The sequence below is a fragment of the Camellia sinensis genome, chromosome 5 (assembly GCF_055761805.1).
Source record: "Camellia sinensis isolate YWXY chromosome 5, ASM5576180v1, whole genome shotgun sequence".
NCBI lineage: Eukaryota > Viridiplantae > Streptophyta > Magnoliopsida > Ericales > Theaceae > Camellia > Camellia sinensis.
In genome coordinates, this window is record NC_138965.1 from 82256951 (window position 1) to 82401129 (window position 144179).

Consider the following 144179-nt stretch of genomic DNA (forward strand, 5'->3'; position numbering starts at 1 on the left):
TGCAGTTGGATTTTTTTTTTTTTTTTTTGAATTTTTGGACTTTTGTGAGATTAAAAGGGAAATGATTTTGATTTGAATGTAACATTTTGTCCTAGTAATTTTTTAGTCTATTTTTTCTTTTTTGGCTAATTTAACACCAAACCATAATACCGAAATTAGATTGTGTTTGGATTTTAATGATTTGAGAGAAAATTTGTGTATCAAAAGAAAAAAGGGCAAGAAAAAAGTGAAAATAATAATAAAAAAATTTTTGGGAGGAGTGACTAATAATTTTAATTTCATTCACTTTTTTTGTGACCTTTCTTTTTCCTCCACAAATCTCTTTTAAAATTCTTAATCTAAATATAGCATTTAAAAATTTTAAGAATTAAGTGAAAGAGATTTAATTTACCACTAAATAATTAATATACAGAGCATGATTTTCTAAGCTATCATTACATATCCTTTATTCTTTTTAATCAATATATATTAAAGATTTAGAAGAAGAATGCACTGATCAAATTTTGCAATTATTCATTTCCAAACACAAAACAAATGCAAAACTATTAGAACACTCCCTTTAAATTAAAACTTCAATGTAATTATTGAAATCACGTGATAGCCTGATGGGTTCAACTAGCAACTTGTGTGATTGCTACCATGTACCTCAAACAATTTAAAAGAGCATAATCTTTAGGAAACTCATGAATCCGAAGTCCTCAAATTCTAGCAGCTAATCTCTCACCTCTTTTTAGAAATTTTGTTGTAGCACCTGTATCCTTCAAAGCTTATGGGAAAGTGTATCGAATCCTTTATTTTTTTATTTTGGAAATCTTTGGTGTTGTTATGGGTTAGTTTTGGAGGAGTATAATCCGATTTAAACTTGTTGGGTTTGGTTGTTCGCACTTGTTCATGTCAAAAGTTCCTTGGAGACTTAGAAATTCTATTCTAGGGTCGACACCAGCCTTCTTAAGGGTCAACCCTTACCTGTTGGTGAAGTTTCTGGAAGTGTTGCTGAAAAATAGGGTAGACACCAGTCTGGGGAGGGTCGACCCTCTTATGTTTGTGTGTTAGTTGCTGGAAAATAGGGTCGACCCCCTTCTATCTAAGGGTCGACCCCCTTACATGCTGTCAAACATAAGTTTCTTCATAGGGTCAACCCTTGTGTTGCAAGGGTCGACCCCTGCAGACTTTTTTTTTCAGATTTCAGTCCGATTTTTTGCCCTACTTTTTGGGGATTTTGACTTGATCTTTTGGGTTGACTTTTGGACTTTATTTCACTTTGACCTAGTACTATAAATGGGCCCCTCACTTAACCTTTTCTTTACTTTTCCTTCTCTTTTTCTTTCTCCAAGCCGTGAGACTCTTTCATCCTTTCCAAAATCACTTTTTGCTCAAAGATCTTTAGATCTACTCTCTTGGAAGCATCTCCTCGACTTGCTCCTTTGAGATTAAGTGTAAAGCTTGCCAAGAGTTTCGCTTTGATCCAAGTAGAAGTTGGTTTTGACATCTTTGGAGTTTCAACCTTGTTTGGCTCACATTCTCTTCTGAGCTTGAGGTAGTGATATTCTACTCTTTAATATGGGTTTTAACCTTGATATTTGTCATTTTGTATAAATGGTGGGATTTGGGAAGATTTGGGTAAAGTTAGGGTTTGGGTTTAAATTTTGAAAGAGGGGTTTCTAATATTTGGCTTCATATATGTAGATGAGGGCTTGATTATGGTATTATAAGAAAATAAATCTCGAGATTGGGTCTTGGGGATGATATTGGGAAAAGGGGAAGGTTTTGCCCTAATTTGTGTTAAATGACTATTTTGAATAAATAATGAAATTGACATGGGAATTATGAAATTGGAAGGGTGTATGATTGAATGGTGTAGTTGGATTTGTTAAATCACTCACCTATGGAAATTTGATAAATTATCTGTTTGATAGATTATATATCTATTTAGAAATATCTGTTTTGAGCTATCGGTGGAGGATAGCTATGATTATTGTAGAAACTGCATGTGGATTAGGTGAATTGACACTAATCAATTGAATTATGTCATTGAATATGACGGTTTGATTAAACTATTGAATATGTGATTTGATTAATCATTGTATATGACAACGTGTTTAAATATGTTGTATATGTATACTTGTTTGGAAGGAGATAGGGGATGTACTCCATTGTTTGAGAGGAGATAGGGGATGGACTCCATTGAAAATTAAGTTGGCCGGAGTATCCAGGATGAAAGTCCTGAAATCTTATATACATATGGGTGTCGGTTCCCTCGGATGTGATTCCGTAAAATGGCAAGAAATAGAAGTGTTGGATTGATGAATGTATTGAATTGTGAACCATTGAGTTGTAGTCTCATTTTGGTTGTTTTGATAATAATGAATTTGGTCAATAGATTTACCCGAAATGAATTGAGGTATTGGTTATCTATATTGAATGGTCTTGGAAAGAATATGTGTTGGTTAAGAATATTGCACATTTATCAGATGCTTATATCTTAGTTAAATCTCATATATTGTTTTAGCATATCCCTACTGGGTTTTGGCTCACCCCACTTAGGAAACCATTTTCAGGTACAGGTGAAACGCCGCCCCCAAGGACATAGCTTGAGATGTTTAAGAGCTGAAGGCTTCATTTTGTTGTTTTGTTTGTGTTAAATGTTTATTCAAGCAGAGGGCTTTGTTTGTATAGAGACTTGGACTCTTCTTTTATTGTAACCAAGCGAAGTCTTGGGAAGATGTAAGGTCGTAGGGCATTTCTTTTATTGTTATCAATTAGAGTTACATGCTATAGTTTCAAGATGAACATTTATGAAAGTGTAATGCATGTAATATCTTTTGTAATGTAGACTCTGATGAATGAAAATGTAACATTTTATCATATTTGTAAATCTTATGAATGGTTGAATTATATCATCTTTTTGAGGGCGTTACAAATTTTGGGATTTCTATCAAGTGGTAGGGGTGTTGTAGCTATTCCAGGTCAAACGTTCATTGTAGCACCTGTATCCTTTGAAGCTTCTGGGAAGTGTATTTGAATCCTTTATTTTATTTTGGAAATCTTTGGTGTTGTTGTATGTTGGTTTTGGAGGAGTATAATCCGATTTAAACTCGTTGGGTTTGTTTGTTCGCACTTGTTCTTGTCAAAAGTTCTTTGGAGACTTAGAAATTCTATTCTAGGGTTGACACCAACCTTCCTAAGGGTCGACCCTTACTTGTTGGTGAAGTTTCTAGAAGTGTTGCTGGAATATAGGGTAGACACCAGTCTGGAGAGGGTCGACCCTTTTATATTGCAGAATCTGTGTGTTAGTTGCTGGAAAATAGGGGCGATCCCCCTCGTGTCTAAGGGTCGACCCTCTTGCTTGTTGCCAGATTGTCTTTTCTATCTAAAGGGTCGACCCCCCTGCCCGAAGGGTTGACCCCTACATGTTTTCTTTTCAGATTTTGGGGTTCGATTGGGCCCTACCTTTAAGGGTTTTTGGCCTATTATCTTATTTGACTTTAGGGCTATTCTCTACTACTATAAATAGGCCCAAACCACTTTTCTCATTATTTTTCCTCCCCTTCTTCCTTTCAAACCGTGAGTTCTCTTCTCTCTAAAACTCAAACATTTTCACTTAAATCTGTAGATCTACTCACCTGAAGTGATCTTTTCACCTTGCTCCTTTGAGATTAAGTGTAGAGTTTGTTAAGGGCTATGTTTTGATCAGGGCAAATCGTTGTTTCGTCACCGTCGATTTTTGAGCTCCTCTCTCCTCTCTCTCATCTAGGCTTAAGGTAGGGATTTCTTCTACACTTTCATATGATATTTAGCTTAGTTATTTGTATCTTGTGTAACAATGATGCGATTTGGGGGTGTTTAAGGCAAACCTAGGGTTTGGGCATAAAGTGAAAAGAGGGGTTTTTGGGTGAAGGTGAAATAAATGCTTGAGGGGTTTGAAAAGATATTGTATTGTGTATAATTTGATGATTTTGGCACTTGGCTAATATTTTTTTTGGGGGGGGGGAAAGAGGAATTTGCCCTAATTGAATCGAATTATTATTTTGTATAAATAATGGAAATTCACCTTAAGAATGTGAAATTGAAAGAGTATTGATATGAATGGTGGGATTGGTTATGAGTTATTCCATTCTTTGGTAGTTTCGAATAAACTATATGTTATGAGATTTTATATATGTTTAGAAATAACTGTATTGGGCTATCGGTGGAGGATAGTTATGATGGTTTTAGAAATAGCATGCGGATTAGGTGAATTGAAACTAATCACTTGTGCTTGTCATTGAATATGACTATATTTATATACATTGTATATGTATGGTTATTTGGGAGTGGAAAAAGGATATACTCCATTGTTTGAGTTTGTGATTAAATACATTGCATATGTATCTATGATTGTTTAGGAGGAGAAAGAGGATGGACTCCATTATAATTAAGTTGGCCGGAGTGTCCTAGGTGAAAGTCTCAAAATTATACATGGGTGCCTAGCCCGCGAACGAAATATTCGTAAAATGGCAATTGTAGTGCTTGTATAACCTACGTTTACATGGGTTCCATTTGACGGCTGCCTACAGACGAAATATCCGTGAAAGAATACATGGGTCCCGTTTGACGGTTGCTCGCAGATGAAATATCTGTGAAAGAAAAGTTTGAAGTGCTTATGTGTTAATAATGTGGTTCTAGAACTAATGAGTTGTGATCTCATTTGGGTTGTTGAGAGAAGATGAAATTGGCTTATGTAATTAAATGAAATGAAGGGAAATGGCTTAATGATTGAGTTTGGTAATTTAAGACTATACCTAATGTGGATGTCGTTATGTTTGACGTTGTATATGCATAGTGTACTTATACATTTGCAAAATTTCATATACTGTGTTAAATGGTCTCTACTAGGCTGTGGCTCACCCTACTTGGGAATAACATTTTCAGGTAATGATGTCATGCCTCCACCAAGGCAATAGCGTGGGAGAAAATTTTGGGGGCAAGGGCTTCTCATTTTGATTGTATATTTTTTGTAAAGCCAAGGGCTTAAGATGTAATGAGCAAAGCTCACTTTTGATTGTAACCAAGATATGTCTTGGAAAGATGTAAGCCCGTAGGGCATTTAATTTGTTGTTATTAATTTGCATTACATGCTATAGATTCTGAATGAACGTTGATGAATGTATAATGCATGTAACCCCTTTTGTAATACGAATTCTGTAATGAGAAAGTGTATCAATTATGTTATATTCATTACTCTTATGAGTTAGGTTATTTGTATTATTTTGAGGGTGTTACAACTTGGTATCAGAGTATACCGGGTTTGAATACTTTGGGTACGTGGGAAGTGGTTAGTACCATAATGGGTTTGTCTCGCTTGCTAGAGACTCAAGTGTGAACGATATGTGCTTATATGACAACATGCGTATGTGATTATTTGGGTATTGGGTCTATGGGTTTCTAGGAGTCCTGTTAGAAAGGCACTTGATCACTGCTATTTCTAATTGAAACTCTAGCAACGCCGTGGGATGGTCGTTATCCGGAGATGAAATTCGTATGTATTTACATGATTACATGATTACATGATTATGTAGAGTGAATTATTGTTGTCCAATGTATTAGGACGCGAGTGAATTAGCTTCGTCACATTTGTGAATGTGCTAATTTCTTGTGTTGCCTTTATTAGGATGTCAGGACGTGGTCGTGGAGGTAGGTGTGGTAGGCCTAGAAGGCACAAGGTGCCTATACCGGATGAGATTCCGGCGCAAGAGGTAGGAGTTGCTCAGGCCAATGTGGCCAAACCAGCAGATTAGCAGGCTATGGGCACCTTAGCCCGTGAAATGGCTGGAGCATTGAGGGAATCAATGGACATTCTCAGAGCTACGAATAAAGTCCAGGCCCAAGTAGCTGAGGCAAGGCCTTCTTTTCTGAAGAGCGAGTTTTTTCGGTCAAATCCAGATGAGTTTTTGGGTGACCCAAAGGAACCACTAAAGGCAGATGAATAGTTGGAACAAATGGTGAAAACATTTGAGATGCTTGGCATCGAAGACGAGGGATTGAGAGTGACCTTGGCGTCCTTCCAGTTGAAGGGAGACGCAGGTCAATGGTGGAAGTATGCGAGGGAACACATTGGAGGAACTTGGAAGGCTTTCGTTGATGCCTTCCAGGACAAGTACTTACCCCCCACTGTTGGGGAGAAATAAAGGGATCAGTTTTCTTGCCTCAAGCAGTTGAACACACCTGTAGTCGAGTTCGAGGCCACTTTCACTAGCCTCTCTAGATTTGCACCTGAGTTAGTGGGAACTGAGGAGCACCGTTGTTTGGAGTTTAGGAAGAGGTTGAGGACCAGACTCATGTTTCGAGTAGCCGGATCCATGATTAGAGATTATGGGCGCCTTGTGGAAGTAGCGGCCCATCTAGAGACTATCATGCAAGCAGAGGAGGAAAGGATGAGGGGCTCTAGGAGGAGTCAGGATAGTCAAGGGGACGGTAAGAGGTAGAGGGGTTCTAACCCTCAGCAATCTTAGGGAGTTCTGTTGAGGTCTACCTTTCCAGTGCCTAGCTCGGGTTCTGAGAGAGGTGGTCAGGGAAATGTGACCTATTTCAAGTGTGGTCAATTGGGCCACAAGTCTCCAGCTTGTCCGCAGAGAGCAGCTTCGTCTTTGGCTCATTCTCAAGGCCAGAGTCAGGGTAGAGAACAGTCGCCCACTTGCTATCAGTGTGGCCAGGCAAGGCACTTGAAGAGGTCTTGCCCACAGTTGGGTGGCACATCTGGTGCGTTTGGTTCGAGGCAGACATAGAGTCACCAGCCAGCATAGTTAGCACAGGCCTCGAGGGCTAATCAGAGAGTTTATTTAGCTCAGTCAGTACAGCTGGCCTATGCTCTGAGGGGTGAGCAGGTAGATCAGAGGCCAACAAGGCGTGTGTATGCTGTTACTGCCCCAGATCTTGTACCTGCTCCTTCAGTAGTGAGAGGTACTTTCCTATTTTGCAATTCAGCTGCCAATGTGTTAATTAATACGGGTGCATCCCATTCTTTTATCTCGTCTGCATTTGAATCGATTTTAGGGTTGAAGTTAGCACAGTTAGCATTTCATATTTGTGTAGAGTCACCTATTAGTGGTGAGGTTATTCTGAGACAGGGGTGTCGGGGTTGTGATATAGAGATTGCTGGTCATCAACTTCCATTCGCATTTGTTTTGCTTGATATGAATAGTTTTGATGTTATTTTGGGTATGGACTGGTTATCATCATATCGGGCAGTTATAGATTGCCACCGTTAGAAGGTTATTGTATTTACCTTGAGCGAGGATTACTTTTATTTCTTGGGCGCCGAGTGGATAGAGTCTTATCACCGGTGTATGATCCGCGTGGGCAGAGTGAACTTAGTTGTCTTCTTATTAGCTTTCAGAATAGTGAGTGTGATGAAATTTGAGTTGAGCTGCCAAGGGTGGTGTGTGAATGCCCCGATGTCTTTTTCGAGGATCTTACTACTTTACTACCTTACTGAGAGATCGAGTTCTCTATTGATTTAGTACCTGGCACGACACCGATTTCTATGGCACCGTATCGGTTTGCACCTGCTGAGTTGAGTGAGTTGAAGGTTCAACTCCAAGAATTGTTAGATAAACGTTTTATCCGTCCTAGTTCTTCACCTTGGGGAGCGTCGGCCCTCTTTGCTAAAAAGAAAGATGGAGCCTTGCGACTTTGTATCAATTATCGAAAATTGAATCGGGTTACTATTAAGAATAAGTACCCAATGCCTCATATAGATGACCTGTTTGATCAGTTTCTAAGATAGACCTGAGGTCAAGTTACTATCAGTTGAGGGTAAGGGAGAAGGATATCCCGAAAACGGCATTCTATACGCGGTATGGCCATTATGAGTTTCTAGTGATGCCTTTTGGGCTGACCAATGCACCAACTGTGTTTATGGATTTGATGAACCATATTTTTCGTGAGTTCCTAGATTGTTTCATGGTTGTCTTTGTGGATGACATTTTGATTTATTCACCTTCAGAGGAGGAACATGAGAAACACTTCCGGGTAGTGCTTGAATTGCTTAGAGCCCATAAATTGTATGCTAAATTTGGGAAGTGTGAATTCTGGCTGAGGGAAGTTAAGTTCTTAGGCCACGTGGTATTTGGGGGAGGGGTGACGGTAGATTCATCCAAGATTGAGGCAATGCAAGATTGAGCACAACCTAAGAATGCCTTTGAGATTCGTAGTTTTCTGGGGTTGGCCAGATATTACAGGAGGTTTGTGAAAGATTTCTCTAAACTAGCTTCACCTTTAACTAGGCTGACGAGAAAGGGGGTCAAATTGGTGTGGGATGAGACTTGTGAGAAGTCGTTCCAGGAACTTAAAGTTAGACTCACCACTACTCTAGTTTTGATTATCCCAGAGAGGGGTTTGGGTTACTCGGTTTATTGTGATGCCTCACGGGAAGGTTTGGGTTGTGTTTTGATGCAAGAGGGAAAAATAGTAGCTGTGGCTCGCGACAGTTGAAAACACATGAGAGGAACTACCTTACTCACGACTTAGAGTTAGAGGCAGTGATCTTTGCTTTAAAGATCTGGAGGCACTATTTGTATGGTGAGAAGTTCGAAGTATTTTCTGATCACAAGAGTCTGAAATATCTTTTTACACAGAGAGACTTGAACTTGAGGTAGATGAGGTGGATGGAGTTCATAGAGGACTATGACTTCTAATTGCATTATCATCCCGAAAAGGCCAATGTAGTGGCCGATGCTTTGAGTAGGAAATCTATCAATAGTGTGGCCTGTGTCGCCATCCGAGAGTGGGAAATATTGGGTACCCTAGGGGAGTTTGACTTGCATCTTAACGAGTCCGTTGAATCTACAACCTTGTTTTCTGTGGTTGCATAACCTACACTCGTGAACAGAGTGTTAAAAGCACGGAGGGGTGACCTTGAGGTAGAAACCCTTAGGGAGAAGATTTCAAATGGGAGAGTAAAGAAGGGCTTGACTATGTATCTTGACTAGAGTGTGAGATACCAGGACCGTTTGTTTGTGCCGGAGTCTTGTCGAAAGGAAGTACTCCGAGAGTTTCACCATTCATGCCTTACGGTGCACCTGGGAGGCACAAAGATGTATCAAGATTTGAGTCGCCAGTTTTGGTGAAGGGGTATGAAGAGGGATGTAGCCATATTTGTATCGAAGTGCCTCACTTGTCAGCAAGTGAAGGCCGAGTATCAGAGGCCAGCGGGTTTGTTGCAACCCTTGCCTATAGCCGAATAGAAGTGGGAACATGTCACGATGGATTTTGTTATGGGTCTTTCGAGGACTCAATGGGGTAGTGATGCCATTTGGGTGGTAATTAATCGATTAACCAAGTCTGCGCACTTTATCCCTATGCGCGTGAGTGATTCAGTAGACTGTCTAGCCGACCTGTATATTAGGGACATAGTGAGGTTGCATGGGGTCCCTGTGACGATCGTATCGGATAGAGATTCGCATTTCACAGCCCGATTGTGGCAGAGTTTGTAGAGTGCCTTGGGCACTAGATTGACCTTTGGTACCGCGAATCATCCTCAAACTGATGGGCAGTCCGAGCATACTATTCAGATTCTTGAAGATATGCTTCGAGGCTGTGTCCTTGATTTTAAGGGGTCGTGGGAGAGGGACTTACCCTTAGTAGAGTTTTCTTATAACAACAGTTTCCAATTGAGTATTGGCATGGCACCGTTTGAGGCCTTGTATGGTCAACCTTGAGATCTCTGGTGTGTTGGGCCGAGGTGGGTGACACGCCTTTGTTAGGTCCAGAATTAGTTTGGGAAACAACTGAGAAAGTGGCCCTTATTCGTAAGAGATTGATTATGGCTCAGAGTCGCTAGAAAAGCTAGGCTGACCGTAGAAAGAGACCCTTGTCGTTTGACGTGGGTGAACACGTCTTTTTGAAAATTTCACCTAGACGGGGTTTGATGACATTTGGGAAGAGTGGGAAGTTGTCCCCTCGGTTTATTGGTCCTTTTGAGATCCTTGAGCGAATTGGGGAAGTCGCTTACCATTTGGCGTTACCGCCATAGTTTTCTGGGGTTCATAGCGTGTTTCACATTAGTATGCTTCGGAAGTACGAGCCGGATCCATTGCACGTGTTGGATTGGACCGACTTAGAGGTAGTTGAGGATGCCTCGTATGAGGAGAGGCCGGTGAGGGTCTTAGATAGACGGGACCAAATCTTGCGAGGCAAGAAAATTCCCTTAGTAAAGGTATTGTGGAAACATCACGGGGTTGAGAAAGCGACTTGGGAGCGTGAATTGGAAGTCCGAGAGAAATATCCGGATTTGTTTGTTGATATCTAAATATGTATTGGAATTTTAATTATGATGATGAAAAGTATAAACATTGTATATGTTTTGAATTATAAGAACGTTGTGTATGTTATCGTATCTTGGAAACATGAGTTTATTATAATCATTGCATATGTTTGAGAATGTGGAATATTACATGTATTATATCACTTAGGGAGCACTGTATATGCGGTGTTAATTTCTTGAAAACTCGAATTCTGGCTAAACATGGTAAATGTTTTGGGAAATTGCAAATTTCATTTTAATATAGGACTTGTGTATCGAGTCGATGAGAATGGATGACCGAAAAATGGGTCATGGTCATAAAATTGATTGATTATTATTGTTGGGATTGGTTTAATCATGGCTTTAAAACTTACTTAAATTTCGGGGACAAAATTTCCTAAGGTGGGCAGGTTATAGCACCTATATCCTTCGAAGCTTTTGGGAAGTATATTTGAATCCTTTATTTTATTTTGGAAATCTTTAGTGTTGTTGTATGTTGGTTTTGGAGGAGTATAATCCGATTTAAACTCATTGGGTTTGTTTGTTCGCACTTGTTCTTGTCAAAAGTTCTTTAGAGACTTAGAAATTCTATTCTAGGGTCGACACCAACCTTCCTAAGGGTCGACCCTTACTTGTTGGTGAAGTTTCTGGAAGTGTTGCTGGAATATAGGGTAGACACCAGTCTGGGGAGGGTCGACCCTTTTATATTGCAGAATCTATGTGTTAGTTGCTAGAAAATAGGGTCGACCCCCTCTTGTCTAAGGGTCGACCCTCTTGTTTGTTGCCAGATTGTCTTTTCTACCTAAAGGGTCGACCCCCCTACCCGAAGGGTCGACCCCTGCGTGTTTTCTTTTCAGATTTTGGGGTTCGATTGGGCCCTACCTTTGAGGGTTTTGGGCCTATTATTTTATTTGACTTTAGGGCTATTCTCTACTACTATAAATAGGCCCAAACCACTTTTCTCATTATTTTTCCTCCCCTTCTTCCTTTCAAACCGTGAGTTCTTTTCTCTCTCTCTAAAACTCAAACATTTTCACTTAAATCTCTAGATCTACTCACCTAGAGTGATCTTTTCACCTTGTTCCTTTGAGATTAAGCGTAGAGTTTTGTCAAGGGCTACGTTTTGATCAGGGCAAATCGCTGTTTCTTCACCGTCGATTTTTGAGCTTCTCTCACATCTCTCTCATCTAAGTTTGAGGTAGGGATCTTTTCTACGCTTTCATATGATATTTAGCTTAGTTATTTGTATCTTGTGTCACAATGATGTGATTTGGGGGTGTTTAAGGCAAACCTAGGGTTTGGACATAAAGTGAAAAGAGGGATTTTTGGGTGAAGGTGAAATAAATGCTTGAGGGGTTTGAAAAAGATGTTGTATTGTGTATGATTTGATAATTTTGGTACTTGGCTAATATTTGGGAGGAGGGGGGGAAAGGGAATTTTCCCTAATTGAATCAAATTATTATTTTGTATAAATAATGGAAATTCACCTTAAGAATGTGAAATTGAAAGGGTATTGATATGAATAGTGGGATTGGTTATGAGTTATTCCATTCTTTTGTAGTTTCAAATAAATTATATGTTATGAGATTTTATATATGTTTAGAAATAACTGTATTGGGCTATCGGTGGAGGATAGCTATGATGATTGTAGAAATAACATGCGGATTAAGTGAATTGAAACTAATCACTTGTGCTTATCATTGAATATGACTATATTTATATACATTGTATATGTATGCTTATTTGTGAGTGGAAAGAAGATGTACTCCATTGTTTGAGTTTGTGATCAAATACGTTGCATATGTATCTATGATTGTTTGAGAGGAGAAAGAGGATGAACTCCATTATAATTAAGTTGGCCGGAGTGTCCTAGGTGAAAGTCCTGAAATTATACATAGGTGCCTAGTCCGCGGACGAAATATTCGTAAAATGGCAATTGTAGTGCTTGTATAGCCTACGTTTACATGGGTCCCATTTAACGGCTACCCGCGGACGAAATATCCGTGAAAGAAAAGTTTGAAGTGCTTATGTGTTAATAATATGGTTCTAGAACTAATGAGTTGTGATCTCATTTGGGTTGTTGAGAAATGATGAAATTGGCTTATGTAATTAAATGAAATGAAGAGAAATGGCTTAATGATTGAGTTTGGTCATTTAAGACTATACCTAATGTAGATGCCGTTATCTTTGATGTTGTATATGCATAGTGTACTTATACATTTTCTAAATTTCATATACTGTGTTAGATGGTCTCTACTGGGTTGTGGTTCACCCTACTTGAGAATAACATTTTCAGGTACTGATGGCATGCCTCCAACAAAGCAATAGCGTGGGAGAAACTTTTGGGAGCAAGGGCTTCTCATTTTGATTGTATATTTTTTGTAAAGCCAAAGGCTTAAGATGTAATGAGTGAAGCTCACTTTTGATTGTAACCAAGATATGCCTTGGAAAGATGTAAGCCCGTAAGGCATTTAATTTGTTATTATTAATTTGCATTACATACTGTAGATTCTGAATGAACGTTTATGAATGTATAATTCATATAACCCTTTTTGTAATACAAATTTTATAATGAGAAAGTGTACCAATTATGTTATATTCATTCCTCTTATGAGTCAGGTTATTTGTATTATTTTGAGGGCGTTACATTCATGTCATCTCCCATAGGTATAAAAATATATTGTTCTTACATGTATCAAAAAACCAAGTATTTTTTATCTTTAAAAAGTATTTTCATGAGTAAGTTTAAATTAGTATCAGAATTTGGTTGGTCTTGTCAATAAAATTTACGAGTATTACACATACTGTAAAAATAGAATTAAATAATTTTAATAATAGCACTTTGCTACAAATTATAATAGAACAAAATAATATATTAATTAAATTATAAAAAGAATTTAACAAAAGAATTAAAAGCAATCAATAAGAAATTATAAATGAAATCTGGTAGATAAAAGGCTTATATTTTAAGTAAATAGGGCCTTTTACGAATTTATAATACTTATAAATTTATATTTTATTTTTGCAATATTTTCAGGGACTAAATATATTTGAATTAAATTTTTTAGGAACTTAATAAATTTAATTAATAGTTTAGAGACTAAATAAATTATAATTTATATACTTTAGGGACTATATAGTCTCAATCGATAGTTTAAGAATTAAGTAAATAATTTGGTGATAGTTTAGGAGAAAAAAGTGTAATAAACCCTTGTTTTTATTTTATAATTTGTATCAAATTATTTGGTATATTTTTTATTTATAATTTATTAGATAAAAATTATTTATATAAATTTTCAAAAAATTAATTATTTAAAAGATGAGGGAAGTTTGGTCTTAACTTTTATTTTTTTTAATCATCAAACTTTTAATTTATACACAAAAAATTTATATACAAAACTTGTCACATAATGTGGGTCCCACTTTTATATGTAAGAACTTTAGTGTAAAAATTTTCTATACATGTAGCGTTGTTGCAGTCTATATACTCCCAATCACCTCCAATCCTTTTCGAGTCTGAAATGTATAAAGAGATGCTTAATCACTCTATATGATTATTGAGTTATCAAAAATAATTTTTGAATTTTCAAAAATATTTCAATACATAATATTTTAGAAAGTTGTTATGGTGTGCACATTTAAAAAGATAAATGTTATCATGGTGTATACACGTTATCACAATATATATATAACGTAATTATAACAACTCATAAGTGTGTAACATTTACACTACATTATTCATAATATAATTATAATAGTTCATAATTTTTACTTTCACTTTCACTTTGATGTTCGTATCATAAATTTAATATTGGTAATTTTTAGAAACAATTAGTAAAACATCGCTTTCCAACTTTTGGTAGTAGGAGAAGTCTAATATATATATTTCTTTTATTAGTTAACATCTCTCAATAATATTATTAGAAAATTTTCAATTCGTCACAAAGAAATTTGTTTTCTGTAAAGAGTTAAAATTTCTTTATAAAGACAAATTTCTCAACACTGAAATTTCTATACTTAAATTTTTCTATGAAAATGTTGAGAAACTCCAACTATTATGAAAATGTTGCATGTCTTTTATCTTATAAAATTTTAATAACTTATAATTTTTACCACAAAATAACATTGCACATAACAAAAATTTTTATCTTTTATCATAGAAAATTCTTACATTTCTTATGATGTGTATATATTATATATAATTGATATTATTATTGTATTAATGTCAGATTTTATTAATTGGTGAGCTTTGTGATACTTGTTATCCTATTTAATGGAGCTACTAGCATTGATGTTAAACCTGTCAACTGTTAACATTTGTGTCAACTGTTAACATTTGTGTTAGTAGTGGCGAATCATATAACTTGTCATTGTTGAACTTAAAATATTATAATATTCATTTTTAAAAAAGCAACCCAAAGCAATATCATATTACCGGAGTGGGAACCACTCTACTTTTTGTATTATTTATTTATTTTATCTATTTATATATATTTATATATCTTTAACACATATTTTAATATAGTTATTATACTACCATTCAATCTTTAAATTAATAAATTTTTAATACATATTTTTAGATTTTATTTTTATTACTTTTTATCATATAATATATTTTAATATATAATTTTAATTAATCTATTATAGATGATCTTATAAAAAGTTATTAAAGAGAATAATTAAAAATATGAGAATTAAATGCAAGGGAACCACTTAAGACAAAATGATAGGAGGAGACTATAGTTCTGTCGTGTCCTGTAAATATTGAGGCTAGTTAATGAAAATTCTTAAAAACTCGTATCTTTTTATACAAACTGATAGGTGTACATAGTTCTATCCTATAAATATTGGGCTAGTTATGAAAATTCACAAAAACTCATATCTATTTCATGCAAACTGATAGGTATATTATTCACCCAAAAAAACTGATAGGTATAAAAAAAATTTAATGAATATGGATGGGTGTGTTTATTTGTGTGCCAATTTGAAAAATCATTTGCTAGAAGGCCTTTTGAGTGTTGACTTGCATCAATTGCAATGGGTTTGATTAATGAGCTAACAAAACACTTCTTTTTTTTTTTTTTTTAATTGGTGGATATTGGTGAGATTTATGACATCAATACACTTTCATCTAAAAATTATTATTTTATTTACATTTATCATTAAAATAATTCATAATATTTCGTTAGAAATATTTGTTTAATTTTTACAGAATTTTTTATAACATAACTATTATAATTTGTAACTTTCATTTTATATAAAGGTTATATCCATTATTATTGATATGCAAATATAATTAATCTTACTATATATATATATATATATGTAAAAGTTACTAAAGTGTTAGTTATATTTGTATGTGTAGTTCACCCTTTATATGTTGCTTTATTATTGGTGGGTAATATCATATGTCAATAATAACGTAATATCATTATTATATGAAATTTTTACTCAAATTTTATAAAAATTTAATTTATCTTACTATTATATAATTTATTTTAAGACTTAAATATATGAGTTTTATGTAGTATAATTTGTATTTTAAGATTATATAATTTATTTTATGTAAAATACTTTTGTAATAATTTATTTAAGTTTTTGTATTTAATATTAATTCAAAATTTATTATTATTATCTTATTATTATTAGTTACAAAAAATAAAAATAAAATTACAATTAATAAGTATCATCCTAATTTAGTTTCTCAACTCCACAACTGATTAATGGCCCATATGGGCGACCTAGTTATAGGCTAAGTTTTGCAATGAATCAAGAATTTAGGCAACCTTGTTAGGCTCAGTTTTGCAAAGATTCCATAATAGGCTTTTTTGTTTTTTTTCCCTTTTTTTTTTTTTTTTTTTTTAACTATTATGGGTGACCTAGTTATAGGCTCAGTTTTGCAATGAATTGAGAATTTAGGTGACCTCATTAGGCTCAGTTTTGCAAAGATTCCAGAATAGGTTTTTCTTTTCTTTTTATTTTTTTTTTTTTTTTGACTAATATGGGTGACCTAGTTATAGGCTTAGTTTTGCAATGAATGGAGAATTTAGGTGACGTTGTTAGACTCAGTTTTGTAAAGATTCCATAATAGGCTTCCTTTTTTCTTTTTTTTTTTGATTTTTTGATTTTTTTTTTACTAATATGGGTGACCTTGTTATAGGCTCAGTTTTGCAATGAATCGAGAATTAGGTGACCTCACGTTAGGCTCAGTTTTGCAAAGATTCCAAAATAGGCTTTTTTTCTTCTTTTGTTTTTTTCTTTTATGATTTTTCTTGACTAATATGGATGACCTAGTTATAGGCTCAGTTTTGCAATGAATCGAGAATTTAGGTGACCTTGTTGGACTCAGTTTTGCAAAGATTCCATAATAGAATTTTTTTTTTTGACTAATATGGATGACCTACTTATAGGCTCAATTTTGCAATGAATCGAAAATTTAGGTGACCTCGTTAGGCTTAGTTTTGCAAAGATTCCAAAATAGGCTTCTTTTTTCTTTTCTTTTTTTCTTTTTTGATTTTTTTCCAAATATGGGTGACCTAGTTATAGGCTTAGTTTTGCAATGAATCGAGAATTTAGATGACCTCGTTAAGCTCAGTTTTGCAAAGATTCCAGAATAGGCTCCTTTTTTTGGGGGGGGGGGTTTGGACTAAATGAGTAAAAAAAAATAGATTAAAAAATCAAAAAGTTAAAAAAATCAACACAAACGAACTTTTTAGCCTGAATTAAAATAGTCAAAAACTTCCCAAATGATTTTTGGTTTTGGTTTTTGGTAAATGCTGACAAGTGCCTTTTATGTATTGTTTAATGTTGAGAAATGTGTATATAGTGTTTTAAAAATATATAAAACTATTAAAACATGTATTAATTTCAGTAAAAATATTGAATTTAGTGAAAAGTGACTTATGTTCTTTCTTTTACTTGTGCTCTAAGGGCATTTGTTAGCAAGACCCTTGATTTTTTATTTTTTATTTTTTTGGTGTTTTTTGGAAAAAGAAATTAAAACTTAAAAATACCAACATTTTCATATTATTATTATTTTTTCTATGAAAATCTTGCCCAAAAATTCCAAAAATAATTTAAAAGTGTTTTCTAAAATATTTTGCTTTCATAAAACTTTTCTTGAAATGGTTTCTGAGTAAAATTTGCAAAAAAATTCTTCAACCAGTTTTTGTTTTAGAAAATAAAAATAATACTAAACATATCAATTTTTTAAACAGTGGTGATAAAGAACTCTACAAGTAGAATTCTAAATTGAGCTCACTTATATGGCAAAAATAAAAAAACAAAGAAGAAGTTAAAATATCACATTAATGGGTGAACCCCACCCATTAGAACTCCTTTAGAGCTCTTGGTTTAGAAGCGAAAGCTACAGAGCGGTTGTTGATCTTCCATTATCAAATGACAGCGTACAACCTCTACTCCTTCCAGAGACTCTCCCAACTAGCATTTGTCAATTAGCATTCTCAAATTTATAGGCAGCTCTTCCGAAATCTGCAGCTTGGCCTATCTTCTCAGCAACATCTGCACAAGAAACAAGGAGAGCAATTGCAGAAATAGAACACACAAGAAAAACTTTTCAAATCCAAAACCCAATCCATGAAATTGAAACTCAAAATGAGCAATCAGCCCAAGGGAATCAAGATCAGCAGCTATGTATGAAGGAGCTACATATAGAAGCCAAAGCAAGGCAACCTCAAGACCACACCAATCGACAGTGCAACAAAGGACAAACATGCTGCATGGCCTCCTGCAGAAAAGCCTTAAAATGCTTACAGGTTCCACAAACCATCAACAAGAAGTAGCAGCAGCAGCTGTCTATTACCCCCATCTGAAATCCGATGAAACTCAAGCAGCCACAAACCACTCTAAACCTTCCCAAGCTGTTGTTGTTCAGCAGAACTGTGAATAGAGTGGACATAGGTCTTCCAAATTCACAAAACCTTAGTGCAAAACCCAAAACAAGGATTGAAAGCCAATAAACAAACGAAACGAAACCCCACACCCAGCAGAAAACTAGAAAATAAATAGACAGACCGAATATAACACTGGAGGAAGCGAGATGGATCGAGAGTAAGCTAGATGAATCAATATATGTTCTCTGGTCGTAGATAGTAAATGCATACTAGAGGAAAAGTAATGTTATGAACTATGAAAAAAATATCATGAAGATAATAATAAAAAATTTTCTACATTTAGATTATACATACAATAAAACACTACACTAATCAAAGGATGAAAGATTTTCATGATACATTTCGTGATATTTTTTTCATGATCTCTAATATTATTCAGGAAAACAAAGCTATATATTACTGTTGATGATAATTACAAATAAAATACCAGAAAAATACAAATAATAAAAATTACAATAACTATTGTAAGGGCTGAGACGCGGGACATTCGCTCTCTTTAAGGAGATTCAAGCCCTCTGCGGTTAGGCAAAGCCTCACACCGGTGCAACAGAAAAAACCTTGACTTGCCCCCTAAGATACAATAGCCCGACTAAGTCGTACGGTTCACCAATACTGCACAATTGGTTGAACCCAAAGCTTTATCACATACACCCTTTTTTATTTGCTTGATAATCTCACACAAAACATAATAAAGCAACAAAACTTCTTCTCGTGTGTTCCAAGATAGGAGATTAGCTCAATTTATAAAAGATGAAACTTGGTGGACAAGTTTCTTGGAGGATCCTTCTTGGAAGTTGCTTGGAGGCTCCTTGGAAGATGCTTGGAGGATAGGTATGAAGACTTGACTCTTGGAAGTCTTGAAGGAGACTTGGCTTGGCAAAGACTTGGAGGATAAGAATAGGAAACGAAATTGGTAGGCAACTTCCTTGAAAGACTTGGAGACTTGTAGAGAAAGATAATGAAAACTTGGAGGGAAAGAAAAGAAAATCAAACCTATAACACATTATAATATTAAAATATCTGCTAACAATTACAGTACAGTGGGGACAAAAAGAGGGACACGTGACTCTCTCGACTTCAGAGGGAGGGAGTAGCCACGTGAGCACTGTAGAAGAGTGGGGTGTTTGGCAAGGAAAATTTTAGCCTGTTTTAGGCTAAAATTTACAAAAAAAATAAAAAATAAAATAGGATAAAATAATTAATAAGATAAAATGTTACATTAAATTGATAATCATTTTACTTTTTCTCTCACAAATATCACATTTAACTACAAAAAAATCCAATCATTTTTCTAAATACAAAAATTTTAACTTACTAAACTATCCAAAATCTAAAATAGCCTACTAAAATAACTTCCCAAACACCCACAATGTATAAACCAAGTTGTTCATGAAAGTTTGGCTCAGCTTGTGAAGGGTTCAGTTCGTTTGCTAAACCAATCGAATTTGAATATTAAATTCGTTTAGTAATTGAGTTAAGTTCAAGCTTGAATAAATTCGACTCATTTATCTTTATTTAAATTATATAAATAATATTAAAAAAATCTTTATCGAGTTTGATTCGACTCGTTTATAGTATAATATAACTACCTAAGTAAAATACATATTTATATTAGTTTTTATAAAAATAGATATAATAAAATAAAATAACGATTAAATCAAACCAGTATCATCTCATCTCATCTCATCTCGACGTTTGTGAGAATTGTGTAGAAACTATGCTTATTTTGATAAGTCACTTTTTTGACTTTTTTTAAAAATATTATTTAAATAAGTCAATAAATTAATAAATTGGCTTTTTTATTGTCAAAATAGACTTTATAATCAAGTTTATTGACTTATTTGGTTATACCACCTCTTAATTTTATTTTATTTTGTTTTGTAATAAATCAAAAAATCAGTTTATAAGCCACTTTCTATGAGAATTTGAATTATCATCTTCTTCACAAATCTTCTCTCTAGATTTTGTTTGAGATGTGAGTTGACTTTTTAATTTTTTGACTTTTTTAGCTTAGAGCTAAAACAGTCTTGTTTTGGATAAATTTTTTAACTTTTTTGGCTTTTATAAGAGAAAAATGAAATGATTATGATTTGGATGTGACAAATTTAGTCTGGTACTAAAAAACTTATTTTGTCTTTTTGTGATTATTTTAGCTCCAACCCATCCCTAACTTGCATATCAAACCAAGAATATATTTTATTGATTACTCTATTATTATTTGGAGGAGGATCTTTTCTAGTCCATATTTTAAATTAGATGGTATTCTTTGGGTTCGTGGGACTCACCACAAGTCCCGTTTTGATAATTCAAACTATTTATTTTTTCAGACACTTCGTATATTTTATCTAAAAAAAATTAGGTCAATCCGCTAATTGTAATTTGTTCAATTTTTTACTAAAAAATAAACAACAATTATATTTAAAAAAATAAACTATATATTTTTGTAATGACCAACATAATTAATTAAATAAGTTACAATTATTAGACTGATCTAATTTTTTTTTAATAGATAAAATATACGAAATACTTGATAAAATAAACATTTTATATCATTAAATTCACTACAACAATTTTCACATTTGGAGACTAAAATTGGTGACCAAAACAATTTTAGTCGCCAAAAATAGCATATTGGGCGACTAAAAACCTGATTTAGTCGGCATTGATTGAATATTTTTGGCTACTACATTATTTTGGTCGCCATATAGTCTTATTGGCGACCAAAATTAGTTTTAGTCGCTGTTTATTATCATTTTACTCTACTAAATCTGCATTTAGTCGCCATATAACAACATTTTGCGACAAAAAAATTTAGTCGCACAAAATAATGGACATATTTTTACGAGAGTTGGCGACAAATAAGCATTTGGTTGCTAAAAACTTTGAAATTTTTCAGAGGGAAACTCATTAATATTGGCGCCCAGTATCCCAGTTACACACAGACACACATTTTTGTTCTGCTATGTCTCACATATAATTTGAATGAATCGTACATATAATTTTTGGCAGGGTACATAATATTTTCGAAACTTGTATTAATTGCTCTGGTGGTATATATAGATTATCTTTTGTCGTAGTACATATTACCATGGTAATTTGTACCATGTCAAATGGTCATTACAATGCATAGTATAGTAAAAATGTTTTGTGTATAGAGGACATTGTTTTGGTAACGTTATTATTTGTAATTGAAATATATATAGTTGGTTTGCATATAAGTTTACATTAGAATGTGTTCTTTTTTGTTTGATGGTTGTAAGTGAAATATGCATTATGGAATACATGATAATATATAAATATATTGATTTGTTTCTATACCTATTACAGGTTGTGGTGGATACGTACAAGTTGTGACAAAATTTATTAAAATGAAAAAAACAAAACAAAAACATAAATTGACGTTTTTAGTGACAAAACAATTGGTAGCCAAAAAGAAATAAATCTTTTGGCGACTAAATATTTAGTAGCCAAAACGAATTGAAAACAGTTTCGGCAACTAATTTTTTAGTAGCTAAAACGAAAAACACTTTTGGGCGACTAAATATTTAGTCGCCAAAACATAATTAAATACTTTTGGCGACTAACATGTGTAGTAGCTAAAAGAACACTATTGGCGACCAATAATTTGGTCGCCATACATATGTGAGGTTTTTGCAGCAAACGTTTTAGTAGCTAAAGATGTGAGTTAAATTAAAATAGTATCCTTTGGGCGACTAATATTTTGGTTGCCAATGTCACTCATCAGCGACTAATCCACGTTTAGTCGCTAATATGTTTTACTTTTAGCACTAAAACATTAGTCGCCATTTTTGCAGCACTTTTCACAGCTAAATTTTTTTAGTCGCCAATACCTTTGCCGACACTGTACCCGCAACAAAGCCAGCAATCAAAGTTTTTTGTCGGAAAAGTGTTTCGGCGACTAAAAATCGTACTTTTGGCAACTAAAAAATTAGTCGCCAAAAATTTATTTTCTTGTAGTGGACGGAAGCTCAAGCAAAATTTTCCAATTTAAAATCTGGACGGAGGGGATGCTCCTCATTATTTTTGTTTTTGGTTTCTCTCTATAAGCTTGCAAAGGCAAGAGCCATATGTACATTGGAGCTGTAAGTGAATTAAGGCCAAAGCGCATGAGAAATTATTTAACGGTGCTGCAGTGAATGATTGCTTTTGAGATGGATTAAAATAGTGCAATTAAACTGAAATAATAATAAAACAAAATATTCAATGACAACTTTTTTTGGGGTGAATTAATTTGCTGAGTGTAATAATAAAAACAAAGTTGGTGCCAGTGTAACAAAATACTTTTTAAAATATAATTTTAATGGTAAAATTATAATTTTTTAAATTATACTTTTTAATGGTTAAATTATAATCTTTTATTTAGTTTATAATAATTAAATTATAATTTTTTATTATAATTTATTATGTAAAAATAGTTTAAATAATTTTTTAATTTAATTATTTAAAAATTGAGAAGGAATGGTTTTAACTTCTACATTGTATTATTAATTTTCAATTTATAATAAGTTGGGTATTGATGAATCATAAAAAATAAAAATAAAAATGATATTGCTATTCAGACCTAAAAATTAGACCCGCTTTCTAAATTTAATAATGTGGCATTTCATTAAAATATCTAAGTTTCTCATTTATTTTTTAATCATCAACCATCTTATTTACACAAACATAAAAATATAGTCTAAAAAATAGATTTATATATTATTTTCCTAATAACTTATACCAAACCATCTTATTTACACAAACATAAAAATATAGTCTAAAAAATAGATTTATATATTATTTTCCTAATAACTTATACCAAACTGGTCCATATACTCTCGACCATAAACTTTTTAAAGATATGCAATGTATAAAGAAAATCTTAATAATTTTTGCAGTGGAAGAAATATTTTCACTAAATTGATATGCCCCTACGGTAAGATGGCCTTGGTTGTCAAGTTTCAAACTAGGGCATCAAAGATCAGCTAGTGATTAAAAGGCAGTGTCAGTCCCGAACCAAGCTCGTATTCAATGAATTCTCGAAAGATTTTACTACAATTTTTATACTTTTTAAGTGTAAATGAATTAAAAAATAATTTTTAAAAAAAGTTGCTATAAAAAAGGATTGAAAATTTAAAAAAAAAAATTTTTTTTTGAAAAGAGAAAATTGGAGAAAAATCTAATTTAAAAATAGTGTAAGGTATTAAGTCCGCTGGGTATTTTTTTGTGAGAAGTACACTCTTTGTAAAATATTGTGGTGAAGAGTATGTTTTGCTATCTTTGAGGATATTTTATTTCCAATTTTATTTTTTTAAATTTTATGAACAATATCTGTTGAAATTTTTTATTCTATCTGTTGAAATTTTTTATTCTATCTTTTGAATTTTTATCTGTATGAAATTCTATCTGTTGAAATTATTGTCCTAATTTTTCCTATCTGTTGAATGTGCAAATTACATACATACATACATTTATACATACATATCTATATCTACTGTTGTTTTCTATCTGTCTATTTCTTATATGTGCAAATTAAATACATATATTCATATATACATATCTATATCTATATCTATATCTACTGTCGTTTCTATAACAATGATGCTGAAGAAGAGTTGCTTAATCGGATGGTCCAAATGCGACATTTGCCACCATTTTTCTGAATTCATTCACAAAATAATTCGAAGAACACACCACCTAATTGATAGATCTAAGAGAAAGGAGTGGGGAAGCGACAAATCTAAGGGAGGCAGCAACGAAAACCCTAACCCGCCACTGCCGACGAGCCTTCACGGTGGAGACGACGATAAATCTAGAGAAGATGGCTTGGAGTCACGATTTGCCCACTCTCCGGCCTATTCTTCTATGCAACTTTCTCTATCCATTACAACAGTAACAGAGAAAACCAACATCATACACGCGATACACATTGACAAAAAATGAACCACCACTGAGAGATTGAGGCTAACAGAGAGAGAGTATATCACTGAAGCTTCCATTCTGTAACCTTTCTTTTCTCTAACATCTCCGTGGTACCAGAGCCACACCGATCTAACCATTAAAGGAAAATCTCGATCTAACCTTCCACATTGCCAGCGCTGCCATTAAAGTCTCGCTTTCTTGCGAGATAGTGGAGATCTCTCGACGCTATCCTATCTTTGTCGGCCAGGAAGCCTCTGTTGAAGAAAAAAAGAGTAGATGCACTTTTCAAGAAGACAGAGTTGCACGTAGTAGTCAATAAACAAATAAGAGTCGATTCGGTACTGGATGAGAGAGAAATAGAGACGAGGGGAGAGAGAAATGAAGACGATGAGATTTAGAGAGAGAGAAAGAGATGTGATTTAGAGAGAGAGGTTTGATTATACAGTGTTCAATTTGAATAGATAGGCATGAATCTAAAGGATTTGGGGTGGTTGCTGTGTGGGGGTACACAGCAGCCACTGTTGTATAGCCAAATGAGCCCATTTCGAGATTCATTTCGATAATCCGAACCGTTCACATCTTAGAATACATCAAGTAGAACATACTTGCAAAACATCAAGTTAATCGGATATTGTTTACCTTTTCATCCACTCACATTTGTATTTCTTTTAATACTTTAAATCACAATTATTATTTATTTTTGTAGATACAAATGTGAGTAGATGAATGGGTAAACGATATCCGATTAACTTGATGTTTTGCAAGTATGCTATACTTGATATATTTTAAAATGTAAACGGTTCGAATTATTGAAATGAGTCCCGAAATGGGCCCATTCAGCTACACAACAGTGGCTACTGTTCACCCTTACACAATAGCCACCCCAAATCCGAATCTAAATATATGTGTAGTTTGGTCATTTCACAAAACATGTCCTCATGGACATACTATTTTCGCACGTGGACTTTTGGGCAAAATGAATTCAAATTTGAATTTATGGCTTGAGCACCCTTTTGAAAACTTTAAACCAAACAGAAAATAGATTATTCATGTAGAAAATTAAATTAATTGGACATCGATAATTGCATGTTTGAATAACATTTTTAAAAAATAGAAATCAAGTAGAATATCAAAAATAGACCCTCTATTTTTTTAAGAATAATATGACAAAACATGAAATTATTAAAATCCAATTAATTTAATTTTCCACATAAATATTGACAAATACCAAAATTTGAACTTTACAGATCACCAAATTACAGACCCACTCAAAATTTATTCATACAAAATATGAGCAATACACAACACCTTACTAGTTGAATCAATGGGATGTCCCACTAAAAGTTTAAAATGAGTCAATCAAATATTTTGTATTATTCCCACTGTGTAATCTATCTATATATCTATTATCTATGTCATTATTATTAAGTGAAAATCTAAATTGGTTTAGTGAAATCTTTTTGTCCTTATGTTACGTGCCAACTTTATATATGTTAAAATAAAAAAATTATTATATACATCATAAGTAAGTTGAACCTAAGACCCTGAGTTTCATTAAGAACATTATTATCACTTCAGCAAAATACATATTATGATATTAAATTCTTTATTATTTGTTTTTAGACTTTTTACGAAAAGATGTACAATGTGATAAAGAGATGATGTGACTCAAATAAGAGATGATATGATTCAAATAAAATAAAAAGATTAAAAAATGTTCTAAAGTAGCATATACCAAAAAACCCCTTAGTCTAGATTTATAATAGGAAAATTTTAATACACACTTCTTTAAAAATGGTGTACTATATGCATCCCTAATTATGTCATTTTATTCTTTAGTTATAATTATTATTTTTTTTTAAAATTATGATATTATTTTAGTTATGACTTAGAAATTTTTTAGTTATATCTTATATTGTATTTAGTTATAACATTTTGTTTAATTGTGACTTAAAAAATTTAAATTATGTTTTTTTTTTTTCTTCTAATTTTAGGGCGGATAGCTTTTAAAAGAGGTAGACTATAATATTCCGCTTTATAATATTACATCTCATTAATTAGTCAAACATCATCAATCAATTCTGTTGACAACAAAGGAAAGAAAGTAAATGATCAACCAACTCTGCTGACAACGAACAAACAAAAGAAAGTGAATGAAGAAAAGAAAAGGAAGCGAAGTATACAGAGGACATGGGCATGGCATGGTATGATAGCTGTTGACATATCAATTCCAATTCAAGTTCAACCTCATGCTTTAGTTCAACCTTAACAAATCAAAGAGTTCAAGGAGCTAAGCTGAGGCCTCATTGTGACATTCCTGTGCTGCTGCCTCATGAGAATATTTCCTCAGTTAGTTAAATAGTTTGTTAGTTAGTTAGAGTTGGTTTAGTTAGTTAGCTTCCTCTTGTATATATAGAGGAGAGACTGATATGTGTAATATTGTGAAAAGAGTTTATGATATATGACTGGTTTATGTTTTTCAACATGGTATTAGAGCATTGATGCTCTCACAAGCTCCTGATCCATGACAACTTCATCTTCATTATCTTCATCTATTTTGTCTTGTTCACTTCCTTCGAATTTAACTCTGCTGATCTCCAATCTTTCATCATTTGTCAATGTAAAGCTTGATGGATCAAACTTTATCATCTGGAAAAATCAATTGTCTAATATTCTCAGAGCTACTAATCTTCTAGGTTTTGTTGATGGTTCAACACCATGTCCTTCTCTCACAATTACAAATTCAACAGGAACAGAGGTGACTAATCTGGATCATCTTCAATGGCATATGATTGATGTTCATCTATTGAGCTATATCACTGCTACACTTACACCACCAATCTACTCTACTGTGCTTCAATTACAGCATTGCTCTGAGATCTGGTCTTTTCTTCACAAGAGATTTACATCTCTTTCTCGATCTCATATCCATCAATTGAAGAACAAGTTGAATCTTGTTTCTAAGAAATCAAATACAATAGAGGAGTATCTCTCAAAGATCAAGGCCTTAGTCAATCAGTTTGCACTTGCTTCAGTAATTGTTGAAGATGAAGATTTGGTGTTAATTACCTTGAATGGTTAGCCATCTGAATATGATACTTTCACCACAACAATTCATGCTCGATCTGACACTATAACTATAGATGATCTATCATCTCTGCTGTGTTCTAAGGCAATCCATTCAGAAGCTAAGCATAAGAAGGTTACAGAACCAACTGTTGCTTTCTCTTTTATTAAAGGATCTGTTAATTCTACTTCACATACACCTACTTTCACTTATTCTAGATAAAGATCTTCCTATAGAGGCAGCAGAGGAGGTTGAAATTCAGGATCATATAGAGGCAATGGTTGATACTACAACAACAATAGAGGCAGTGAAAGAAATTCCAATAAGGTTTATTCTATTTTAGGTTGTCAAATTTGTGGAGGACTGAGTCATTCTGTACTCGATTGTTGGCATCACATGGATCCTCAATATCAGTCATCTTCAGATATTTCTACTCATCCTCCCAATTTTCTTCTTCTTAGCAACCTAGAGCTCTTCTTGCTTCTTCTTTGCTTGGTTCTAGTGTTTCTTCCTCGCATCTATCTCAGGCTTCTTCAAATTTTCAATCTATTCCTTGGTACTTAGACTCTATAGCTACAGACCACATTACTAATGATCTAAGTCATTTTTGTAATTATCAGGCTTATCCAAGTTCAGATCACATTACCATAGGAGATGGAACTTCTATTCCCATTTAGAATACTGGTAAAGGCCTCCTTCCTACACCTCATTATTCTTTCAAACTTAATAATGTTCTTCATGTTGATTCTATGTCTTCTAATCTTGTTTTCTGTTCAAAAGTTGGCTCAGGATAATAATTGTATCATTAGTTTTGATGAAGCCAAGTTTGTGATTCAGGACAAAGTTACGATGAACATTCTTCACCAAGGATCTAATCTCAATGGCTTATATCATTTTCTTCCATCAGTCACTCACACATCTTCATCTGCTGCCTTTGCTGGTCAAAATAGAAGAGACAACTCACATTTGCTGCCACTCCTACTTATGTACCAGATTCTTTTGTTAATAATTCATTGCCTACTTCTAGTATTGTATGGCATAATAGACTAGGTCATCCTAGTAGTTTGAAATTTCAGCATCTTGTTCCTCATTTGCAACTTATTGCCAATAAGTCTGTCACTTCACTTGATTGTATTGACTGTTGTGTTGCTAAGAGTCATTGACTTCCTTTTCAATTGTCTAATTCATCTGTTAATAAACCTCTTTCATTGATACATAGTGATGTTTGGGGTCTCTTTGACTCTACATCTGGCTTCATATATTATGTTCTTTTTGTGGATGACTTTAGCAAATTTTCATGGTTGTATCCTTTAGGTTATAAAAGTGAAGTGTATGATAAGTTTCTTGAGTTTAAAGCTTATGCTGAAAACCAATTCTCTACTTCACTTAAGATTCTTGGAACTGATGGTGGCACTGAATACTGTAATAATAAAATGAAAGTTTTTACCACAGCTCAAGGTATTGTGCATCAACATTCTTGTCCATATACGCTACCACAAAATGGTGTGGCTGAGTGAAAACATAGATATCTCACTGAATTTGCTATAGCCTTGGTACATCATTCTTCAGCTCCTCTTCATGTTTGGTTTAATGCTCTTGCTTGTGCTACTTATCTGGTTAACAGATTGCCTTCTTCTAAGCTGGGTCACAAAACTTCTTTTGAAGTTTTGTTTCATCATCTTCCAGATTTTGCACGTCTAAAAACCTTTGGTTGTTAGTATTTTCCTTGGTCAAAACCCCATACCTCTAATAAGTTACAGTCTGAATCTATTGCATGTGTGTTTTTAGGCTATCATCCTTTTGCTAAAGGTTATAGATGTCTTGATCCCCTTTCTGGTTAAATTTACTTATCAAGACATGTTGTGTTTAATGAACATGTGTTTCCTTTTTCTATGTCCACACCTACTTCTACTTCTCTTTCATCTATTTCTTTTTTACCTCAGATTTAGGCCAAGTTTGGGGACTTTAAAAAAAGTCAAAAAGTCAAAAAGTTACTCAAAAAGTTAAAAAGTTAACACTATTCACCAAAAGTCAACAATTACGGCTGCACAACTCCCAATTCAAATTTTTCCCTACAAATTAATTTTTATAATTTTTTATTACACATTTTTCAATAAAAAGTCAAAAAGTTAACCCAAACATCCATATTTTCAACCTCAATTTTTTAGTCCAAAAAGACAAAAAGTACACTTTTTTAATCTTCCCAAACTTGGCCTTAGTCATTTTTCTGGTCTTCTCCAGTTCCTGCTTCTTCTCCTTTAGTTGCCAATCTTTCTTCTTCACTATCTGCTATTTCCTCTCCAGCTGAGTCAGTCTCTTTGCCAGCTGAATCACTCTCTTTGCCTCTGGTTTATCCTATTCTTCAACCCTTTATTCCAATTCAATCTTTCTCTGTTCAATTGCCTTTGTTTTCTCCTACTACTCTCATCTTTCTGTTCCTTCTTTAAATCTCCATCCCATGGTTACCAGATCAAAAGCTGCTATACTTTCCTCTGTCAAAACCGCTTCTGCTTCTGATTTCACTACTGAGCCTTCCTTTCACAAAGAAGCTATTCTTTTTCCCATATGGAAATAGGCCATATTAGAAGAATTTCAGGTTGTGCAGAAACAACTTACTTGGTCTCTTGTTCCTCTTTGTCCTGGCAAAACTGTTGTAGGCTATAAATGGGTGTTTAGAATCAATAAGAACTTTGATGGCATTACTGCTAGGCATAAGACAAGGTTGGTTGCTGAGGGATATCTTCAACAAGAAGGCATTGACTACCAAGAAACATTTAGCCCAGTGGCTAAGCTTCCCACTATTCGTATTCTCTTATGCATTGCTTTACATCATAAATGGCCTATCAAACAGTTAGACATATTCAATGCCTTCATGGTGTGCTTGAAGAGGAAGTTTATATGTTACAACCTCCAGGGTTTGAGACCTCTTCTTAGTCCAATTATGTTTGTAAGCTTCACAAGGCTTTGTATGGACTAAAGCAAACTCCAAGAGCTTGGTATTCAACTTTTTCCTCCTTCCTAATTTCTCAAGGGTTTATTAGCAGCAAGTGTGATTGTTCTCTGTTTATTCAAAATACATTATCTACCTTTACTGCATTTCTAGTGTATGCAGATGACATCTTAATTACTGGCAATGATACTAAGCATTTTCAGACTCTTGTCACTCAAATGCACCAAGTGTTTTCTATGAAAGAACTTAATCCCATGTCTTATTTTCTGGGTATATTTGTTGAGCCCTCAGTCTCTGGTTATGTTTTATCTCAACCTAAATATGCTCAAGACATTCTTCATAAAGTTGGGATACTGGATTGTAAACCTTGCTCTTCTCCCATTGCTGTCAAGCCTGCTATGACTCCTACTTCTGATAATCTTTCTGCCAATCCAACTCTATATTGGTGGTTGGTGCTTTGCAATACTTGACAATTACCAGACTTGACTTGTCCTTTGCAGACATTCAGTCATGTCAACATATGCAGGAACCTACTAATGCTCATTTTTCTACAGTCAAAAGGGTTCTTCGATTTGTTAAGGGTACTCTTCATCATGGCCTCACCTACATTCCTAGTTCTTTTGACCTTCATACTTATTCAGACTTTAACTGGGTTGGGGATGTTCTTGACAGAAAGTCCACCTCTAATTATTGAGTGTTTCTAGGGACTAATCTCATCTCCTGGTCTGCCAAGAAGCAGGCTATTGTCTTTCGATCCTCCACTGAAGCTGAGTACAGGTCTTTGGCTCATACTGCTACAAAACTTGTTTGGCTTGGTATGCTTCTCCATGATTTTTGTATTGCTTCTCCTACTGTGCCACTGCTTTGGTGTAATAATGTTTTTGCCATTGCTTTGGCATATAATCTTGTCTTTCATTTAAGATCCAAACACATTGAGGTCGATTGTCATTTTGTACGCGATCAAGTTCTTGCCAAACAGCTTATTTTGCAATATGTTCATACTATTGATCAGCTTGCTGATATATTCACCAAGCCCTTGTCTATCTCTCGATTTTCCTATCTTAAGGACAAACTTATGGAGGTTTCTCCTTCCTTTCGCTTGAGAGGGAATGTTGACATATCAGTTCCAGTTCAAGTTCAACCTCATGCTTAAGTTTAACCTCAATAGATCAAAGAGATCAAGGAGCTAAGCTGAGGCCTCATTGTGACATTCCTGTGTTGCTGTCTCATGAGAATATTTCCTTAGTTAGTTAGTTAGTTACAGTTGGTTTGGTTAGTTAGCTTCCTCTTGTATATATAGAGGAGAGACTGATATGTGTAATATTGTGAAAAGAGTTTATGATATATGACTTGTTTCTGTTTTTCATCAATAGCCCATCAGGTGGCATTTCATTTGTCATATGTTTAAATTTAAATAAATTGAAAAAAATAATTTACATCTATTCATTGATTTAATAGATGTGGATGGAGCAAACTGTGCAGGTTGGCGGATAGATGTGATCAATTTGACAGTTTAGACTTTCGGAATTTAAGGCATTTTTTTGAATTATAATTTATAACTTTTACAATATCCAATAGCTAGTAATATAAAAAAAATATGTATTATTTGTTTATAATAGGCCTTGGCACCGCGCATACATATTTTTAAGGTTTTTTTTTTTTATTTTCACAAAAATATATATTTTATTATTTTTACTCTATGTGGTTGTTTGCTAGCATTTTTTTTTCTTTGAACTTCATCTATGGGTGGATCGAGTTCATATAGGTGCAGTATAATTGATCCGTCATTTGAACCGTATTCGTGAATTTTAAAATATTTCATCCACATCTGTTCATCGAAAGACACACATCTATCCAAAATCAATCAGGTTGGGTTGGTTCGGTTAGGTTAGGTAGGTTGGACAAATCCATGATCATCCCTAGTCTGACACCTTATTTTTTTAATGCAGATTACAAATGCACATTTTAAAGTTGATTACAACATAAATTGTCTCATATTATTTTAAAAATTATCTCTTTTTTTTTGAAAATTTTAATTTTATAACAAATAATTATTTTTATTAATCAATTATTAAGTTAATTAATAATTTTTAATAATATTCAAAATTTATTTCGATTAGTAATTCAGCTAATTTTATTATTGTATAGAAAAACACTTACGAATTTTATTTTTTACTTAATTTTATTAAATAAAAATTTCTAACAATGAAATATTTATAATTTTTCAAATTACGGGACATAATCTGTATTTTAAACAAATTTTAAGAAGTTTATTTATAATTTTTTTTTGTTATATATAAATATCCACATAAATGGAGTGGTGTGTAGGCATGCTTTCCGTGCTTGAAGGTTTGCAAGGGAGTTGTGGGAACGGGGTGGCCGGCCATAGTGGTGTGAAAAGAGATAGATCAAATATAGGTTTTGTTTGGATATTACTAAGGCTAAAATAGTCATATAGAATAAAATTAGTTATTTTAGTCAAATAAAATAAAATATCATATTCAATCTATAATCATTTTATTTTTTATCTCATAAAAGTCAAAAAATTTTAAAAACCTATTACAAATGAGACTTTTTAACCACAGGTTAAAAAAATTAAAAATTAAAAAAGTCAACCCATATCCAACGAAGGCATAGAATAACAAGAAAAATTTCTTTATTTTCATATAAAAATTTTACCACCAAATTATTACTTTTAAAACATATATATATATATATATATATCAACACCTCTCATTGAAATATTTAATACCTCAAAATTATGAAATTTCACAAGACTTACCTCCGGTCATGCTATGATCATCAAAACTGTTCATTTTATAAATTCATACGTATATATCATAAATAAAAAAAATTAAAAAAAGTCTCCTACATACACATACAAGTCCCACAAGGATAGAAGGTAAGTGGAAAACAAGACTAGCTGGCTTATAATACCGTTTCCCCATAATGTATTCTCCAGTGTAAATTTGTTAGTGGGCCAATAAAAAAATTACCTCTGAATTTGGTATTTAATTTTTAATTTTTAATCTACGCTACTATAATTTTTTGTGTTATAAATTATTTATGTAAAAAATTAATTTGGTTGAATATTATTAGACAAATGAGACATCGTTTGGTAACATCATTTTTTAGCCTAAAAGTCAAAAAATTATTAAAAAAGCCAACAACTTATACAAAAAAGTCAAAGATTTCATTTTTTTCTCTATTCTTTATACATCTTATCATAAAAAACTAAAAATTCATCCCAAGCATACTAATTTTTTTAAGGTAAATTACAAATACACCTCCTGAGATTTACTTAAATTGCAAATTACCCTATCTGATTTTAGAAATTACTTTATGCCCCTAAGGTTTCTAATTTCATAACAAATAGGTTTTTTTATTAATAAATCATCAAGTTGATTAACAGTTTTTAATAATGTTAAAATTTTATTTTAATTAATAATTCAGATAATTTTATTATTTTATAGGTGAACAGTTAGAAATTTTATTTTTTCAATTAATTCTGTTAAATAAAAAATTCTTATAGGGAGATATTTGTAATTTTTCAAACTACAAGGAGCAATTCGTATTTTAAGCAAACTTCAAGGGGTGTATTTGTAATTTACCTTTTTTTACATCATATTTTTGGCAAAAAAATAAGAAGTTACTAAAAAAGTCTATTCCCAAACGAGCCCTGAATGATCTATGAAAATTTTAAAATTTTTGAGATATTGATTTGTGATTATGTTTTAATTTTAAACAATAAATAACAATCTCAATCAAACAATCAAAGATAAATCAATACAACGATTTAACGTGAAAAAATCATAATTGGAGCTCCTTAAATTGTGATAAAAAAATCAAGTGGAAAAGCCACAAAATAATCCACTAAGAAGATAAAAAAGAATTACACGTGTACCCTTAATTACCTAGTAAATCCAAGTTCGAATTAAATCGATCCCGATGTGCCTCTTCCACTATTGTCTTCACATCGGAATTGTCTTGTCCAACGTTGAATTCACAATGCCGATGTCGAATCCATGATGATAAGCCACTCCGGAATCTACCAAAACTTTAGGCCCAAGTTCTCTAGAATTTACCGAAGAATACCTCTCTTTTTTGGGAACGAAATAAAAAGAACAACCCTTGATATTTGACAATCTGTAGTTCGTTGATCAATCGATCACCTTCTATACACCAAGAAAACTCATATAAATCAGCCTTCAATAGAAAATACTTTATTTTTTCTTTCTCTCTAAGATTCGAGACAGCTAAAAACCCTAAAAATAGCGAACAACTCAATTTATAGAAAATAGAGTCAGGAAGATTGCTCGAGCAAACTCACTAAACGCGTATCCATCACTTGAGCTAAGACTTTACTGCTCGTGCGCAGATCAAATGCTCTCAAAAGTTTGGATGCTCTACAAAAGTATTGGATGATGCCATTCATTGTTCGAGCGCACAAATGATAGCTTGAGCAATCAAACAATTCGATCCCTGATATAGTCAGCGCAGTGGCAAAAAATAATATTATTTGGGTTGGATTCGCATCGAAACATTCATCTCTTTACAGAAACAAAAAAGAGAATAAAAATACAACAGACATAAGTTTTGTCAATCAGGATTGCCAATTACAAAAACCTAACAATCTATAATTTAAAATCACATTTACCTTTAATTTTTATTGTGACTATTGACATCCAATCTAGTTAAATTGCCAATGAATTTTACAAAATAAATAAGGGTAAAAATGAATTTTACATAAATCCAAATCACAATTTTTTTTACCAAAGATCCAATCATTAAAATACTTTTGTTCAGAATGATAAATTTAGGCAAAGTTTGGCATCTTTTAAAAAAGTTAAAAAGTCAAAAAGTTACTATCCTATTTAAGTCATATCATTTTATTTAAGGCACATCGACCCCGTTTGGTAGAGCTGCGGGAAAGTGATCATAACTTATAGCCTAACAGCTTATAACTTATAGCTGTGAATATAAGCTGATTTTTTACTTATAAATTAAGTTTCTCCTCCTTCACTTAAAGAATAAGTTGATTTTTGACTTACAAACAGCTATAAGCTGTATTGTTAAGTTGAACCAAACACATCAAAATAGCTTAAATTAAGCTAAAAGCTGAAATAAGATGGAAATAAGCCCTACCAAACAGGGCTATCACCTCTTTACAATATCACTTCAAACTTAATCTATATTTCATAAAAAGTCAAAAAATATACTTATTTACAACATTCCAAACAACCCATTAGGCAAAATGATCAAAATACCTACACATATGTCATCTACTTGTTCAGAATGACAAATTTAGGTGGTATTTGACAAGTGATTTTGGAGCTAAAATAGTCACAAAAAACAAAATAGATTATTTAACCACCACAACAAACAAAACATCACATCCAACCCATAATCATTACACTCTTCTCTCACAAAAAAAATCAAAAAAACCAAAAAATCTTTCCCAAACGAAATTTTTTAACTCAGACTAAAATAATTAAATAAGCCAAAAAATTAAAAAACCAACACACTTCTTATACGGAGGCTTAGACCAAGTTTGACATGATTGAAAAAAGATAAAAAGTCAAAAAATTACTATCATATTTAAGTCACATCATCTTATTTAAGTCACATCACATCTCTAACACATCACTTTAAATCTAATCTATATTTATTAAAAAATCAAAAAATACACTTATTTAGATCATCCTAAAAACACCACTCAGACAAAATGATCAAAATATCTACATATATGTCATGTACAGTGATGAGATTCTCAAATCCATCACATTTCTCTCTCTCTCTCTCCCTCTCTCTCTTACACATACAGACACACCCTCTTCAAACTCTAACGCTATCTCTCCACCGGCAGAACTCCAGCCCTCCTCCTCCGCAGTGCGCTGTTGCCACCGCCACTCCGCAGCTTCTGCCGTCTCTCTCTCTCTCTCTCTTCTCGAAGGCAGATCTGAGCGATCTTGATCTGTTAAAGATATCCTTGTCCAGATTTGGTTGTCCTCGTCGCCTGTAAGTTCACCGATGTCGTCGAAATCATCGTCGACAGTCTCCGGCTCCCGATTCGGTCCTCTGCTCACATTTACAAACCAACAGTCTCTATCTCTCTCTGAGATTCTGGATTGAGGACTTGTTGCTGTTCTCGTACCCTTGTCTCTGCAACCAACTCCAAAATTTTTTAAACTGTTGCTAAAAATTGGGTGTTTGTTCCAAATTTTTTTTAAATTTTAAACTGTGGCTAAACTCCATTCGGGTGTTTGTTTTCGTACCCTTGGCTAAAATTTTTAAAATTTTAATAATATTTAATAAAAAACTCGTTAATTATTACCTATACAGCCAAAATAATTTTCTCCAAAAATTTGGAACAAGCACCCGAATTTTCGTAGGAATGAAAATTCCCTCTTAATTTTTGTGACAAATCGCCAGACCCTTTCTTCAGCCCTAACATTTTGAGAATTTATTCTCACTCCAATTCTGTTCTATTTCGGAGCCCTGATTTAACTCTCTACCGTCATCCATCCCCAACCCAACTTAAACAACCTATTCGATCACGAGTCCAACCCCCTGCTACGACGACGAAACCCTAGATGCATTTGATCTCGATTGCAAACTGGTATGTATGTAGTTCATTTTCGATTGATTTTAAAAATAAATTTGAAGTGAAGCTCTGTCTGCATGATTTAATGTATTAATAGATAAATTTGGTCATGATTTGATTTTGTGGATGGTTGCTTCTTTGGCTCTTATTTATTCTGCTCTTCTATTGCTAACTTAGCTGTGTTTGGTTGGGGATTTGGAGAGGGATTTGGAAAGGGAAATGGAAAAGGCAGCTGAAGCATGAATAAATCATGCATATATTTCACATAGTTTCACACATCTTTTCCCTTTCCATTTCCAAATTCCCCAGCCAAACACAACATTAGGTTTCTTTTCTTTTGGTATGATATGAATGCAATATTTATTTCAGAGTTGAGTTAACATATTTTGCATGATGCAGAAGAGAAGGGCTTGATTTAGCATATTTTAAGTAGTTTTCTACACATTTCCTTTATCTTAGCTTATCTATGTTTAAAGAATGTGTATGCTCTGTTATTTTTTGTTGTGCTGAGATTTATTTATTTATAAAGTTTCAATTTTCCTCTAATATTTCGCACAACATGTTGGGGATTTGGATATTAACAGGCTACATGTGTATACCCATGATCAAAAGAGCAAAAGGGATCTAAAGGCTTCTGCACATGCTTTTCAAGCTGAAGCGAAAGTATTCCCTGACCCCATTGGTAAGATTATTTAGAAATTTTTCATGACCGATAGAACAACAAATAAAGAAAAGCCTTTTGAGTTGTGAATTTGGTTTGTTCTTTTTGTTTTGTTCAAATATGGGTCAATGGTGTTTCAGCCATTTATGCTCTTGGTTGTCTCCCGACCTATGTTTAATTGGAGTGTGTTCTTTGATGTCATCATAAAGTTGAAGTCTGCCTATTAGGGTCTCTATTACAAGAGAAGAGAAGAGTTGCTTGTTATAAATAACTATTAATTTGAAGATGAAATTTATTTCTCTTTAATAGCTTTGAATGGGTTCAATTTATGTGGAATGCAGGTCTTTGAATTGACGCTCATAACTTTGTTTTGTTCTTTTTTATTGTTGTTGTTGTTTCATTTATTTTTATTTAATGCATGTCTTTAAATTACAGTTTCAAAAGCAAACAAGAAAAAAGGGTGGTAGCCGTCATGTGTGTCACTACTGGAAGTCTATAATAGTTATTGAAGTTACTTGGAATGTTCATTGAAAATCTTATTTTTTTGCTTTATTTAAAAAAAATGAAAATCAAGATGACTGGTTGGTATATCAGTTAATAATATAATTCCCAATTTGCTTACTGTTATTTATAATTACATTTGCATAAATATATGACTGGTTGTATAGTTTAATTTCATCATATTATGCTATTTTGCATTCAGGACTGCTGCCATACTGTCATATTAGTTGTACTTGCTGTTTACCGAGTATAATTTGTGTCGAGATTGGTTTGTTTATCCTTGGTTGTTTAGATAATGTATTTATTTTTTCTGGTAGCTAAAGGGAGTGATAATGACACTTCCATCAACCACCATTGCAGCCACTTATTTGGTCATCTCTTGCCTACTCAGAAGGTACTTCAGTTCTTGCTTATTTTGCTGCCTGTGTGTTAGTAAAAATTATGCTAGGTCTCGATCGACAGTCACCAAGCAATAACCTTAAACTAAACAATTAAAACAGGAGTAATCAAGCAATTGTGGTATTGGTTCGAATGCCTCAAGAGAATGAGGACTTTTTTGGATCATCTGATGGTAACAAAGTAAACAAGAAGAATAGACTTTTATATCAACTGATGGTAACAAAGTAAATTAGACATACAACAGTAATTTCTGATTGAAATCACCAAAGTTCACCCAATTACGAAGTACTGATTACAAAGAACTACTCCTAAATTACAGTTTGAACTACTCCTAAGTCTAAGAACTAAGCTGTTGTGTTGTTCTTGATTCCTCTTTCTTCAAATCTCTGGCCTTTATATCCTCTCCCTTCTTTCCTGGCCCATGACCGCATGACCTCCTTGAGCCTTGTAACTGCCATTGCTTAACTGCTGCAACTGCTTCCTGACTTCAAGGCTTTCAAACCTCTCCAATCCTTCACTTCCTCTTGTTGAACTGCTGCCCCTCCAAGTTGCCACATACCTCTCAGTCCTTTGGACCTTCCATTGATAGACAAAAACTCCCACCTTGCACATTCCTCTCTCTGCAAGTCACCCACTAAGCCCACGACTTAGCTAAAAATTGTTCCATCATTTGCACTGTTTAATGCACATTCTCAACCTCTCTCAAATTACTTACCCCCTTAAACCGTTGAACCCTCGCTTGTCTCTGCCACACGTCACACTCCAACTGGTCCACTTGTCGACAAGACCAAGCAAAAATGGGTGCAAACACTATGCGTGCATAGTTTGATTAAATTATTTTTAATCATGTATTGATTGCTTTGTTTTGGTTTTATTTGATAAATTAGAAATCACATGCAATTGCCCTAATGTTGACTTTGACATAGTAGAGTAGTAGGAGGTTGGTTCTTTTCCAAAACAGAAAATAAATTTATGAAGCATTTTAATAGAATTGTAGATTTTTTTGGCTTGAGTTGTGGGTTTTTTTTCTACCAATTGGGGCCCTCCCTTCACTACCCCCTTTGGAATAGTCTACAGCGTTCATAACTACTCTTACTACAGGATGCTTACCCAGCCAACGCTTAGATTCGACTCTACCCAAGCCAGACTGGCTAGTTTTTGACAAAGTGCAGGATCTTTGGCTATTTCCTTAGACCCCATCGAGTCCTTGGTTGATTTCCCAATAGTAAAAGAAATAAGACAACTGGAGTGAAGCCTTGCGTCATTCCCTTTCTTGAACCAAGATATTTTATACGAGTTATCACTCCCCCACCTTTTGTATTTTCTTGATTAAATTTTGTTTAATTAGGGTGAAATTCTTTAAAATCCTTTGCCACTTTAAAAGATGGACTGTCAACAGCTGATCAAACTCTCTACAACCTCTCCATTGTTGTCATGTGGCAAGTCTTTATTGGGACACATCATCGACAACACCAATAGCACCACTGACTGTTAACTACAGCAAAACCAATCCCAACCTGGGTAGCCTTAGCTCTCGCTCTAACTTCATATGCATAGCTAAATTTACCATGTTCACACAGTTAAAGTCTCCATTCAATTGGAATAATTCGTAGCTAATTTTGGGCCAAAAAAACACCAATGTTTTCGAATTTTTTTGTCTTAAGTAATTTCTTTTTTTCAAAATTATATCAAAATTTTTTACTTTTTTGGTCCGTCTTGTTGAGATGAATCTAATAAGTATATATTTTTTTTGAAAAATTCCAAAAAGAAAATACCAAAGTTGAAAATAAGCCAAAAAAGATTGTTTGTTTTAGCTTATTTTGGTATTTTTTGGATTTTTTTTAAAGATTTTTTTAAAAATACTAAATTTGAAAATAAGCAAAAAAAGATCGTTTATTTTGGTCTTTTTTGGATTTTTTTTAGATTTTTTTAAGAAAATTATAATCTTCCACTTCATCTTGTCGAGCTGAATCTAAAAACTTAAAAAGTTTTTTGATTTTTTTGATTTTAAAAATCACTGAAGAGAAAATTAAGTCCAAAAGTATGAATCTAAAAACTTAAAAAGTGTTTTGATTTTTTTGATTTTAAAAATCACTAAAGAGAAAATTAAGTCCAAAAGTAAGAACCAAAAATGCACTTTCCATAATACTGCTAAATTGTGAACTAAATGATACTTCATAATGAAATATAACTAGGTAACCTGAGTTTTGTACAAGTTATAACTTCATAGATTTATTGTCAAAATGAAAATAAATTTGTTTACACAATTTTATTTTTTATTTTTATTTTTTTATGTATATGAACATAACACATTTGATGATAGATTTTCTTAACAAGTGTCCTTAGGCTACTTGTTAAGAATGCAACAAATGAGTAGGTACCCTACTATCCTAGAAAGAAACAAAGATTATAAATGCATTGCATTAAATAATATATTTTTTATCTAATGGGATTGAAATACCCTTTTATACATTTTCTTTTTATTTTATCTTTTTATTATTATTATTTTTTTTAATCCATTCACCTCCCACCCGTCGTCTTTTCGAAATTATGCAAATATCATTTATAATTTTTAAATATTTTATTTTCATCTAAAATTATAATTTTTTTTCTTTTACATTTTTTTCCCAAAATGATTTAGCCTAAAATCTATGGTTGTGATAAAATTTAAGAGCATTCTAAAATGAAAGTTTTATGAAAAATTATGTAAAAATTTAACTAACATTTCTAATGGGAAATATTATGAATTATTTTCATGAAAAATATAAATAAAATAATAATTTTTAGATGAAAGTGTATTGATCTTATAAATCTCACCAAAATCCACCAATCAAAAAAATGTATTTTGTTAGCTCATTAATCAAACCCATTGCAATTGATGCAAGTCACTGAAAAGCCCTTCCCATCAATGGTTTTTCAAATTGGAACTCAATAAACACTCACCCATATTCATTATATGTTTTTGATCCATATTAGTTTTGCATAAAATAGATAAAATAGATATGAATTTTTATTAAGTAGTCCCAATATTTATAGGTTAGAGCTTTAATAGGACATAATTATGTATAGGACTGTTCAAAAAAGTATAGGACAGAACTATTTATAGGACAAAATTTTTATTATCTAGTCCAATAACCACTCCAACTCCCATCATCTTCTCTTAAGTGGTTCTCTTTCGTTTAATTCTCATATTTTTAATTATTCTCTTTAACAACTTTTTATAAGGGCATCTGTAATTAAAATTGCGTTAAAATATATTATAGGATAAAAAGTAATAAAAATGAAATCTAAAAATGTGTATTAAAAATTTATTAATGTAGAAATTGAGGGGTGGTGTAATAGTTATATTAGGATGTGCATTAAAATATATATATATATATATATATATATATATAAATAATAGATAAAATAGATAAATAATACAAAAAGTATAGTTGTCCTACGCCACTACATTGTCAGCAACGGTAATATGATATTGTTTTGGGTTGGTTTTTTTAAAAATGAATATTATATTCTTTTGAGTCCAACAATGACTGGTCACAACTAACACAAATGTTCACAGTTGAACATCAATGCTAGCAGCGCCATTAAATAAGATAACAAGTATCACAAAGCTTATCAATTGATAAAATCTGACACTAATTGGGTGTTAATATATCCATCGTGGTTGTTATGATACAATAATATTTGTTATATATGATATATACACATCATAAGAAATGTATGAATTTTCTGTGAGAAAAGATAGAAATATTTGTTGTGCGCAATGTTATTTTGTGGTAAAAATTATGGGTTTTTAGTTTAAGGTTCAGGATATTGAGATTTTATAAGATAAAAGACATGTAACATTTTCATAGTAGTTGAGATTCCTCAACATTTTCATAGAAAAATTTCGGCATAGAGAAGTTTGTTTTCATAAAGAAATTCTAGCTTTTCACAGAGAACAAATTTTTCTGTGACAGGTTGAAATTTTTCTAATAATATTATCGAGAGACCTTAACTAATAAGAAAAAAATATGTTGGACCTCTCCTATTATCAAAAATTGCAGAGGGATGTTTTACTAATTTTTTCTAAAAATTATCAATATTAAATTTATGATATGAACATCAAAGTGAAAGTGGAAGTGAAAATTATGAACTATTATAAGTATATTGTGAACGATGTAGTGTAAATGTTAGACACTTACAAGTTATTGTGATTATGTTATGTATATTGTGATAACGTGTATACAACATGCACATTTTACAAGTGCACACCATAACTTCTTAAAATATTATGTTCTAAAATATTTTTGAAACTTAAAATATTGTTTTTGATAACTCAGTAATCATATGGGGGTGTTTGGGAACCTAGATTTGGGGCTAAAATAGCCTCAAAAACAATTTTAGCGTAAAAGCTCCTAAATCAAAAGTTTTTTTTTAAAAAAAAAATAAAAAAAATAGGTCGATAGTGGCTGTCACTGTGACAGTCCTAGCTAAATTACAATTTTACCCGTTCAAATTAATTTTGGAAAATGTGAAGTTAAGAGACAAATTTGTCATTTTAATTTCAAACATCATTTTAACATGTTTTTCAATACACCAACTCAAATAAAAATCCATCTTATACTAAAATAGTCAAAAAGTCAAAAAGTCTCTAAAATAGTCACTTCGCAAACACCCATAGAGTGACTCTCTTTATACATTTCAGACATGAAAAGGATTAGAGGTGATTGCGAGTATATGGACCGTAACAGTACTACAGGTATAGAAAATCTATACACAATACACAAAAGTTCATACATAAAAGTGGGACTCACATTATTTGATTAGTTTTGTATATAGATTTTTTTTTTGTTTATTAATGAAAAGTTTGATAATTAAAAAAATAAAAGTTAACCAAACTTTCTTCAGCTTTTAAATAATTAATTTGTTTTTAAAATTTATATAAATTATTTTTATCTAATAAATTATAAATAAAAATTATACCAAATAATTTGATACAAATTATAAAATAAAAATGAGGGTTTATTGCATTTTTTACTCCTAAACTATCATCAAATTATTTAATCTCTGAATTATCGATTGAGTTTATTTAGTCCTAAAGTATATAAATTAAAATTTATTTAGTTCTTAAACTATGAATTGAATAAAATTCCTTAAGTATTTAATTCAAATTTATTTAGTCCTTGAAAGGATTTCAAAAATAAAATATAAGCTCATAAGTATTATAAATTAGTAAAAGACTATCTAATTCAAATATAAACCTTTTATCTAATATTAAATACCATATTTCGTTTATTATAATTTCTTATTGATTGTTTTTAATTTTTTTATAATTTAATTAATGTATTATTTTGTTCTATTATAATTTGTAACAAAGTGTTATTATTCAAATTATCTAATTCTATTTCTTCAGTTCGTTTAATACTCTTAAAATTTTATTGACATGATTGAGAATCAAACTCTGATACTAATTTAAACACACAAAAAAAAAAAAACTTTTTAAAGATAAAAAATATTTTATTTTTTGATACATGTAAAAGAACATAATTCATATAGTTTTCTACCTATGGGAGAGGATATTAACGTCTGACTTGGAATAGCTACAGCACCGCTACCACTTGGTAGATATCACAAAATTTCTAGACAGAGGTGAGAGATAAGCTGCTAGAATTGAGGACTTCGGATTCATGAGGTTCCTAAAGATTATGCTCTTTTAACATAAACAGAGTATTTTAATTTTAAAAAATAAAAAAATAAAAAACATAGACCAAGTCCTTTGGCTTCACTTTATATAGTTTGAGATACACGATAGCAATCACACAAGTTGCTAGTTGAACCCGTCAGGCTATCGCATGATTTCAATAATTACATTTGAAGTTTTAATTTAGAGCTTAGAATTTGCCAATCTGTCCATGTAATATATATATATATATATATATATGTAATTGCCATTTCTTTAGATGAAACAAATGTTACAATAATCATGAAGTTCAACATCTCAATGCAAATAATAGAGAACAACAACACGGTCAAACTCGTTCCAATACCTTCTAACATGCTTTTAGATGTCTAGATGCTCTATGTGCTTGATGACTTTGCTCAAGTAGAATACATTAACTTGCTCAAAACTATTTGCAAGAAATTGCTTAACCATACACATTACAGAAACAATTTAGTTCATAGGTTTTCATCATCTTTTTCTTTCTAAAGGCAGCATCTATGCGAGGGTAAAACTGATGTACTCATCCCTTTTTAAAGAACAAGAAATTGCTTTTGAACAAGTTAGTTATGCAACAACATTAAGAAGCATAATGGTGTTGTATTGTGTCTAAAATCATCATCTAGGTACTCATTGTCTGAATTGCAAGCATAGATAATCTAGCCAGAATCCTCATTTGTTTGCAATTTCTCATCAGAAATAGAGTTAATCTCAATTTTGTTCTCATTTTGAGATTGTTAACCATTGTATTTTCAATAGATTTACCATTTCTTGAAACACACAAGTCAACAATCAAGTATCAGAGACACATTACCAAAATAAGAAACAAGACCCATAAAAAAGAAGAAAATCATCCCTCCTTGTGATGGTCAAAAGCTAATATTAGATTAAGTTACAATTCTACAGGCTCCTATGAGGGGCTAAATTGGAGGAGTATAGGCCAAGCAATAATTGTTTTAAAAAAACATATATGGCACTACTCAAAATACTTATCCACAAACAAAACCTTAATTCTAGTTTCACAACTCCAATGACTTTCATAGTTCATCGTCAACATGGACACTTTACGAAGTAGAGCATCTAAAAATAATAAAGTCATGACTAGAAGGACAATATATATATATATATATATATATATATTGTTTAAAAAATTAGGCTTAAAAATATTTTTTTTCACAATTAAATCTAGAAATGTCATGCAAGTTATTGAACCATTCAAAGAAATATAAAATATAAGGCTCACAATAAGAGAGAAAAAGAGGAACCAAAGTTGATATACTTTCATTTTGAAACAAAAGTGAGCTTGTTCAAACTAATTAAAGGGAATGGGATTGTTTAGCAATTGTCCAAATCTATATAACTCCAAAATCTTTCATAGGTAACAATATTTAACACCACGCTAATTAAAGCAAAAAGGGCTTTCCCTGGGGTAAAGAGAAGAACCCCTTATCTAAAGGTAAAGCCAGAAGGGAGTAAAAAATATTCTCAAGATAACAGGCCTTCTCTTTTAGCCTAGTCATCTGCGATGTTTAAAGAACTTAGCCGTCTGCGCTGTTTCACTGAAGCTGTTACATTCTTGACAATTTAGTTTCATCGAATTCTCAAATCATGTCTTACATTGTTAATGGCTAGAATTAAGGTTTTGTTTGTGGGCAAGTATGTTGTAGGGGCCTGTAGAACTGTGACTTAATCTGATATTAGCTTTTGACCATGATTTTTTATGGGTCTTGTTTCTTATTTTGGTGATGTGTCTCTAATACTTGATTGTTGACTTGAGTGTTTCAGGAAATTGTAAATCTATTGAAATTTACAATGGTTAACAATCTCAAAATGAGAACAAAATTGAGATTAACTCTACTTTTGATGAGAAATTGCAAACAAATAAGGATTCTGGCTGGATTATCTATTCTTGCAATTCAGACAATGAGTACTTAGATGATGATTTTAGACACATGACAACACCATTATGCTTCTTAATGTTGTTGCATAGCTGACCTGTTCAAAGGCAATTTCTTGTTCTTTAAAAATGGCTGAGTACATTAGTTTTACTCTTGAATAGATGCTTCCTTTAGGAAGAAAAAGATGATGAAAGCCTATGGACTAAATTGTTTCTGTAATGTGTATGGTTAAGCAATTTCTTGCAAATAGTTTTGAGCAAGTTAATGTATTCTACTTGAGCAAAGTCATCAAGCACATATAGCATCTAGGCATCTAAAAGCATGTTAGAAGGTATTGGAACGGGTTTTTGACCGTTTTGCTGTTCTTTGTTATTTGCATTGAGATGTTGAACTCTATGATTATTGTAACATTTGTTTCATCTAAAGGAATGACAATTTTATATATATATATATATATGTATATGTTACATGGACAGATTGACAAATTCTAAGCTTTACATTAAAATTTCAAATGTAATTATTGAAATCATATGACAGCCTGATGGGTTCAGCTAGCAACTTGTGTGATTGCTATTAAGGGTGTGCGCGGGTTGGTTGCGGCAACGGAATTTCTAATCCGCCATTCGTCCGCCAAATAAGTAGATTAGAGAATCAATCCACATCTGTCTGCCAATCCGACGGATGTGGATTGAGCCGATTGGCGGATGGATGTGAATCGGTTTGGCAATTTAAAATTTTATAAATTTTCAACGTAATTCAACTTGTGTACTTCCTAAAAAAAAAAAGAAAGTATTATAGTCAATGACTTAAAAAAGTATTATAATCACTGCATGCTTTATCCAAAGAAAGAAAGTTTGAAACTTTAGAATATTACAATTACTGCATGCCTTATCCACATATTACAATTATAGCATGCCTCATCCACATAAAGTATTACAATCTGTGTTTTTTAAAATAAAAAAACAATTCAAACCACCAAAATCATGAACAAAGCAGTAATAGAGATTGTATGTTTCTATATTGTTACATCTATATATGTTTTTGAAAACAAAAACCAATTAGCATATATCATGTTTTCTATTTATAATTTTTAGTGTTAGATTTAAAAATCAAAAAATATAAATAAATAATGCATTTACTTTTTTGAATTCAAAAAGTATATTCAAGTTGAAAACTCTTTTTCAACAGAATATTTAAACTATTTGTCAATTGAAAATGCAATCAGAATATCTAAACGAATTGAAAATATAAAGTCTTATAAATTACTATGGGTGCTTGCGGTTTGGCGATTAGGTTGTGGCCAAAGGAACTTCAAATCCGTCATCTGTTCAAAACTAGGCGGATTGAAAAAAATCAATCCGTAACTGTCTGCTTGTTATCACACATCCGTCTAAAATGCGGTGGATCGGTTCGGTTCGATCGGTTTGGACGGATCAGTATATCCGTTGCTCACTCCTAATTGCTATCGTGTAGCTCAAACTATTTAAAGTGAAGCCAAAGGACTTGGTCTATGTTATTTATTTATTTTTTGTTTTTTAAATTAAAATACTCCGTATCTGTTAAAAGAGCATAATCTTTAGGAACCTCATGAATTCAAAGTCCTCAATTCTAGCAGCTTATCTCTTGCCTCTTTTTAGAAATTTTGTGATATTTACCAAATGGTGGGGGTGTTGTAATTATTCTAGGTCAAACGTTAATATCCTCCCCCATAGGTAGAAAACTATATGAATTATGTTCTTTTACATGTATCGAAAAATAAAGTATTTTTTATCTTTGAAAAGTATTTTTTTGTTGTTGTGTATTTAAATTAGTATCAGGGTTTGGTTATCAGTTTTGTCAATAAAATTTTATTAGAGATAGTTTTTTACGAATTTATAATACTTATGAGCTTATATTTTATTTTTGTAATTATTTTAGGGAGTAAATAAATTTAAATTAAATACTTTAGGGATTTAATAGATTCAATTGATAGTTTAGAAACTAAATAAATTTTAATTTACATGTATCAAAAAATAAAGAATTTTTTTTCTTTAAAAAGTCTTTTTTTTTTTTTGTGTTTAAATTAGTATTAGAGTATGGTTCTCAGTAAATTTTATTAGATAGTCTTTTACGAATTTATAATACTTATGTGCTTATATTTTATTTTTGTAATATTTTCAAAGACTAAATAAATTTGAATTAAATACTATAGGAATTTAATAGATTTAATTGATAGTTGAGGGATTAAATAAATTTTAATTTATATACTTTTAAGACTAAGACCCCGTTTGGTGGAGCTGTGGGAAAGTGATTATAGATTATAGCTTAACATATCATAATTTATAGCTGTGAACATAAGCCGTTAATCTATTTGGTGCAGTTGTAGGATTATAGATTTAAGCAGCAAAGTAGTGTTTGGTTGATAATCTGTAAAATATCTTTTTATTGTATAATTATCCCTTTTGCCCTTATATGATATAAAAATGATAATTTTTTCATTTTTTTTTTCAATTTTAATTTAAAAAAATTATTTCATTAATAAAAGTTAATATAATTAGTATTAATTAGTATCAATTAATATAAAAATTGATACATTTGATAAAAATATAATGAAGTATTATTGTAACAATTTTTTTCATTATAAATTTATTAGTATCAATTAATTGTTTAATTAGTATTAATTAATACTAAAATTATTAATTAGTATTAATTAATGGCTTAATTAATCTCAATTAATACTAAAATTATTAATTAGTATCAATTAACACTTTTCATAAAATTCTACTATGCTTGGTTTCACTTTTTAAAAAACACTTTTCAGAAAATTTTACTTTCTTATTTTTCGTGTTTTTTTTATTTTTATTGATTTTTTTAATATTTTAAGCAATTTTTAAAATTTTTAGACATACCTAACTTAGATGTATCTAAAAAGTAAAAATTTTGTGAAGAAAACCTTTTTAAAAATTCACTAAATATCCAAAATATAAAAAAATACGAGAATTTAGTACATTCTTTGTATTTTTATGTATTTATTAATTTTTTAAAATATTTTTTCATAAATTTTTTACTTTTTAGATACATCTAAGTAAGGTGCATCTAAAAAGTAAAAAAAATTTATTAATATTTTATAATTTACTTTACGGTGGTGCTACATGTACCAATTAATGTACTAATTAGTGTACCAACACTAGTTATGACATTATTATTGATCTAACTCATTAATCACATTATGAATACCAAAAATCTCTTAAATTATGCCACATCATCAATTGGTACACTAGTTAGCACACTAATTGGTACGTATAATATTATTCTTTAACTTATTATCAATTAATAGCTTAATTAGTATCAGTTAATACTAAAATTATTAATTAGTATAAATTAATATAAAATTTATTTAATTAATGACTTATTGTTATTATTAGGCCAAGTTTGGGTACTTCCAAAAAAGTTAAAAAGTCAAAAAGTTACTCAAAAAGTTAAAAAGTTAACACTATTCACCAAAAGTCAACAATTACGGCTGCACAACTCCCAATTCAAATTTTTCCCCACAAATCAATTTTTACAATTTTTTATTACACATTTTTCAATAAAAAGTCAAAAAGTTAACCCAAACATCCATATTTTCAACCTCAATTTTTTAGTCCAAAAAGACAAAAAGTGCACTTTTTTAGTCTTCCCAAACTTGGCCTTATTAAAAAAACATTGGCAACCCCTTCTTTTCCGGTAGCCTCGGTAATCGCTTTTTCTTGGTAATCCAGCAAAGGCAAATGCTTCGGTAGCCCTTTCTTCTCTTCTCATCCCTCGCCGCCGTTCCATCGTAGACACAGAACAACGCTAGAGAGAGAGAGAGAGAGAGAGAGAGAGAGCACTCTGGTTCACCTGAAAGAGAGCTTTACTGAGATCACTTCTCTATCGATCGCGATGGGAGATGGGGGACGACGATGAAGGCACAGTGGCGATGTGGTGCTAGGGTTTGAGATCGTGACGGCGGAAGGGAGATCTTGATGGCATAGAAGGGCTTCAGATCGATCGCAGACACGCCAGAGAGAGAGATCTGCCGCGATTGCGAAGAGAGAGAGAGAGAGATTTGGTTCACTTGCAAAACCCTAGCTGATAGCCCCATCGTCAGATCGTGAGAGAGTTCACTGGAAATCGCCGCCGGAAATCGCCTCTCAAGTTTTGTTTCTCTAAAGAAGTGAATAGTGTTTGGTTTGTGAGTTTATGTAGTGGTGTTTTGGTAATTGTTGAAGTTGATGAGGGGCATTTAAGTAATTTTTCCCCTCCATTCTCAGCTTGTCGCTTAAGTTGATTCAAAAAAGCACCCCTATAGCCATTTTAAGAAAAAATTGATTTTTGATTTACAAAAAGCTATAATCTGTGTTCTTATGCTACACCAAACACAATAAAACAACTTAAATTAAGGTAAAAGTTGAAATAAGCTGAAAAAAAGTTCTACCAAACAGGCACTAAGTAAACTCAATCGATAGTTCAGAGATTAAATAAATAATTTGGTGATAGTTTAGGAGTAGAAAGTGTAATAAATCCTTATTTTTACTTTATAATTTGTATCAAATTACTTGGTATTGTTTTTATTTATAATTTATTAGATAAAATAATTTATATAATTTTTTTGAAAATTAATTATTTAAAAACTGAGGGAAGTTTGGTTTTAACTTTTAATTTTTTAATTATCAAACTTTTCATTTATAAACAAAAAAAAATCTATATACAAAGCTAATCACATGTGAGTCCACTTTTATGTAAGAACTTTCATGTATAGATTTTCTATACATGTAGCATTGTCGTGTCCATATACTCCCAATGACCTATAATCCTTTCCAAGTCTGAAATATGTAAAGAGTCACTCTATATGATTATTGAGTTATCAAAAATAAATGTTGAATTTTCAAAAATATTTTAGAACATAATATTTAAGAAGTTATGGTGTGCACTTTTAAAAAGGTGCATGTTGTATATACATTATCACAATATTCATAACATAATCACAATAACTTTTAAGTGTGTAACATTTACACTATATCATTCATAATATAATTATAATGGTTTATAATTTTTACTTCCACTTTACTTTGATGTTCATATTATAAATTTAATATTGATAATTTTTAGAAAAAATTAGTAAAACATCCCTTTCAATTTTTGGTAGTAGGAAAGGTTCAATTTTTTTTTCCCCTTATTAGTTAAGGTTTTTCAATAATATTTATTAGAAAAATTTTAACTTGTTACAGAAAAATTTGTTCTCTGTGAAGAGCTAGGATTTCTTTGTGAAAACAAATTTATCTGTGCTGAAATTTTTATGTCAAAGTTTCTTTGTGAAAATGTTGAGAAATCTCAACTATTATGAAAATATTACATGTCTTTTATCATATAAAATTTTAATATCATAGACCTTAAATTAAAAATTCATAATTTTTATCACAAAATAACATTGCACACAACAAATATTTTTATCTTTTATCACAAAACATTCATACATTTCTTATGTTGTGTATGTATTATTATATTATTGTATTAGAACAACCACAATGGATATCTTTTTTTTCGGGTGAATAGCCACAATGAACATCTTAACACTCAATTAGTGTCAGATTTTGCCAGTTGGTAAGCTTTGTGATACTTGCTATCTTATTTAATGGAGCTGTTAGCATTGATGTTCAACTGTTAATTCTGTCCCATTAAATAGTTGGACCCAAAAGAATATAAAACCAACCTAAAGCAATATCGTATTATTGTTGCTGACAATGTAGTAGAGTGGAACCCACTATACTTTTTGTATTATTTATCTGTTATATATATATGTATATATATATTTAACACATCTAATTTAGCTATTGCACTAGCCTTCAATCTTTAAATTAATAAATTTTTATACATATTTTTAGATTTCATTTTTATTATTTTTTATCATATAATATATTTTAACACAATTTTAATTATTCTATAGATGCTCTTATAAAAAGTTGTTAAAGAGAATAATTAAAAATATGAGAATTAAATGGAAGGGAATCACTTAAGAGAAAATGGTGGGGGCTAGAGTGTTTATTGAGACTAGTTAATAAAAATTTAGAAAAATCTGAGTTTTGTCCTATAAGTAGTTTTTTTTTTTTTTTGAACAATCCTATACATAATTGTCATACAAATATTGGGACTAGTTAATAAAAATTCATAAAAACTCATATCTATTTTATGCAAAACTGATATAGATCAAATAAATTTTAATGAATATGGATGGGAGTGTTTATTGAGTGAGGCCTTCGTACTACAGTTCGGACTCAATTTGTGTCACGGTTCTTAATCTGAACCAAAGAGTCCAAATCCGGCAAATTGTTTTGAGAAAACAGATTTTTAGAAAAGAAGTGCCAAACATGGACTGCTTTGCCAGATACAGAGTCGCCGCCTAAATATTTTTTAAGGGGGAATTTAGGAAACCCCGACTCGGTGCCAAAGGCCACGTGTCCGTCATCACCAAAGTTGTCTCGGCTCGGGAGGTAGGGTACGATTGGGGAAGGTCAGCTATGAGCACCCCCTCTCGCCCGATTCGAAGATCGGCCTCTACTAACCGTGATATCCGTTTTTGAAAACGTTATGTGTTCTTATTCCATTTATTAGTCTAGAATTACTATGTTATGCGCGCAGCAAACAAGTATAGACCAAATCGCCTAAATTGGAACGAACATTGCATGTTCGTTTTGAAGATGGTTTGCTGGTTTGCTACTCGCAAGTAGGCTAAAATGCAGGTTTTGCCACCCTCGAGTGGGTTTTTAGAAAAGATGGTTTTGTCACTATCTAGTGGGTTTAAAAAAATTCACAGTTTTAATGCATTATTCCAATTTAGGTAATTCAACCTCCATCCACAGGCATTTGAGCAGTTATATCACATAAGCAGTTAGCCTCATGGTAATCATGCTGTTATGGCAACACTCACACGCATGCGGTATGCTAAAGCATAAATGCTTACTGAGTACTCCGAGCCAAAACAAAAATTAGTTAGTAATCATATGCATGATCTTAGTTCATGTTAAGATGGCTAATGTAACACATGCAAAATGCAACTAAGATAGGCTCGACTAATCTATAATGGCATGTGAAATGCTACAACTAACACGTATTCAATTTGGAATTGAAATACAAATGCAATTAGAATGATGCGCCGAGCCCGGTGCATGCAAGACAAATGGATGAATGCACGCATGCATAGCATGAGGTATGCTAAATTAAATATGCTCTAACACTAACTATCAAAAGCAGGTAAGTAAAGGGAGAAAAAAGTGGGGGTTTAAAGACATGCACACACGCACCCACACTTATTACAAATTTGCCCTCGCTCGGAGGGACTGAAAGAATATTACAGTCCGAATAAATAATACTAAATTAATTATTACAAAACTTCTAATTTAATTAATAAATTAAATGCAAATGGAAGGTGCCCACAGCCATAGCATTGCTGCAGCCACAGCATTGCTGCAGCCACAGCCATAGCATTGCTGCAGCCACAACCCCTGCCTTGGGATGCGCGAATGATGCGTGCTCGATTTGGACTGCCGGGAAATTCACTGCCATAGCATTGCTGCCTCTGTTTACACTGCCTAGCTCCCCTGAAAACTACACAAGTCTCAGGATAGGTTCTTTTCACACTGTGGAACACCATCGGCTGGGAGGGATGACCACCGGCCGTAGTAAATGCTCATCGGCCTTTGATAAAGATATCAGTCACCAAAGGATGGCCGGTCGGCACTGTATGTGGCCGGTCGGTCAGAAATTCCTGCAAAACCTGCAGTTGACAGCAGCAGAGGGCAAGGCAGTGTATGGCATGTAATTTTGAGCAAGTGTGAGCATGGCCACACTCCTTATCATGCAACGGGCTCAAGGGAGTATGACCCTCGACCCTCGGGCCATCAATTGTGCATTTTGATGCATGATGGCCTAAGAGGCCAAGTTTGCAATGCGCGAATGATGCGTGCTCGATTTGGACTGCCGGGAAATTCGCTGTCATAACATTGCTGCCTCAGTTTCCACTGCCTAGCTCCCCTGAAAACTACACAAGTCTCAGGATAGGTTCTTTTCACACTGTGGAACACCACCGGTTGGGAGGGATGACCACCGGCCGTAGTAAATGCTCATCGGCCTTTGATAAAGCTATCGGCCACCAAAGGATGGCCGGTCGGCACTGTATGTGGCCGGTCGGCCAGAAATTCCTGCAGAACCTGCAGTTGACAGCAGCAGAGGGCAAGGCAGTGTATGGCATGAAATTTTGAGCAAATGTAAGCATGACCACACTCCTTATCATGCAACGGGCTCAAGGGAGTATGACCCTCGACCCTCGGGCCATCAATTGTGCATTTTGATGCATGATGGCCTAAGAGGCCAAGTTTGCAATTTGATGTAAATGCATGCAACCAAAAGAGATGAATGCCAACACCCTATCATGTTGAGGTCAAGGAGGGTCGGCGACCGAGGGTTGAGACGTGTTTCGTCACTTCGAGTACGAACACACCTTACCCCTCATGCTTGGTTTGACACCCCAAACCAAGCAATGCAATGTATGCATACAAACATGGCTCAAGTTATGCAACATAAGGCTAAGATGCAAAACATGTCAAATGCAATGCAATCTATCATGCAAGCATGCAATGTCCAACCATGCAATGCAACTAGCTAAACAACATGCAAACATGCAAATGTAATGCAATGTAAGCATGCAACCAATACAATGTAACATGCCAAACATGCAAAACATGCGAAGATGGACTTATACTGAAATGAGAAGGCCTCAGCCCACCCCAAAACAGTGGCCTAAGTGCACTAAAATGATGATGCCAATCATGCAAAATAAGCATGCAAACTAATGAGCCTAAGACTAAGGCATGAAGGCCAATTCTCAAGCATACCAAAAGAAGGCAAACATGGACATTAGACTAACAAAATCAGTGCCATGGCATTCTAGATTGAGCCCCAAAACCCGCGCACATGACATCCCAAAGACTTAAACACAATGCATGCACAATGCTCCATTCCAAGGCATAAAAGTAGACTTCTTCAAGGCATGGAAGGAATGATAGATGCGAACATTTAAGCACAAAACATGGATTGATATGGTATGGTAAGTGATTTCAAATCACTGAAATAGCCTAACTAAGGCATGTTTATGACCCACACCTTTAAGGCTCACAAGCCAAAATGCATAGCAACTATATCAAACATGTCAAGCATGACCAAAACAGTAACCAACAGACCTTAAGTATGGAAAAATAATGCCAAGAACTTTACAAAGCAAGATCAAAACATGAGAGCATGGCGGTCTAATGGCATGGTGCACTTCTAGGCCAAATAAGAGAGTACAAAGCAAATGTATTAAGCATGAAAGAGAGCACTAATCCGACCAAATATAAGGACATATTAGGAGCCAACAACATACAAAACCCCCTGAAATGGGACCAAAAACACCTAATCATGCATGCTACCCTTATAAGCCAGGAATATGCAAAAATGAGAGACTAAGGGAGAGGGGTGTCCCTCCCCTTTACAAGACCTCAAAACCCCTTCTTCACCACTGAAAATCCACTGAATTTTAGTGGTGAGAAGGCCAAGACTCAAGAGTAACCAAAGCTTAAGAAAGAAAGCACCAAAAGGGCCAAACAAGGCCTAAGAGGGGGAGGTCGACCCCAAACCACAAAAGGACCTTAATAAAAGATCTCAAGCATGCAAATATAAGACTTTTTTATGTTATACACAAAGCTTAAATCAGCATGCAAGGCAGGTCAAAAACTAATGCAAGATTGGAAAAAATAAAGCAAAAGTCTTACCCTTGAAGAACACTTCAAGAACAGTTGGTCCAGCCACTCTCTTCTAACCAAAATCAGTCCAAAACTTCAAAAACAAACCCTCAAAGCCCCTTAAGGTCGAAGCAAGGTGTAATGGTGTGTGTTTTAGTGCAAAACTAAGGTCAAAACACACTTTCTAGGCCTCCAAACACACACTAAGGATGAGAGAGAGAGAGAAATATATAGAGAGAGAGTATATGACATATGTATATATGTATAATCTCTGGTTTTTTGTTCAAAATCTCTAACCCCCTACAATGGAAGAAGAGAGGTGCTTATATAGGCAAAAGAAATGGTTCTAAGCTTCTCAAAGAAGCTAAGTAAAAGGGGGCAAAGGGGGCACGAAGGTCAAGGCTTCTTGAGGAAGGTAAGACAGCTGGCCAAGCTTTTTGAGGAAGTTTTGACAAAAGGTCAAGGCTTCCTCAAGAAGCTTTGACCAAAAGGGGGCAAAAGGGGCAAAACAGCCACATGTTTGCCCCGGGGTAGGTTTGGTGTATTCCAGCTGGCACAGTTGGCATGCACCATGCCTGAAGAAGGCAAAAAGGAGGTTACCGGCCAAACAGATAGCCGGCCGGCCATATGGAGTGCCGACCGGCCATTGGTATTAAGAAACCATGGCCGGTGTCAGCAATTAAGGGCCGGTGATGCAAAGGGAAGGCCGATGGGGTGTGGGGATGGCCAACAAGCCATTCCCTACCCCTCAAAGCAAAAACACAAGTATTTGGTGCAAAATCAAACGCAAGACGAACAAGTTGAGAGATCCTGAGGGAAGGCGCGCAACCAAGGCCTCCGGGAACTCAAAACGAACATGAACATGGATGATCACCGAGTGTCCCTACCGGTGACGTCCAAGTCTTGAGGACGGTCAAAAATGGGGTGTCTACAAGTGCCAATTTGAAAAACCAGTTGCTGGAAGGGCTTTTCAGTGTTCACTCGCATCAATTGCCATGAGTTTGATTAATGAGCTAACAAAACACATTTTTTTGATTGGCGGATATTGGTGAGATTTATGAGATCAATATACTTTCATCTAAAAATTATTATTTTATTTATATTTCTCACTAAAATAATTCATAATATTTCTCACTAGAAATGTTTGTTAAATTTTTACATAATTTTTCATAACATAACTATTATAGTTTGTAACTTTCATTTTAGTATGTTCTTAAACTTTATCACAACCATAGATTTTGGGCCAAATGAATTTGGAAAAAAATGTAAAAAAATAAAATAAAAATAATTTTTGTTGAAAATAAAATATTTAAAAATTATAAATGATATTTGCACGATTGAATGGATTAGCAAAAATAATAATAATAAAATGATAAAATAAAAAGAGATGTATAAAGGGGTATTTCAGTCCCGTTAGAAAAAAAAAATTATTTAGGATAAATTACAAATGCACCCCTTGAAGTTTGATTAAAATACGAATCGCCCCTGTGGTTCTGGAAATTATATTCCACCCCCTGAGGTTTTTGATTTCATAATAAATTACTTCTTTTATTAATAAATTATCAAATCAATTAATAGTTTTTAATGATATTAAAAATATGTTTCAATTAATAATTTAAGTAATATTATTATTATATGGGAGAGCGATTATGAATTTCATTTTTTCAGTTAATTTTGTTAAATAAAAAATTATGATGAGACATTTGTAATTTTTCAAATCACAGAGGACAATATGTATTTTAAGGAAACTTCAGGAGTGTATTTGTAATTTACATTATTTACTACAATGCATTTATTATCTTTGTTTTTTTCAATGACAGTGGGGGTAACTACTCATATTTGTTGCATTTTTAACAAGTGCCCTAAAGGACAATTGTTGACAAAATCCATCATAAAATGTGTTATTTTCATATACATAAAAAAAACAAAAAACAAAAATTAAACAAATTTATTTTCATTTTGTCAATAAATCTATGAAGTTATAGCTTGTACAAAACTCAGGTTACCTAGGTATATTTTATTATGAAGTATTATTTAGAATTCACTATTTAGGGGTATTATTATGGAAAGTGCTTTTTGGTTCTTGCTTTTGGACTTATTTTTGTATTTAGGTCAAGTTTGGCATACTTGAAAAAAGATAAAAGTCAAAAAGTCACTATTCTATTTAAGTTACATCATCTTATTTAAGTCACATCACCTCTCTAACATATCACTTCACTTCAAATCCAATCCAAACCCAACTCATATTTCATAAAAAATCAAAAAGTGCACTTATTTAGATCATTCCAAACAATCTCTTAGTGATTTTTCTTTTAAAAAATAAATAAAAAAAACTTTAGGTTTTTAGATTCAGCTCGACAAGACGAAACAGAAGATTATAATTTTTTTAAAAAAATCTTAAAAAAATTCTGAAAAAAACAAAAGCAAACTAAAATAAACAATCATTTTTGACTTATTTTCAACTTTAGTATTTTTTTTTTGGAATTTTTCAAAAAAAAAAAAAAAAATTAGAATCGTCTTGACACGACAAACCAAAAATATAAAAAATTTTGATATAATTTTGAAAAAAAAAAAATTCACTAAAGAGAAAAGAATTCGAAAAAAGAGGTGGTTTTTTTTTTTTTTTGCCCAAAATTAGCTATGAATTATTCTAATTGAATGCAGACTTTGTCTGTGAACATGGTAAATTTAGTTATGTATATGAAGTTGTAGCGGGAGTTCAGGTTACCTAGGTAGAGATTGGTTTTGCTGCAATTAACAGTGGTGCTGTTGATGATATGTCCCAATAAAGACTTGCAAAATGACAATGGCGTGATGAGTAACATTTAAACTTAGCGGCGCCATGGTTAACATTTATTCGTCTTTCTTTTTTCACGTTCTTTAATATTTTTCAGTCTTCTTTTGCCCACTCTTGAAATACACAGCTTCGGATCTTATGCTTGGATGTCTGTGAATGTTATATATATATACTGTGTACATAGTAATAAAGTTATAAAATAACATTTAAGAGAGAGACATAGAGAGAAGAGATCAAGGATGAGAAGGGTAATTGTGGGATCATAGTTATATCTTTTTCATAGCTATATTTGTGTATATACATACATATATGTATATATTAGAACACAGTAATATTCAAATTTTGCATATAAAAAGCAAGAGAGAGTTAACTGTTAGAGAAAATGGAAAAAAACAAAAAACAAAAAACAAAAAGGAAGATAAAAGAAGGGTAAATAATAAATTACACTAGTTGTTTTTTATTTTGATTATTGTGCTATTTTGGTTTCTATAATTTTGATGTTAAAATTTTTTGATTTCGTCTCAATTTGATTTAATTGATTATAACTGTTACTATTTGTTAATAAAAATAAGCACATAAGCTGTATGTATTATGCTTTTATAGATAAAATTGTAAATTTATTAAATTTTGTGAGTTAACCTCAATCAAATCAATTATTTTTAAAAAAAAATTCTAATCAACGTTATCAATTATATTAAATAGACATAAATTTTAAAATTAATGGTCAAAACTAAACTAATTAAAATTACAAGGACCAAAATAATATAAAGAGTAAAATGTAGAAATTATTAATGTAATTTATTAAAATAAAAATAGTTAGAGATCTTTTGAAAGAGAAAGTGAAAAAAAAGGAGAAATTATTGTTTGGTGCACTCAATTTGTGACAATATTACACATTTTGTGATTTATGCTATAAAGTTTTGTGATAAAATTACACATTATGAAATAAGGTTTGTATATGATATACACCACCCCTAAAAGGGTCACACCATACATTTTCCATGATGTATTGCTTTCTTCATTTCCATCAATAAAACATTTATTTGTTGATAAGGGGAAAAAAGGTAATTTAAGATTACTCATTTTCTAAAATGGCAGAGTTATAATTTTTTTAGTAAATTAGCAATAGGTTTTTAATAGTTGGATTTAGTTTCTATCAAATCCTATTAAAATCGTCGTTGAAAATAATTTTTTGTCACGATTTTTTGCATACGTTGCTAAAATTTAACAATCGATTTTTTTTGTCATGATTTTTATAAATTATCGCTAAAATTTATAATTAAAGACTTTTTTTATGACGAATTTTTCAAATTGTTGCTGAAAGTTGAGAATTAGTAATATTTTTTGTGATAATTTTTTTAAATTGCCGCTAACATATAATTAGTGTCATTTTTTATGACAATTTTTAAATTGTTGCTAAAAATTAACAATTAGTGAATTTTTTTATTAGTGTTTAATGAAAAACACTATTAATTCTCACAGGATCTATTGGATAATAAATTTACCTATTGGGACATACATGTAAGTTACCCTATTCTTTTTTATATATGTGATATTTCAATAAAATTTAATGAATTATAATCATATTAAATACAATACACAATTAATATCAAAAAAACTTTTAAAATGAGACAAACTTTAGGCTTAGTCTGGTGAAATAGATAATACAAAAAAATGAAAGATAAAGTTTTTTTCTTTTTTCTTTTTGTTTAAATAAGTCCCCCTATTTTTTTATGTGTTCTGTGCAACACTGAACAGGTTTGGGCAACCAAACACTTCCCTTTCACTTTGTTTTAATAGTAGTTTATGATTTATTAACTCGTAACTAATAGGGTTATGCTAAAAATTCTAAATAAATTATCAAAATTTTTTATCAAACTTTTTACATGAGTGTGGAACCCACATATGTGATTTGTGTGAGTCTCATCTCATATAAGAGGTTGGGTAGAAAATTTGATAATTTCTTTAGAAAATATAACATTTTCCGTATCTAATATCCAAAATATTTTGAAAAAACATGATCCCATTTCAAAGGTGTGATTAGAGTACGCTGTGTGAGTTGGAAGGTATGCTGAATCAATATAATATAATATAATATAATATAGCCTTGTGAATAGTAGTCCTAGTTTGAGTGTTCATTATTTTTAGGGTAAGTTACACTTTGCACCTCTGTACTTTGTATTAAATCTCACTTTGGCCCATACACATGAAATCATGACAGTTAATCCCTGTACTTTTGGTTAAATCTCATTTTGGTCCCTCCATATGAAATTGTGACAATCAACTCTCTGTACTTTTAGTCAAATCTCACTTTGATCCCTACACAATTATCAATGTCGAATTTTTGTTACTTAATTGTTTAAATCTTTAATAGAATCTACTCATGTGATAAGAATGTGATTATGACATAAGGGTAAGGAAGGAAAATCATATACATTTTCCACAAATACAAAGTGTATTGGTAGGAAACATAGATGATTTTCCTCTTTTACCTTCATTTCGTAGTCGCATTTTTGTCATATGACTAGATTTTGTTAATGATTTAAAAATGAAGTAATAGAAGAGAGACATTGACACTTGTGTCGGGACTAAAGTGAGATTTGAGTAAAAGTGTAGAGGTTAACTGTCACAATTTTATGTGTAGGAACTAAAGTGAGATTTTACTAGATTTTATATGTAGGAACAAATTTTATATGTCATGATTTCATATATAGGGGCCAAAGTTAGATTTGATGTAAAATGTAGAGGTGGAAAGTGTAATTTACCCATATTTTTATTTATTTTTGAACGAAAGACCCTATGGCTAAAGGCTATAAAGCAGAGTTGAAAAACTCAGCACTGAAAATAGCAACAGATGAACCCAGTAGTCGCAGTGTTCATTACCTTACATATTAAATATATAATATATATACATATTAATGTATATATTCAGATTTAAGTACAAATATTTTATTCTTTTACAAATAGATATAGGTTCAGGTGTCTACAAAAAAAATAAGGACAAAATGGGAACTAAGTAGTGTTTTGTAAAGTTGATAAAAAGTTAACTTTTTAACTTTTTTTAGTCTATTGGGGTGTTTGGGAAGTGGCTCAAGAGGCTATTATAGCCTAAAATGAAAATTTAGCCAAAAAGCCCACTGTTGCAAGCTTTTTCAAAAAAAAAAAAAAAAAAAAAATAGGCTGCACAGCTGGCAGTGTAGGCACAGCCGGCAGTGTAGGCACAGCCTACACTGTTCCATCAGTGCATAAATTACGATTTTACCCCTTGACAGCAATTTAAAAAAATATATTTTTAGTGACAAATTTGTCATTCTAATTTCAAACATCATTTCAACACATTTTTCAATACAACAACTCAAATAAAATTCATCTCATTTTCCCAAATACAAAAATCAAAATAGCCTACTAAAATAGCCAAAAAGCCAAATAGCCTACTAAAATATCCATTTTCCAAAAGAGGTCATTATCTTTTTGTGGATAAAAAATGTAAGAGATAATATGAACAAAAATAAGTAAAAAGCTAAAAGTTAATTTTTTTTTTTTGCTTCCCAAAAGACTAAATATGAAATTTTACTAACCTCAGCAAATTCTGTTAAGTTCAGTAACAGACTAATAACAGATGGGGAAAGCAAAATAGAAAAGTGAACCAAAAGGGAGGTTATTGTCATTTCAGAAATTTGAAGAGAGGTTTGTGCAATTGTCATAAACTTCAGAGGAGGTTATTATAATTTACCATTAAATTTTTTTTAACAAATAGTACCTTTGAAGGGTTTGCAGAGCTGCTAGAGCTCAAAACAAAAAGAGAGAGATTTCTTTCATCATTTGTTTAGTATTGTTTTTATTAAAATTTTTCTATATCATTTTAATATATATTTTTATTAATTATTTATTGTATTTAATCTGATTTAATTGATTAAATTTTATTATAATATCATATATCGAAAACACTAGCTTTTCTCTCTCTCTCTCTCTGTTAATAGGATGAAAGCACGGAAAACTAAGAAAATTGCTTCTTTATTTTCCAATCCATGGCTTCTCCTAATGTTGTCTCGTTGTTCTTCATCTACATTTCTTTGTTCTCCACCCTCAATTTCCTTGTCAATCCGTTTGTTAGCTACGAATTTGAGGTCTCTTAGTACATTACTGCTCCTCCTCTGGGTGTGCCACAACAGGTTTGCTTTTAGATAATTTTTTTTTTTATCTCCATCTCCTCTCTCACTGTGTGTTCACTCGATTAGTCTATAATCATTCCATTTGGGTTGTTTGAATTTAGTTGATCCTCTCTCTATGCCAAATTCCTGTCCCATCTTCTTGTCTCACTTTTGTTGGACAATTTTCACTTGTCTCACTTTTGTTGGACAATTTTCACCGTATTCAAGTAGATTAAATTTTGTTGTGTACTAAACAACAATTAGAATATAAAGAAATAAAGGAAATGAGAGAATTTGTTTGATTACAAAAATCAAACTACAAATAAAATAAAATAAAATAAATAAAAACAGATTTTATTTTGTTACAAAAACAAAATTAAAATCTGATTTAAATAAATAAATAAAACAGAATAATAAATTAAACAACTTACTTGATTAATTTCTTTGAATAATTATCTGATCAAGTCCAGTATTCGTCATCTTCACGGTGCTTTCTAAATTTGGACGTCTATCTTCCAGGATAAAATGATCTACTATAAACAATAGCAGCACTACAAATTGTTTGCCTAACGAACACACTAAGTGTTTATACTCTCTCACAGAAGAAAATAATGCAGCAATATGAAAAGAATATTTGCAGAATTATGAAGGACGAAATTATTAGAGTTACAAAATCCAAATGAGGGCTGTCCTATTTATAGATGAATTGGTGGCTGCAGATTTTGAATTAAACAGGTGCAAACCTATTTGAACAGGTACGAAACCTGTTTGGTTTTGAATTTAAACAGATTTGAATTTGTTGGGTTCACAATTCAAACAGTTAACAAAAAGGGGAAGGGCTCTGTTTAAGTGTACAGTAAAACCGGACCATTTTATTTCCGGTTTAATTTGAATTCTGGATTTTATTTTACTAAAAATAAAATTAAATTCAAATTTTTTTTGCCCAAAAAGAACAAGCCCAACCCGCCCAAACGGACGGCGGCGGCGCGCGCGTGTGTGGTTATTTTTTAGTCCAATGGGTCTAGCCCATTTTGCTCATAACCTCTCCCTCTAAAACACTTGGGTATCCCTTGGGGCACACCCCAAGTACCAAACCCATGTCTTATAAATCCATTCAAAACTTCCCACCAAATCAATGTGGGACAAGCCTTATTCAATACTTTTATGGATTTTTCACCAATACTCCATTTCCATGGAGCATACTTTGGCTTCAATTCCCATTCATTCGATAATGGTTTTGAGCAACCAAATATACCACGTGAATCACAATGTGATATAGAACGCGTTACCACTTTGACCCGCGAAAATCGACGCTCGGGGCCCACCTAAAAAATAGACCAAACTTAGGAAAAAATTCTGGTTTTATCCAGAATTTTATAACCATTTCCAACAATTCCCCATATGAATGGAATTTGATGACAACGGAAATGCAACAATATGCAGACTTTATCGAAAGAGTATAAGTCGAAAAATATCTTGTATTAGGATAGGTAGCTTTCGGCCTTGAACCTTCCCTAGTGATAACCTATCGGACTTACTGGTTAATCAATGGACGCGATGCCTTGAATTGTTCAGTCGTTTGTGTAAGCCAAGACAATAGATTTCACACAAAATATCTTCTAACACATCGTGGTTCTCACTGTTGTGTTTATTTTGGCATTGAAAGCTCCTAGTTTTCATGAGTGCTTCTAGAGAATGTAGCCTCTTCATTTTCATAAAACCGGCCCCAGTTCGACACTCATATAGGTGATTCTTATTGTGAGTATCTCTTTATACTCGTCTTGATTTTATGCCTCAATCAAGATATAAGTAATCATTAAAAGCAAAACTTATCCTTATATCCATGCATACAACATATGTTGCAGATATCACTCTCACCATAGGAATGGGTAGGGAATTTTAATCCCTTAGTGATTTCTAGCGAGCCATACATAACTTGACCTCGTTTGGGAACATGCTAATTTAGTAACTTTTTGGCTATTTGGCTAATATATGAGCTAAAAAAATAGTATGTTTGGGATGACTTTTTGACTTTTTACGAAAAGATGTGCAAAAAGTAGAGAGAAAAGAGAATCTTTGATTTTTTGGTATGTGTTGTTGACTTTTTGGCTAATTTAGTAACTTTTTGGTTTTTTGGCTAAAAAGGAGGGTTCCCAAATGAGGCCTAGTTGTCCCTTTGAATTTAGTTCTTGGGATCTCTAGTTATATAAGTAGGGTTATCATTATGATGACTTTTATGTAATAGGCTTTAATCCCATTCCCTTCGATGAACTATACACAAGCTCTTTTGTCAAACCTTTTGTTAACGGATCCGCAATATTCTCTTTAGATTTTATATAAGCTATTGAGATTATTCCATTTGACAACTACCTTACGGTATTATGTCGACGACGAATATGTCGTGCTTACCGTTATACATGTGATTCTGTGCCCTGCCTATTGCAGATTGACTATCACAATGAATGCAAATAGCTAGCACAGGTTTTGGCCACATTGGAATGTCTTCTAAGAAGTGACGAAGCCATTCTGCTTCTTCTCATACTTTGTCCAAAGCAATGAACTCGGATTCCATTGTGGATCGTGTGATGCATGTTTGTTTCGTGGATTTTCAAGAAACAGCAGCGCCTCCTAGAGTAAAGACATATCCACTTGTGGATTTTAAATCTTTAGTATCCGATATCCAATTTGCATCACAATAACCTTCAAGTACTGCTGGATATCGAGTAAAGTTCAGACCATGATCACGGGTGAATCTTAGATATCTAAGAACCCGAATGATCGCTTTCTAATGGTCTTCTCCGGGGTTACTAGTGTACCTACTCAATTTACTGATAGCATAAGCTATATCGGAACGAGTACAATTCATTAGGTACATTAGGCTTCCAATAATTTGGGAGTATTTTAACTAAGACACCGCATCACCTTTATTTTTCGATAAATAAAGACTGATGTCTACAGGTGTTCTAGCTAAATTCAAATCATCCTTGATAAATTTACCAAGAATTTTCTTAATATAATGTGATTGAGATAAATGCATATTCGTCAGATGATTTAGTAATTTTCATTCTTAATATAACATCTGCGACCCCCATATCTTTTATATCAAATCTTTTGTTAAGCATTTGTTTAGTTGATTTGATCATGTTTTGACTGCTTCCAATGATAAGCATGTCATCCACATAAAAACAAACTATGACATATCCTTGGCCAGTTTTTTAACATAGACGCATTTGTCACATTCGTTTATCTTAAATCCATTAGTAAGCATTGCATGATCAAATTTTTCATGCCATTGCTTAGGTGCTTGTTTTAATCCATAAAGAGACTTTACAAGTCGACAAACTTTCTTTTCTTGCCCCGACGCTACAAACCTTTTGGCTTGCTCCATGTAGATCTCTTCATTTAGATCACCGTTTAAGAAAGTCGTCTTAACATCCATTTGATGTATTTCTAAATTAAACAACGTTGCTATAGAAATAAGCTTGCGAATGGATATTATTCTTGTCACAGGAGAATATGTGTCAAAATAGTCCAGACCTTCCTTTTGTCTGTAATCTTTTAACTACAAGACTTGCATTATACTTGTCTAGTGAACCATCTGCTTTTACTTTTCTCTTGAATATCCATTTATATCCAAGAGGTTTAGAACCTGGTGGAAGATCCACCAATTCCCAAGTATGATTTTGCATAATGGATTCAATTTCATTATTAACAGTCTCTTTCTACAAAGGTGCTTCAGGACCTGTCATTGTTGCCTTAAAGCTTTGAGGTTCATTTTCTAACAGGTATGTCAGAAAATCTGGACCAAAGGATTTTGATGTTCTCGCTCTCTTACTTCGTCTTGGTTCATCATCAGTTAAATCCTGTTGGTCGAGATCATTACAAGTCTCTTGTGTTTGATTGTCATTAGTCTCTTGATTTTGTGTACAATCATAAGTTCTTTTCTTTGAACTTAATTCCTGTCATTTCTTGTGAGGAAAGACATGTTCAAAAAACACAACATTCCTTGACTTTATAATAGTGTTCACATTTATATCAGGTATTTCTGATTTATAAGTCAGAAACCGATATGCATTACTATTTTGAGCATAACCAGTAAACACACAGCCTACTGTTTTTGGTCCAATAGTCTTTTTAGGAACAAGAATTTCAACTTTTGCCAAACACGCTCACACTTTTAAGTATTTATAGGAAGGCGGTCATAAGGAGTGCTGTTGATTTTCTTATGGGGTATTCTGTTTAGAACATAATTAGCACACAATATTGCTTCCCCCCACAAGTTCTGTGGCAAGCCTGAACTTAGTAACATGACATTCATCATTTCTTTTAGGGTTCTATTATTCCTTTTAGCAATTCCATTTTGCTGTGGGGAATAAGGGGCTGTAGTTTGGTGAATAATGCCATGTTGTGCACAAAATTCATTTAATGGTGCATCATATTCACCACCCCTATCACTTCTAATTAAAACAAAATATAACATCTCACTTGTTGTCCATGATGTGCTTGATTCATAAATTTTAAATCATGATTCATAAATTTCAAATGAAAAATCCAAAATAATTATGACTACACAAATTAGAATTAATATTTTGACAAAATCATATCCTCATAAAAATTTTGCCTAAAAATCAAATAATTCAAAAAATCCATTTGATTGTATACATTCTTGCAACTCAATTACGAAAAAGTGTCACAGTTATAAAAATATTTGTGACAGAAGAAAATTAAATTATCTCAACTAATGCAAGAGATACATCCCCATATTAATAGAATGGTTTATGGTTTAACAAATTCTACTACGCAAGTAAAATAATTATTAACATCTTATGTCACATAATTTAAAATAAAAGATTTCTTAAATTTATTTCTCAATTAAATGGAACGATATAATTACATACATCTTCATGTTTAAATTTTTCTGGTGTTTAAACACCCATCAAAAATTGATTGAAAAAACTCAAATTAATCCGCTTATGTACAAGGTCAACATATCAATTTATCATTTCAAATCACATGAAATTATTTTTTTAAGGAATAACTCGAGTTGATATCGATACATGCATATCAAACGCATCAACTAAAAATAATAAATTAACAAAATAAATTAATCATGTATGATCCCATAATAGATATTTCTTGCTTCGTCTGATCAATCAAACCAACCTGCAAAACTTTCTCTTTGTTAATTACTTTGATGGCCACACTCTGACTTAGATTTAAGGTTTCTTCCAAAATCATACCTTTTCATCATTACATTCCCTTTATTTTCCATTTCTAAGTACAAAACTCTAGGAGATGATTAAAAAATTATACGCTCCTGCTAGTATGAAAGATGATATTTACAGGGCAAAAGTCCTGTAAAGTCAAGAACTTAACTCATAAATAAAATTCAACGCGTTTTGAATTTAAAATTTTAAAAATGATAAAACAAACTTTCATTTAAACAGTTTGATTTGTACATAAATAAACTAATTATATACACATCAAAAAGTTCTTGTGAATATATATATTTTCCGAATCATGTGCAAAAACTATTCACATCTACGGATCCACACACAGAAAATAAAGAATGATTCAGAAAACCAATAAAGAAAATAATCTTGTCACAAAGGTTTCTTCGTAATAAAAATGAAATTAATTTGTAAAATTAATATTTTACTCTAGAAACAAATTCTTCTATGTATACTCATAATGAACTATGATAAAGTCAAAAGAATTAACATCTTTTCAAAATTAAGTGGTCTACAAAGTTACATGATTGATTAACAAATTTAATTTACTAAAACCAGAAAATAAATTATAAAACAAAATAATTTTATTTTCTTTGTTACTAAAACTAGAAAATAATATAATTTTATTTTCCTTGTTACTAAAACTAGAAAATAAAATACCACAATAATATCTGATTACAAAAATCAGAAAAACACACCACAAATTAATTTTCTAGTTACCAAAACCAGAAAATAAATTAAAACACAAAATAATTTTATTTTTCTTGTTACTAAAACTGGAAAAATAAAATACCACAATAATTTTCTGTAATATAAATTAATATTTTGTAATTGTTAATGACACCAGTATATTACTACTAGTTGTCAAAGAAAAGAGAGAGTATATTACTATTATCTATCAAATAGCATAAATCACTATTTGTTTTTCCAACAAGAATGTGTCTTTATAAAATTACAGAAAATTAAATACAATGAAGATACCAAAAATATTCTGTCTTAAGATTGTTGGAGAATCTTTACTATATTTAAGTAGATTAAATTCTGTTGTGTACTAAACAACAACTAGAATATAAAAAAATAAAGGAAATGAGAGAATTTGTTTGATTATAAAAATCAAACTAGAAATAAAACAAAATAAATAAAAACAGATTTTTTTTGGTTACCACTATTTTAAAATTGGGTTGAGAATTATCTAATTAATTCTACAGTTATACTAAAAGGTCTTCTAGCTGTTGTATGGCTAATTTTAAGGCTTCTTGTTTTACAGTTAGCTGTTTATTTATCTGAGAAATTTTTAAACTATAATTTTCTAAAGAGCTGCCAGACGCTAATGATAAAAGAAACTGATCTTGATATTTGATCTTCTAATTCTTGTATGAGTTCAGTACTAATTTTGATTTTAATCCTAAGTTTATCTTCTAAGGGCATAAAGTTTTGATTTTTTAAATTTCTTTTATAGACAATATTTCCTTAATATTTCTACTCACGTTGCTCCCCTTTTATTCTAAAATTCTTTTTCTTTGGTAAAAACTATTTTTGGGCAATGTTTGTTTTCATTACATGTACTCTCACCTTGAAACTAAGCCTCGTTCAACATAGTATATTTTTATTTTCTAAATTTTACCTTTCCCTTTCTGCCTACAATTTGCCCTCCAACGCCTAATCACGGCTCACACGGGCTCTTCAGCTAAGGTCACTCAGTAACAAAATAGAAAATAGCAGATACTATGAAGGTTCAAAGCATGTAATATTAATGAGCAAACAAGCATTCCATAAACTTAGTTTTCCAAAAAGAAAATAAATTTTTAGAATAGAAGAGTTACCCTTTTGAAATATTTAAGGAAAAAGAGAAACTACTCACACTTCATAAGAAATATACTTACAAAGATTATATTACACACTCTGAAACTCTGAAAAACTTAATACACTTAGAGGTTTTTGAGAAGGGTTAGAAAATTTACAACGCAGAGTGAAGTGGTGGTTTTCATTCTGCTTTCTTCGTTGGCATGCAAGCCAATTTATACATCTCAAAGGAAAGATAAAAACAAAAACCCTAATCTATGTCTTATGACTAGCCTTTCTCAATTCAAAACCTACAAGCCTAGACTCTAGGCTTTTTGAAAACTTTTCTAAACATATGCAAACTTTGACGGAAAATTGTATGCATATAAAGACAAAACATATATGTATACAATTATATGCTTGACTTAAATCACTATTCTAGATATAGATAAATTTTATCAATAAAAGATTAGGATAATGATATCGGGTACTACTTTGGGCCCCATCGCATATCATTCAATCCTTCTTTTTTGACAAAATTTTGACACTATAATTTATTAGAAGACACGTATAAAGATTTTCACAGCTTTTCTTTAATAAAGCAGGATAAGAGATATCCACTTTATTAAAGTAGTGAGTGAAGGAAAATCCTTATCACAAAATATCTACAAAAATCTTTTTTGTCTTTTCTTAGCGTGCATTTTTCTGATATCTGAGGAGAATCTTTATCTTCTATGGATTTTGTCTTCTTTTGACGGAGAGCCAATTATTGATGCTGACCCATGGAGTGATGCTTCTAGGCGGGTTCTTGAATGTTTTGCAAAATTGAAAGAGTCACGTAGAAATACTTTTTAAAAGATTATATGAGTCTTGTAGTAGGACCCTTTTTTTTTTTTTTTACCCATACATTCTGTCTGCTAGGTCGTCAAGGTCTGCTGCTGAGAGTTGGTCGTAAAAGTCATCCCTATCTCCCATGGGTGGTTCATCGTACCATTCTTGATCATTCTCTCCCATCACCGGTGATTCATGAGAGACGCCATGCTGATAGTTCGGGTACGGACTTTCATCGACAAATGTCTCTTTGCTGAATGGATATCCTGGGATGGCTAAATTACAATGTATCTTCTGATGTTTATCTTCACAGACTAGATGTCCATAATTTCCATTTTAGGCTAAGAGTTGCTAGCAAATTTTCTCCATTTATTGAGCTGGTCTTTGAGTGAAAATCTTCTGCATGGCCAGGGTCTCCTATTGAGAAGTCTTGGGTATCCTGGGAATGTAGAGGTTCCTCTGAGGTACATTTTGTGTTTAGCTGGATTGCACCATATTCCCTTCCACTCTGGTAGTTTGCTATCTATCAAAGCTTCCACATACGGATGATGTTCTTCCATTACGCACAGTACTGCATGAGCAAGCTTGTGTCCAAAGTTATCTGTCTGATCTGGATCTGTGAAAATTAGTCTAGAGACAAAGCCGTAATCTAACAATTTTGGGGCTGTTAGATAACGAGTTTCGCCCCTAATTTCTATCTCCAACGGCTCGAATGTAGCTAAATTTATCTGGCAAAGGGAAATGCTGAAGTCTAGGTTACACTGACATCTACCAAAATGTTCTGACCTCTTATTGCATTTTTCTTCGTCTAACCAGGGTTGCTCTTCATCTTCATAGGTATAGGTCCATTGATAAGCTAGGTCGGGGCAGTCAACTCTTGCTATGGAGAGATCTTGAAGAAATTGCTGAAAATCTTTATACGTGTCTTGTAATAAATTATAGTGTCAAAATTTTGTCAAAAAAGAAGGATTGAATGATATGCGATGGGGCCCAAAGTAGTACCCGATATCATTATCCTAATCTTTTATTGATAAAATTTATCTATATCTAGAATAGTGATTTAAGTCAAGCATATAATTGCATACATATATGTTTTGTCTTTATATGCATACAATTTTCCGTCAAAATTTGCATATGTTTAGAAAAGTTTTCAAAAAGCCTAGAGTCCAGGCTTGTAGGTTTTGAATTGAGAAAGGCTAGTCATAGGACATAGATTAGGGTTTTTGTTTTTATCTTTCCTTTGAGTTGTATAAATTGGCTTGCATGCCAACGAAGAAAGCATAATGAAAACCACCACTTCACTCTGTGTTGTAAATTTTCCAACCTCTCTCAAAAACCTCTAAGTGTATTAAGTTTTTCAGAGTTTCAGAGTGTGTAATATAATCTTTGTAAGTATATTTCTTATGAAGTGTGAGTAGTTTCTCTTTTTCCTTAAATATTTCAAAAGGGTAACTCTTCTATTCTAAAAATTTATTTTCTTTTTGGAAAAACTAAGTTTATGGAATGCTTGTTTGCTCATTAATATTACATGCTTTGAACCTTCATAGTATCTGTTATTTTCTATTTTGTTACTGAGTGACCTTAGCTGAAGAGCCCGTGTGAGCCGTGGTTAGGCGTTGGAGGGCAAATTGTAGGCAGAAAGGGAAAGGTAAAATTTAGAAAATAAAAATATACTATGTTGAACGAGGCTTAGCTTCAAGGTGGGAGTACATGTAATGAAAACAAACATTGCCCAAAAATAGTTTTTACCAAAGAAAAAGAATTTTAGAATAAAAGGGGAGCAACGTGAGTAGAAATATTAAGGAAATATTGTCTATAAAAGAAATTTAAAAAATCAAAACTTTATGCCCTTAGAAGATAAACTTAGGATTAAAATCAAAATTAGTACTGAACTCATACAAGAATTAGAAGATCAAATATCAAGATATTAGTTTCCTTTATCATTAGCGTCTGGCAGCTTTTTAGAAAATTATAGTTTAAAAATTTCTCAGATAAATAAACAGCTAACTGTAAAACAAGAAGCCTTAAAATTAGCCATACAACAGCTAGAAGACCTTTTAGTATAACTGTAGAATTAATTAGATAATTCTCAACCCAATTTTATTTAAATAAATAAATAAAACAGAATAATAAATTAAACAACTTACTTGATTAATTTCTTTGAATAATTATCTGATCAAGTCCAGTGTTTGACACTGTGTCCTTAAGACAGATTCGTCCTCTCCACGGTGCTTTCTGAATTTGGACGTCTATCTCCCAGGATAAAATGTACAAACAATAGTAGCACTACAAATTGTTTGTCTAACGAATACACTAAGTGCTTATACTTTCTCATAGAAGAAAATAATGCAGCAATATGAAAAGAATATTTGCAGAATTATGAAGGACGAAATTATTAGAGTTACAAAATCCAAATGAGGGCTGTCCTATTTATAGATGGATTAGTGGCTGTAGATTTTGAATTAAACAGGTGTCAACCTATTTGAACAGGTACAAAACCTGTTTGGTTTTGAATTTAAACAGATTTGAATTTGTTGGGTTCATAATTCAAACAGATAACAAAAAGGGAAGGGTCCTGTTTGGGTGTACAGTAAAATCGGACCAGTTTATTTCCGATTTAATTTGAATTCTGAATTTTATTTTACCAAAAATAAAATTAAATTCAAATGTTTTTGGCCCAAAAAGATTAGTATTGGGCCGAACAAGCCCAATCCAACCACATACCACGCACCCGCGCCCAAGCCCAGCCCAGCCCGCCCGATTGGACGGCGGTGCGCGCGTGTGGGGATTTTTGGGTCCAATGGGTCTAGCCCATTTTGCCCATAACCTCTCCCTCTAAAACACTTGGTTACCCCTTGGAGCACACCCCAAGTACCAAACCCATGCTTTATAAACCCATTCAAAACTTCCCACCAAATCAATGTGGGACAAGCCTTATTCAATACCTTTAAGGATTTTTCACCAAAACTCCATTTCTATGGAGCATACTTTGGCTTCAATTTTCCATTCATTCGATAATGGTTTTGAGCAACCAAATATACCACGTGAATCACAACGTGGCATAGAACGCGTTATCACTTTGACCCGCGAAAATCGACGCTCGGGGCCCACCTAAAAAATAGACCAAACTTAGGAAAAATTTCTGATTTTATCTAGAATTTTATAACCATTTCCAACAACTCTTCTTATCATGACAAATGTATGCAGAACCGGTTCAGTTTTGCGTCTTTTATTGTCATCAGACCACCTTATTCTGCTCTGCCATGCATCCTAGGTTGTTTGGTCTTCAATTCTTGACTGGTGGGGTGCCTTGACTGGTAGGTCTGCCTTTCATCAATTCACTTACTATTTCATTGGTGGTTCGGTAACAACCACAAAGTTTAAAAAGGTTCAAAGAGAGAGAGAGATTTCCTTCATCATTTGTTTAGTCCTATTTCTCAATAGAGAGAGAGAGAGAGAGAGAGAGCATGACAACATTACACTGGCCACTGGTATGTCACTTTGCTCCCCATATTCACATTTTATTTGTGCATATACATACTACGTGATTGCATTAAACTGCCATGTTTAGGATTGCATGCTATTTTGTTTTTCTCTATTTTTATCTGTTTATTTATTGTGAAATTTCTAATAAATCCTTCTTATCCCATGATATTTCATGAAAAATATGACTCATTTGGTATTTTTCCCGATTTATTTTTGGAAGCTTCTGTTGTGTATTCTACAGTTTTTAAAATAACTTTCATCTGATTAGTTTTTGGAGATGAAAACCTCAGTTGTCTTTATGGCATAGCTAATATATGAGTATATATATTAGCTTATGTTTTGCTATAACTCTGTTTTTTCAAAACTTTCGGAAATCAACAGTGCTCGAAATCGTGTTTTCAGCACACCATAACGTCTATATCGACAAGAGGAGTACAGACCCACAAAGATCAATCGATGAGGAGCCCTAATGCGTTTTCACACGCCAATAAAATTTTGCGAGTGGAAGTCTAAAGGTTGAAGACAACTTTAAATACCTATCTGGAGAAAATGTATCACAAGTGACTTAGTCGCAGCGGTTTAGGCGTATTGTGGTGCGAATTTGGTCAGGAGTCCGAGTCGCGCAAGTGATGACTTGGAAGTATATGTTTTTTCGGAGAGCACCACTGACATCTGCACTAACACAGTAGGTGATGTCATCAGGTCAGTTGAGTGGTTCGACCCGAATCCAACAGAAAGTTTGAAAAATTGTAATTTGGCCCAAAGGTTTGGGAAATTTACAGTTTAGCCCCTATTTTTGGGGTTATTTTTGGTTTGGCCCCTAAAGAGGAAAGAAGTGTGTTCCTAGCCAAACAAGCCATTTTCAGTCGCAATCGCGAGGTCAGAGTAGTCAGATTTTGAACGTTTTCTCCAACTCCCTTTATATATTGAGTTAGCATGCAAGAGGTAAAAACAACACAAGTAAGTGAGTAGCAGGAATACACAACTGAGTGTGTATCTATGAATGTAAGAACAGAACTGAGAGTGTAAGATAGTAGAAAATGTGTGAGTTGAGTGAGAGAAAGTCTCCTCATCTGTTGTAATCTCTATCTGTTTTAGTGGAAATCTCTTGTTTTATCTGTGGACGTAGGTTTTGAAGTCGAACAATGTAAATCTTGTATGTCATTATTGTGTGATTTATTTCTGTAAGTTCAGGTGGATTGGCCCAACACCTTTGTCCATAAATTTAGAAAAAAAGAAAATAGTAATAAAAGTAAAACATTAAACAGCACCTCATTCGTATTGGGAACTTCTCGAATGGTAGTTAAGAGATTTCCCTAGGAAACCAAAGAAGAAGATATGGGTTTTCAATTCCCAAAAATCCTCTCATTAGACCTTGGGAAATGGGTCATATTTATAGGTTTTTCCTTAGCACTAAGAGGATACCAAGTGGCCAAATAAAGTGAGGACATGTGTCCTTAAGAATCACATGAAATATTTTTCCTTGGACCACCAGGCTGAAGGTATCATGTGTCCCTCTACATGAACTATGTACTATTTGTTTGGCATAAATGCCTCAGTAAGTGCACTTGCGACGGGAGTGATTGTCGCTGCAACTTGCCTCCTCAACTTCAACCTCAGTAAATGCACTTACAGTAGTAATGTTTGCTACTGCACTTGCCTTTTCAGTTCGATTTATCCAAGAAATACATTTTCAGGACTTTATAACCTACTATTAGCTATGTTTGTGTTCACCTCAGCGACACCTCCACCATTAGCCACCTAACCATAAACTTCCCAGCTTCCCAGAGCGAAGGCCACAGCCAAGCTTGCCATCAGCCATGATGTGCCATAGTACCAAGCTCAAGGGAGTTTCCTTGGTCCTGCTTGTGCAACCAGGGCAGGTCCATGACTTGGGTAATGGAAAGGGAGTCCCTTACTCTCGGGTTGCCTTGCTCTTATTTTTGCGGGATCACTATGGTATACTGGTATTTCCGAGCCTGCTATCAGCTCTAACTAGTGAGTTTCGGGGCCTGCTATCAACGCTGAACTAATAATGACTTTGGGGGCCTACTATCAACCCTAGGCTAGTAATGCCTTGGGGCCTGCCATCAGCGCCAATCATTAGCCTCTACTTGTGGAGGAGGAGCTTCTCCCAAAGGCTGTTACCACCTTGGTGGGGGATTCCCTCCACAAGTTAGTTGCGGCGGTTGTAGTTGCTACAGCGGCTGTAGTTGCTGTGGTGTCTATTTCCTATAGAAAGTTCAAATAGAAATGTTGACAAAGTATCTCCTCAACTTAGCTGCTGCAAGTGTTGCCTTTGCAACTTAGTTGCTTTGGTTTTCTCTTTCCCTCAGTAACTTCAGATGGCGGCGCTAGTTATACTTGAGATGGCAATACCAACAATAATAAGAATGGCGGTGTTGAGACAAAGTGCCTCAGCAACTTGACCACTGCAAGTGCTACCTCTGCAACTTGACTTGGACATTTTTCTTCATGGAGCCTATTCAGACCCTTGGCGGGTCGAACCTATTTCGGTCTACTGTTGACCCACTTTTCTTAGGTTTTAGCCCATGTTCTTTTAATCATTTTTGGTAGCCTAACAAGGGCGACCTCTGCACTTAGGTCTATACTTAATTTTGATCGTAATTTTTGACCTTCTACATTTTGCCCCCTGCGCGTGTGGGGAACACACACCTAGTTTCCTGCATGTGGATGACGTTAGTCGGTGACCTAGGGTTGCGTCTGCTTGGTTAGAAGTTGCATCAGTTTTTGAAGAGTCATAATGGTTCTGAAAATGTGTGTTGACTGATGGGTCATGATTAGGGGTGGTCGCGGGTCGGTTGCGGTCACGGAACCTCTAATCCGCCATTTGTCTGCCAGATTGGAGAAAATCCATCCGCATCCGTCCGCCAATTTGGCTGATGCAGATTGAGCGGATTGGCGGCTGGATGCGAATCGGTTTGGCAAATTAAAATTTTACAAATTTTCGACATAATTTAACATGTACACTTTCTAAAAAATAATTAAATAAATGTGCACTTAATTCCTCAACCACCACCTATGTGCAATGCCTACATAAACACTGCAGCAGTGGGTAAAACAAACACATATAGTCAAATATAACAAAAACAAATAAACATAATTGGTGTGTTGTGCATGCATAATAATAGACACTAGGGAACACATATAGTCAAATATAACAAAAACAAATAAACATAATTGGTGTGTTGTGCATGCATAATAATAGACACTAGGGCTGAGCAATCTGCCAATAGACAGTGTGTGTGTGTGCTGTGTGTGCTAAAGACAAACAAATAGTGTGTGCATTGCACATAGGTGGGCGCAACCTGCTCAGTGTGTGTGCTAAAGACAAACAAACAATGTGTGGCAAGCCTTTAAAAGGATGTTTTTGTTTGTTTGTTTTTGTACTTAGAGCCTAAGTCCAAGAGTCATGGAACAAACAGTGTGTGGCAAGCTCTAAGTCCAAGAGTCATGGAATAACCTGCTCATATATAAAAACAACATGCTCAAATTTAGATTCAAACAAACAAACAACTTGGATAGTGGGTGCAACAACGCAACACAAATTTTCAACATACAATCGTCCAAAATAAAGTATTACAATCATCCAAAAAATTTAAAACGTCTTAATACAATCATCCAAAATAAAGTATTACTGCCATCTAAAGAAAGTACCAACTAATAGTCATATTTTCAAAACAACTAAAAAAGAAACAATAAAGCCATTGATTTCTTTGAGCCAAACCATGAACCATGAGCCATGAGCCAAACCTGCATAACAAAAAAATGAAATTATTTAACAAGGAAAACACTAAAAAGTTTTAAACTTAAAATAAATAAACATAATATAACAAAGGCGAAGTATTACCAATGATATTAACCTTTAATATAACTACTCTCCGGACTTGGACTTGAACATGAAATTGATTCCGAAACAACTACCATAAAACATAATACAACAAAAATTTGTGAAGTGAAGATAATGAATTTTGAATAATACAAAATAAATAAAATTTAAAACAAAATAAATCATTGTGTATATATATATATATTACCCGAATCATATTGCTGTTCAAATTCTTCAACATTATCCATTGCTTGTCGAAGGCATATTGGAATGTTACTTCAAAGCCAATTTTGTGTACAAACAAGAACCTCCACCATCTTGAGAGCAAGTGAACTACGAAATGGATCAAGTATACGACCTCCTGTACTAAAAGCCAACTCAGAGGCAACAATGGAGATAGACATTGCCAACACATCTCTTGCTATAAGTGATAATACTCTATACTTTGTTGCATTAACCTTCCACCACTCCAAGATATCAAATTGAGCATTTTTCCCACCTTTCTCAATATCACCCAAATACTTGTCCAATTCCGACATACTCCTACTACTACAAAATTGCCCCTCCAAGAATGAGTTAAATTGAGAGTTCACAATAGAATGTGGATCATTTTCATCTATCACCATATCTATTGTTTCATTTACATTGGAGACATGCACATTTGTTGAATCAAGTGTGGCATAATGATCATACAATTGACTCAAACAATGTTTCACCTTGTCTAACATTTCTTTCACTTTCACCACATCCCCACCAAAAATTGTTGAAAAACAAAATTACAAATTTCCGTGTAGAATGTATTTGAAGTAGCATTGTAGAACATTTTAAGAAATTTCAAAAACACCCTGCAATTATCCCAATCCTTAGCTGTAGGCATCTCTCTCCTCTCACACCCTTCATTATCCAAAAAATAGCGTTTATAATTGTAATCCTCCTCACCCATTTTTTGAAAAGCACTCTCAAATTTTTCCACCGCCTCCAACATAAGATTCATGACCAAAAAATTATCAAATAAACTACCAAAAACCAAACATAGAACACGAGAGAATGAATAACAAGACAAACATCACTACTTAGCAACTCATACAATGTTAACTCAGTAAGCCTACTTAGTACACTGAAAGTTCATTCAGACTTCTATATCTAGTAACTGAATCTGTTACATTGATCACGGATGCGTTGACAAGATTGGTAGCAGCATCAGGTGCATTGACAAGATTGAGAAATAAGATAACTAGGCATATAATGTGCACTTCATTCAGTTTTATTGTTAGAGGAAGGAGTAATTTTAATATTTATATTCTTGACATATTCCCTCACATGTGACCACTGACCAGATTTTCTTTCAAAAACAAGTTAAATATGAATAAATATTAGGTCACTTAATTAGTTACTTAAGACTCACTAAGAATATCTCCAAGGGCTCTAATTTTTTCGATACTAGTAAAATAAAACCTCATTTTCATGCTAAACCTTAGTCCTAAACATATCTTGGGCACTAAATGACATAAATTAAACCCAAGACCCCTTGAACTAGGGCTATGAGACCATGTTTAATCACCAATTCTCTAAAGAATTTAAGCTGTTAATCAATCTCAACACTACTTAATTATAAGCTTCTTCACACTGTTTAGAACCTCTAAGCAAAAACTATAATGAATATCATGCTAAGCAAAAACTATAATTATAATTAAAACCATAAATAAAAATAACTATAATTATAAGCTAATGCTTCAAATGTTTCTGTGAAGAATTTGTAAATAAATAAAGACAAACATCCTCCAACCCGGCCGAAAAAAAAAAAAAAAAAACTAAAACTAAAACTAAAACTAAAACTAAACAAGGGTTTTTAGAAAAATAAATTACTATAAGACTTATTTGCCTACAAATTGTATAAGTTCGTTCAGTTTTTCTATTTTTCATTCACAAATTTGCCTACAAATTCAATACTCAAAAACAGATTCAGTTTATCCAATTTATCCACTTGACATTGTTACACCACTTTGCCTACAAATTTGCCACTTGCCTACAAATTTGCCTACAATGGAAAGTTACACCATTTTTTTTCAGTTTATCCACTTGACATTGTTAAAAAAAAAAATAATAAAATCAAAAAACAGATTCAGTTACACTTTTTTTCCCTCTCTATGAGCTTCTTCACATTGTAAACAGATTCGATGTTGCATAATACAAAAAATTGGTGTATGGAGAGGGAAAGAAAATAGGAAACTTACACTTTTTTTTCCTCTTTGTAAGCTTCTTCACATTGTAGAACCTCTCTTCCACTGGTTTCACTTTAGAACTACAACAAACTGGAACCAAAAAAAAAAAAAAAAAGGAAGATAAGAATGAACAGATTACAGAACAAAAAAAAATTATAGAATAGAATTACAAACAGATTGCAGAAAATAAGAACTTTAGAGGTCGTCGAAGTCAGAAAAAATAAATAAATTACAGAACGAACAGATTAGAGAATGAGAAGAATAAGATAAGACAATATCTGACCACCACACCACGATCGTCGATCCTCTTTCAGGTCGAAGAATGCCAATGGGTTAGGATTTTAATATGAGATTCTCAAAAAAGGGCTGGCTGAGGGCATACAAATTCAAAAAAAAAAAAACGCAGATCGTCGATCGCCGATGGCTTTTTCAGTGTAGATCGTTGCTCGATCGTCGTCGTCGTCGTCGTCGTCAGTACGAGGAGGGTTCTGGGGGGAGAGAGAGAGAGAGTGTGTGTGTGTGTGTGTCAAAGAAGATGAATAAATTAGGTTAGGTTAGTGTGGTGAGATCAGAAAAATAAGGGGAAAATAAAAAATATATATATATATATATATATATATAAAAAAGAACAAAAGCGGGCGGGTCAGGTTTATTGGGTAAAGAGGCAGGTCAACCGCAACCCGACCAAAACCTGAGAAAAGCCAAAAAATGGGCCCGCACCCACCCACCACGTGTCACACATCCATCCATATGGTGTCGGGTCGGGTCGGGTGGGTCAAGCGAGCCGGTGCATCCGTTGATCAGCCCTATTGATGGTTCTGGAGAGACATACTGGTACTACCTCTTTGGTTTCTTTATAAATAGGATCCTTTAAAATAAAAAAACATTAAAGGGGAGGGGATCACATAAGAAAAGTTTTGAATTTTTCAGGATAATCTATAAAATAATCATTGATTATTCTAAAATTCAATTTATTTATTTATTTATTTATTTTCCATGTGGATTAATAATTGTAATTTTTTGTTAGACAACTTTAAATATGTTGGTGTTTTAAGTTCGATTTCCTTCGTATTTACAATTCAAAATGAGTGTTTGAAATTGCCTCACTAAGAACCCAAAATTTGCTTACATAGATTAAGATTTTAACAAATCATTACAAGATTAAACAAGATAAAAATAAAATAATTTGATTTTGTTATTTCATGGCTTAGCAAGACTCAATATAAAACGAGGGGGAAAAATACCAAATAAAAAATAAAGCCATAAATCAGTATAGATTAATTTAAAAGCAACAAAATATCACTTAAATATTACTTTTCTTATATTTTTAATTACAAAATTACTAATTAAGCTTATATAATCAATTTTGTCTTTCATATCATTTTCAATGAATAATTTAGTTAACTGCAAAATTGATTTACCCAATTAATAATTAAACATTAATCTCTTTTTCTATTGTTTGGTAACTAGTCGAATTATTTTTGGGGCGCCCTACGACTTTCATTTGGGCTTTCCACTTGGGTGAGGTTGTAAACTAACATTAGACAACATGAAGAAAAATTCTGGCAGACGTGGGCATTTACCAAAAATGTGTAATTTATTCCAATTCTATTGGATCCTTATTTGGTAAAAAAAGATACTCCAATTTATTTTACTTTATAAATCTCCTAAGAAGAATGCACATAATTAAGTAAGGATAAAATAAAAATATCATTTTTTTTTTGAACAATATTGTCAGAGTAACATGTTACCGCGAATCAAAATAACATGTTACTGTGAACCAGAGTAACATGTTATATGTTACTGCTTACATCAATTTTCACGGTAATAATATATTTTTTAAAGAATTTCATAGTTAACATGGATTTTATTTGATAGATTTTGATGAGAGGAATATAAAAATACTAATTTTATTAAAAATCAACATTTAGATCAAAAGTTATATTATTTTAAAGTTTAACATTTTAGTAAATAGTGGTATGTGCTGGACCTTTCATGGAAAACTATTTGAGCTTCTCTTTAATGCATTAAAGTTTTATTATAAGGGGATTTTGACCAAATCCCCCACTAAAAATCAGAGTAGTTAATGTTTGGAAAAATAATAATTCAATGGGATACTTATAAAATGATTGCAATATAGACTTCTTTTTGGATAAACTGTCAATAGATTCTAATAGTTGGACTTAATTTATATTAAGGCCTCGTTTGGGAAGGCTTTGTTTTAGCCAAAAAGTCAAAAAGTTACTAAATTAGCCAATTAGCCAATTAGTCATACCAAAAAGTCAACAATTACGGCTTCTCTCTACTTTTTGCACAGCTTTTCGTGATTAGTCAAAAAGTCATCCCAAACATACAAGTTTTTTTTACCTACTTTTTTAGCCAATTAGCCAAAAAGTTACTAAATTAGCCTGTTCCCAAACGAGGCCTAAGTCCTATTGAAGATAAGTCATCGAAAAATCGCTGTTAAAAATATTTTTTTGTGGCCATTTTTTTGCATATGTCGCTAAAAATTGATAATTAGTATTTTTTTTTTTGTCACGGTTTTTATAAATTGTCACTAAAACTTACAATTAGAGACATTTTTCAGTGATGAATTTTTTAAACTGTCGTTGAAAGTTGAAATTGGTAATTTTTTTTGCGATGATTTTTTTTGTAAACTGTTGCTAAAACTTATAATTAGTGACATTTATTGTCATAAAATTTTCAAACTATCTCTGAAAATTAACAATTAGCGACTTTTAATAGTGTTTGATGAAAAACACTATTAATTATTATAGGACTTATTGGATAATAAGTCCACTTATTAAGATCTACACATAAATCTCCGTTGACTTTTTTTATTCCTTTTTGGATGCAACTCTAACATAGATGATATTTGTGCCAAACACATGAATGGACTTACACTTGACACCCAAAAAACTTGTACCGCGAAAAAATGAAATTATTTCTTCACTATTTCACTGAAAATCAATTCTCCCTAAATATTTTGTAAAAAATTATGAAATAATATCAGAAGTAGCGTGATAGATATTGATATAATATATATATATATATATGTATATGAGTTTAGATTCTTTCACGTTGGTCATCTTAATTTGAGAGTGTTTGGGTTTGGTGACTCATTTTGGGACTGATCTCAATGAACCAAACCATTCATTTTTTAAGATTCATTGAGCATAATATTTATGAAAAAAATAAGATAATTAGACATTGATAATTACATATTTGAATCACATTTATATTATAAAAAACGAATTGCTATTTTTGAAATTATATTTGTTGCTCATTTTTTAAAACAAATATGATTCAAATTAGTGGCGACTCTAAAAATATTTATTAGGGTAGACATTTCAAAACTTAAATTTCATAAATTATATAAAAGAAACCACATATCAATATTTATCATATATTTCACAATTTTTCTTCATTGTTTTCCAATTGAGATCTTACAAATTTCCATAAAATTCTATTAAATCTCATATAAATCTCTCATTTACATTAAATTGACCAAACTATGCTGTTGCATGAAGTCGGTTTCCATTTCTGAACCCACCAAACCGAAAAATTCAATTTGACACTAATTTTTTTTCTTCAATCTTGACGAAAATAAACCATTAAACCTCTACTGTGGTGATTTTTGTTTCTCAAATTCAAAGAACTTCTTGTTTGGAGTTTAGAGTTGGAGTAACAGGGTGTTCAAAATTATAATGGGAGGACTTGATGAACATATGTATAATAATAGCAATATATGATAGCAGTAAAAAAAGTTTCGGGGTGAGCCAAGGAGTGGACCTACCCCTGTTTCAAATATATATCAATCAATGCTCGATTATCTTGATTTTTTATATGAATATTTTATTTAATATATCTTAAAAAGTGAACAATTTTGATCACCAAAATTAGGAGTTGTTTGGAATGACCTAAATAAGTGTACTTTTTGTCTTTTTATGAAAGATGTGTAGAAAAGTAAAGAGATGATGTGATGGAAAAAAGATAAAAAATGTGTACTTATTTAGAATAGCCAAACTTGGCCTTAGTCTCAAAATCCACTAAACCTGAACACTCTTAATCCAAAGCTTATATATACACAGTAAATTGGAGGCTTTGTCAATGTTCTAGTCGAATATCATGGCCAAGTGTTTTATTACTATTCTCAAGCTCAGTTGTTACAACAAAAAGGTGTATATTTATGGGTAGGGTTGGGCCAAGTGTTTTATTACTACTCTCAAGCTCAGTTGTTACAACAAAAAGGTGTATATCAAGGTGTATATTTATGGATAGGGTTGTAAATGTTAATGTTGTCTATTTTGATTTGAGTTTTCTTCATCTACTACTTGCTCTACAATCCTTTCTTAGATATGTAAGCATTTCATCTTTTTAAGCTTGTCCTTTTTTGTTTTTGATGAAGTTAAAAAAATTAATTAAAAAAATTTACTTACGCACTAATAAACCTATAAATTTCTTAGCCTTCGTTTGGTATGTCAGGTTTTTTGACTATTTTAGCCTTAAAAAGACAAAATAGACTTTTTAACTCAATAAGATAAAATATTACATTCAACCCATAATTATTTCATTTTTTGTCTCATAAAAGTTAAAAAGTCTATCCCAAACGAGTCTTTTTAGCCTTAGGTTAAAATAGTTAAAAAGTCAACCCACATCCTAAACGAACCGTTGGGTCTCGTTTGGAAACAGGCTTTTTTAGTAACTTTTTTGCTTTTTGGTTAAAATGTGATGTAAAAAAAACTAGTATGTTTGAATAACTTTTTGGCTTTTTACGAAAAGATGTGCGAAAAGTAGAGAGAAAAGGAAATCTTTGACTTTTTTGTATGAGTTGTTGGCTTTTTGATTTTTTTAATAAATTTTTGAATTTTTGACTAAAAGGGACACTTGCCAAACGAGGTCTTAGACTCTTAAAAAAAAAAGAAAAAAAAAATGACACAAATGTTATGTGAGTTCAAAAATTTGACAAAGGGTAGTGTAATTATATAAAAAGGATGAGGTTAACTGTATTTTTTCAAATTCAAGGGAGGTGAGTGTAATTCACCAAAAAAAAAAAATAAAAATAAAAAATGAACGACCATATTTTTGAAATAGACTATTCATTTTATTTATTTATTTATTGTGATAAACGTGATAAATTAAATAGGTAACCATTATCGGATTAATCTAATTTTTTGTGTGGATAATATTCACGAAGTGTTCGACAAAATGAACGGTTCAGATTATCAAAACGAAATCTATGGTGAACTCCACAATCCCGAACAACACCCTCCAATTTAGATTACAGTGAGTGCGATTTACCAAAAAATGAATGATGATAGTATTTTTGAAATAGATATTTCATTTTATATATTTATTTATTGTGACAAACATAATAAATTAAATATGCTATAATTATTGAATTAATCTAATTTATTATGTGAATTATATATACAAAGTATTTAATAAAATAAATAATTTAAATTATCAAAACATAATTTGTGATAAACCTCACAATCGTGAATAATGCCCTCCCATTCATATTATTAACTAATAGAAATCCAACTCCTTTTTAAAATATTTATATAATATACATGACAACTAATAAAAGAGACAGATGTTCACATGTTATTGTTATTTATCTTTTATTGGGGCCTCCTTATGAGGTAGTAGCTTACTAACTTGAGAAACCTCTGCTACTTCGCTAGCTAATGTTAGATATAAAACCTAAAACAAGGCAAAACCTATGAACCACCCATCCAATGCTCTTCCCCACACTATCATTAAGGGTTGTGCAAAATATCGCGAAATCTGTTAAAATCATATCGATTCCTATAAATTTGTACCGTTCTAACTGCTCACCGCGGTTTAAACTTTAAAATTTATAATCCGTCAATCGAACCGTTCCGCTCCGCTATAGTTAATACACATATTTTTTAACTTCTAATGAAATATCAATGTAAAGATGAGAGATTTAAGATATGAAATTTATTACAAATTAGTGGTTATATATATGAAACATATTATGTAGAATTATTTTGTGTTATATATCTAAAAAATATTATACACATTAGTATTATCTATTATGCAAATGTATGATAATTAGTTAGAATATTTTTCAATCCGTCAATTCGCCAAAAACGGTCCAAACCACAATTTGTCAATCCACTAATCCGCTAACCCGCTGTTCGGTTTGTAATTTTACTCTCAACCACCCGAATCGCACTGCGCCCCTCATCACCATCAACAACCCCTCTCTCTCTCTCTCTCTCTCCCTCCCCTTCCCTTCGACTCCAACTCCACCTCCCTCCTCTCTCCTCAACCCACCACCACAACCCCATCTAATTGCACCTCTCCTCACTTCCTCTCTGTTCCGGATCGACCCATCAATCTCTCCGGGTCCCCATTTCGTGTCTCGGATTCTTCATGTTCTCGCCTCTCTGTTTTCAAACCATGTCTCCATCCAAATCTCCCAAATTGCAGTCACTGTCCATGGGATTGCAAGCTCATCAAAAACCCAGTTCAACTCTTGCAAGATTGTGGATCTAGGCACCGACAAGTCTCGGAGCAAGGTTGCCAAGGCGACATTTTTGGAAGAGAGAGACACCACCGTTTGTTTGTTTGAGTGAAAGAGAGGAGAGAAAAAGAGAGGTTGTTTGTGTAGGCAGAGAGCAAACAAACACGTTGGTCTTTTTTTGCTTTTGGTGATGCCATGTAATTCGGGTACTTCGTGAAACTGAGGATTTTTATTTTATTTTTTTTCAATTCAAAAAATGAGCTGAGGACTAATACCATCCGGATCTTTACCTTCATTAAGGGCTCTCCTCAAAGCCTATTACAAAAACAAAAGACCAAACAGTGGACTGGGCACAATTAATTGGCATGCTAATCTTCATTAAAAAGCAGCCAAAAACTTCTGTAAAGAATCCAAATTTATTTATTAAATCTTCCAATTATAGTTGGGAATTTTGGATTTTTGTAGAAGTTCTTGACTGCTTTTTAGTAAAGATTAGATGTAAATTAGTTGTGCCAGTCCACTATTAGGTCTTTTATTTTTGTAGTAGGCCTTGAGGAGAGTCCTTAATGGAGGTAAAGATCTTGAGATGCCGGATGATATTCTTATTAATGGGCAATGGTCTTCATTTAACTCTACACTAGTTCCTGATTATAAAATAATTCATGTCCATCTAAGTGAGTCTTTTTAAATATTTGTGAAGAAAATCTACTATAAATTATTTATATTTTCCTCACTAAATGGATTGGAAGACAACTTTTTGTTCCAAAGCTACCAAATAACATCTCCTAATCAATGGTGGCCAAAAATATGCATCTCACTTGAATGTCAGAACTGCTAATCTCTCCATTTCATCTTGGTCTTCTTCTTGTATTATTTGATGATTATCTCTTTATTTATTTGATGATTGTCTAGAGTATGTTAAAGCAGACTAGACAGACTAATATAGTGTGTGAGGCCAACCATGGACCACTCATTTTTTTTAACCAAAAAAATAAGTTTTAATATAGAATTTTGGCATCCTCATCATTATTAGAAATTATGTACGTAGACGTGACTCTAAAAGTTGTTTTTGAAATGAAAAATGATATATAAGTTTATTTCTTAAATATATTTTTTAGACCTAATAATATGTCAATAAGATGATAGATTGATAATTAGAGAATAAATGAGAGAGTGAGAGAGAGAGAGAGAGAGAGAGTTGCTACTATGGTTCATGCGTAGTGTGGTAGGGACTACTCTCCTCAATAGTCATCACAGAGACAGAGAATAGATATGTAGAAATAAATATCTAGTTTGTAATTTAGGGGTGGTTTGGCATCCCCTAAATAATTCATCTTTTTATCTTTTTTATCTTTTTTTTATCACATCATCTCTCTACTTTTCTGCACATTTTTTCGTAAAAAGACAAAAAGTGCACTTATTTAGATTATCCCAAACAACCCCTTAATATAGTGTATGCTAATAAAATTATATTTAAAGTGGGAAAATTTATTTTAAGGTACATGGCATTAAGATTTTAAAGGATAAAACACATGAAATATTTTCATAGTGGCGGGAGTCCCTCAACATTTTTTTTTAGAGAATTTTCGATCTAGAGAATTTTTTTTGATTTGCTAAATTTCTCTAATTTTCTGTGCTTTCAAATTTTCTATTTTGAAATTTCTCTGGTTTGAATTTTCTATGATTTGCTAACAAATTTCGCTAATTTGCTCACAATTTTTTTTTTCTGCATTTTGATCAAACCATAGAAAATTATGTTTTGACTCAACTAGAGAATGGAGCATACAGATACAAAAGAAATCAGATGATGCCATTGATAAACCCTAGATTGATCAATCCCTTTTTAATTTAACAAAGCTTCAATTCAAACCAAGAATTAAGATTGAAAAACAAAAACCCATTAAAACCCTAACCCATTAAAAGTATATTACATACAGTCATAAACTGAAACAATCCAAAAAAAAAAAACAACAGTGTCCAAAAACATAAAAGATATCATGAATCCATTACGGAAAGTAGATGATAACCTAAACAAAAATGCCACATGTTCTGAAAATTCTACTAAATATTTGGCCAAATATCGGTGTGGGTCCTGTTGAATTCACCCCATGTGAAGGGGAAATTGTCTTGTGAACACACCTTGGTTGGTCAACAAGGAAGTAGGCTACCAACCATGTCAAAGAAGGAGGCTGCCGAAGTCAAGCATGGAGGCTACCCAATGGCACTCCCACCTACTCCAAGGTGTATAAAATGGAATGGTGATGGTGAGTTGTAGACAGGGCAAATGGCAAAACACATTGCTGAGAGAAAGGCACAAAACAGAGAGAGCTAGTGAGAGCTATTTTCTGTTTGTCAGAGAGTGTGAGTGAGTGTGTTATATAGAGAGACAGTGAGTTGAGAGTGTGTAATCTCCTCCATTTGTTGATATATAACAACATCGCTCCCGTGGACGTAGGCCGGTTTGCCGAACCACGTTAAAACTCTTGTGTTTTTGCTTGTGAGTGTCCCCTGGTGTGCCCACGATCCGCAACAATTGGTATCAGAGCCCGGGTGGAGAAAAATCGAGTTTTTTCCGAAAGTGTCCAGATTTCGAAGTGGTCGAAATCCACTTTTGAGCATACCAGGAGGAAGGCCAGGAGGAGAGGAGTCCAAAACTTCAAACCACAGGCCAATCGGAGGTGTAACGCGCCGCCACGCGCCACCTGAATATCGCGAGTGAAGGCCACTCGCACACACGCGCCCCACGCGCCGATGAAGGAAGAAGACGAGTGGGGGCGCGCGTGAAGCTGACGTCAGGCTGACGTCATCCTGAGCCGAGCCGAGCCGTCGAGCCGTTGACCGCGCCGCTGACCAGGCCGAGCCGCGCCGGAGCCGCGCCGCCAGCCAAGCCGCGCCGCTGAGCCGCCGTTGACCGCGCCCCTGCGCCGTTGACCAGCCAATCCGGAGGAATTATCTGGTGCTTCTCAGGCGCACCAGATTCAGCAAATCTGAACCGTTGAAACTGTTTTGGCTAGATCTAGGCCATTCGGAGTCCGTTTTTGGCGATCCAATAGTGCGTTCCAACTATTTGAATTATTCCGGACCCATCCGTACGGTCAGATTCTTAAATCAGAATTTCTTTAAAAAGGGAAGAAATTTACAATGGCAGGAAAAGGCGCAAGTTTCATGATTGAGCCTTTTAATGGTAGTAATGACTTTACCCTGTGGCAGCAAAGGGTGAAAAACATTTTAACACGAGAAGGTCTGGTGAAAGCTCTTCTCAAAAAGTCCAACAAACCGGAAGACATAAAGGATGACAAGTGGGAGGAGTTGAGGGAATTGGCAAACAGTACAATTCAGTTGTATCTCGGGAACAACACACTCCGGGAAGTCATCAGTGAAGTAGATCCGGCGGAGCTATGGGCAAAGTTAGAGATGAGGTACAAGTCAAAATCTTTGACAAACCGGTTATCTCTAAAGAGGCAGCTATATACACTTAGAATGCCAGAAGGTGCGAACCTCACAGAACATCTGGACGAGTTCAATAGGATCACAATGGAATTGGACACCATTGGAGACAAGACCCAGGAGGAAGATAGGGCTATGATCTTGCTGGTCTCTCTACCTGCATCATATGAGCATCTCAGGACAACTCTATTGTACGGGAAGGATGCTCTTGGACTGGATGAGGTGATTGCTACGCTCATTTCTCATGAGTCGATGAAGAAACAGGAAGGTAGCAGTAGCAAACACCCAGAAGGAAATGCCATGGTTGCCTCAAAAAATGAGCAAGGCAGAGGTAGGTCCAATGATAGACGGGGTAGATCCAAATCAAGAGGACGTTCGCAATCAAGGTCAGGCTTCAGGAGAAAGTGTTATTACTGTGATCAGGAGGATCACCTCATAAAAGACTGTGCAAAGCTCAAGGAGGACAAAGCACAAAAGGAACAGGCGAGCTCATCAAATGTCGCTGCTGCAGTAAATGCTAAGGATGAGTATGCATTTACAGTTTCGTCGAGTATGACGAAACCTGACTGGATCTTAGATTCCGGAAGCACATATCATATATGCATGGATAAGAAACTTTTTTCTACCTACCAAGCCAAGGATGGAGGTATTGTTCGAGTGGCTAACAACACTGTGAGTAAGATTGTTGGCATGGGAACAGTACGGCTGAGAATGGAAGATGGAAAAATTTTCACGTTGGATGGAGTCCGACACGTGCCAAGACTGAAGAAGAATCTAATTTCCTTAAGTATGCTAGACATGAAAGGTTATAGCTTCACATCTAGCAAAGGAAATCTCAAAGTCATCCATGGAGATACGGTGATGCTACATGGACGACTGGAGGGGAATCTGTACAGGCTTGTGGAGAAGGTTGTGACAGACGGAGCTACTGTCACTTACCGGGCAAGACGTACAAGACATGCACAGAAGAGACATAGGGCCCAGCAGACATGGCAACCAAAGTGTACAAGAACGCATGGAGGCAGTTCGGAGGTGCACAAGACGGAGCCATTGCGGCCAATTTTAACGACAGCTCAGAGCAAAGAGACCAAGACAGCAAAGCATGTCCCAGGAAAGAAAGTATCTTTTGCTCTTGAATTAGAGACATATTGGGATCTCTCCAAGACTGGATGGAAGGGAGAGATGCCGTCTCAAAGAGTTGCAAAGTAAGCTTTGCATGGCACCCCAGTGAGGGGGGTGCCGGGCACTCCAGGCAAGGGGGTGCAAGCATCTCAGTGAAGAGATGCAGACTTTGTTGAATTTGGGCGTGACCAGATTAGCAGCAGTGTGTGCAGTGGATCACCTCACATGGGTTGAGGGGGTGATTTGTTGAATTCACCCCATGTGAAGGGGAAATTGTCTTGTGAACACACCTTGGTTGGTCAACAAGGAAGTAGGCTACCAACCATGTCAAAGAAGGAGGCTGCCGAAGTCAAGCATGGAGGCTACCCAATGGCACTCCCACCTACTCCAAGGTGTATAAAATGGAATGGTGATGGTGAGTTGTAGACAGGGCAAATGGCAAAACACATTGCTGAGAGAAAGGCACAAAACAGAGAGAGCTAGTGAGAGCTATTTTCTGTTTGTCAGAGAGTGTGAGTGAGTGTGTTATATAGAGAGACAGTGAGTTGAGAGTGTGTAATCTCCTCCATTTGTTGATATATAACAACATCGCTCCCGTGGACGTAGGCCGGTTTGCCGAACCACGTTAAAACTCTTGTGTTTTTGCTTGTGAGTGTCCCCTGGTGTGCCCACGATCCGCAACAGGTCCCTCATTCATGTGGGATCTTATGAGACCCATACTCATGTGAGATATTTAGTCAAATAATACTTTATCCGTTCAAAAATATTAGTCCCTTATTCTATTTTTCATTGTCCCAAAATATTAGTCTCTTTTCAAAAACCAATGATTTAAATAATATGAATTTCTTATTTTGCTCTTCTATTAAATTCATTAACAATACAGAAAGTACAAATATGACAATTGATATTCTCAAAAAAAATATACTATCAAAAGGTAATTATGAAAAACTAATCAGTGTGTTTGGTTTCAGTTTTCTGAATTCAATTTTCTAAAAATTGAGTTTTTTATTTTTCGGATTTTTTTTTATATAGTTTTTAGTGACTATCTATTTTAAAAAATTTTAAGTAATTTTTTTACTTTTTTAGATGCACCTTACTTAAATATATTTAAATAATAAAATTCTGTAAAAAAATATTTTAAAAAATTAATAAATACACAAAAATACGAAAAATATATTAAATTTTCATTTTTAATATATTTTTTTGGTATTTAGTGTATTTTTTATAATTTTTTTTCACAAATATTATATTTTTTAAGTATATTTATATTAAGTGTGTCTAAAAATTAAAAAACAAAAATTGCTTTAAATATTAAAAAAATTCATTGAAAATATTAAAATACGGAAAATAAAAAAGTAAAATTTTCTAAAAACTAAAACAAAAAAAGTGAATATTTTTAAAATGTAATAATTATACTATTCAAAAAAGTTAAATTTCTCGAAAAAAATTATTATTTTAAGATGGAAGGAATAGAATTCTTGTTATGTCTAGCATAAGTCTAACCTAAAAGACAACTGACAAGTAGGCTAATATAAAAAAAAACTTTATCAAAAATCGTTTTTCACGAAGTATGTTAGAGTATGACACTTTTATCCCTCTTTTTTTTTTTTTTTCCTATTTCTCTCTTCTGTCTTCTCCTGGTCAAGGCCTACAAAAGTTATGATACTTCCATAAAATGTCCTTTTTTATTTATTCAAAAAAAGAAAAGAAAAAAGGAATCTCTTTTAGAAAACGATATATATATATATATATATATAGGTGTTTTCAAGTCAAACTACTAATAAACATTAGAACGGTTTTTAGAATTAAACATATTAAGTATTTGTAGTAATGATAAATATAATAAATGTACTTAATATAATATTATTTTTAGGGAAAGGATTGTCTTTACTTCACTTTGTGAATTTGATAGTATTGTTGCACTTGTGAGATTGATCACTGGTCCCATTCCGATAGTTCGATCCTTACAAAAAAATCATATTAATTGAATATTGATGATTTCTTAATCAGAATTTTTTTATTAATAGTAAATAAGATTTTAAAAATAATTTTTTAATAAAAATATATCCTAATCAAGAGACTATCAATATTGTAATTAATCTCACGAGTTTAATAGTACCTTCTAGTCAACAAAGTAATCTAGAGACCATCCTTTCCCTTATTTTTATTAAATTATTCTAACAAATGATACCAACAACAATTCTTTTGTTTGTTTTAAAGGATAGATATAGGGCTTGTGAGATATTAAACTTTGTCATTTCTTAGAGGACCCACTTTTAGCTGGGACCTATAACTTCTAATAATAGAGTTGCTCATTGCCATCGATTAGTAAAAATTGCCATTTGTGCTTGTTTGGGGGCCAAACAAGGTATTTAACCCCCTGCCCCTTTCCTTGCTTTTATTGCTTCAGACCACCACCGCCACTTTCTCCTTCTCATCTCCCTCTCATATGATTCAATGATCCCCCAACAATCATTCAGAGCAATAATTTTGGTGTTCTAATGGAGTACTAATGACATGACAATGAGAGAAAAAAAAAATTAAGACCAAAACATCACATTACAGTGGGTGGAGCCCACTGTCAACTCATTAGAGTTGGCTTTAGAACTCAAAAATTAGAGCTCCAAAGTATTTTTTTCTATGATTTCTCTCTCTCTCTCTGACTTTGACTCTGACTGACTCTTTCCAACATCGCCCATTGTTGGTGGCTAGTAAGTATCAAAACATCACCCAAGAATGGTATGGTGTATTATCCTATGATGGTGGGTATTACTATGATATTTTCCATTACTATTATGGATGGCAGTGGTATAATGATGGAAAAGATAAGGAAGCAATTGAGAATTTGAAGTATTTGTGATTTCTTCTGAAAATTTGATCCCGAGATTTTGGACGAGCAAGGTTAGATATTATGAAAAATATTTTATAAAAATGATGATAAAAGATTTTTGACCCTTAAATTATATATATAATAAATTATACTGTATAATATAAAGATAAAGGTTTTTTTATAACCATTTTCATGAAATATTTTTCATTTTGGACACATGTGGAGTGTTCAGATCGAGAATTTTCACTTTATTTATGTTGTAACTTATGATTTATTAACCCCTATCTAATATCCAAAATATTTTGAAGAAAACATGATCCCACCCGAATGGTGATTATTAGTTGGAAGGTAGGTTAGGTATAATTAAAGAATTCATGAACTAAAATAACGTTATAACTAACGAAGAAAATTGATCATAATTAAAGAAGAAAATGACATGACTACAAGTATATATGGTACATCTCTTTCAAGGGTTTGTATATGTAAAATTTTTCCATATCATTATGGCTTATTTTGAAAAGTAAAAAAAAAAAAAAAGCTAACTTATAATTTTTTTAAAAAAATGTGTAAAAGAAATAAAATAAAAACATTATATGATTCAAATAAATTAATAAATCAATAAGATAACTTTTTTTCATGTCAAAATAAGCCAATAAATTTGTCAATATTAATTTGAGCGTTCATTATTTTTATTTATTTTTTGAACAAAAGACCATAAGATAAACGATTCTTTTAAAGGGATATAAGTGTAATAATTTTTTTTTTTTTTTTATTTATGAAAATAGTGTGTATTGAGAAGTTTGGTGGTGTGTAAATAGAATTTCACTTCATTATATTTAATTGATTGATTTTGAGCTTTTGGTAGAATCACCCTGTTGGTTCAACCAATGAGGTGTTGTATATTATCTAGATCAAAAAGGAAAATGCTAGAGGTTCCAAATTTTCTATCAAATAAATGACCAAATGTCTCACATGGGTGTGGGGCCCACAAAATTGCGGACCCCACACCCATGTGAGACATTTGGTCATTTGTTTGGTAGAAAATTTGGTGTCCCTAGCATTACCCAGATCAAAAATGCTTTAGAGCTCTAATACAAGAGCTCTAATAGCTCTAATGAGAAGGTGGGACCCACCCTGATGTGATGTTTGTGCCTTGTTTTGTTTGTTTGTTTTTTTTTTTTTTTTTTGCTTTGACACATCACTAGAGCTCAAATTAGAGCTCTAGATTTAGAGCTCTCTAGCATTTCCCCATCTAGATATGTGTAATAAATATGTACTCATCTTTTGAAAGCCCATTTTAGGTGTTTATTTTGGTGATTTGTATAGTTTAAATTTTAGTATTTTTTACTATTTATGTAAAAAATTAAATTAATCGAATATTAGTAATCTCATATTTGGATCATATTAATCTTAAAAAAATAAACAGTCTATTCTCGATATTATACTTCTTGTTAATTTTTTTTAGAAAAATAAATATAATTCAAATATATTGTTATCAATATCCAATTAATCTAATTTTTTTACATAAATAATCTATTTTCTGTTTAGTTTAAAATTTTCAAAAACAACTTTTTTAAATTTTCAATCCATTTAAAAAAAAAATAGTAACTTTTTAAATATTTTAATTATTTAAAATCTAAATACACTCAAAAAAATAATAAACCAAACAAAATAACTAAAATTTAAATGATTGAAATCACCAACACAAAATCAAAATGTGCTTTCAAAAGAGTAAACTGGGCTCTTTCAGTTGAACCGGAGGTAAGCCTCCTAAGAATTGAACCTCACTAGGGCCGACTCCTATTCCTATTCCTATTAGGTAGATTCTTGTTCAAAGATTTTGTTGCTTTTGGTGGTGTATGCACTGCATGGCGAAGTTGACAGCCAAGGAGGTGGGAAGGACATGGGTATTTACAACTTGGAAGATGAAAGCAAGGAACCACTAAACTCCAAAGGAGAGTCCCTTAGTCATACTTGCCTTCTTTCTAATGTGTTTGTTTCTTTGTTACTCATGGAGTATGAAATCATCCTTCTTCTTTTCTTTTTTTTTTTCTTTTTTTTTTTTTTTTTTTGTAAAAAAAATAAAAAATAATAATTTCTATATTCAGTTTTACTCTTTGTGGATGTTATTTTCTATATTCAATTTTACTCGCGTGGATTGTTTTTGATAGTTATGTAAACAATTTTTATTATCATAGTTTCTTTAACTTGTTTGCTTGCAATTCAGTTCTATTTTTATTTTACTACTGTGGACTTGATTTATGATTGTACAATGTTACATAGCATGAACCTCTGAAGTCTTTCCTAAACCATTGCATTTGTTGTTAGATCCTATGAACAGATCCTGTTTGTGGTATTGGATTTCTATTGTTCCCTCTTGAATTCATGAGAGAAGTGTAGGCTCTTAGCAGCCTCCTCTGAGAGACTGACTTAATTCTAACTCTGATGGTTGCTCTTATGCAGGGACAAAACCAGATTTTCTTTCTTGGGTATACAATATGGGGGATTGGGGCAAGGTTGGTGGATGCAAAAAGACTATGATCTTGATCTACGTTCTTGTGGAATCTCAAAACAAACAAAGTAGGATATGAAAAGTCTAGTTCAAATACTACAGAGTCATTCCTCTGTTGTGCTGGGGTGAGCTTCATCACATTGTGTTTTATGAAGTTCCTTTTGTTGAGATTTTTAACCTATTTTGTTTCTTGTGAGTGGTTAGTTTGTTTGTTTGTTTGTTTGTTTTAATCGGCAAAGAAAGTAACATTTTATTAATTCTAATAAAACATTTAAAAGAGGAATTACATAAAAATCATGACATTTTCAATATTAGGAGCTCCATTAGATGGAGCCTGGATGTCATACACAAGGCAGTCTTATCTACATCCCCTTCTCTGACTCCAAACTCAATTCTCATGGTTATTTTGGGAGCTAGCTGCCAAGCACCTTGGTTTTTGGAGGCCCAAGAAAGGAAAACGATAGAACATAGCAGAGTTAAAAAGGTCCAATCCGCAATAGTAACCACACCACACCACACCCCGTCCAATCCCAAAAGTGACGACCAAAAATTGGTAGAAACATGATAACATGAACAAGAAGTAGCCAATGTAGATCAATGCTCCAACAACTTTTCATAAACAGATAGCTCCGGAGTGCAAAAATATGAACCTCTCCCAGCAGAGCAGTATAAAAGGAGCTACAACCATATCACAAATAGTCCACTATAGGGTGTAATCGAAATACAAAATCAGTGACATTGATCGATTTGCATACATCCTTCCCTTTTGCCTAAAGTAAAATTCTGAATTTGATATTTTCCACTTGTTCCTGGCAGTCCATATGCTCCACATGATCGCAAAGGGGATGATTTCCCAAACAACCGTTTTCATTAATTTTTCCATCCTCTCCATTAATCACTCAGTGATTTAATTGAGAGAGGAGCTACCCATGACAAACCCCACCATCTTAGGATAGATGCCCCAACTTTCTAAACAGCATGGCAATCAATTAGGAGATGGTCTGATGTTTCAGGCTTATCATTACAGAAAAGACATAACCCAGAATTCGAAGCTACAGAGACACCAATCCTTAGGAGCCATTATGAGGTTTTAACTCTTCAAAGCCAAGCTAGTCATCCAAAACATCTGACTTTAAAGAGGGAAACACTTGACCACCATTCAATTCAGCTAGCGAATTGAGGGAGCGAACTGAAAATTTTCCTGAGGGTTCCGCCATCCAGTGCGTCAAGTCCTTTTTTTTTTTTATTATCGGTTGAGAGAAGTTGGATAGAAGGCTATAAAAGACACCATCTTTTTCTTTTTTGCTCGTTCAAAGACACCATTTTCGAGGTTGTCTAAAGTTAACAATACAATAGCAATTTAATTGAAAATGGCTCAGAAGAAGATGTTAGGTTGAACTAGTGTGTATTTGTCTTTGTAAAGTAATTAGATATATATAATTTGTATAGCATTATTCAACTATTAAGCTTAAGATTGACTGTAGGATGGAGATAGAACATGACACAAAATTCAACAGCCAAACAGGAGGAATGATACCTTTCCTTCTTCATCAGAGAGAGAGAGAGAGAGAAGAGTCCCAAGATTGTCTCTATTTGCCTATTGATGCGTCTTTCTTGGCAGAGTGTTATTTGTGATCATTCATTTTCCTAGTGCATTGATTTAGGTGATTTTTATTCAAGGCATACAACTGTACTGTGGCTGCAGCCCTTGGATAAGTTGATTGGGCTTTAGTGGCTGTGGCTGTGGCTGCAGCTAGTGTTGCAGCTGTGTTTTCTGCTTGTGCTTTAGCTGTGATTGTTGTGTTTTCATGACACTTGGTCACACACTTGGATGCATAGACTTGATACTCTTATGAGTTTTGTTAATATAAATTTTATTGGTGGCATTGATTAACAATTGCAGACATAAAGCTCAGAGCCCAATCTAGTGCTATAGATGAGGAGTTCTTTACACAGGTTCAAGGACCTGATCGACCTGGTCATGTTCGAACATATGGATTGGGTTCTCCTTCGACAAATGTCTCTGGAGGTGGATATAGGTAGTCACAAGAGCAGGCTCATCTCATCCAGACGCAAGTCCAAGAGCAACTTAACCAACATAAAGTACAAACGGAGATGCAAGTGAAGGAGATGATGGATGCTATGTTTAGTCAAATGCAAAGCACAATTTAAGCTCAATAAGCACGAATAGAGCAGTTAGAGTCTCAACAGGCCATGGGTGGGCCTGTTGCACCAGCTATTACACATGTGTATTTACAACAACAATCTCATGCATACACCTCATCGTTTAATTGCCATCATTCATCCGAGGAAGTGAGTAAATAGTTAATTATGAAATTTTCAATATGGCATTTTATTCATGTTATTTGTTCTTGTCAAATGCACATTCAAATATCAAAGGAGGAAGAAGAAGAAAAAGAAGAAGTAGATAGGACAAACTCAATGTCAGAGGGACTCTTTTTTGTAGTAACTTTGCTTATCTGTCTACTTGTCTATTTATTTTCAGATATTCATACTAAAATCTTCTGTATAATTGCATAAGGCTTAGTTGCTAGAATTATGGTTTAAAAGTAGCATTGGTACTGATCATAGAGTTCTTACCGTTTGCTAGTTTAAAAGTAGTAACTCAAGAACATTACTTCATGTTTCATTTTTATCTATTATCAATTTAGTTCAATAATATATTTCCCTTCTTGATTTGGACACCTATAAGCTATATGTATATTAGTCACATAGATAGGGTGAGTAATCTTAACTTGTAGATGAAGGCCTCTAGATGTCCAAAAATATAAATTCTCCAAAGGCTTGTTTTTGCATAGAGTCATTTTTTTAGAGTAACTATCTACGTAGTTGGTTAATAATGCTCATCATGAATTCTCTTGTTGGAACCTTATTTAATTTCTAGTGTTCATGTAACATAACCCATCTCAATTATATGCAATATCAATAGGCTAATCACGGTTATGATGCTCCGTAGCTTAAAATAAAGGTTAAATTCATAAGCAACAAGTAGAAAGGTGAATATGTGAGCTGATCACATCAGACAAGCATAGTTAACCTAGAACTTCATATCCTAAAGTAATGACGAGGAATAATTGGAAACTTTGATCATAAATATAAAGATTGGAGATTGAAAGCCTACTTTCAACCTAGGACATATAGGAACAATGAAATTTGTGGATGCTGCACAATTTTTTAAGTTTGTAAACCAGGTAACTTCACAATTTTTTAAGGATCCAAATGCTAGGGTTTGGACTGTTCATTGTTGAAAGTTGAATCTTTATTGAATTGGGTTAGTAGAATTAGTAGTTTTTTCATATCAGAGAGGATAGGTTTTTTTTTTGGTGACTTAAAATTTTATTCCACACAAAACACAAAGAAAACAAGAAACAAGGACCTACCTCTGCACACTAGAAACAAAAATACACAGATCAACACCAAAACAAAACAACAAAACAAAAGAAAGCTAGAAAATCTATTTGTCAGGTCTGTAGAATGGAACAAGGCAGCCTGTCCATATAGATTTGCCAATTTTGCAAAGAATTCTTTACTCTCTTGAAAGAACAAACTCTAGCTCTAACTTCCTTAACTATTCCAGCCACTATCACTTCCTTGTGACTAACAAGTAGAGCAAAATTCTCATATTCCTCTCCAACCATACATGATATAAAGTGAAAGCCAAGGAAAGTTTGAACATAGTATTTCCCAGTAAAAGGACAAGAGCAGAACAAATGCTCATGAGATTCATTTACAGATCGACACAAACTGCACGCAGGATCCACCTCCATTCCCCAATGCAATAATCTATCATTGGTAGCTAATTTTTGTAAGCAAATCAGCCAATGCACAAAAGCCTATTTAGACACATTTCCTTTAAACCAAACAATAGAACACCATGGGACACTACTGTAAATGGCCTCAGAGCTTCCCAAGCAGATTTAGAGGAGTAGCTACCATTCTTTTTGAAGGTAACCAAACAGCTTCATCAGATCTATGCAGATTAGGAATAAGGGTATGAGGGGTTAAAGCAATAACTTGCTGAATTACTCTATTTCTTAACCTAGGCCAATGCCAGCATTGCCAACTATAATACTTGAAACATTCACATAAAGAGCTCTGCCAATATTCTGCACAATTCTACTTCCAAAATGTTAATAAAGAGGCCCCACTGGCTGCCAGTTATCAAGCCATAAGAAGGTGGATATGCCATCCCCTATTCTGTAATGAATAAGAGGTTGCCCAATCTCTCTAAGCTTGAATATCTTCCTTATAGTCCATGAGGAATCATTTGGACATCAATAAACCAAAAGCATTGATCCTTTAAAATATAGGTATGTATACATTCAGCCCAAAGTGAATCAGCCTTCATACTTATAGTCCAAAGGTGTTTAATCATATTGACTTTATTCTAAATTTTCAGTGATCTAAAAGCTAACCCCCCCTCCTTGTTTAGGAACACAAATGCTCTCCCACTTAACTTTGGCCCCTGTTTGCTTAAGCTCAGAACCAGACCATCGAAAGGCTCTAATCAAATTTTCCAGTACCTTTAGAATTCTTTGAGGTAAAATAAAAAGGGAACTCCAATAGATCTATACACTAAACAATACTACTTGAATAAGTTGCATGCTTCCCCCATACGAAGAGCTCATTTGCCCACTACTGATTCCTAGAGCGTATTTTGTCCTTCAGTTAAAGACAATCCTCATACCTCAATCTTATAGAAATAAGAAGCACACCCAAGTACTTGACAGGTAATAGATCCTCAGGAATTAGAAGAACAGTCAGTAAATCAGCTTTTAAAACAGAAGAAATCCCAACAAAGAAGACTGTAGATTAGGTTCAAGTCCAGACCATAAATGGAACTGATGTAAAGTGTCATTTATAATTCTGAATGACTGAATATCAACCCCCACATAGAACAAAAAGATTATGCGCAAAGGCTAAGTGACTGATACCCAAAGATTGGCACTTAGGGTGGAAAGTAAACTTGTCACGACCCCAAACCGCCCCTAGTAGTTTGGTGCCGTGATGGCCAGTAACCTGAGATTTACCGAAGGCCAACTTACAAAATTCACACACAATCAGAGTACGATTATATGGGGCTAACAAGTACGGAAGCGATTTATACAAACAAATTAGTCCATAAGAGTTGTGCATAAGTCAAATGAGATAGCAACCATTTCCATATGGGTTATAACTTAAATACAAACAAAGCAAAGTACAAATTACATTTTACATATTAGCAAAGGGCTCCACAAGTCGACATAATCAAATTGTACGAATTACAGGTCTAAGAACATAGTCTGCCAGATTGCCGACAACTTCTTTGCCGACATAACAATCATGCAAAATGCACATCTTGATCAGAAGGCTTCTCAAGCCGACGTATGCAACATACAAGTATTACAAATCGAGAAACATAATTTTCAAGACTGCCGACGTAATTACAGGTTAGGCCGGCATAATCAAAATCCAAAATAAGCTCCAAATTCACATCTAGGCGTCGCCGCCTTCTTGCTCATCACCTACATATATATAGAGAGGGTGAGCTTGGATACTCAGTGAATGGTATAAATAATAAAGGGGTTTACATGAATAATAGCCGAAGTCCTTTCAAAACATTACAAGACAAAACTTTATATATATACAAGGAATGGACCTCGCCCATCTAACAGATCTTCTAAGTTTCAAGGGATACTTACTAACATCACATATTACAAATGATGACATTTCAGCAAACATATCCACGTAGTAACCGTCCGTGGCAAAACAAGACAAAGCAAGATAGGCATCTCAAGCAAGGGTGCTACGAAAGTTTAGAGTCCTCTAGCACAAGGGACTTTCAAGACAAGATGTGCTGCGAAAGTTTAGAGTCCTCTAGCACGAGGGACCTATGTTACAAAGGCCCGTAGCCCTTTAACACCAGAGTACAAATCAAGAGTGCTGCGAAAGTTTAGAGTCCTCCAGCACGAGGGACTTTCAAAACAAGATGTACTGCGAAAGTTTAGAGTCCTCTAGCACAAGGGACTTTCAAACGAGATGTGCTGCGAAAGTTTAGAGTCCTCCAGCACAAGGGACTTCCCGAGGAGGTCATTCAAACAAGTCTGATACGAGATACGAAACTAAGGACAATCATTCATGCTCAACAAACATCTTTCAAGACAAGCAAAGCAAAGTTCTTCAAAACATTGATAACATAACTTTATCAGAAATACCACTCACCTAGTTCTTCAAACGTCGGGGTCAAGGCAAGTCCAAGTCCTACAACACATGGTAAAGTCTATTGAATGCACTATCTCAAAACAAGTCTAGCTTACATGCAAATGACCTCGGCATTCTTCAAAAACTAAGTCAATCAAGTTGGAACACAGTTTCTTATCCTTGGAAAAACACGCTGGACAACTACCAGGTCTAGGCCAAGGTCCCACACCTCCTTGCCGAGGTGTAGCCTCGACGGCCACATTCAAAAGTGGAGTCGAGAAAAGTCTGGGTTTCCCTCTTGATAAACATGAAGAACATGAGCATGAAAAACTTGAAGAACATGAACATGAGGAAGATGAATGCAAGGATCAAAACTTGTTATACAAAAGCTGAGATTTCATGCTATAACTACAAAAACGTGGACCTGGGTACCCACACTCAATGATCTTATCAAAACAAACACAAACGCATGAGCTTTGATGCAAACTTCTGGATCGAACGAGGCTTTTCTTCAAAAACACATGAAAATCGTTTTCTCTTTCTAAAACCAACTTTAAATCGATGAATGGTGTGCAAAACAGGTTTGATCGTGCAATGCAGCGAGATGATGAAGAAGAACAACAAGAATAAGTCAAGGTTCTAACCTCAAAACTCGAATCTAATGGCTCAAGCTCTAACGATCAAGCTTGGAAGTCACCTTCTCTAGCTCAAACTTCTCCTCCTTCTAACTAGAGCTTCTCTCTCTAAAAAGGCAAGATTGATACAAAAAAAAAATGAAATGCCTCACACGACAAACACTGACTTAATCCCTCTGTCGGGACACGTGGCATTGGCTGATTCGCTCAACTCAAAAAGGTGACTGACTTGACAAGACAAGACCAAGACAAAGCGTACTCAGCATGGTAGGCGGTACGAACACATCGGCAAGTAACGACATCGGCTAACAACAAGACTCCGGTAATCAAAGGGCAAGGACAACGGCTTGGAAGGACAACACTTGACTAAACTGTGCCACACCCTGGCCTAGGTGCGCCACACCTCGGTCTAGGTCATACCATTCCAGGAACAAAATCACTCATGCAAGGATCAAGGATCTAGAACGCATAGATATAAACATCTCGGCCCAGATGGTGCACATCTCGGCCTAGGCAACGCGCACCTTGGCCTAGATGGTGACATCTCGGCCAATATGCCAGGGTGAAGATGGGGGTCAACCAACAGGGTTCTAAGATAGTTCTAAGTGACAAAGGTTTCAAAGGTGCCTAGGCTTAAGACAACCTCGGCAACACACCAGGCAAGAACAAAGTATGCAAGCAAATCATTCAAGCAAAACAAGACAAGATTTGCAAATGTGAATGTTAACACAAGATCGCCCATAAATGTATGCAAGTATGACTAAGTCAAAAATGAGGGTTGCTACAAAACTGACCGTGAGTCAAATTATACTTAAGAAGAGCACATAACTAAAAGAAAAAAGTAAAGGGAAAGTGGATCCCCTTGCCTTCAATTTTTTTCCCCCTTGAAATAATCTTCCAATTCTCCATTCAACACAATGGAATAACTAGCTGTGGACACACACTAAATAACCTAAGAAATAAACCTAACTGGAAACTCCATATCAGCCATTATTTTGAACAAAAAATCCCACCTTATAGAGAGGTTAGGTTATCATTTATATTTGCTTCTTCTAGTCAATTGAACCATCAATCTATATGTATTATGTTTTATGGATCCTTACATGTTTAGGTGTATTTCACTTGCAAGTATCAGTTATTTGATTCTCCTTTTTGATATTGCCTTATCTACAAATTCTATCTTTGTTTCTGTCTATTGTAATAATCGTGACTATAATGCTTGTATTTATTGTTATGCAATCGTTACTTTGTTTTTATTTTAATTTTAAAATTTTATTTACTAGTGTAGGAAACAAATGAATGAATCTTTTTTAGGGTACTAGTCTATCTCTAATCTTCCACGATGACGGCGAAAATCGGGCAGTGGTGACATCACTGATGCATTTTGCACTAATAGATGGGAATGTAATTTTTTAATGCATCAAAATTTTGTTCTAGAATCGGGTCCTCTTTCAGATTTTTGAAAAGCAAAGTTCCAGGCTTGTTTCTTATTTTTGATTGCACATTTCTAAAGAAAGGATTGAATGCACTGTATATTTTTGTTTTGACGAAGCAAATAATAAAAACACCCATCAATTGTAAACAAACAACACAGGAAACAAATTGGCCCCCTTTTTTTTTTCTTCTTATAAGCCAAAAAGAAACATATTGATGAATAAAAATGTACAAGTGCAATGAAATTACATCAATAGCCCTACTAAGAACGTACATGCAATTGGGCCTATCATAGCAATAGTTGTTGTGTGTGGTATTTTACTCAGTTATTGCACAGGAATAATGGAGTCATTTCTTATTTCTTATTGATCATCAGAGGGGTTGGTTTTGTAACTATTGACTGTCAAATATGTTTGGAGGAATTTAGGAACAGAGAAAGTGTACAAGTGCTCGCATTTGCAAGCGTACTTATAACATTGACTATATCCAAGCCTAGCTAACTTCTTGAGACTCTCGATGCCCTAACTATTGCTATAATTATTCAACATAGTAATTGGAAAGATGCCCCATGATTTACCTTGAGTAAGAAGCACAACTTAAGGTAAATCAGGTGGCATGCTTTCCAATTCCCATGTTGCATAGTCATAACGGCAGTCAGGGCATTGAGTATCTCTAGTTAGCCAAGTCTGGATACAATCAATATGATAAATATGCCTGCAAGCAGGGAGCACTTGTACATTGTCTCCTTGGAGGAACTCCTCCAAGCATATGTGACAATCAATGGTATCAAAAACAACCTCTCGATCAAGAGGAAAGCTAAGCACAGGAAATGACTCCACTACCTGTGGATCAAGTCCTTGTGCAATAACTGGTGGTGCTAATCCTAAACCAGCTGCATGCACATGTCTTAACCAAATAATAAAAAAAAAACTACAACTAAAATTAAAACAACACATACAATAATTATTATTATAATAGGACTATTTATTCCTTGTACTTTCCAAAAAAATTTAGTATCAATCCAATACGGTTTTTGTAATTTTGGATCTGTACTTTGTGCTGCTACGGACTTTAAACTGATGAAGATGATGATGGCCCAAATAATAACAGTAAAAACTTGAACCTTATTTCAAAAATTGATAAAAAGAAAAAAGAAAAAAAATAAATGAATAAATAAAATAATAAATTGATAAAAAAATAAAAAAATATTTATTTATAATATAAATAAATAAATAAATAAATAGAGTTATCTTCACATGTTGTTATTTAACTATAATAGATAACAAGTTATGTCTTTCCATTATAGGTTTACATGTGAAAAAGAATGAAAATTTAAGAACACCACACCCATACACCACTTAATATAAAATGATAAAATTCCATAAGCGACTTAGGTGACGTCTGTGATGACCGTAACGTGAGTTGCTTTGTTCTCTTAACTTATGTCAGATTTTCTTTCCTTTAAGTGTCGGGTTTCAAAGTGTGGTCCAGTCAGCAGTTGAGTTAGTAGTTTTTTTTTTTTGAGAACTTCCCCACAGAATTTTCGTTCTTGTTCGTTTCAATTCCGAGTTTCACTTGTCCCGGAGGGTGCGAGGTCGACTCTGGAGTGTCGGGGGAGAAGTTGAAGTTTTTTCGGGCTGGAAGGCCAGGGCCACACGTGCGGGAGATCAGGCCGCACATGCTAAAAACAAGGGAAAGGGCTGTGTGCACACTGCCTAAAAGGAAGATGCGGAAGTGGAGGTGCAAGGGAGACCGCACGTGCGAGGGTGAAAGCCGCACGTGCAGGAGGGGCGCTCTGCACGTGCGACTAGGCGCATGTTTGCCTCATTTTTCGTGCATTACAGCTATGTATTCATTTTTTTGCCCCCTTTTTCACTCTTTTTTTTATTATACCTCTCTCTCTCTCTCTCTACAATATTTCTCTCTTTTTCTCTCATCTCTCCCTACCCAAACCCTCAAAACTTTGCATTTTCTTTTGATCTCAAGAATACATTAGGATTTTGGTGCTAGTTCTTTATACCAAAATGATGAGCGTGTCGAGGGCTTCATCTTGACCGGTGGAGATCGTATTCCGGCGAAGATGATTTTTGGGGTTTTTCCCCTCTTCTCTCTTGAGGTAGGGATTTCTTGATCTTTTTCAATGCCTCTTTCATAGATAGACATGTGGTATCTTCTATTCCATAAAACCCATGTTGTTATGGGACTTTCTGAAAAAATCATGGAGGTGGATCTAAGTGTTGTTATGTAAAGTTAAGATTTGGGAAAATAGATTGTTGTTGGGTTAATTTGGGGAAAATGGTTTAACATGTTATTGAGTGAAGGGAAGTTTAACCCTAATCATTTTTGTAATAATGCTCAATAGTTGAAGATGGTGAGATAATCATGTTGTGGGCTAAAGAAGTTGATTCATGACTTGGTAATTTATTAGTGATTAAATCGGGTCTTATGAAATTTTTAACATCTACTTTGTGATTGGGTTGTTTATAATTAAATATAACGAATTGTTAATTTGATTAATTGTTAAAAAGGGGATTTAACTATGAGATTGGGAATTTTGGGTAATATCCTTGTTGAGTTGAAATTGAGCGGATTATGGTTTTGTTATCGGTGGGTTGAGTTTTTGGTTAAATGAATGAAACGAGTCTCTTATTGTATGCATATATATATATATATGTATGTATATAATTGGTGTATTGTGAATTGGAAATTTGGAAATTGACTCTTTTGCAAATTAAGAAAGGTCCTTGATAAATCTGATGACCAGGTTTCTTTCTTCCCTTTTCTTTCTTTCTTTCTTCGCTTCATCTTCTTTTGCTTTCATTGGGATTGAAATGTTCGGAAATAACTCCCTAGATAAAGTTCTTATTCTTGTGTTGTTCGGTGTCAAGTTCCACTTGTTCCGGGGAGTGCAAGTTTAGGTCCGGAGTGCCGAGTTTTGGACCAGGAAATTTTCTAGGCTGTCTGGACTTAGCCGCATGTGCAGAGGTCACTGGCCGCACGTACGGGATGGGGGCCGCACGTACGGGAGGCCAAGCCGCACGTGCAGATTTCAGGGGAGAGTTTGGGCTGCACACCGCAAACTCAATGAAGCGGCTAATTGGGAGAATAGTAAGCAAATTTTTGCTCGTTGGCAAGCTCTTTTAAGTATTTTCGATTTTGATATTGCCTATTTACCTGGTTGTCAAAATTCCATTTCTGATTTTCTTACCCGGGAATTTTTACAGGGGGTAAGGGATGAGTGCTACTCCACATATTGCCTACCATAAATCCCAAATTACCTATTACCAATCCCTGATTAAACAACTCACCTATCGTATTCACCGCCTTAAATTAGCCAGAAAACTACTAAACGTGCTCAGTATATTAATTACCATCAAATTCAAGCTCGTCGCAATTCACTTGCTCGTAATTACAATTGTTTGAATCATCATCAAAATTATCTTGATCTTCTTAGGGTTGCTAACCCTTGTTGCTTGATCAAGCAGATGTCTCGCCCAAGGCCACCTTTTGGTAAGGCTTTGGTCCCTTATTCTGATAAACCTCATTTCATTCCTCCTTTGGAGCTAGTAACGCAATATCATCCCATTGAAATGATTAACCGTTACCAAGTTCTTGGTAACATTCCCAGACCTAATTACTCTTCTGCCTTGGCTACTGATCCTTTTGTTTCTCCCAGCCAAGCAGTTTCAATTACTCCATTTCCTGCTAATCCAATCAGGTCTGCTCGATTTGATTATGTTAAATCAACCACCACTAATCTCTTTTTCAAAGAGCCTAGTCACCCCAAGAGTCAAACTGTTCATGATCTTGCTAAATCTTATTTTGGTCCTGGATGGCATTTTGTTCCTACACATCCAGACAAATCAATTACTTATTATAAAGATATCCTGATCAATTATCAGTCCGTTTTGATTAAACCCATTTATGATCGAACCTATGCTAGCAAGGTTCTGTATCATTCTATTTATATTCACGATATTGTTTCCTTAGCTGACTGGGGTTCTCCTTATCAGCTTCGTGAATTACCTGGTCACTCTATTCCATACAGTTACCATGATTACATTGATGCTTGGTTCAAGATCTTGTACCAAAATGAAACCTTCAGTCACTCCTGAATCATTCAATTTGATCAAAAATTCAAATCAGAATTACCTTCTTGGTTTCTGAGATGGTGGACTCATTATGGCGCCATTTCAGATATCTTCCCTGATAGTCTGATTGAACAAATCAACTATTTTGCTACTGTTTTCCCATTTACTTAGCATCAAAGGAAATTTCCATTATTGTTAATTTTTATATCTAAGTATAAAATTCCTTGGATATTTAAATGGCATTATGGCATTTCTGATGATATAATTATCCGGCAACACTCTGTTAAATGGTGGGATAAGTTCACTCCTCACTGCATTGTGGAAATTGTCCAAGCTGAATTCCCAATTGATCAATGTGCTCCTACTCCTGCAATGATTAAAACCCAGTAGATCCCAACTGCTGCCATTTCGCAAGGAAGTCCCAGTCTTCCTCCAATCAACCTTGGAAGCCCCTCATCTAGTGGTTCCAAGCCCAAATCATCCAAGTCCAAATTTGCATCCTTAACTAATAAATCAAAGTCCCAGGCTAAGTCCAAAGCTCCTGTAGTGTCGACTCAGCCCAAGACTCAATCAAAGCCCAAATCAGATAAATCAAAGACTGCTCCATCTAAGCCCAAAGTCAAACCTGGATCAGCCAATGATCAACTTCTTCAAATGGCCCGTCTCCTAATGGATCAGGCCCAAGCCCAATTAAAAAATGAACTGTCTGATAATGAACCTCCTGCCAAACAATCTAGTTTAGAAGATAGTTCAGATAGTTCACAAGGATCAACTAATCAAGACCCATATGGACCAGAGTTCCAAGATGCTCAGGATCCATATGACCTTTAATCAACTTTGGATTCCATATAGATACAAATTAGCTTCAATCAATACTCTTTTGAGAAAAGCTGTTGATTTGCATTTATATTGATTCCTTTTAATCACATGATCCACCGAAAGTAATGAATAGTAAAAGTTACTGTTCACTTTTACTGTTCATCAATCAACTTTTGTTAAAGCTGCTCAACTGTTCAATCAATCAGCCGAAAGCAACCGACAGCCTGCTCAGTCTCCAATACTGCCAGCTGCTTTCATCAATTAGCCGAATCACATGCTGCATAGTCAGTCTTATTTTTTTGTATATTGTAATCAAATGTATTCATTCAGCATCTTTCGATTTTGAAAAAACTCTGAGAGCTCTGAGTGAAAATTAACACCTTTTGTAACCTGTTAAAGATCCTTGCATTTGCAACAATTGTAATTGTAAGTTACTTTCAGTTTTGATATTTTAATCAAATGTTTTAATTTGTTGTATTATTCCAACTATTTATCTGTATTTCAATTAAAAAATATTTTTAGTCACCATTAGTGATCTTTTTTTTTATTTTGCTAGTAAATAGTTTATTTTAAATAAATTATGTTCAATAAAATAATTATGTTTATACATATACTTTTATATTAATATGGATGTATGTACTATATAAATAATATATGTTGCATATATAATCATGCGGTGCTATAGAGGTGTAGTGGGAAGAGTTTTTAGCCATGATGGTGTAGTGGCACTTGCAAGTATCTACCGTGGCATGGATACAATTGTCACTTGTTCAGAATGCCACAAGACTAAAAAATGTCATTAAACCAATAGTTTTGTGGCACTTTCAAATGTCACTAAACTAAGAAAATGTTGTAGTGTGTGGGCGGAATGCCATTGATGTAAAAGGGCTAAACCTTTCTTTTACTTTAAAGATGTAAGCCTACGGACAGTTTATTTATTTATGTACATGATGCATTTAATTTGCATTTTGGATGAGAGAATCTTTATTTATTCTTACACTTGATGTAAAGAGTTTCTGCATATTATCTCTGAAATTGAATAAACTTAATGAACTTGGTAATGGAATCCAAGTAATAAATATTATTCTATATAAATTTATAATAAACTTAATATTCTACTTAATGAACTTCCCAAATAAATTTAAGCATATCTATACTATATAATTTTTTTTAAATCTCATAATTTATTATTTTTTATAATGATTCCAACATTTATAATTTAGTAAAGGAAAGATGAAAAATATTACTCTTGTGCACTCTTTCTCTAACCAATTCTTTCTTCTATCTAAAAATCTTAACCATCATACATTATACCTTTTTCAAGACATTCATGTCTTTCTCGCCCTATAAATATTACATTCATGGAACGATGAAACTCATTGTTTTTTAACTTTCTTTTTATGAGACAATTTGGAGATTAGTTTATATTTAATCTATTGTATTTTTAAACAGATTCATTTATCTTTTAGGTATATCTTTTTTTCTTCTTCTTTTTTGTTAGTTAATATTGTTTTACTAGAATTTTTACGCTAAAATGGTGTGATAGGGTCATTTGTATAATAAAAAACATGTCACTCATTATAAAGTGATATATCAAAATCCAAACAAAATCATTATTAAAAAGTTTTTTGTATTGATTTTATATTTATATATCATTAGTTTTTTTTTAAAAAAAATTTACTTTTAATATTTTTTTGATATCATGATATGTGTTAATTGACAGTTGGTACAGAGCATTACTTCAAAGGCATATAATAGTTTTCCAAAGTTATAAAAAGAAAGTGTTAATTTTAATCAATTTTTTCAAAACTATTGAATGTGAGTCAATTATTTAATTATTTATTTTTAATATGTGCAGCTCCTCTCTTCCTTTATGGTACTTCTCTCCCTACTCTACTGTGAGTTCATATGTTTTTCGCAAAAAAATCATATGTAATTTTATAGTGATCCAGGTTTTACCCCGACCTTTATTGTGTTCTGGACTCGGGTTCCATGGTTGTATATTGTTATCTATGTCTTGTTTTCTTCATTTAATTCGTTGAATTTGAGTTTTGGGACTTGTTGGGTGAGTTAGGAACAAGATGGTTGTTAGTTGGTGTAAGTGGTTGCTGCGCAGGTTTTGGCTTCTTCGCTTGAGCGAGGCTTTTGTCACTCGAGCGAGCCTTGGGTATTTGCTTCTTTGCTCGAGCAAGGTTTCTTACACTCGAGTGAAAATTGAGAATCCTCAGGTTTCCTTCTTAAACATAGCTTTCGCTCGAGCGACCACTCTTGCGCTCGAGAGAGATGTGTGTTATTTGTTCCTTCGCTCGAGCGAGGCTTCTTGCGCTCGAGTGTGCGTCTGCGTTTGTGGCAGACCTGAAGCTTTGCATTGTGCGCTCAAGCGAGGTATTTTTTGTGTCTGGTCACTCGAGCGACAACTCCTTCGCTCAAGCGAGCCTCGCATATATCAGTTTGCAGTAGAGTGATTTTGCTTCACTTTTTGATTTCTTTTCTCCTAAAAACCCTAGATCGACTGTCTTTCTCTCTAAAACTCTCTCTCTCTACAAACATTCCTTGATCTAGAGTCTTTCTACCCTACTTCCTTTGTAAGAAAGGTAGAGTATCGCGTGGGCTTCCTTTTGATCCGACAAAGTTCAAGTTTAGAGCACCTTCAAGTTTCTCCTTCTTCCACTTTGAGCTTCTCCATTTGAGGCAGGGATAATCTACTCTTTAATATGAGTTTTGACCTAGATATTTGTCAGTTTTGCATAAATGGTGGAGTTGGGAAGTTTGGGTGAAGTTAGGGTTTGGGTTTGAAATTTTGAAAGAGGGTTTTCCACATTTGGTACCATAAGTGTATGAGAGGTCTTGAACATGGTATGACTTGAGTATAATTGGTGAAATTTGGCCTTGGTTATAATATTTGGGAAAGGGGGAATATGCCCTAATTTGAATTAAATAAATTAGTTTGTATAAATAATGAAATCAATGTGAAAATATGAAATTGATTTGGAAATTATGAAATTTGGGAAATGTGTGATTAAATGGTGTAGTTGGATTAATAAATCACTCACCTATGGAAAATTTGATAAATTATCTATTAATAGATTTTTTTATTTGTTTAGATATATCTGTTTTGGGCTGTCGGTGGAGGATAGCTATGATTGTTGTAGAAATTGCATGAGAATTAGGAAAATTGAAACTAATCAATTGAATTATGTCATTGAATATGATGGTTTGATTAAACCATTGAATACGTGAATTGATGAGTCATTGTATATGACAAAGTGTTTGAATACATTGTATATGTATCATTGTTTGGGAGGAGAAAGGGGATGGACTCCATTGATAATTAAGTTGGCCTGAGTGTCCAGGGTGAAAGTCCCAAAATCTTATTTATTTATGGGTGTCGGTTCCCTCGGACATGGTTCCGTAAAATGGCAAGAAATAGAAGTGTTGGACTAATGAATGTAATGAATTGTGAACCATTGAGTTGTAGTCTCATATTGGTTGCTTTGATAATAACGAATTTGGTTAACTGATTTACCCGAAATGGAAGAATAGGAATGAATTGAGATGTTGAGTATCTCTATTGAATGACCCTGAAAAGAATGTGTGTTGGTTAAGAATATTGCACCTTTATCTGATGCTCATATTTTAGTTAATTCTCATATATTGTTAGCATATCTCTACTGGGTTTTAGCTCACCCTACTTGGAAAACCATTTTTTAGGTACAGGTGACATGCCACTTCCAAGGTCTTAGCTTGGGAGGTTTAGGAGTCGAAAGCTCCATTTTGTTATTTTGTTTTGATGTTAAATGTTGATTCAAGCCGAGGGCTTATATGTATAGAGTTAGGACTCTTCTTTTGTTACAACCAAGTGATAACTTGGAAAGAAGTAAGCCCGTAGGGCAATTATTTTGCTGTTAGTAATTAGAGTTACATGCTATAGTTTCAAGATAACATTTATGAAAATGTAATGCATGCAATATCTTTTGTAAAGAAGACTCTGGTGAATGAAAATATAACATTTCTATTATGTTTTATAGATCTTATGTAAGAGGTTGGTTTATTCCATATTTTGAGGGCGTTACAAATTTAAAATTTTAAATCTTTCTGTATAGGAAGTTAAAAAATAAATTTTGGAATTTAAAATATAGCTATACAAAACCATATCATTTTAAATATAGCTATATTTATAATTAATTTAATCTATTTATTACCTATACTTATTTATATTATTATATAAATAAAAATGTCGTACGATAATTGAAGTTCAAAGTCCTAATCTATTTTTTTTTCAAAATTTAAAATTGTTAAAACGCATATGTTGCAAAATCATTAATTTCTTCCTATTATAAATTTTATTTTAAATCTTATAAGATTTGTTCAATGACTAATATTCAATTTTTGTAAAAAAAAATCCAATATATTCCTTCCAAAAGTTAATATAGCAAGTCTACAAAATCATATTTTAGATCTCAAAATTATTAATATTTTTATTTATTTTTATTTTTATTTTAAATAAGCATGTTAAAGTATAAATAGATGTCTAAATAAAAGTATACTTATTAATAAATATGGCATTAGTTTTAGTTGTAATCACATCTTTTTAAAATCTTTATTCATTTTTTAACTTTTTTTTTGATATTTTAAATTACATGTTACGATGATTCTTTCTTACTCATTAAATTTTTAAAATTTCTTTAATTATTTTCCTTTCAAAAACCAATATAAGAATTTTTTAAAATTCATATATTTTTATTCTAAAATAGTGAAGTATTAGAACTATGTCATTTTTTTTTATAACAAAGCATAAATAAAATTGTTAATTGTCAATACAACAATTTTAATCTATCTATACTATGGGGGTGTTTGGCAAGGAAAAAACTAGCCTAGTTTAGGTTAAAATTCACAAAAAGACAAAATAGGCTAAAATAGCTAATAAGACAAAATATTACATCAAACCCATAATTATTTCACTTTTTCTCTCACAAACATCACATCCAACTACAAAAAAATCCAATCATCTTCCCAAACACAAAAATTTTAGCCTACTAAAATAGCTAAACACTAAAATAGCCTACTAAAATAGTAACTTCCCAAACGAAGCCTATATATTATAGTAAAATAACATTTGAAACAAAACTCTTAAATTTATATATAAAATTTTATTTACGAGAGACAAAATACAAAATACAAAAAATTAAATATAATTATCATATTTTTAATAAATAATATATTATTTTATCTCGTGTATAGCACAGGTGACATACTAGTTTGCCATTAAGCACAAGGGAGTGCTCCTCATCATCCAAGGTCGTGAGGCTGCCCTGATTTTATGGAGTCTCTAAGCAAAATTTAAGATGGAAACTTTTATTTTAGGTATTGAGTTATTTTAGTAATCTATCTTATTATATAAGGAAAAGGGAATTTCTACTAAGAAGGCTTGTGAGACCTCCAAAGTCTTATTCTAATTTTCTTAATTTTTTTTCATTTTAAACAATTTAAAAAATCTCTATTGGCTAGATTTTATTTAACCATATAAAAATAAAACTCTAATTAGTTTATGATTTATTTGATAATCCAACATCAAGAAAAGAAAGAAAAAGTGAATTGTTTCATTTATATAAAGTGGATCTTATACTCCCATTTAATATTAATTAATTTTTGAGTAAGTTGGTTGGTCTTTTGACCTAACCAATTTGGCTGAATCATTTTTGGTTTGACTGATTCATTGATTTAACCACGATTTTAGCGGCTTTATCAAAATATAATGGTTTAGATTTGTTTGATGGTGATTTTATCAAAATATAATGGTTAGATTTGTTTGATTCAAAATAAACTATAGATTAATCTGATTAAATATTGAATGACTAAGATTGCTTGATTATAAATAAGCTTTCTGCTTAAACAATTGTTAACTTTTATTTTGTAATCCTATATCGGGAAAAGATTGAAAGTGAATTGTTTCACTTATATAAAGTTAACTTTATACTCCCATTTAATATTGTAGTGTTATGCATGTTTCAATTTAAGACAGTTTAAATTTTAAAATTAAAATAACATTTAAAAGTTTTAATTAATTAATTTTTGTATAAGTTGGTTGGTCTTTTGATCTAACCGATTAGATTAAACCGTTTTCAGTTTGATTGATTCATCGATTTAACCGTGATTTCTTATACTGATTTTCTTAATTTTAAACAATTAAAAAAATCACCATTGACTAGCTTCCATTTGACCATATAAAAATAAAACTTTAATTAGTCTATGATTTATTTTGCAACCCCATATCGGGAGAAGAAAGAAAAAGTGAATTGTTTCACTTATATAAAGTGAATCTTATACTCTTATTTAATATGCATAGTTCAATTCAGGACAATTTAAATTTTAAAATAAGAACTCTAATTAGTCTATGATTTATTTTAGAATCTCACATCAGGAAAATAATGAAAAAGTGAATTGTTCACTTATATAAAGTGAATCTTATACTCCCATATCTATATCTATATTATATAAGGAAAGTGGGTTTTTAGTGAAGAGCTTTGTGAGAGTTTCAATATCTCATACTAATTTTCTTGATTTTCTTAATTTTAAATAATTAAGAAAACCTCCATTGGATAGCTTCCATTTAACCATGTAAAAGTAAAATTATAATTAGTCTATGATTAATTTGATAATCCCACATTGGTAGAAGAAGGGAAAAAATGAGTTTTTTTTAATCATATAAAATGAATCTTATACTCTCATTTTAAATTTTAAAATTAAAATAACATTTAAAAGTTTTAATTAATTAATTTTTGTATAAGTTAGTTGATCATTTGACCTAACCATTAGGCTTAACCATTTTCGATTTTATTGATTTGTCAGTTTAATCACGATTTCTTATACTGATTTTCTTAATTTTAAACAATTAAAAAAATTCCATTGGCTAACTTCTATTTTACCATATAAAATAAAACTATAATTAGTTTATGGTTTATTTTATAATCTCACATCGGGAGAAGAAAGAAAAAGTGAATTGTTTCACTTATATAAAGTAAATCTTATACTTGCATTTAATATTATAGTATTGTGTATAGTTTAGTTCAACATAGTTTAAATTTTAAAATAAAAACTCTAATTAGTTTATGATATGATTTATATTATAATCCCACATCGGGAGAAGAAGAAAATAGTGAGTTTTTTCACTTATATAAAGTAAATCTTATACTCCCATATCTATATCTATCTATATATTATGTGACGACCGGCCTTCTTTTTCCCTTGCCTTTTCCTTTCTTCGCTTCGTTCTCTTCTTATTTCCGTTGGATTGAAATGTCCGAAAGTGATTTCCTAGTTCTTATTTCTTTCGGTGTTGAATTTTGATTGTTTCGGAGGGTGCGCGGGTGAGTCCGGGGTGCCCTGGGATGAAGTGGAAATTGTGAGCTGCTAGGCCAGGGTCGCACATGCGGAATTGGGCCGCTCGAGCGGTGGGAGGGGCCACACGAGCAGCCAAGCTTGACACCCAGAAATTTGATTCTGTCTAAGAGCGCACGAGCAAAGAAAATGGGCCGCACGAGGGGTCAAGGTGGGTCGCTCGAGCGATGGGGAAGGCCGCACGAGCGGCCAACTGGGCAGTCCGTGCCCTGTTTTCTTATAAAGTTTTGGTCCGAATTTAGCACCCATTATACTCATCTCCCTCTCACTCTAAACCCTATATTTCTCCCCCTTCTCTCTAGGAAACACCTCATGTAGCGCCCTCAAAATAATACATAATCCCAACACCCGACAGTTCTATATACATGATAGATAGATCATATTTCCATACATACATTAGAGTTAATATTACAAAAGAGTATTTCATTTAAGTTACAAATGTTTACAAAAATAATAGAATGCCCTGTGGGCTTACATCTTTCCAAGTTGTTACTTGGTTACACAAAAGAAGAGTTCTAACTCTTTTACAGGTAAAGCCCTCGGCTTGCATTTACATAAAATCAATAAAACAAATAACAAAACCGAGTTGTCAATTCTGAAAACCTCATAAGCAAAGATTTTGAACTTGGCACGTCTCCGGTACTTGAAAATGGTGTCCCAAATAGGGTGAGCCAAAGCCCAGTAGAGATATACTAAACCCAAAATGAGAAATAACTAAAACATTATCATTCGACAAGTGATTAACACGTGTAAAACCAATTCACACCCTTCTCATAGCCCAACAACAATTCCATCCATGTTTCCATCCACCTCTTTTAATTACCCAATTCAATTCCTAGATATGGTTCATTATCTAACCCAAACAATTTAAGTGAGACTACAACTTGACTTATTAACACCTCCGTTTCCCATAATTCAAAATGAGACTACATCTCACGTAATTACTACTTCAATTGACAACTTCATTCATGCACTTCAATTATAAGGTTTCGGGACTTTTACCCCAGACACTCCGGCCAGCTTATTTATCTATGGAGTACATCCCCCATCTCCTCCCAAACAAAGATACTTAAACAATATGTTAAAGTATATAAACACATATGCAGTACATCCCCCATCTCCTCCCAAACAAAGGTACATATAAGCACATATGGAGTACATCCCCCATCTCCTTCCAAACAAAGATACAAAAAAAACAATGTGTTAAAGTATATGAACACATATGTGTGTGGAGTACATCCCCTATCTCCTCCCACACACTGGAGTGCATCCCCTATCTCCTCCCAAATAAATATACATATATAATGTATTTAAGCACTTCATCACACACAATGATCAATCAATACACATATTTGCTGTATTATTTCAACTGTCATATTCAATGACACAACACGTTCAATTAGTTTCAGTTCTCTCTAATCAGCATATAGTGTCTACAACAATCAAGATTATCCTCCACCGATAGCCCAAAGCAGTCATCTCTAAACAGATAATAATTTCATCAACAGATAAAATATCAACATTTTCATATGTGAGTGATTAAATTATCCAACTACACCATTTACTTCCACAATTTCCCAATTTCACTATCCTCAACTCAATTTCACATTTTCCCAAATTAATTATTCAACATAATTAGGGCATTTTTCCCCCTTTCTCAATATCAACCCTAAGGTTCAATTTCATCAATTTAACAACAATAATTCCATTTTTCAAGGTCTCTCATATACATGGAGTCTAATATTTGAAAACCCCCTTTTTATAACCACCAAACAAACCCTAACTTTCTCAAAATTTCCTAACAATACCAACTAATGAAAATGAATAATATTTATGTCAAAACCCATAAGATGGAGTAGGATATCCCTACCTCAAAATGAAGAGACCAAAGGAGAAGATGATGAAAACCCAAAGTGCTCCAAATCCACTATTTTTTAGATTAAAGTGAAGTCGACGCCACCCTCTATCTTTCTTACAAAGAGGTTAGGGTAGAAACACTCTAGAAGTAGATGAAACCCTAGATAAAAGATGTATAGAGAGAGAGAGAGAGAGGTCAGATCTAGGGTTTGAGTGAAACAAGAGATGAAAAAGTGAAGTGTAATCCCGCTGTTGTCTATTGATATAATCGAGGCTCGCTCGAGCGAAGGAGTGGTCGCTCGAGCGACCAGACACAAGAAAACCTCGCTCGAGCATAGAAAGCCTCGCTCGAGCCAACATTTCGAAGCTTCAGGTCTGCAACCCAGAAGCACGCTAGAGCGAAGAAACCCAAAACATAGACCTCGCTCGCTCAAGCGAAAGAAAGCTCGCTCGAGCCAAGAAACACAACCTTCAGGTCAAAAAGAGACGCAGATGCACGCTTGAGCGCAAGACTTCTCGCTTGAGCCACCAGACACAAAACTCAACTCTCGCTTAAGCGAAGGAACCCTGGCTCGAGCAAAGGATCTAAAACAAAGAGCTCGCTCGAGCGACAAAAGTCTCGTTCGAGCGAAGACACCAAAATCTGGGCAGCAACCATTTGTTCCCAAACACAACCAACCTGTTACAAACCTGCCCACCACATCCTAAAACTCATACATAAGGAATTAAAGGACGGAAAAGAAGTATAACAACAACCAACACCACGGAACCTTAGTTCGGAATACAACAACCAAATGGGAAAAATCGGGATCGCTATAACCTCCCCCCCTTAAAGAATTTCATCCCCGAAATTAGATATAAGTTTTAAAATTGTGATCTTTCAATTTTCAACAATATTACTATTCAAAATTCAACAACCTGACCCATTACCGGTCACCCCATCTCTATTCAAGAGGCAATTTACGATATAATTCAATGTGCATTAACAATATGCTTTTCTTTGAAATCCAACAAATTCCCATACCATATTCCACCATTTCATAACATATTCAATGTTAAAGATATATTTGCATTGCTACAGTACATTCAACATATACAATGCTAAATTAACTTTCATTTTCAAGGTATATCCGTACAATACTTCTATACACCGAAACATATACAATGTTTTACAACATAAGACATATTCGATGTTCTTCAAGTTTATTAATACAACAAAATATTCAACATAAACTCAAATATCTACCAACAGATCCGGGTACTTCTCTCGGACCTCGAATTCACTTTCCCAAGTGGCTTCCTCAACCCCGTTATGTTTCCACAACACCTTAATTAATGGAAAAATCAGGCGTCGCAAGACTTGATAACAATAATAATAGTATGACACATTCAATCACTACGGTGTTCTGAGATATCCGCCACGTCTCGACTACCGACAATACTCAAACCAGTATTCAGTACTAAATACCCCAACATAGGAAACACGAAAACATTTGTACACAAGGCTTCCGGTCAACTTTCACAAAACGAGAACGCAAGACGAAGCACGGGTAAAGAACAATATTATGGCACATTAGTGCCCCAAAATTTTGAGTTCTCGCCAAAGACACACAACATGTTACTAGCAACTCAGGCTGGGTCAAATCTAACTTCTCAAAAGCTATTCCATTCAGGTTAAAGAAATTGCTTTATTTGCTCCATTTGTTTCAAAGCATTCGTTTTTTTTTTTTCAAAAGTATTCAGACTTATACTGCCACCATTTAAACACGCCATTTATAACTGGCCATAGCCAAACTCAACGGTTTTTCTCAAATTATTTTCTCGAAAATAAGGATCGCAATTTCACCTTTCGATTCGAAATCATTTTAGTTTATGAAGAGTACCCAATGTCCCTCCAGTGAATCACAACGTAACCAACCCACAAAACCCGTTATACTCACGGTGATGACACAATACTCAAAAACAAAACTTTCATGATAGGGACCCCTGAAAATTTGAAATTCGCACCAACTCAACGACACAAAGGATAACATTACACACCCCCAGGCCTTACACCACACAAACAGGGACTGAACAAGTCGAAACGACTTTAACAGAGTGCCTCACTCACTTTACACAATTTTACTACCTCACTTGTGTCACCACTATCCAAACTGGACGATAGACACCTATACCAAAGTGACCTAGCTTTACCAAACATCAAACCACTCAATTCCATCAATAACCACACTATTGCCTTACCAAGGCATTCTCCTAGGAATACCTAAGACTGATCCCCTTCTACACATCATCTAATAACAACATACGGACCACACACTATCACGCACCGTACTAAGCAAAACCTCTTCATTTAATGCAAGCTATCTTACATCCATACTGAATCCCTCATTCAGAGCTTTCACTCATCTCCTCGACTGAACTCATAATAAAAAAATTTGCATACTCATCCCCTCGTACCGAATTAGCTAACAAGGGTTTACCACGCCACGACACTTATCACTACTACGTAACTGTTCATACCGAACACAAACAAACATAGCACCTTCCCTCCTTAATGACCTATAAGGTCCACTCTTTATTCCACTTTCTACTTGTCACTCGTCCCGAGAGTACAATCAAGACACTAAGCCTCCGTGCCAAACCACTAACCATTGCTACTGCTGAATAACCACTTTGAACCAAACCCCGGCATAATCGCATGTCGCCGACAAGGCTTTTAAAGACTCACCTTCCTAACTTCCTAGAGGAGTGAAAGTCCTCACCCTCCTCACTATTATCCCAAACCTGCACCCGCAAACACCATACCACTGTGACTCTACTCACGGATCACACTATAACCACGGGTTATACACCCAACCAATCCTACCGACAACATCTCCTGACCTAACCGGTAAGGTACAATCCTATCGCATTCGACCATAATAAAAGAGTCCGGAAACTTAGGAAACACCCATTATCCTACTGCCCGAGATATAACACCAGCTATTCACAACACACCACTCCTCGATGCTAACAACCATAATCTTATATAGGGACTAACACTCCCTCAATTAAAACAACTAATCAGTACATATGCAAATTTGGCAGCGTTAATTACCATGAAGGTATAAGTCTATTCCTAATGAAATTATGCGCTATGCCTTTGTAAAACATCATGTTAAATATACAAAACCCAGTGTTAATCGCACACATTGCATCCTCTCAAGGAGTTCTCACGACAAAAGACCAAAATCTCTACCACGCACATAAGATCAAATAGATAACACCTATGAAATTCCGTACATCCAGCAAGTATAACTATTCTCGCCCCCTAGTAGTCCTAACCAAGATACGTATCCGTCAATCATTCTTTCATATTTGAAATCATGGCTCACCAGCTCTCGTTCCTTTAAACCAAACCACACGCATATAAATGCATTAACACAAAAATTTTATGGTTTCACAACAACTTATCACATTAATAAAACTTTAGAGCCCCAACATGTTCCAATACGCCCAATCCATGGAAATTAACAAGCAAAGGCATATATATATAAACAAGCAGTTTTGATGTTTCAACATTTCCAAAACGCATTGGTTACACAACAGAACCCAATGATTACAAAACGATAATTCACTGATTACAAAACGGATTAGTCAAAATGAAACCATCCCATCGGTATCACCACCGTTATTGTCCCTCGCTGGAACGCTAAAGTTGGTCATTCTTAAACTCAAGACATCCTACGAGCTTACAAGCCACGGACAAGAACTACAGGTATGCCCCACCTGGCCACACCTGAAACAACTGAATACTTTCCTAAATGGGGCTTGGGAACTCGACTCTCCCGAGGCCCTTGATGTCTGGCCTGTTTGTTTCTCATAACGGTATTGCCCCTGCCCAGTCGAATGAAGCTGAACCTGACTAGGTTGCAAAACTCCCAAAGAAGCCCCTGGTTGGGTACTGAAACGTTTGATATGACCTGGCTGATTACACACCCAACAAGAAAGCGGTTCCCAAGTACATGACTGGTTCAAAGTCTGAACTGATGGGGACCCCAACGACTGCTTCCCCAATAAGCATTCGATCGATCCAAAACCTGGTTGGCTAGATGATTTTGGTGGTGCAGCTACTGGTCGAACTGCCAACCCTGCCCTCTTCCTCTGTGGGCAAGCCGAAGACTTGTTACCCAGTTGACCACATTTGAAACAAGTGACATTCCTCTGTTTACTCTTTTCCGAACCTAAATCCGACACTGGAAAGGTAGCACTAGACTGACCTCCCCGAAACTACTGCGGGTTAAAACCCCTCTGCCTCTTAAAAAGCCTACCTACACCTCGAGTTACGGGGGTCGCCGAAATGGCTTTCTCCCCACTCTGCCCCATGACTAGCATTGCTGCCTTTACATGAGCCGCCACCTTAACAAGTCCACTATAGCTCCCATGCCAAGACCCAGTAATCCTTTCTCAGATGGTGTTACACAGCCTACTCTCGAACTCTGAACAACGCAGTTCCTCAGTCTCCACCAACTACGGAGCAAATCTCGACAGGTTAGCAAACCATGCTTCAAACTGCACCAAAGGTGTAGTACCTTGGTGTAACTCCACAAACTGTTTCCGCAACTCTTCCCGTGTGGAAGGAGGGAAATCAAAACTTCCTCGTCTAGGCATCCCAGTAAAAGTAACAAAGGTATTAGTACATTTTCAAATGCACCGAAGCTATTTCACTCGAGTCCTAATGCAATGGGCAAAAGTAATTCATTCCACGTAAACACATAATCACATAAGCATTTACGACTTTTATTTCCGGATAATGACTGTCCCTTGGCGTTACTAGAGTTCCAGTTAGAAACGGCATTGATCAAGTGCCCTTCCAACAGGACTTCCCAGAAACCCAAGGATCCAATCAATATCCTAGAAACTAAATTCCATACCCAAATAGTCACATAAACATGTTATCACACAAGCATATAACATTATACATAAGTCTCTAACAAGCGAGACAAACCCACTGTGGTACTAACCATTTCCCACGTACCCAAAGTATTCAAACTCGGTACGTTCTGATACCAAGTTGCAACGCCCTCAAAATAATACATAATCCCAACACCCAACACCCAACAGTTCTATATACATGATAGATAGATCACATTTCCATACATACATTAGAGTTAATATTACAAAAGAGTATTTCATTTAAGTTACAAATGTTTACAAAAATAATAGAATGCCCTGTGGGCTTACATCTTTCCAAGTTGTTACTTGGTTACACAAAAGAAGAGTTCTAACTCTTTTACAGGTAAAGCCCTCGGCTTGCATTTACATAAAATCAATAAAACAAATAACAAAACCGAGTTGTCAATTCTGAAAACCTCCTAAGCAAAGATTTTGAACTTGGCACGTCTCCGGTACTTGAAAATGGTGTCCCAAATAGGGTGAGCCAAAGCCCAGTAGAGATATACTAAACCCAAAATGGGAAATAACTAAAACATTATCATTCGACAAGTGATTAACACGTGTAAAACCAATTCACACCCTTCTCATAGCCCAACAACAATTCCATCCATGTTTCCATCCACCTCCCTTAATTACCCAATTCAATTCCTAGATATGGTTCATTATCTAAGCCAAACAATTTAAGTGAGACTACAACTCGACTTATTAACACCTCTATTTCCCACAATTCCAAATGAGACTACATCTCATGTAATTACTACTTCACTTGACAACTTCATTCCTGCACTTCAATTATAAGGTTTCCAGCTTACTTATCTATAGAGTACATCCCTCATCTCCTCCCAAACAAAGATACATAAAAACAATGTGTTAAAGTATATGAACACATATGTGTGTGGAGTACATCCCCTATCTCCTCCCACACACTGGAGTACATCCCCTATCTCCTCCCAAACAAATATACATATATAATGTATTTAAGCACTTCATCACATACAATGATCAATCAATACACATATTTGCTGTATTATTTCAACCGTCATATTCAATGACACAACACGTTCAATTAGTTTCAGTTTTCTCTAATCAGCATACAGTGTCTACAACAATCAAGACTATCCTCCACCGATAGCCCAAAGTAGTCATCTCTAAACAGATAATAATTTTATCAACAGATAAAATATCAACATTTTCATATGTGAGTGATTAAATTATCCAACTACACCATTTACTCCCACAATTTCCCAATTTCACTATCCTCAACTCAATTTCACATTTTTCCAAATTAATTATTCAACATAATTAGGGCATTTTTCCCCCTTTCTCAATATCAGCCCTAAGGTTCAATTTCATCAATTTAACAACAATAATTTCATTTTTCAAGGTCTCTCATACACATGGAGTTTAATATTTGAAAACCCCCTTTTTATAACCACCAAATAAACCCTAACTTTCCCAAAATTTCCCAACAATACCAACTAATCAAAATGAATAATATTTATGTCAAAACCCATAAGATGGAGTAGGATATCCCTACCTCGAAATGAAGAGACCAAAGGAGAAGATGATGAAAACCCGAAGTACTCCAAATCCACTATTTTTCAGATTAAAGTGAAGCCGACGCCACCCTCTATCTTTCTTACAAAAAGGTTAGGGTAGAAACACTCAAGAAGTAGATGAAACGCTAGAGAGAAGATGTATAGAGATAGAGAGAGAGAGAGGGGTCAGATCTATGGTTTGAGTGAAAGAAGAGATGAAAAAGTGATGTGTAATCCCGCTGCTGTCTACTGATATAATCGAGGCTCGCTCGAGCGAAGGAGTGGTCGCTCGAGCGACCAGACACAAGAGAACCTCGCTCGAGCGTAGAAAGCCTCGCTCGAGCCAACATTTCGAAGCTTCAGGTCTGCAACCCAAAAGTACGCTCGAGCGAAATAATGCTCGCTCGAGCGAAGAAACCCAAAACATAGACCTCGCTCGCTCGAGCGAAGGAAATCTCGCTCGAGCCAAGAAACACAACCTTCAGGTCAAAAAGAGACGCAGACGCACGCTCGAGTGTAAGACTTCTCGCTCGAGCCACCAGACACAAAACTCAACTCTCGCTCGAGCGAAGGAACCTTGGCTCGAGCGACAAAAGTCTCGCTCGAGTGAAGACACCAAAATTTGGGCAGCAACCATTTGTTCCCAAACACAACCAACCTATTACAAACCTGCCCACCGCATCCTAAAACTCATATATAAGGAATTAAAGGACGAAAAAGAAGTATAACAACAACCAACACCACGGAACCTAAGTCCGGAATACAACAACCAAATGGGGAAAACCGGGATCGCTATACCTCAAATATCTAAAACTCTTTGATTTTGCTAATCTTGGGTCAAGATCTTCATCATCTCTCTCAAGAACTTGAAGATTTAAAGCTAGGGCTTCATTGGGTGGAGGAAAATCCAAGGCTCTCTCTCTCATCTTCTAACTCTAGGGTTTCATCTCTCCATCAAGAGCTTGAGGTAGGGTTCTCCTTTGAGTTATATATATGTTTATGTTTGTTTTTATTTGTTGATTTTGGTGAGCTCCTCCTCTTAATTCGAAAATGTTCTTGGTGGTTCAAGAAATTGAATGATTTGTAGATCAAACACTATATTGTTTTCATTTAAGGACTTTTCTTGAAACTTTGAACAAAATGGGTTGAGATTGAAGTTGATGAAAAGATTTCATAAAAAGGATTGGCATTTTTAGGGTTTTGTGAAAAACCTAGAAATTTGGGGGTTTTGGGAATGTTGGGTAAATCAAGGGACTTTCTTGAGACTAATGAAAGGGTGAGTGGAAAATTCTTATTTGTGTTGTATCATGAAGACTCTAGTTGCATATAAATTGGAAACCTCACTTGAATTGTTGACAATATATATATATATATATATACATGTGTGTGATTACAAATTGTACAATGTTGGTTCCATGAAGTATGAGTATTGTAGTATATGGAAATTAGTTTTCAAGCATTGGTATGACTTTGGGATATTTAGAATGTGAAATTATATGAATGATAATTTCATTATTGTATAAAGATCCGTGATAGCAAATCTTGGACTATATCATGAAATGACATCGATAAGAGAGAATGAGAAATGAAATGGCTGGACAATTTTATTGGAATAACTTGAAATTTGAGGAAAACCCATGGGTCATGAACAAATGATTGCATTGCATTTTCATTCTTTTGGTAATTTGCATATTGGAATTGAAGTTGGAAATATTCACTTTGTGAAAAGTTATACATACGTCTTGTGAAATGAGAACTAATGGAAATGTTAAAGGGGTAAATACGTTGGTAAGTTCGGATAGGGGGTGTAGTTGAACTTGATAAGTTGGCCTTAGTGTCCATGGTGAAAGACCAAAAAGCAGCGCGGATAGGTGCCAAGCTTTCCGGTTAATACCGGTAAAAATGACAGTTTGGTAGTACTTGTATAGTCTACTTGTAGACACCAGCTTAGGGATTACCAGAATCGTATTTACCGCCCCTCTTGAGTAAATTGGATGTTGGAATCAATGTGATTAAAAAAAATGTAGTTGAAAACATGATGACTTTTCTAATAAGCATGGCATAAGATTACAATTTTTTTTTTAAAAGAACACGGCATTGCATCTCATTGCATTAAATGTTGGGCATCTTACATAAACGTATATACTTTGTTAAGGATTCTCTACTGGGCTTTATGCTCACCCCTATGGGTTTTAGTGCAGGTAAAGATATGGTGCTCCCGCCGAATTGAGGGTGTGGAAATGTTTTGAGAAGAGTAGTGTGCTCTTTATTTTGTTGTGATTATCTGTAAAGCCAAGGGCTATTTTTGGTATGGGTCCGAGAGACCACTTTCGTGTAACCAGGCTTAAGCCTCGGAAGTTGTAGCCCGTAAGGGCATTTTATTTATTTTTGGAACTAGATGTTTCACATGCTATAGATTCAGGTGTTCTTTTATTTCGTTGAATGTATACTGCATGTGGGACTTTGTATTAAACCCTTTTAATCAAATATGGAAGGATGGAAGGATTATTGTTATTATCTAGTGAATGTTCATTAATGTGGGTAGTTCATGTTGAAATATTTTCGGGGCATTATGTGATAACCTTGTTCCGTACTATGCTAATTGGTCCTTATTATGAATATGATTATGTGTTTGATATGTTTATGTGTACCATTTATGTGAAAATATGCGGTTTTGAATTTCTATCTGTTCACTGTAGGAATATATGTTTGATTATCTGCTTTGGGAAATTAAATTGAATGCCTTATCAGCTACGGAACCCAAAATTGCCTGCGCCTTTATGATTGGCGTAATTTTTAGAGCCTACGATGAAATTTAATTGGAAATTGATACGGATCAGCTTAAATTGATTAAAATAATGACTTAGTGCTCAAATCATTTAATCTTAAAATAATATGACTAAGGGAGCTTCTTATTAAGGGCATTATACACCCAATTCTCCTTCTTGGTATTCATTTGGCTGATTTAACTCTAAGAAAAGGAGAGAGGGTCGGCTTAGAGAGAGAGAGAGAGAGAGCTCACAATTGAAGTTTGATCTTAAAAGTTTGGAAATCTTGAAGATCACTCAAGAATTTGCTATAGATTGGAAGAGTTGAACCTCTAGGAAAGCATGTGAGCATGAATTCATGAGTATATGTTGTAGATTTGTGTATTCAAGCTAGTTGAGTAATCAAGAGCAAGAATTAAAATGAAATTGAGTTGGTTTTGGTGATTCGGAGATCAATGGATGCATGCATGTGTGTAATTGCTTTGAATTTGTATAATTGAGCATGAAAGGTATGATCCATGTAAGATTTTGGTTAGAGTTCATGCTTGTGATCATCATTTGCACCATTTGAGTTAGTAATGGGAGCTATATCTCACATGCATGTACAATTTATAAAAATATGAGTTTAAATGTATGAGTTTGTTATGTTGGAAATGAATTTGATGTGAATTGGGACATGCATGTGACTAAATTGTAAAATTGAGCTTCATAATATTATAATTTGGTGTTTGTACCATGATTAGTACATGTATATGCGAAGTTTGAGCTAAAAGCATGCATTTAGAGCCTTTGAATGTCGAGTTGAAGCTCAAGAACATGTTCTGGAAAACCCAGAAAATTTGATGTCCGCTCGAGCGGGGAAACCGCCTCTCGAGCATGAATTTCGTGCTCCCAGTATTTTTGTAGACTTGGATGTTCGCTCAAGCGGGGAATCTCACGCTTGAACGGAGAGCTATGTAGACAGACCTTCAGCTCGAGCGCCAGACTTCACGCTCGAGCGTAATTTTGATGCATCCAGCACTTTTGCAGACCTCATGGGTCCACTCGAGTGGGGAAGTCCACGCTCGAGCGGGGACCCTGTTTTCTGAAATTTTGAAAAGGGCATTCTATGTTTCGTTTTCTGTTCTTTTTCACTTCTGAGTACTCTTAGGCATACATTGAGCATTGTAAATGAGTTAGAAGAATAAAAATTAAGCCTAAAGAGGAATATGCGAATTAAGAACGGATTAAATCGGTTGTGACCCATGTGTGTTATGTGATGTGTAGGGTCAAGCTCCTGGGCAAATCAATTAGCCGATCATTGTGAGTAATATCTTAACAAAGATATCTGAAATATGTTATTGTCCAATTGCTTACGTCCATGTAAGTTTTATAAGATTCGTTGATTCGATTGGTGGACAATGTTTGCTATACCGAATGGATAGGCCAGAGGCCATTTTGACAAGAATGAATGAATAGGCCAGAGGTCGTTTTGAAAACAATGAATGAATGGGCCAAAGGTCATTTTGACAACAATGAATGAATGGGCCAAAGGCCGTTTTGACAAGAATGAATGGATGGGCCAGTGGCCGTTTTGACAAGAATGAATGGATAGGCCAGAGGCCGTTTGACATGAATAAATGGGCCAGAGGCCGTTTCGACGTGAATAAATGAATGGGCCAAAGGCCAATTTGACACGAATAACAGTTTGACACGAATGATAGTTTGACACGAATAACAATTGACACGAATAGCAGTTTGACACGAATGATAGTTTGACATGAAAGTATGAATGGGCCAAAGGCCAGTTTGACATGAATGATACGAATGAATCGGGCCCGAGGCCGTATGATGTGTTTGGAACCGCAGTTACTTAACTTACATATGTCTATGTATGTGTGTATTAGTTAGAAATATAAACTGGGCCCAAGGCCGTTTGGGGTATATTGTTCCAATGTGTATTCTTTATTTGATATTATTCACTGGGCTTTCGCTCACGCTCATTCATGTGTTTGTAGGTGAGCCTAGAGAGGTCCAGACCCAGCCTCAGTGAAGTCCGTATGGAACAACCAAAGTTTTGAAGAGTCAGCCCTTGCGTCTCACGCACGAGACACATCTTTGCCCTTTTGCCATTATGTGTATTTCGTCATGTTGGCGAGGACTTTGGTATACGTCTGTGTATAGTTTTGTTTGGCTGACTTAGATTTGAACGATCCTGTCTGTATAGAACCTTATGCTACTATACTTTCTGTTGTGAGTTATTAACATATGTAAATGTGGAATGTTATGATGTGCATATAAGCACGGCTCTATGGACAAGGCTTAAAATTTGCTTCCGTTCGGCCCCTTTACTTTGATGAGTTTTGTCTTATTTGGTTTAAGGCTATAGGTAATCTCGTGATTACTGGTCGGTTATGGCCTTCACCCATAGGGGCGGGTTTGGGTCGTGACAGAGTGGTATCAGAGCACGAGTTAATAACTCACACACTAGTCCAAAAGAGCAATAAGCATCTAGAGAAGATCCAGGATGCATTCATGTGATAAGTATGAATCTGAAAGCATCAAGAATACGCTTAAATGTTTAATGTGAACGATTATGTATTATAAGTTTGTAATTTGCTTGCATTGCAAATTATTTGTATACGTACGCTCTTTAGTATATGCATACATGTGAATCTTTTGTATAAAGTATAATGCAAGTTTAATCAGATGGTGAGAACATGTGATTATATGAGATATGAATTGTTACACTAATGTGTACAACAAGTTTGTTTTGTTATAATGCACATACATGAACACATGGGTCATGAAAAGTTGCTTATGTGCATTCGATTCTGCAAATGGGTGTCTATGTGAAATATGAACATGATTTGAGTATATAACTACTTAGTAAATGTTCAGCATGTGATATCTGATAAGTATACAATCATCTATTACGTATGTGATTAATTATGCCTTGACGATACATAAAATGGAAATATAACGATGTGCCTATGTGCGAATGTACGCATGTGTATCTATGGTATTTTTGTATTGGGCATCCCGATATTTAGCAAGGCTTAATAAGAATTTGTGTAGAACATGGATAAAGTAAGGGCATACGAATTGGCAGACTCTTCCACAGCCCGACTTGATAGACTGCAAAGAATAGTACAAGAAATGGCAGAGATTTTAAGACAACAACGTCAGTTGCCACTACGGCAAGAACCTTTGCCACCACCAGTGTAAGAAACACCGAGGAGTTTGCTATCGAATTTCTGGGGCTTGTTATAGGTGTGGTAAAATGGACCATATGGTAAGGAACTGTCCCCGAACTGAATGGAACGTGAATAAATCTTCTGCCTCAACTAGATTCATACCAATGGTAGGAATTGCTAATCAGGATAGAGTAATCACACTCATCCCAGAAAGCGCTCAAAATACTGCGAACGTTATCCCAGGTATCTATACTGTTTATAAACGAATGCTTATGTATTGATTGATTCTGAATTAGTACATGTGTACATCTTCGCTTGGGATATTATTTGATTCGGATCGGCATCTTCTTTCGTATCTGCTGCATGTATATTCAGACTGGTTAGACCCACAAGGTCGAGACCATATTCATTGAAGGTATATGTTCCATTTGGGAAATTTGTGAAATATGTGTTGGGATATCGATTAACTCTGCACATGCACATGTACATCCAACCTATGCTCGGGGTAATTTTCTATATTACTGCCTTCATTGACTAAACCATTGGAATTGTGACTCTGTGATTGTGTGATTGAGTTGAGCACCCCAAATGATGAACTCTATAATTGTGAGACCATGTTTTTTGATTGGCAGAAAATTGACTGGGCTATGTGACTATATTGGGCTTAACTCGTAAACCTATGGTTTGTGACTAATTTGGAACTTTTGCGTAACAGACCCTATCTGATGTGCAACCAAGTAACTTTGTTTAATGTGTTATTGTGCACCATGTGCTTGCATGTAAGACTTATTTGGGAACTGCTGTACTAATTATGATACATACCTCTTGATATGAACAACTGCATGCATATGCAACTACACCTGAACTTATGTGGACAATGCCATATGGTACATGACTTGAAATACTTTGATATGAACAGTTGTGATGAATGACTTTGATATGATTTAGGAACTGATGAACTTAGGATGGTTTTGCAACTATTGACTATGTACCTAAGCAAACGAATTATGCCTTACAAAACCAAATGTGCCCTATTTGAGAAAGCTTTTATCTGATTCAATCTGAAAGAACTTTTGTCTGATTTGCCCTGATAGAACCCTCATTAGATATGATTTGATGGGACCTTTGTTTGATTTAATCTGACAAGACCTTTGCTTGGGTTGATTTAATAAGACCCTCTATCTAATCTGATTTTGCTGAAAAGGGTTAAAAATTGCCTGTAAATAAATAGCCAGATTATTCTTGGCAGGAAAACTGATAGACCTAAAACTCGAATCCGTTTGGAATACTTGACTTATTTGAAGGACCTTCTGTGGGCTACCAACAGATTGATCTAACCATGAACACCATTGAGAACCAACCTTCAACCATTGAGGACACATGTGTTAGAAATGAACTGAATTGTGCAAATCCAGTGATTGGGTGTCTTAAAGAACAATGCTTGTGTATTGTCATATTCTTGTTTGTTTGACGCTATGGGAACCGGTGATAACATATTGATTTGATTGTATACAGTACTGAATACTTATCCTCGACTAGTCAGAATATGTTTCATATGTCCGCTTCAGTGTTATCGGATTTTGGGAAAATCGGGTTATGGTGAGTGGCATTGTGTTTGTTTTGATGACATTCTTGAGACATCCTTTCGTGCTAGGGGACGTTAAGCCTATGAAGCACCTTTATTGAGATGTCTTTTTTGCCACCGACGGTCTTGTACGGGTGGGTTTGTCTAGTCGATATCGGGTTGGCCACCGACGGTCGTGAACGGGTGTACTCTGATTCCGAGACGATTATTCCTTTGTTTTGTTCGGAATATCATCCTTTGGTATTATGTAGATGTTATTAACATCCAAGAAGCTTTGAAAAACCTTGATTATCCGAAAGTGTGTGAATTCAGTACGCCCTGTGTAAATAACTGCTCAGTGCCATTATATTTTGCAATTGGGGCTCTGAGGATGTGTAAATTGTGCTTAACGTGTGATTGACTCCTTTGATATTGTCTTTGACATCACAGGGGTTTATATATGAATTGCCTTATGCTTTTGACGACTATCTGATAATGTGGAAAGACTCGATGGAACAGAGGATTGAATATTGAACTGAATTGTAAACCGTAAACCGTTGAATGAATTGAGAACACGCGTATTGTGTTAGAAATTGACTGCTTCGATATTATTGTACTTTACAATCAGTATTATGGGGATAGACGGACTATGTGCATTGTATGGGTAATTGCTTTGATGCTACTTTTGTTGATTCGGGAGTCAGTATCTGGATCCACTTTATATTCTTGAAGACTTTTGATCAACCTTTGATAACTGTGATGAGTCACTAAACTAAGTATTGAATTGGGTCGTGAATTGCGGAATTATTGAGAAATGAATTGAACTTCTGTGACAAGAAATGGACCAAACTTCTATGGTAAAGTTAGTTGGCATTTGAAATAAATATGTTGGCGACCTATTGTGAAGAAGGAAATTGTTGAATTTGTGTCTAAATGTTTTCGGTGCCAACAAGTCAAAGTCGAATAACAGGTATTGGTGGAGCTACTTCGACCTCTCTCCATTTCGGGACAAAAATAGGAATGTGTGGCTACGAATTTCATTGTGGGGCTACCTTGAGCACCCAAGGTATAAGTTCCGTTTGGGTTATTGTATGAAGAATTACTATGTTTGCCCATTTCCTCCCTGTGAAATTTTCGTATGATGTTTGCAGACTGGCCACTGTTTACATCAATAAGATTGCTCATTTGCGTGGGGTCCCAGTATCTATTGTTTTAGACAGGAATCCTAAAATGCATTTGAATTCTGACAAGACTTCGAGAGGCAATGGGAACTGAATTGTGAGTTAGCGCTACTTTCCATCTGCAAATTGATGTATAATCAGAATGAACTTTTGGAAGAAATGCTCCAAATATATGCAGTAGATTTTTCAGGGAATTTGGAAGATCTATCCATTGTTGGCAGACTTTGCTTACAACCACAGCTTACACTCTAGTTTTGGTGTGACACCATACAAGCCTTGTGTGGAGGAAAAGGTAAGTCTCTGACTGTTTGAGAACAGAGTGTTGCTTGATTTTGAAACTAAGTAAACGACTATCCAAAAAGGATTGGAACCGTTGAATGAAAAGTGTTCCGAATTGTGTTCGACTAAAGGTGAAATAAGTTTGGAGGACCAAACTCCCTAAAAGAGGGAAGACTGTGATAACCTTGTTCCGTACTATGCTAATTGGTCTTATAGACACCCCATTTTTGACCGACCTTAAGACTCAGACATCACCAATTGAGCGCCCGGTGATGGTGCATATTGTGCTCGTTCTGAGGTTTTAGAGTCTCGGCTGCGAGCCTTGCCTCCGGACTTCGGGGCTCTTTTGTGCTTTGTCTCGATTTACGAACCAGGTCCTGTTTTCTCTGTTTTCTCTTCCCGAAGGGAGGGAGAGGTCTCGTAGACCATCTCTCAGTGGTCGTAGGCCATTTTTTCCCGTTTAGAGACCAGTTTCTGGTTTTCGGAGCCGTCGGTCGTGAGCCTCGGTTCGGGACCGCTTAACTACCTCTGTTTGCTCCGATTTTTGGCACACACCTTGTTTCCTCTCTTTTAAGGGACACTGTGGCCCGAGAGACCACCTTCGCGGTCGCACGACACTTCCGGTACCTAACAGCCTATTTTTAGGGCCCCGGGCCGCATGTTTTGGCCCCCGAACCCTTGTTTTACATCGGTTAGGGTTCATTTTGGTATGGACCCTATTTTCATTGTTAGGAAAGTAGCAGTATAGTGGGAGACCAAAAATTCTTTTGAAAAATATTTTCTCTCTCCTCCAGCCGATTTTCTTGACAGAAAGCTGGTTTTTCTCACTTTTGGACCTTAATTTCTGGTCTCCCATACCACCATTGTGTTGTACTCATCTGGGAAGGCCACCAATATGGGTAGGTCGACCAGCTTTTCTTTCTGACCCTTTGAACCTTGCTAGAAAGCTGATTTTTCTCACTCTTGGGCCACAATTTCTGGTCTCCCACCATACAGCTGTGTTGTACTCACCTGGGAGGCCACCAATCTGGTATGGCCGACCACCTTTTCGACTTGACCTTTTTGACCCCTGGTCGGCTGACCAGGGGGAGTGGTCGGCCGACCACCTTAACTGGTCGGCCTACCTTCTGCTTTTTGGCCTTCCCAAGTGCTTCACAACTCTGTGAAGCATTTGACCCACTGTCCGAGATTTTAGCCCTTTCTTTGGTCTTCTTAAGGTGGCACGAGGAATTCGACTCCTCGGCCATCATGCATCGAGATGCGTGATTGGTGGCACGAGGATTGAGGTCTACACCCCTTTGAGCTTGTGCAAGGACAGGGAGTGTGGTCGTGCACACATTTGTTGAAAATACCTTGCCATGTCTTTTTCTTGCTTTGTGTTGCAGAAAACCAGGATCCAGGGGCAAAAAGTGGTCGGCCGACCAGGTTTTCTGGCAAGCCGACCACCTTTTTTGGATCCACCACAAAGGGTGGTCGGCAGGTGTTTCCCAAGCCAATACCTGGTCGGCAGCCTTCCCAAGGTGGAGTTTCAACCTTCTGGAGCTTTGTGCAAGTTTCTAAAATCAGTTGCAAACAAAGATGAGACAAGGCATCGTGATGGAATTTCCCGACGAGGCGACTCGAGCATGCATACATCTTTCATCATTCGGAACAGAGCTGAGGCGGTCTATGAATTTGCATACTAGTTTATTGCTTCCTTAGTTAATTTGTTGATTAATTAGGGTTTTGTGATATTTAATTATTCATTCAGACTGTATTATTTATTCGGACCCTCCGAGCGAGGGCACAATTGTAATAAGTGTGCGTGTGTGTGATGTATGTCTTCCAACCCCACGTCTTTCTCCCTTTTATTTATCAGCTTATGATGGTTAGATTAGGGCATGTTTCAATTAGCATACTTATGCTCGCATGTTTGCATTCATTCATCTGTCTTGCATGCACCGGGCTCGGCGCATCATACTAACTGCATTGTATTTCAATTCTGAGTTGAATACATGTTAGCTGTAGCATCATCACATGCCATCTTAGAACAACCGAGCCTATTGTAGTTGCATTTTTGCGTGTGTTGCATTAGGTATTTCTGTATAGTCAGGATCATGCATGGATTTCTAACCTAGCTTTTGTTTTGGCTTGGAGTACTCGGTAAGTTCTATGCTTTAGCATCCTTGCATGCGTGTGAGTGACTGCCATGATAGCATGCTTACCATGAGGCTATTTGCTTATGTGATTTATCTGCCTGAATACCTGTGGGTGAAGGTTGGATTATCTTAATTGGAATAATGCATCTACTGTGAGTTTTAAGCCCACTAGATAGTGGCAAAACCATCTTTTCTAAGCCCACCCCAGGGTGGCAAAATCTGCATTTTTATCCTACTTGCGAGTAGCAAACCGTTTTCAAAAATAAACATGAAATGTTTTGTTCCAATTTAGGCGATCCAGTCTATACTTGTATGCTATGCGTATCACATAGTAAATCTAGGCTAATAACCAGTTTAAGAATGCATAATGTTTTCAAAACTAGATATTATGGTTAGTAGAGGCCAATCTTTGATCGGGTGAGCAGGGGTGCTCACGAAGTGACCTTCCCTAATCGTACCCAAGTTCCCAAGCCGAGGCAACTTTGGTGATGATGGACACGTGGCCTCGGGCAACGAGTCAGGGTTTCTTAAATTTCCCAAAAATAAAATATTTAGGTGGCGACTCTGTATCTGGCAAAGCAGTCCATGTTTGGCACTTCTTTAAAAAAATCTGTTTTCAAAAACGATTTGCCAGATTTGGACTCTTTGATGATTCATCGGTCTTGCATTGCACTCTGCGAGATTAGATACAAGACCGTGACATTTGAGTCCTGAACTGTAGTGAGCCCCAAATGAATAGAACGGGATTTCCCTCCCGGGACGTTCGGGGACGTCTACAGGTCCTTATTATGAATATGATTATGTGTTTGATATGTTTATGTGTACCATTTATGTGAAAATATGTGGTTTTGAATTTCTATCTGTTCACCGTAGGAATATCTGTTTGATTATCTGCTTTGGGAAATTAAATAGAAGGCCTTATCGGCCACGGAACCCGAAATTGCCTGCGCCTTTATGATTGGCGTAATTTTTAAAGCCTACGGTGAAATTTAATTGGAAATTGATTCGGATCAGCTTAAATTGATTAAAATAATGACTTAGTGCTCAAATCATTTAATCTAAAAATAATATGACTAAGGGAGCTTCTTGTTAAGGGCATTATACACCCAATTCTCCTTCTTGGTATTCATTTGGCTGATTTAACTCTAAGAAAAGGAGAGAGGGTCGGCTTAGAGAGAGAGAGAGAGCTCACAATTGAAACCGCCGCTCGAGCGTGAATTTCGTGCTCCCAGTATTTTTGCAGACTTGGATGTCCGCTCGAGCGAGGAATCTCACGCTCGAGCGGGGAGCTATGTAGACAGACCTTCAGCTCGAGCGCTAGACTTCACGCTCGAGCGTAATTTTGATGCATCTAACACTTTTGCAGACCTCATGGGTCCGCTCGAGCGGGGAAGTCCACGCTCAAGCGGGGACCCTGTTTTCTGAAATTTTGAAAAAGGCATTCTATGTTTCGTTTTCTGTTCTCTTTCACTTCTGAGTACTTTTAGGCATACATTGAGCATTGTAAATGAGTTAGAAGAATAAGAATTAACCCTAAAGAGGAATATGTGAATTAAGAACGGATTGAATCTGTAGGAACCCACATTTTATGTCTTCGTCATGTTCATGAGCATCTGTATGATTATGACTTGTTAAGCTTGCATGTGTATGTTTGTGACTTGTTCCGCTTAAGCGAGTGTGATCCATGCCTTGTTTTGAAGCCTTGTGATTTGTCTAAGTGTAGTGTGCTTGTCTTGTTCCTTCCTTGATGTGAAACTTAGGTCACGCCTTGCCTGAGTTATGCTAGCCGATGTTATTCCAAGCCGAGGTCATCCTCAGTCTAGAAGTATCTTGGAACCCCTTGTTGACCTCCGTCCTCGCCTTGACACATTAGCCGAGATGTTACCTTGCACCCAAGTGATCTCGTCCTGGAGTGGTATGACCTAGACCGAGGTGTGGCACATCTAGGCCAAGATGTGGCACAGCTTAGTCAAGTGTTGTCCTTCCTAGCCGGGGTCATTGTCACCTTAGTTGCCGAAGTCCTTTTGTTAGCCGATGTCACCCCTTGCCGGAGTGCCATTCCGTGTAGCTTGTTAAATACGCCTTGTTATTAGCCGATGTCATTGCCCCGTCAGAGAGCCCATACCGCTTTACTTGTTGAACACCCTTCCACCATGCTTTGTCTGGTCTGTCAGCCACCTTTTCAGGGAAACCCAACCAGTCGCCGCCACGTGTCTCAGCAGAGGGTTAACCCCAGAACCGGGTAAAGAAAACTATCATTTGGTATCATAACCTTGCCTTGTAGAGAGAGAAACTCTAAGAGGAAGAAGGAGTTTTAGAGTGAGGAAGTAGATCTTCAAGCTTGATTCCTAGAGATCGAACCGTTAGATCCGTGTTCTAAGGTTAGATTCTTGATCTGCTCATGATGTTCTCTATGTTCATGTTATTGCATTGCATGATCGGATATGATTTGTAAGCCATGCATCGTTTCGAAGTTCGATTTTAGAAAGAGAAAATGACATTCATGTGTTCTTCAAGAAAGTCTTGTTTTGATCCGAAAGCTTGCATAAAGAATCATGTTTTTGTGTTTATTTCCGCAAGAATTCCAAGTACGGGTACCCAGGTCCATGTTTTCAAACTCATAGCATGAAAATCCCAGATTTGTGATGACAGATTATGATTGAGCATTCATATTTTTTTCATGTTTTCACACTCATGTTCTTCATGTTCATCAGCAGAGGGAAACCCAGAGTTTCCCGACCTCTTTTCCTTGCATGTGGCCCTCGGGAACACACCTCGGCGAGGAGGTGTGGAACCTCGGCCTAGACCTGGTTGGTGCCCAGTATGTTTTTCGAAATCAATTGTGTACATACGAAACTTGTTGAAGGTGCATTCAATAGGCTTTGCCACGTGTTTGTAGGACTTGGGCTTGTCTCGACCCCGACGTTTGAAGAAACTATGTGAGTGGTATTTTTAATAAAGCTACGTTACACTTGCTTTCATAAATCTCGTCTTGCCTTGTTTTGAAAAGTACTTGATCTAGCATGAATGACTATCCCTTCTTGTATATTAAGCACTATCTTGTTTTGATGACATTTCTTGAAAGTCCTTAGTTGCAGGGGACTATAATGCAACTGCACTCTTGTCTTGAAAGTCCTTAGCTGCAGGGGACTATAATGCAACTGCACTCTTGTCTTGAAAGTCCTTAGTTGCAGGGGACTATAATGCAACTGCACTCTTGTCTTGAAAGTCCTTAGCTGCAGGGGACTATAATGCAACTGCACTCTTGTCTTGAAAGTCCTTAGTTGCAGGGGACTATAATGCAACTGCACTCTTGTCTTGAAAGTCCTTAGCTGCAGGGGACTATAATGCAACTGCACTCTTGTCTTGGAATTGTCATCACCCCCTTGTATTAAGTAGATGTAATAACATCCAAAGAACTTGAAAGGCCGGCAATGAACTTGATTTCCCCCTTGATTGTAAAGTATGCTACGTATTGTTTTGAAAGAAATCTTGGATATCAATCATGCAAAACCTTTATTTCTAATATCATTCACTGAGTACCCAAGCTCACCCTCTCTATATATATGTAGGTGATGAGCAAGAAGGCAATGAGGCCTAGACGTGTAGCCGATGTGTTTTTGGGATGCATTGCCGACGTGTTTTGGATTAGCATTTTGTACCATCTTGAAGATTATGCTTCTTAGTCTATATTCCATGTGTACTTGTATATGTCGGCTTGAGAAGCCTTTTGGTCAAGATGTATTTTGTATCTCATTCCCTTATTGTATCTAAGTTGTAAGACTTGTAAAAGAAAATGCATGTCATTTCATTGGACTTAAGCACGGCTCTCATGGACTATTTAGATTCTGTATATATATATATGTTGCTTCCGCACTTGTAAGCCCCATATTTTATACTCTGATTGTGTGTGATTCTTGTAAGTCGGCCTTCGGTAATCTCGGATTACTGGCCATCACGGCACCAAACTACTAGGGGCGGTTTGGGGGCGTGACAGAATGGTATCAGAGCACGAGATCCTTATAGTACGTTAATCACCCACCTTGAGTCCTAAAGGGCATAGGATTTTCCTTAGAATGATGTTAGGATTGCATCATATTACTTGCTACTTGACTACGTGTGCATCATTTCGGCATAGACATTTGTTACTTGTATACGTATTATCTGTTCAGTTATTTTAAAGTCTCATCTTGCATCCTCCTAGCATCATGAGGAGAGGTAGACCTCCAGTTGGCCGAGATCGTTCAGAAGATAGATTGGAGAGATTGGAAAGGTTAGTCGAAGGCTTGGTTCGTGAGCAGAGACAACCTAGGCCACAGGATACTGGTACGACTTCCACGCAGGCTGAGCAGACGAATGGCCGTTATACAGCTCCACCCCCTCCAGTGCCACAAGTGCCTCTACAGTAGGCTTTGTATGGAAACGACACGATAACCCTAATCAGAGAGTTCAAGAAAATGAAACCGCCGAGATTTCAAGGAGGTATAGAACCAATGAAAGCCGAGGCATGGGTTTTAGAGATGGAGAAGTTGTTTGAGATCTTCCCCAGTACAGACGCCCAGAAGGTATCTCTGGCAGCATTCACATTGGACGACGATGCTCGTAGGTGGTGGATGATGGTCCGAGAAAGCAATCCGGGTTTGACTTGGGCAAAATTTTTGGAGTTGTTCTACAACAAGCATTTCCCCCTTAGCGTCCGAGACCGAAAGACCACGGAGTTTCAGAATCTGATGCAAGGGAACAAGACAGTCGCAGAATACGATCGTGCCTTTACTGAACTGGCGAGATATGCGCCTCATATGGTTGACGACGAATACCGAAAGGCGAGGAAGTTCGAAAGTGGGTTACGTGGACCGATACAAGATAGGGTCAATATGCTCAATATGCCGACATACGCTGGAGTACTGGACAAGGCCATCCTGGCTGAAGCTAATTTAAACCGATACCAGAGTACAGGTGAGGGTCAGAGGAAGAGACAGAATTATGATAATCGCCGAGTTCCGTTCAATGCCAAGAAGAGAATGAGCATAGACAGTTCCAGCAACTCAAATCAGGAAGGTAACGCCAAGCCGGTGTGCGCGAGTTGTGGAAAGCTACATTCGGGGTTTGTTGTTGGGTAACAGGAGCTTGCTATGAGTGCGGCGAGATAGGTCATCGTGTGAAGGACTGCCCGAAGGCAGGGACTGACGATGGAAAGAGGAATGGAAGCACCTCGGGCTCTGCACAGAACATCAACGTCGGGAGAATACAGGCAAGGCAAGGCAGAGTTTTTGCATTGGTACCCGGAGACGCCCAGAATGCCGAGGCGGTAGTGTCAGGTACCCTTTCAATTTGTTCTCAAGATGCATACGTATTGATTGATTCGGGTTCTACGCATTCATTTGTGTCCACTATATTCGCCGAAAAGTTGAGTAGAGAATTAGAACCCCTTGATTACGTATTATCTGTGTCTACTCCATTTGGGAGAAATATGATTGTTACATCCATTTATAGGGCGTGTATTGTTATGATTGAGAGTGTAGAGTTGTTAGTTGATTTGATGCCATTAAGCATGACCCATTTCGATGTCATATTGGGAATGGATTGGTTAGTAGCGAACCATGCATCCATTAATTGTGTTACTAAGAGCGTCACATTGAAGACCCCAAGTCAAGCTGAGGTCATTTTCCAAGGTAAAGGAGTAGTACCCCCACCTTACTTAATCTCATCCATGAAGGCCTACAAGTTGATCCAAAAAGGATGTCAGGGTTATTTATGCAGTATACTAAGTGATTTGAATGGAATTGTTGAGTTAGCCGACATACCCGTTGTTGAGGAATTCCCCGATGTCTTTCCGAATGAGTTGCCTGGCCACCTTGTCGATAGGGAAATAGAGTTTATTGTGGACATCCCGTCAGGAACACAACCCATCTCCAAAACACCCTACAGAATGGCCCCAGCCGAACTTAGAGAACTGAAATCGCAATTACAAGAATTGTTGGACAAAGGATTTGTTAGGCCGAGCACTTCACCGTGGGGAGCACCCGTTCTATTTGTTAAGAAAAAGGATGGCACACTTCGTCTTTGCATTGACTACCGGGAACTTAATAAGGTGACCATTAAGAACAAGTACCCATTGCCTAGAATCGATGATTTGCTTGATCAACTACGAGGAGCACGAGTCTTTTCCAAGATTGACCTTAGGTCAGGCTACCACCAGTTGAAGGTTAAAGCCGAGGACATTGAGAAAACTGCTTTTCGGACAAGAAATGGCCACTACGAATTTTTGGTAATGCCCTTCGGAGTAACCAACGCCCCAGCAGCATTCATGGACTTGATGAACAGAGTCTTTAAGCCGTACCTAGATGAGTTTGTCATTATTTTTATCGACGACATATTGATCTATTCCGGGAGTACGAGCGAGCACGAGAATCATCTGAGACTTGCCCTGCAGACCTTGAGAGATAAGAAGTTGTACGCCAAGTTGAGTAAATGCGAGTTTTGGCTTTCCAGCATTTCATTTCTAGGGCATGTGATTAATGAAGATGGTATATCAGTTGACCCCAATAAGATTGAAGCCGTTGTGAATTGGCCGACGCCGACCAACGTGTCCGAGGTTCGTAGTTTTCTGGGTTTGGCAGGTTATTACAGAAAGTTTGTGAAGGATTTCTCAAGGATTGCAGTGCCATTGACACAACTAACTAAGAAGGGAGCAGCTTATGAATGGACCAATGAAAGAGAATCAGCCTTCCAGGAGCTGAAAACGAGGTTAGTTACAGCACCAGTTCTGGTACTACCATCGGCTAATGAGGAATTTCAGATTTACAGTGATGCTTCACATAAGGGTTTGGGTTGCGTGCTAATGCAAGAAGGTAAAGTCATAGCGTACGCGTCTCATCAGTTGAAGCCCAATGAAAAGAAATATAAACCGGGCCCAAGGCCGTTTGGGGTATATTGTTCCAATGTATATTCTTTATTTGATATTATTCACTGGGCTTTCATTCACTCTCATTCATGTGTTTATAGGTGAGCCTAGAGAGGTCCAGACACGACCTCAGTGAAGTCCATATGGAACAACCAAAGTTTTGAAGAGTCAGCCCTTGCGTCTCACGCACGAGACACATCTTCGCCCTTTTGCCATTCTGTGTATTTCGTCATGTTGGCGAGGACTTTGGTATACGTCTGTGTATAGTTTTGTTTGGCTGACTTAGATTTGAATGATCTTGTCTGTATAGAACCTTATGCTACTATACTTTCTGTTGTGAGTTATTAACATATGTAAATGTGAAATGTTATGATGTGCATATAAGCACGACTATATGGATAAAGTTTAAAATTTGCTTCCGTTCGGCCCCTTTACTCTGATGAGTTTTGTCTTATTTGGTTTGAGGTCGTAGGTAATCTCGTGATTACTGGCCGGTTATGGCCTTAACCCATAGGGCGGGTTTGGGTCGTGACACATTACATATTATATATAAAAAAGGGGATTTCTAACTCACAAGCCTTGTGAGAGCTCCAATATCACAATCTTAATTTCCTAATTTTCTGATTTTTAAAAAAAAAACTTTCGCCGACCATTCAATTTTAGCCTTTTCGAAATATGAAAACCCTAAACCTGTGATAACCCAAAATATTTTTTTAAATACTCAAGGCATAAATTAATTGAGTAATATTTGGATTGGAGTGTTGTGAAAAGTTATGTGCAAAAATGGTTCAATTTTGTAATAAATTTTTATTTTTTTATTTTTAAAA

The 144179-nt window shown here is 34.5% G+C and overlaps 1 protein-coding gene and 1 long non-coding RNA gene across 8 annotated transcripts; one reads left to right on the forward strand and one right to left on the reverse strand.

Annotated features, from left to right (window-relative positions):
- The first annotated feature begins 35888 nt into the window (after positions 1-35888).
- LOC114311309 (transcriptional corepressor LEUNIG) lies at positions 35889-104699 on the forward strand. Of its 6 annotated transcripts, none has more exons than XM_082869136.1 (5): positions 35889-36753; positions 37323-37420; positions 38218-38294; positions 96386-96559; positions 104559-104699. In XM_082869136.1, exons 1-4 carry the CDS (start codon positions 36728-36730, stop codon positions 96461-96463), a joined length of 279 nt encoding a protein of 92 aa, XP_082725262.1. In that variant the 5' UTR covers positions 35889-36727; the 3' UTR covers positions 96464-96559; positions 104559-104699. The 6 variants fall into 6 exon arrangements, 5 of the variants coding, with proteins under 5 accessions (XP_082725262.1, XP_028113235.2, XP_082725263.1 ...); XM_028257434.2 differs by lacking the exon at positions 104559-104699 and adding an exon at positions 98338-99139; XR_014329687.1 differs by lacking the exons at positions 96386-96559; positions 104559-104699 and adding an exon at positions 49642-50254.
- Positions 77480-80592, reverse strand: LOC114311311 (uncharacterized). 2 transcript variants are annotated; one of them, XR_014329688.1, is made up of 5 exons: positions 80311-80592; positions 80040-80117; positions 78014-78166; positions 77827-77896; positions 77480-77729 (listed from the first exon to the last, which is right to left on the reverse strand). It is a non-coding gene; the product is annotated as an uncharacterized LOC114311311 (long non-coding RNA). The 2 variants fall into 2 exon arrangements; XR_014329689.1 differs by having other exon boundaries at positions 77509-77729; positions 78014-78171; positions 80311-80565.
- Positions 104700-144179: the final 39480 nt, after the last annotated feature.

Excerpts from the sequence above, each read along its gene's own strand:
- LOC114311309 (XM_028257433.2), top strand. The coding sequence starts at position 36,728 with ATGCATTTGATCTCGATTGCAAACTG. Across the intron at positions 37,421-38,217 it reads AGTATTCCCTGACCCCATTG|CTAAAGGGAGTGATAATGAC; the intron begins GTAAGATTATTT and ends TTTTTCTGGTAG. Across the intron at positions 38,295-45,788 it reads ATCTCTTGCCTACTCAGAAG|GAAATTGTAAATCTATTGAA; the intron begins GTACTTCAGTTC and ends TGAGTGTTTCAG.